At 35.4% G+C, this 144,179-nt stretch overlaps 3 protein-coding genes across 8 annotated transcripts; 2 read left to right on the forward strand and 1 right to left on the reverse strand.

Annotated features, from left to right (window-relative positions):
* Window positions 1-43,108: 43,108 nt before the first annotated feature.
* LOC110638327 (uncharacterized mitochondrial protein AtMg00860-like) lies at window positions 43,109-43,972 on the forward strand. The gene is made up of 2 exons (XM_021788850.2): window positions 43,109-43,725; window positions 43,813-43,972. The coding sequence occupies exons 1-2, from the start codon at window positions 43,109-43,111 to the stop codon at window positions 43,970-43,972; spliced, it is 777 nt and encodes a 258-aa protein (XP_021644542.2).
* A 14,804-nt stretch (window positions 43,973-58,776) lies between these two features.
* On the forward strand, window positions 58,777-64,124 carry LOC110638330 (ribose-phosphate pyrophosphokinase 1). Of its 2 annotated transcripts, XM_021788852.2 has the most exons (10): window positions 58,777-59,048; window positions 59,233-59,418; window positions 60,204-60,452; window positions 60,606-60,749; window positions 61,003-61,170; window positions 61,482-61,551; window positions 62,380-62,461; window positions 63,216-63,375; window positions 63,681-63,718; window positions 63,826-64,124. In XM_021788852.2, the coding sequence occupies exons 1-10, from the start codon at window positions 58,938-58,940 to the stop codon at window positions 63,944-63,946; spliced, it is 1,329 nt and encodes a 442-aa protein (XP_021644544.2). In that variant the 5' UTR covers window positions 58,777-58,937; the 3' UTR covers window positions 63,947-64,124. The 2 variants fall into 2 exon arrangements, with proteins under 2 accessions (XP_021644544.2, XP_021644545.2); XM_021788853.2 differs by lacking the exon at window positions 63,681-63,718 and having other exon boundaries at window positions 58,779-59,048.
* A 2,917-nt stretch (window positions 64,125-67,041) lies between these two features.
* Window positions 67,042-85,915, reverse strand: LOC110638332 (UMP-CMP kinase 3). 5 transcript variants are annotated; one of them, XM_058152254.1, is made up of 11 exons: window positions 85,766-85,896; window positions 85,369-85,594; window positions 85,113-85,175; window positions 84,629-84,680; window positions 78,307-78,424; window positions 75,728-75,884; window positions 75,183-75,263; window positions 74,950-75,057; window positions 74,791-74,862; window positions 73,755-73,813; window positions 67,042-67,188 (listed from the first exon to the last, which is right to left on the reverse strand). In XM_058152254.1, the coding sequence occupies exons 3-10, from the start codon at window positions 85,140-85,142 to the stop codon at window positions 73,799-73,801; spliced, it is 633 nt and encodes a 210-aa protein (XP_058008237.1). In that variant the 5' UTR covers window positions 85,143-85,175; window positions 85,369-85,594; window positions 85,766-85,896; the 3' UTR covers window positions 67,042-67,188; window positions 73,755-73,798. The 5 variants fall into 5 exon arrangements, with proteins under 5 accessions (XP_058008237.1, XP_058008238.1, XP_058008235.1 ...); XM_058152255.1 differs by lacking the exon at window positions 78,307-78,424 and having other exon boundaries at window positions 85,766-85,897; XM_058152252.1 differs by lacking the exons at window positions 67,042-67,188; window positions 73,755-73,813 and having other exon boundaries at window positions 74,559-74,862; window positions 85,766-85,898.
* Between the last annotated feature and the right edge of the window lie 58,264 nt (window positions 85,916-144,179).

Here is a 144,179-nt window from a genome sequence, read left to right on the forward strand (position 1 = left end):
ACTCGTTGGGACCCGGTCCTTTATGGATAAGTCAGGATAGACACTGTTTGAGAGACACTCGCTGGGACCCCGCACTTAGTTTATTAAGCAAAAGTCCATCTTGAGAGACACTCGCTAACAGAGGTTGGATTAAGAGGGCTGTATAGGGAATCAGCTCCCATATATGTATTGCTTGACAATGTTGGGTGTGTGAGTGCTCCAAATTGCCTTTTTGCTGTTATGATATTATTTGTATGAAAATTATGAGGATGTTGCATATCACTCCACAGGGTGCATTAGCTTTAGATAGCTACAGAGATTATGATTAAAATTGGTATTTTACTCTCTGAGTCAAACGCTCACTCCTGTTCATCTATTTTTCCAGGCTATAGGAGGCTTATTTATTGTGACTAACCTGCTCTTCTTCTTCGCAGGTCCATTAATAGTATTTTATGTATTTTTTATAATTGAGTTAAATTTTAGACTCCACATGTGTTAGAAGCACTTATTTTTATTTTGGACTTGTATTATAAAAGTTATGTTGGACTTGTAAAATTATTAACTGTATGCGTGATGGGATTGGATGAGGGAGCTGAGTTCCCATTTGAGTTATGACATTTTGATTATGTGGAGGGTGAGCTGAGCTTCCCAATTTATTATATATTATGTTTACAGGTCAGGCGAGTCAAAAACTCCCCGTTGAATGGTCCATTTTATGGCTCGACTCTGTCCGGTTGAATTCTTGAAATTGGGCCCAAATGGGCCTTAGAGTTGGGTTGAGGAATAGTTAGGCTTACTACAGGCCTCGGGGGCTTTAGGCTAGCCCAGGTCCTAGTGCCAGTCCGGCCCATAGGTTGGATCATGACAAATGTGGTATCAGAGTTTAGGCTCCAGATTCATTGGGAATATACGTCTAAAGTTTTGGGAAGAGTCTAATAGGAGTCATATGCAGAGAATAGGGTCTACATTCATCCTTGCATTGTCATCCTTGTTTCTAGTTTCTGCTTTGTACAATTGTGTGTAAATATGAGTTTATAGAGCTGTGTAACATGCCATTTTGAATTTTTGTGGGCTAATGCTGTTGAATTTCAAGAAAATACGTAGAAGCAGAAGAGCTGCCACTACACCAGAATCGGATGTGCCTGACGAGGTGTTGGCACAGGATGAGGTGCCTGCCCTGAGGAGACGGGGTAGGAGACCTAGAGCTACTCAAGTAGAAGAGCAACTGTCACGAATTCAGGAACAGTCTTTTATGGCCCAGGGTCCCATGGACCCAATGGCAGCTACCTTAGCCGGATTGTAGAGAACCATCGATATGATGGCACAATATATGGTCCACCCTCCCAACAGCAGCAGCCCACCATACCAAGAGGGGAACTTTATAAACAAATAATTAATTTCAAGAAGTTGGTGCCTGGTACTTATGATGTGTCAAATGATGCCTATCAATTTTTGGATTCCTGCAAACGGGTAGGGATGGAATTGCAGTTGACTGATAGAAGGCTTATAGAGTGTGTGCAGCATGTATTGGGGCCAATGCCAAGGCAATGGATGACAAACTACATACTACCTCGTATGGAAGGATTATCTTGGACCCAGTTTGTGGAACTGTTCTTCAATAGGTTTGTGCCGAAAAGCTTCAGAGATCAAAAGCAGTGGGCCTTTGAGGCTTTAAGGTAGAATGGCAGATCCGTAGATAAATATGCTACATAATTTCTGGAACTGAGCAGGTATGCCCCTAGAGCAGTGGCTATAGAGAGTATGAAGGTAAAGAGGTTCCTAAAGGGGCTGGACAGGAGGTATGCAAACCTGGCCATGATGTCTGATCAGTCTTTTGATATGGTAGTTGATCAAGCTCAACAGATTGAGATTAGCTATATAGGAGATGATGGTGGAAGGGCAAAGAAGAATAAAACAGAGGGTTCTTCAAATGTTCCCTACACGGGTACCAAAGATAGTAGCGGCTAAAGTCATTACAGAGGAAGAGGTAGAAGCAACAAGAAGGGGGGTTTTAAACACAAATCTCGAGGATTTAGACAAGGGTACAGATCCAGCAGTGGTCACAGTTCGGGTTACAGCGGTTTTGGGTCTGGTTCAGGATCCTCCTTGGCACCTTGCACGTAGTGTGGAAGAGGACATTCAGGACCTTATATGATGGGTTCAGGAGTATGTTTCCAGTGTGGCCAGCAGGGTCACTTTGCTAGAGAATGTCCAGTGTTCAGCGAGCCACAATCACAAGCTTCTATTGCAAATGTTCCTCGTCAATTGTATCCTGGTGCTTCTAGCATGACAGGCAGTCAGTTCAGTGGCCAACAGGGCCAAGGACAATGAAGACGTGGATTTGGAGGCAGGTCAAGAGGTAGAAGTCAATTTCAGGGTTCTGCAATGCAGAGTAGGGGTCAAGCTCGGGTTTTCACCTTGACCCACCAGGATGCTCAAGCTTCCAATGCAGTTGTGGCAGGTATTCTTCTAGTCTGTTCCTATAAGACTGGTGTTTTGATAGATCTGGGTGCTACGCACTCATTTGTTTCCCCAGTTTTTGCCATGAGATTGGGTAGAAACCCTACAACTTTAGAATGCCCTTTGTCTGTAGCTACCTTGCTTACTGACAACATAGATGTATATATGGTTTTTCCGAGTAGCCCAGTAGTAGTGGATGGAAGGATCCTCCTAGCAGACTTAGTTCCTCTACCAGTAATGGATTTCGATGTAATTTTGGGAATGGATTGGTTGGCAACTCATTATGCCATTTTGGACTGCAGGAACAAAAAGGTGTATTTTCACATATCTGGTGTGGAAGAGTTTAGCTTTGATGGTGACAGGAGCGTGGCTCCATTTAATTTGGTGTCAGCAATTAGTGCTAGAAAAATGTTGAGGCGTGGATGTCAAGGGTATTTGGCATTGGTGAGAGATACATCTGTAGAAGGTGTTAACATGGAAAATGTTCCAGTTGTCAGAGAATTCATGGATGTCTTCCCTGAGGAGCTTCCAGGGTTGCCACCAAGAAGGGAAATAGAGTTCTGCATTAATGTTGTGCCGGGTACAAACCCTCTATCAATGCCACCTTACAGGATGGCACCAGCAGAATTGAAAGAGCTAAAGGAGCAACTATAGAAGCTTTTGGACAAGGGTTTCATACATCCAAGCACTTTACCCTGGGGCGCTCCTGTTCTATTTGTGAGAAAGAAAGATAGGTCCTTGAGGTTGTGTATTGATTATAGACAGCTGAACAAAGTGATTGTGAAGAACAAGTATCCACTTCCCCGGATCGATGATCTATTTGATTAGCTCCAAGGGGCTAGATTCTTTTCCAAAATTGACCTACAATCAGGCTACCATCAGTTGAGAATCAGAAATGAGGATGTGTCCAAGACAGCATTCAGGATAAGATATGGTCATTATGAGTTTTTGGTGATGTCTTTTGGAATCACTAATGCACTAGCGGCCTTCATGGACCTGATGAACAGGGTGTTCAGGCCATTCCTGGACCGTTTTGTCATCGCATTCATAGATGACATTTTGGTATACTCTCAGATCGAGGAAGACCCTGTGTGGCATTTGAGGATGGTGTTGCAGACTTTGAGGGAGCACTAACTATATGCCAAATTTTCAAAATATGAATTTTGGCTAAAAAACATCTCATTCTTGGGACACGTGATTTCTAGTGAAGGCATTCAAGTGGATCCCAAGAAAATTAAGGCGATAACTGATTGGCTTAGGCCTACAACAGTCACTGAGGTGCGAAATTTTCTGGGCCAAGCTGGTTACTATAGACGCTTTGTATAAGATTTCTCCAGGATAACAGCTCCCCTAACTAAGTTAACTCGGAAGAATGTTTCGTTCATTTGGACAGATAATTATGAGAAGAGCTTCTAGAAGCTTAAGAAATGTCTAACTACCACCCCTGTGTTGACATTACTGATGAGTGGTGAAGGATATACCGTGTACTATGATGCCTCCAGAGTTGGCTTAGGGTGTGTTTTGATGCAGAATGGAAAAGTAGTGGCTTATGCTTCAAGGCAGCTAAAGAGGCATGAGTAGAACTATCCCACCCATGATTTGGAAATGGCGGCTGTAGTCTTTGCACTAAAGATCTGGAGACACTACCTGTATGGTGAAGTGTGCGAGATATACACCGACCACAAGAGTTTGAAGTACATCTTCCAACAGAGGGATTTAAATTTGAGACAGAGGAAATGGATGGAGCTTCTGAAGGACTATGATTGTACCATCCAGTACCACCCTGGGAAGGCCAATGTAGTAACAGATGCTTTGAGCAAAAAATCTTCTGGCAGCTTAGCGCAAATATCAACGAAGAAGAGACTATTGATTCAGGAAGTACATGAGTTACATGAGTTGATGGATCAAGGTCTAATCTTAGATCTTTCAAATGAGGGGGTATTGTTGGCCCATTTTTCAGTAAGACCAGACCTGCGAGACAGAGTCAGAGTTTCCCAGCATAGAGACCAGCAATTGATGAAGATTATAGAAAGAGTACAGCATGGTAAAGGTGGTGAGTTTGGATTTGCCAATGATGGTGCCCTTATGCAAGGTTCCAGGATATGTGTGCCCGACCTGGACAATCTCAGAAATGAAATCATGTGAGAGGCACACTATACACTATACGATATCCACCCAGGCTCCACCAAGGTGTACCATGATGTAAAAGATAGCTATTGGTAGAATGGCATGAAGAGAGACATAGCAAACTTTGTGTCCAAGTGCTTAACTTGTCAGAAGGTGAAGTTTAAACACCAGAGGTCGTTAGAGAAGCTGTAAGAGCTCCCTATCCCAGAATGGAAGTGGGAAATGATCACTATGGATTTTATAATTGGGTTGCCTCATACCACGCGGGGATATGATTCGATATGGGTAATTATAGATCGTCTGACCAAATCAGCTCATTTCTTGCCTATGAAAACCACATATTTTGTTGCATAGAACGCCCGGCTCTATGTTTAAGAAATAGTCAGATTGCATGGACTTCTTGCTTCTGTAATATCTGACAGAGGGCCCCAGTTCATTTCTCAGTTTTGGAGGAAGTTGCAAGAGGCACTTGGCACACAGTTAAACTTCAGTAGCCTCAGATAGACGGGTAGTCCGAAAGGACAATCCAAACACTAGAAGACATGCTTTGCATGTATTTTGGATTTTGGAGTTCAATGGGATGATCAGCTACCCTTGGTGGAGTTTGCCTACAACAACAGTTATCATTCCAGCATAGGGATGGCACCCTATGAGGCGCTATATGGCAGAAAGTATAGGTCTCCTTTGTGTTGGACAGAAATGGTACACTTCAGAGATGGTTCCTTTAATCAGGGAACGATTGAAAACAGCTTTCAGTAGGCAGAAGAGTTATGCAGATCCCAGACGGAGGGATATGGAGTTTGTAGTAGGCGATTACGTATTCCTGAAGGTTTCTCTGATGAAGGGAGTCATTGAAGGAGTGGAAGCATGAAAAACATAAGTTTAGATCATTGAATTCAAAAAATTTTCTTCTAGGGCCTTATGCATCATGCAAGATTCATTTTTATCTATTTGATTTCGATGATAAACAGCATATTAAAACTCTTTTAATATATTTTTGGATCTATATTTGCCATTTAAGATTTTAGAATTAACAGATTAATTCATTAGAACCCTAGATTAGATCAAGAACAAGTGCACTAACATTTTGATGCACTGCAGTTGTGTTTGGCACCTTTGGGATGCGCCTAGGACACCAGATGTTGTCCCTCTAGCTTTTCCACACCAAGATCACCAATGGCAGCTGCTTGAACAGCTTCTTAAGCCTTTCTAATTAATTAGAAAATCAGGTTTTGCCTTTAGAGATGTTATAGATACATACAAGACACTAGAAACGATTTCTAGTATTTTTAATTCAAGAGAATGTTGGCAATTCTCTTTGAATTGATGAGAGATGAAGAAGAAGAGAGAAAGAGCACTCCAAGGGTGGCGGCACCTATGAAGAACAGTAGCTTATCCTTTTACTCTTTCATAACAATACATTATATAGCTAGGTCACCACTTAAAACCCTTGCTACATATCACCTTCTGATTGGCTCTTAGTTTAATTGACCCAATCACATTGTGCCAAGTGTCAAACTTAGATTTAATCTTGACTTTGATCATCTTACATGATTAAAAGACAATTGGCAAGCTTATGTGTAGTGCCATGTGTCACCATCTCATGGTGTCACATGTCACCCTGTGAAATGACCAAAATACCCTTGTGTCTTAATTTTGAGTTCTCAACCCAAAACAATTATTTCTCTTCTTCTAATCAATTTATATCAAATATAAATTAATTAATTAATCTTTATTAATTAATTTATCATAATTAAATTCATATTTAAATACTTTAAATATAAATTTAACTTATATTATACATCTAATAACCTAGATTTAGTTTCAAGCCATGCTAGGGACTTTGCAATCTTATTGCAAACCAAACATATTTAATTAATCAATTAAACTCTTTAATTAATTAATTAAATCATATTTAACTTGTGATTACTTGTGTATGTGTGTGACTCACTAGGCTCATCACTAATTGGCAATGAGATATGATATTAACTCTTAATATCATTAGAACTCTTTCTTACCATAAATGATTTCTCTAAATCATTTTAGGCAACTCATAGACTATGGTTAACACCTAGCATAACATGCCATAGCCACCCAATCAGTAATAAGGTTTTTCTTAAATGAACCTATAATCATATGTTACCATGCACTAGAATCTCTCTGTTACAAAATCCCAATTCGAGCTGGAGTCATGGTTTATATCAAACTCCATTTGCATGAATATTATGTTCTCTTTTAATTCTAGTTCTTGATTAAAAAGATTTTCTCATAAGAAACTTTTTTCTGATTAAATCTATCTGTCTTGGCCAGGAACTTAAAACATCAAGAACAATTAAATGAACATAGAATTTTATCCTTATTTACTTAGGATAACAGATGCCATCTTGATCAACACCTACCTCCATATATAACTAGTAGGAGCCAACACATGCCCATATATCCATACACAGTATAAGTATGAAAGCAGTATCAAAATCAAACCACCTATATACAAGATAACTGTGTTATCTCAGGTCTAAAGATTATATGCACTGATATGATTTATGACAATGCATTAACAAGAGTAAACTCCATGTGCTTGTCATAAGTGTCACTGGTTTGACCTACTTATCATGCATAAGAGCCTATCATGTTTGTTATATCTTATTTATATCTCATATAAATACATTGGTAACAAACATGAATACAATCTTTTTAGATAAGTCATGTCCTGTGTGAAGTATCCTCGATTGTGAACCTATTTATGATACTTTGTGCTAGAAATACTGTCACTCATATTCTTAACAACTTAATAATAAAATTTCTAACAAAATATCAATGGAACTTTTCTATTACACATAAATATATTATGTAAACGGAAAAGTGAAAATGCCTTTTATTAATAAAACATGAACAAGATACATACTAAATAATATGCTATAGGGCATACTACTAATAATCTCCCACTAGCACTAAAGCCATTCATTACAATATCTTAGACCCATCTTCTCAAGATGTCAGTCTAGCTGAGTTTGTGACATAGGCTTAGTGAATGGATCAGCTGGATTTTCAGCTGATGCTATTTTCTGCATGGCTACATCGCCTCGCCCAACTATTTCTCTGATAATGTGGTAGCGCCTTTCTATGTGTTTAGATTTCTAGTGAGACCGGGGTTCCTTAGCCTGTATGACTACTCCATTGTTGTCACAGTAAAGTGGAACTGCTGACTCAATGGAAGGAATTACTGCAAGTTCTGTCATGAACTTCTTTATCCAAACAGCTTGCTTTGCAGCATCTGATGCAGTAATATACTCAACCTCGGTAGTGGAATCTGCAGTCGTACTATGTTTGGAACTCTTTCAACTGACTGCACCTCTATTACAAATGAACACATACCCAGAGGTAGACTTTCTATCATCAATATCTGATTGGAAATCAGAATCAGTGTAACCATCCAATTACAAGTCACCACCTCCATAAATCAAGAATAAATCCTTAGCTCTTCTCAAGTACTTAAGGATATTCTTGACAACTATCCAGTGTTCCAAACCTGGATTGGATTGATACCTGCTAGTCAAACTAACAGCATATGCGATATCCGGCCTAGTACACAACATTGCATACGTCAAACTTCCAATAGCCGAAGCATATGGAATCCTGGCCATTTTATCTCTTTCTTCAGGTGTCTTTGGAGACATCTCTTTAGAAAGGTGGATACCATGTCTCACTAGTAACAATCCTTTCTTGGAATCAAGCATGTTAAACCTCTTTAACACCTTTATAGTTGTCAACATACCTGTGTCATTACCTATCAACAGAATATCATCCACATATAAGACAAGGAAAGTGATAGCATTATCACTAACCTTCTTATATACACATGGCTCATCCTCATTTTTTATAAAACCAAATGACTTAATGGCTTCATCAAAACGGATATTCCAACTACTTGAAGCTTATTTCAACCCGTAAATGGATCGCTTTAGCTTGCATACTTTGGAACCATCTTGGAATTCAAAACCCCTAGGTTGTTCTGTGAAAATGTTTTCTTCAATGTATCCATTGAGAAAAGCTGTTTTGATATCCATCTATCAAATCTCATAATTATGGTATGCAGCTATAGCTAATAGAATCCTAATTGATTTAAGCATGGCGACAGACGAGAAAGTCTCCTCATAATCGATTCCTTACCTTTGGCGAAACTCTTTCGCTACTAGCCTTGCTTTATAGGTCTCTACCTTTCCATCAGAACTAATTTTCTTCTTGAAAACCCATTTGTTCCCTATAGGCACAATACCTTCAGGTGGGTCAACAAGATCCCAAACTTAATTCTTATACATGGAATCAATCTCGAATTTCATAGCATCAATCCATTTTGAAGAGTCTATATCTAATATAGCTTCTTCATAGGTAAGTTAATCATCTCTATGATCTACTTCTTCATGAGTAGAAAACTCTTGTTCTTCTTTATGAAGGAAACCATATCTCACTGGTGGGTGAGATACCCTGGTTGTTCTACAAGGAACAACTGTAGATGTTATATCAATAGGTGTAGGTTGACTAGAAGGATCTATATCCATCTAATCTATTGGTTGGTCAGAATTCTCCAATTCTAACTCTATTTGCCTTCCTTTGCCTCCTTCTTGAACAAACTATTGTTCAAGAAATGTTGCATCTCTACTTATCATAACCTTTTGTGATGTAGGCAAATAGAAATAATATCCAAAACTATCTTTTGGATATCCAACAAATCGACCCTTTTCTGATCTGGTTTTCAATTTATCAGTGTTCAGCTTTTTGATATAAGCTGGACAACCCCAAATCTTAACATGCATAAGAGTTGGTTTTCTTCCATGCCATATCTCATAAGGTGTGAAAAATACTGATTTTGATGGAATTCTATTCAGAATATACAAAGCTGATTCTAATGCAAATCCCCAAAAGGAGATTGGCATATCAGTATAGCTCATCATACTACGTACCATATCCAATAGGGTACGATTTCTCCTTTCAGATACACCATTCAGCTGTGGTGTTCCTGGAGGAGTCAGCTGGGAAACAATACCAGTTGAAGGAGTGGAAGTATGAAAAATGTAAGTTTAGATCATTGAATTCAAAAATTTTTCTTCTAGGGTCTCGTGCATCATGCAAGATTCATTTTTATCTATTTGATTTCGATGATAAACAGCATATTAAAACTCTTTTAATATATTTTTGGATCTACATTTGCCATTTAAGATTTTAGAATTAACAGATTAATTCATTAAGACCCTAGATTAGATCAAGAACAAGTACACTAACCTTTTGATGCATTGTAGTTGTGTTTGGCACCTTTGGGATGCGCCTAGGATACCAGATGTTGTCCCTCTAGCTTGTCCACACCAAGATCACCAATGGCAGCCCCTTGAACAGCTTATCAAGCCTTTCTAATTAATTAGAAAATCAGGTTTTGCCTTTAGAGATGTTATAGATGTAAACAGGACACTAGAAACGATTTCTAGTGTTTTTAATTCAAGAGAATGTTGGCAATTCTCTTTGAATTGATGAGAGATGAAGAAGAAAAGAGGAAGAGCACTCCAAGGGTGGCGGCACCTATGAAGAACAACAGCTTATCCATTTTCTCTTTCATAACAACACATTATATAGCTAGGTCACCACTTAAACCCCTTGCCACATGTCACCTTCTGATTGGCTCTTAGTTTAATTGACCCAATCACATTGTGCCAAGTGTCAAACTTAGATTTAATCTTGACTTTGATCATCTCACATGATTAAAAGATAATTGACAAGCTTATATGTAGTGCCATGTGTCACCATCTCATAGTGCCACTTGTCACCCTGTGAAATGACCAAAATACCCTTTTGTCTTAATTTTGAGTTCTCAACCTAAAATAATTATTTCTCTTCTTCTAATCAATTTATATCAAATATAAATTAATTAATTAATCTTTATTAATTAATTTCTCATAATTAAATTCATATTTAAACACTTTAAATATAAATTTAACTTACACTATATATCCAATAACCTAGATTTGATTTCAAGCCATGCTAGGGACTTTGCAATCTTATTGCAAATCAAACCTATTTAATTAATCAATTAAACTCTTTAATTAATTAATTAAATCATATTTAACTTGGTAATTACTTGTGTATGTGTGTGACTCACTAGGCTCATCACTAATTGGCAATGAGATATGATATTAACTCTTAATATCATCAGAACTCTTTCTTACCATAAATGATTTCTTTAAATCATTTTAGGCAACTCATAGACTATGGTTAACACCTAGCATAGCATGTCATAGCCACTCAATCAATATTATACCTATAATTATATATGCATTTCAAATAGAAATATATTCCTGTTATCAAGGGGCGGACACAGACTTAGATGTGGAGGGGGCCAAAACTTAGTGGTACTCTTCTTAAAATGTGTAAATAGCACGTAATAAAGCCATTGTTAGTCTTCCTAAAATGTGAGAATAGCACATAATAAAGATATTCTTGTTAAAGCATGCACAATTTTATTAGTTTATCACCCAAATTAATACAAAATACATTATAACACTTAGATAAAAAGATTTACAATTCAAAATAACCTTACTTCTGACAAATTCTCAGCATCGGATAATATAAAATTAAAAACTTTCTAACAATCTACCTCCACTATCATGTGTAACATATTAAAAAAAAACAAACCACTCTTTTAAGTCACGAAAATTATTTATAAGTGAATATGCAATAAAAATTTTCAATTTTTGTCAAGTAGCAAGCAATTAAGAAGGAATTCATCTTCAATTTTGTTAATAAACAAATAATGATATCTATTATAAATAATAATAATAATAATAATAATAATAATAATAATAATAATAATAATAATAATAAAACATGATATCTGATAATTGGATCAATAATTAGGTTAAATGAAGTAAAAGAAATCAAATATGATGTGCCTTAACCATTAAGCAATTTGATTCAATAAAGAAGTACATAGATTGTAAAGCATACAGCGTTTTTTTTTTCTTGTCACTTTCTATTGCTTTTTTTTATATATTTATTTTTAATACTTTTTTATTTCTCTAGTATTATAAATAGATATTCACACTTTTTTATTATTATTATTAAGCAATTTGATTCAATAAAGAAGTACATAGATTTTAAAGCATACAGCATTTTTTTTTCTTGTCACTTTCTATTGCTTTTTTTTATATATATTTATTTTTAATACTTTTTTATTTCTCTAGTATTATAAATAGATATTCACACTTTATTATTATTATTATTATTATTATTATTATTATTATTATTATTATTATTATTATTATTATTATAGTCAATGTATTATAGTTACAAATTATCTGATTTATAAAAAAAAAATTTGAGAGAGCCGAGTGTAATATATTTCAATATATATATATATTTAAAAAAAAATTTATGGAGATGGAAGAGGAGGAGGCCTCTAGGAATTCAACTGGATCGTCCATGTTTATTATTATTTTAGCTAATTATTACATAGCTAACTATAAATTAATCATTTTTTAAAATTTATATAAAAAATCTTATTATTATAGAAGATAATTACTTTCTCCCTAATCAATCTTATTCATTATTTTCTTAAGCCAACTTTAATTTTAACGTCAAAAATCTTTAATGAGCATCGGATGACCTCTAATCTATTTGTTTTTTTTTTTTACATTTACAAGAAATTTTTATTGACCATAACACCTTTAAAAATATAAATAATTATGGATAAAATAAATAAAAAATATAGAGAAAAAATTATTATTTTAATTATATTTTTAAATTATAAAAAATAGAAATATACTCATTTTTATAGGACAGGGTGCATAATTAATAATTAATTTTTCTTTCCAACGGCACAGCAGCTCCAGTTCATTTGGCGGGCAAGGGAACTTTGCTAGCTGTCTTCTGTCTGCCTTGCCGTTAAGCACTGCTAAAGTGGCACTCCAACATTTTTTTTTAACAAAAGTGGCACTCCAATTAAATTTCAATAAAATTATATTTCTATCACTTTTTACAATTTTATTTTCTATGAAAAAATAAATTAGTTAACATATATAATTAAAAATAAATCATCACTCATAAAAGTATCATAATGATGATTTATAGTTAATTAATCATGAAATTTGTAATATTTAAATTTAATTGAATAAATATAGTTACATATTTTATAAATTTTAGTTATAATTACTAATATATATTAAACTAAATTATCTTTTTGTTTTAAATGATAATAACAATTATGATAATTGAATTATAATTAATATTGTGACCAAAAATTTTGCTTCTTTTATAAATTAATTACATAGGAATTTGTTTAAAAATAAAATTATATAAGAATTGAGAAACAATAGAATTGTAAATAAATTTTCAGAATTAAAATTAATAATTAAAAAAAATAATAAAAAAATAGAGCAAATTAAAAAAAATTGAGAATACTTAGATAGTGTCACGACCCAACCTATGGGCCGGACCGGCACTAGGACCTGGGCCAGCCTAAAGCCCCCGAGGCCCGTAGTAAGCCTAACTGTTCATTAACCCAACTCTAAGGCCCATTTGGGCCCAATATCAAGAAAACAAACGGACAGAGTCCGGCCATAAAATGGACTTTCCAACTGGGAGTTTTCGACTCACCCGACCTGTAAACACAATAAATACTCAATTGGGGAGCTCAGCTCACCCTCCACATACTCATAGCATCATAAAAGAAATGGGAGCTCAGCTCCCTCATCCAATCCATCAAACAGACATAGAATATTAAGTTTACAGGTCCAACATGATAATAATATTACAGACCAAATTCAAATAATTACTGCTAACACATGCGAAAATTCTAGGAGTAAATAAAATTACACAAATATTGATAAACAACCTGCAAAGTAGAAAAGCGAGTTAACCTGAATAAAATATCCTCCCGTGGCTGTAAAAATTTTTGAACAGAGTGAGCGTCGACTCAGAGAGTAAAATATCAATTTTAACCATAATCTCTATAACTATCTAAAACTAATGCAACTCGTGGAATGAAATGCAACATCGAATAAATTCACATCATAGCATCAAAAGGTAATTTGGAGCACTCACGCACTCGTAGCATCAATCATAATATATGGGAGCCGATCCTATCTGACTCTCTTAAATCTAACTCAGTGCCAAGAACTCACTTCGGACTTCCACTTAATAACCAAATCGAGGGTCCCAAATAAGAACTCAAGCCGTGACTACCCTCGAAGGATCGAGTCCCGTGAAGAACTCAAGCCGTGACTACCCGTCCTATCCATAGTCCACACCACATCACACGCACGCCAACGCACGCACACTGCTCCAAATTACCGCAACAACATTCATGGCACTTTAACAGTTATCAATGCAACATAAATCGTGCCTAGAGTTTAGCTACATAATTATATGCATATAAGTGATGCCTGGGCATGCTGAACATATAATAATATCGAAATTACAATTAAAATTAATATTTTACTCACAGACTTGACGACAATCACTGTGGCGGCTGGGCGGAGGAAGAAGGTCATCGGCTCACCTGACAATTATATTACAATTATTTAATACAAATGACCCAATACAAATCAAGAAAAGACCCAATACGTCCTAAGTCGTGCCGAAAATCCGGCAGAGTCTCCCCTATACCTAGGACCTACCCAACCTGCAAAAGGGCTCAAAACACACTTCTATATCCACAATCCATATATCCACAACTCAATCACATCACACAGCCCTCCCAGGCCCATCAAATCAATCATTCATCACAATATGTAAAATTTCAATTTAGTCCTTATAATTGATCATTTTTGCAAAAGCGCCCAAATAAGCTCTAAAAATTATAAAACTCGCTTGCATGTCCTTAGAAATATTACTAAGCTATTGCAAAAAGAATCATAATTTTCTAAGCTACCACGAATATTTTATGAATTTTTAATCCTATTTAAGCACTAGAAAATTACGAAAAAGTAAGGTTCGGGTTTACCTTTGCCGATTCCGACTTCCGAACGCTGGGATGCCTGACAATGGTAGGGTAGCCAAAACCTCGATCCAATTCGGAGACTTTTCCGGTAGCTGGTCTGTCTGGCCGGAAATTCACAAATCCGGACAACTGTCGAATTTCCGCGAATTGAGGATACCTACACGAAGCCCAATAATAATATATAAAAAATCAGGGGTGTTACATTCTTCCCCTTACGTAAAAATTCATCCTCGAATTTTACACAAGGCGTAATAAAGTACATGATTACACATTGAATGATAAGGGTACTTGCTACGCATGTCCCGCTCGACTCTGTGCACTCTTCCACCGATCGCTCCTCCACAAAACCTTAACCATAGGGATCTGCTTTGATCTTAGCTGTCTCACTTGGTAGTCCACTATGGCTACAAAGTTGCTCCTCAAATGTCAAGTTCTCCTTTAGTTCTATTACATCCGATCGTAGTACATGAGAAGGATCGGGAATGTATTTCTGAGCATAGAGATGTGAAACACGGATGAACGTGAGAAAGGTTGGGTGGTAGCTCCAACCGTGAGCAAGCTGCTCCAACTCTATCAGTAACCTCAAAAGGTCCAATATACCGAGGTGCCAACTTGCCCTTCTTTCCAAATCTCATGACTCCCTTCATTGGAGAAACCTTCAGAAATACATAGTCGCCATCGCAAACTCCACATCCCTCGTCTGGGTCCGCATAACTCTTACGCCTCTTGAAAATTTTTTGATCGTTCCACGATTAAAGGAACTATCTCAAGTGTCTTGCACTAGGTTTACATCATGCACCTTCGCTTCCCCCATTTCTGTCCAACACAGAGGAGACCTACACTTTCTTCCATATAGTGCCTCATAGGGTGCCATTCCTATGCTGGAGTGATAACTGTTATTGTAGGCAAACTCCACCAAAGCTAGCTGCTCATCCCATTGACCTCCAAAATCCAAGACACTCATGCGAAGCATGCCTTCCAGTGTTTGGATTGTCCTTTCAATTTGTCCGTCTGCGAGGGTGGAAAGCCGTACTGAAGTTCAACTGTGTGCCAAGTGCCTCCTGCAACTTTCTCCAAAATCGAGAAGTGAACTGGGGCCCTCTGTCAGATATTATGGAAGCCGGAACTCCATGCAATCTGACTATTTCTCGAATGTAGAGCCGAGCGTACTGTGCCATAGAATATGTAGTCTTCACAGGCAAGAAGTGAGCTGATTTGGTTAGGCGGTCTACAATTACCCATATCGAATCATATCCTCGCGTGGTACGAGGCAACCCAGTCACAAAATCCATAGAAATCATTTCCCACTTCCATTCTGGGATAGGGAGCTCTTGCAACTTCCCTGACGGTCTCTGGTGTTCAAACTTCACCTTCTGACAAGTCAAGCACTTGGACACAAAGTCTGCTATGCCTCTCTTCATGCCATTCCACCAATAGCTATCTCTCACATCATGTTACATCTTGGTGGAACACAGGTGGACATCATGCAGATGTATAGTGTGCCTCTCGCATGATTTCATTCCTGAGGTTGTCCACATTGGGCACACATATCCTAGAACCTTGCACTAGGGCGCCATCATTGGCAAATCCAAACTCACCACCTTCACCCTACTGTACTCTTTCTATGATCTTCATTAATTGTTGGTCTCTGTGTTGGGAAACTCTAACTCTATCTCGCAAGTCTGGCCTCACTGAAAAATGAGCCAACAAGACCCCCTCATCTAAAAGATCTAGGATTAAACCTTGATCCATCAACTCATGTACTTTCTGAATCAACGGTCTCTTCTCTGCTGAAATGTGCGCCAAAGCGCTGTAAGATTTTTACGCTAAAGCATCTGCTACTACATTGGCCTTCCCAGGGTGGTACTGGATGGTGCAATCATAGTCTTCCAGAAGCTCCATCCATCTCCTCTGTCTTAAGTTTAAATCCCTCTGTTGGAAGATGTACTTCAAACTCTTATGGTCGGTGTATATCTCGCACACTTCACCATACAGGTAGTGTCACACCTTACCCCTCTGTAAGGCATAACATGATCCCGTAGAATACCTAATGAACTACCGAACTTCACCTACCGATAACTCATTAAGTACCCTACAAGGGATTTTAAAACAATTTTCTTATCTTTGACAAGTGGTGAGCATTTCTAATAAGTATTTAAAACATTTAGTTAAAATTAAAACTAGTTAATATTTTTGGTCCATTTTATTTTTCCGCAAATTCTGTAAAAATTTTGACAGAGTTTCCTCTGTATTTTGAGAAAACCGTTCTTCAAATACCTGTAAAAAGCACTTCTAAAAGTTTTTCTCAACCCCTACTTCGGTTTCACAATCAAACTCAATCAATTTCTCAAAATACTGTCAATCAATATCATTCATATTTCATTAAAAACAAAATAATTTATACACAACCTTACAAATTTATATCAAAAGAAACACAAACTAAACTTTATTACAAACTTCATACAAATTTGTGTACAAGCTGCTCAAGACCCATTTTTACATGTCCATACATTTATGTGCAATATATACATCAAAAGAAGTATATTTATACCCGAAAACTTTAGGCTGGTAGCTTCTCACACCTCAGCAGCTCAGTCTGCTGCTCCTCTAGTTTCTGTATCTGCGACAGCAATAAAAGCTATCGCTGAGTACTAGGACTCAGTGGTGCACAATATACTAAAATAATCTTTATGCAAAACTTAAAGCACATTCATTCAAAAATTTGGCTAAACATGAAAATTTAATACCATCATGCATTGTAAGATTTTACATGTAAACCAAGTTCATTTCAAAGTATCAAAACACATTTCATAAAACCCACAGTTAGATCACGCCATTCGAAACAAATAGAATCTCAATAGCCAGAGGCTAAAGAGAAATCACATGAATCTCAATAGCCAGAGGCTAAAGAGAAATCATATCACAGGCTAGCTAGCTCAAATATATGGATATCCATTCACATCCTCTTCTACTGGCACACCTCAACACTTCTCCAGAGAAGGAATCAAAATTGAACAAATTACCCCACTAGTCGTGCTAGTGAGGTGTTCAAATATATGGTCATGATACTGTGGTTTCAAAACTTATCTTAACAATTTGCTAAACATTGTCATTTCAAATATACATAATAAATTTCAACAATTTAGATCAAACATCATAAGAATGCCATAATCCAATATTTCACATTATTCAAAACGATATGCAAAAGATGATTATAAAAGTATATGTTGTGCACAAACCTCAAACGAGTCGCCTGTTGGCCTTGACTCGACTCCTCGGGTTCTGTCCCGGTATTCTTTTCCACTGAAACACGAAATTTTCCAATGTTTCAATACTAAAACTTAAAATAAATCCAAAATAAAATTAACTTCACATTTACCTAGCTCTAACGTGTTAAATTCGACGTTCTCGAAATTTTGTGTTTCGGGTTACTATTCACTGCACTATTCAAGTCAAATTATTGACTTTCTAAGGCTTAATAGGTATGGGAACTCCAACTTCACCCACATACCACATTTTGGTCACCAAACTTGTTGGTTTTGGTCATTTGTTTAAAGCTTAGGTCATTTTGGCAAAATTGCCAATTTTCGGTTTTGGTTCTCCAAAGTTGCACTGTTTCATTGGTCGGTCTACTGTTGGAATTTGACAAAACTTCCTTCATAGAAAATGTTCCTTATTGTCTTAAGTGTATTATCATTTTTGGATCACCTCAATCAGAGTTTTGTAGCTCAAGTTATAGCCAAAATAAGTTTACTGTTCACGTGCACTGTTCATACTACATTTTTGGGTTCTGGCAGATTTTGGTCCAATTTTGGTCAGTAATTTGATTAAGTTAAGTTCATAATTTGGTCTAACTTTCTTCATATGAAATGTTCTACTATGTCTTAGGTTTCCATCGGTTCAAGAATCGCCTAAATCCGAGTTTTCTAGAGGGAGTTATAGCCATCCAAACATTGCTGCTCAATGAAAACTCTGCAGAGTTGCAGGTTTGGTAGCCTAACTTTGCTCAATAATCTGGATGGGTTAATGGCATAATTTGGATTGGTGTCCTTCATGAAAGTTTTAGATCTATATCTTATCTAATTACGGTTAAAATTTCAGATCAATTTGATCTACCTAGCTCGAGTTATGACCAAATGAACAGTTACTGTTCATTTGGTGAGTTTTAATCTTGAGGGCAGCTGCTATCAATTCACTTTGGTCAATTGTTTCACCAAGTTTTGGTCAGTTTTTGGCCATGGTTCCTTAATGAAAATTGTGCTCTTTTATGTCTATTTTCATCTCCAATTGGTGGCATATCCATTAGGCTTGTAAAATTTGAGTTTTGGTCCTTCAAAGTAGGTTTGGTCATGCTGCCAGCAGCATGACCATTGACCTACGAATTTGGCTTAATTTTCTACCATTCCCACACAACTTATTTGGTCATAATTGACCATTATTTCATTTCAAAATAGGTCCAACATGCCATTTATGCATTTCTCTAAATTTTCCCTCAAAACCCTAAGTCCAAAACCCTAATCTCACTACTTTGTTACCATTAACAATTTCAATGCCTATATACATGCTTCTTTAACTCTATCAAGCTCATATACACCTTAAAGTCCATCAAATTCATGCACACACATCAAAACCCTAGCTAGTTGAGTTTTGCTTTAATCCTCCAACAATTAATTTATTTTCATTTTAAGCATAATTCTAAGTTAATTGAACTATAAACACAATTAATTCAACTAGAATTTCAAGTTTAGCTTACTAACCTTTCTTTGAATTTTCAATCTTCAAATCTTTCACTTTCTCTCAATTCTTCTCCTTCTAATCTTCCTTTCAAGACTTGCTTATAATTTTTCTTCAAGAAAATTAAAGGATTTATGGTGGAATTAGTGTTTAGAAAGCTTAAAAATAAGCTTTCATGGAGGAAAATTTGAGAGAAAGAACTTGGTAGAGAGGGAGACGGCAATGGAAGGGAAGAAGGCCAAAATGACTTTTTTTTTTCTTTTAATTTAATTCCCGATTCCGAAATTTTCTTTTCTCCAATTTTATTTGACAGTTAGGTCAGGAGTCAGCTCTCGGGGTCAATTGACCAAATTGCCCCTCACCGGTTCATCCCGGTTTGCAAATAATCCAATATTTCTTCCGGCTCCCTGACCTAATTATTTGACTGGCTTAACAGTTCTTTTTCGTGATTTTCTCTTTTCCACTGTGTTCATAAGGGTCCTAAGGACCGCAGCATCACTTTTTACGGTTCGAAATTTGAGTTTAAAACGACTTGCGATGCGTTCAGGAGGTCACTCATCGTTGTGACTCTCGGCTCGTTTAACCTCTTATGTTCTGTTTTTCTTATTTATAGTTAACTAATTAAACATTACTAATTATTTGTGTTTATGGGTTCTCAAGTTGTCTTAAACGGGATTCTAATCTCCTTAATTACTCAGACCGATACCGGTCACCGGAACAGTGAAATATACCAGGCTATGCAACGGGGGTGTTACAGGTAGTGTCTCCAGATTTTTAGTGCAAAGATTACAGCCGCCATTTCCAAATCATGGGTGGGATAGTTTTGCTCATGCCTCTTCAGCTGCCTTGAAGCATAAGCCATTACTTTTCCATTCCGCATCAAAACACACCCTAGGCCAACTCTGGAGGCGTCACAGTACACGGTGTATCCTTCACCGCTCATAGGTAGTGTTAACACAGGGGCAGTGGTTAGACACTCCTTATCCTCATCATTATAACTAACTCTATCGAGCTCTCTTCCTGTCCTTTGCATCTTATCCACTTCCCTTTTCCTATTTTTGGTATTGTTGGTATCATTTCAACCTGCTGTACTTATTCCTTAATTTTAGTCCTATCTCATCCTTACACCTTTTCCTTCAAAGATGTCTATCCCATCATCAACTTTAACTTTCTTTTTATTTCTTAGTCTTATCTTGAATACTAGTTTCATTACTTCAAGAATTCTAACCCTATGATTTACTCCTACCAGCACATTCTTCACCTTATGTAACACTTATAATTACCCATAGAAATTTTTTTTTCTTGTATCCTTTTTCCAACTTAACTATCAGAACATTATCATTCCCTATCAGCCTTAGTAGGAAATTGCTTATCCTGGATGAATATGAGCCCCATAAACTATAAGTTCCATCTGAACTAATACGGCTGTAGGAAATATGTGTCATGCCTTAATTCCAAACAAGATACTTCACGTGTTCATTCTCCTTAATATAATCATATATACTGCCCATAGCTTTCTAAACTTCAACCTCAAATTACCCATCAGCAACAATTTCATCTATTGAATCTCAACCATAAATAGTACTTCCTCCAAACTCATAGTTTAAAACAATTTGCAAGCCTTAGTAGCTAACTCAATTTAACTCCTGTCATTACTCTGTTTGTCCTTTCATACTTAATACTAGGTATGCACTTACTGTCATTCTCATATCAGGAAATTATGTATGAATTTGTGCCTACTAAACTCTCAATAACTAGGTCTCCTTGACTCAGTTTCTATCCCTTATATAACCTTCTAGAACCAAAAGCACAAGCTAAACTTGAAAAGAAAGAAAATATCCTCTTATATTCAACTACACCCGATTGTCATATTATAACGTTTCACCTAAGTTTCTTGGTCTTTCTCTCCAAATTTCATCATCTCCTAGCACAATTATGCTCTACCTATAAGGTATCATCTGCATGAACCCTTTACCGTACCATTTTCCTTCTTGACATAATATTTTATAATTTATTAACTTTACTTATACTCGACCTATGATTCATATCTATCATCGTTTTTATTGTGCCCTTAACTTTTGTTGATTCCTGAAAGATTTCTCTCACTAATAAATTCTTCCAACACTAATTCCACCCTTATCTAGGGTCATTAATTTGATCCTTGAACTTTCTAGTGATTTATAACCATCCAGACTTGTCACTTTTCGTTCTACCCCTACTATTGTCCTCGTTATTGCTTCACTACAAAGTGATTCGTTGATCACACTAAAAATGTTTGCTGACATTCATAACTAACCTCTAACTACCTTCTCACTATCTCAAAAGTCTAACCTAAAACCTATGTGTCATTATCTATCATTCTTTTCCTCTCATCATACCTATTTGATCCCTTAGACTGACTTTTATTCAACTTACTGCTTACTAACTTCTCTTTCTCTACCTATTTAGGTAGTCCACTACCATCGCACCCCTTCTACCATTTACTCATTATTATTGTATTCCATACCTCCATCACTTTTCTCACTAATGTGGTCCCATTTTGGGTTTTCCATCCTTGTCATTCTCCTTGCCAAGAATAACACTTAGCCTATCCTATATCTTAACTTTGTTCCTTTTATTATGCGCTCTTTAGGTTGTCCTTTCATTTATTTCCTTTGTCTTACCCAAAATAGAACTTGACTATTCTATCCCTGGTTCCATTCTTCTTCCTAACATAATAGTTGTACTTGCTAACTATATCTTCGAGTCTCTATCGCGTTATCATATGTCCTGTATACTCGATTTGGTCCTTTGACCACTCTAGCTAGTACTTCCACTAGCATTTAGATTATATTGCATCTGCAATCAATTGCCCAAACTTTCATTCTGCACTTTCTTTATCCATTGGCCTTCTGTGATTTATCTTCGCTAATTTATTACTCTTAACACTATTATAATTAGATTATACTATTGTTTTGAATAATTTGAAATTAGAAAGGAACTCAGCAAATTACAGTCATACTTTTATTGTATGATCTCTATTCTTATCCTTTAGCTTACATAATACCCTTACCACCTCGAGAACCGATTACGTAGTAATTTTATTTATTTGTTATTATTATTATTATCCATGTTTACTCAATTAGCCAAAACTTAAGGTTTCGGCACCCAAACCCGTCATCCAATTCAAAGGATTTACATCCATCGTGATCTGATTTATATATGATTCCTATAATAGAACTTGCATCCTCCGCAGGATACCTGAGCCAACTTCTCTCTACCACACTCTACAGTCCCATCTGGGGCACTATTTTGTTGGTCACCATTATTAGTAATAACTTTCGATCCCTTCTGAAAAGATAGGACTATACCCTAACTTGCTGCAACAAAGATACTACATTTACCACCTTGCCCAAAACCATGTCAAATTAATGACTCTCCTATCATATTATAGTTCTGTGAATCATCAATTCATAATTCCGACTTTCCCTAGGTAGTAGGGTTGTACTTTATTTCATACTGATACACACAAGGTATACTATTCTCATTAAGTTCTAACCAAATGTTTGTCATAATCGCAAAACCATCCAAAATTCCATACTGAATACTAGATAATCTCACTCTCAAGTGTCACCTTTACTTTGCAACTAATCCAAACCTCCAGTCCGATGGCAACTCTTGATGTAACTCTAGCTCATGCTGGGGTAACTGAGTCACTGACTCTAGTTATCACCCAACTGTGACCTTTCAATATTCTAACTCTAGACTCTTAGCCAGGAGTTCCCAACTCCTCTGCAAATATAGAACTCTGTTCTGGCATAACTGTACCAAAACAGAAGCCATCTCAAACACCCTCATTATGGAGCACCACGGGGATGCACGCAGCTCTACACAATAATCTCATGTCGCATCAGTCTGCAGCTACAGAGCGGACATCGAGAACATTGTATAGTTACTACGATACGCCCCTGAGCACTAGGTCTCCTAATTTCTTATCTCTCCTGAATCTTCTATTATCACAAACTTATTCTGACTGGGTCATCTACTGATGACTGCCAGTAGTGGTATCCTCATCCTTATCTAGGGCAACTGTACTTTTAAGACTCACTTTTATGTACTCGTGTCTTACACGAAATGGGCACACCATTTAAACCCATACTGACAAAAATATAACATTTCTTGGAGTACGCATCCTCATGATAGATCTCACATGTTTACTAACTCTATTTCACATTTCTGTGTACTCCACGAAAATCAAGACACTAACTGAGGTAATCTTATATTTCCCGAGGTATAACGTAGAATCTAGAAACAAAGAATTACAGGAAAAGACGAAACAGAATCCTATACTCCGCATGTGACTCCTAGTAGACTCTTCCCAATACTTAGATAATTTTTCCCTATGAATCTGGAGCCTAAGCTCTGATACCACATTTGTCACGACCCAACCTATGGGCCGGACCGGCACTAGGACCTGGGCCAGCCTAAAGCCCCCGAGGTCTGTAGTAAGCCTAACTGTTCATTAACCCAACTCTAAGGCCCATTTGGGCCCAATATTAAGAAAACAAACGGACAGAGTCCGGCCATAAAATGGACTTTCCAACTGGGAGTTTTCGACTCACCCGACCTGTAAACACAATAAATACTCAATTGGGGAGCTCAGCTCACCCTCCACATACTCATAGCATCATAAAAGAAATGGGAGCTTAGCTCCCTCATCCAATCCATCAAACAGACATAGAATATTAAGTTTACAGGTCCAACATGATAATAATATTACAGACCAAATTCAAATAATTACTGCTAACACATGCGGAAATTCTAGGAGTAAATAAAATTACACAAATATTGATAAACAATCTGCGAAGTAGAAAAGCAGGTTAACCCAGAATAAAATATCCTCCTGTGGCCTGTAAAAATTTTTGAACAGGAGTGAGCGTTCGACTCAGAGAGTAAAATATCAATTTTAACCATAATCTCTATAACTATCTAAAACTAATGCAACCTGTGGAATGAAATGCAACATCAGCAATAAATTCACATCATAGCATCAAAAAGGTAATTTGGAGCACTCACGCACCCTGTAGCATCAATCATAATATATGGGAGCTGATCCCCTATACAGCTCTCTTAAATCCAACCTGGTGCCAGCGAAGAACTCAGCTCGGACTTCCACTTAATAACCAAATCGAGGGTCCCAGCGAAGAACTCAAGCCGTGACTACCCCTCGAAGGATCGGGTCCCAGCGAAGAACTCAAGCCGTGACTACCCGTCCTATCCATAGTCCACACCACATCACACGCACGCCAACGCACGCACACTGCTCCAAATTACCGCAACAACATTCATGGCACTTTAACAGTTATCAATGCAACATAAATCGTGCCTAGAGTTTAACTACATAAATATATGCATATAAGTGATGCATGGGCATGCTGAACATATAATAATATCGAAATTACAATTAAAATTAATATTTTACTCACAGACTTGACGACAATCACTGTGGCGGCTGGGCGGAGGAAGAAGGCTGTCCCGGCTCACCTGACAATTATATTACAATTATTTAATACAAATGACTCAATACAAATCAAGAAAAGACCCAATACGTCCTAAGTCGTGCCGAAAATCCGGCAGAGTCTCCCCTATACCTAGGACCTACCCAACCTGCAAAAGGGCTCAAAACACACTTCTATATCCACAATCCATATATCCACAACTCAATCACATCACACAGCCCCTCCTGGGCCCATCAAATCAATCATTCATCACAATATGTAAAATTTCAATTTAGTCCTTATAATTGATCATTTTTGCAAAAACTGCTCAAATAAGCTCTAAAAATTATAAAACTCTGCCCCGCGGTCCTTAGAAATATTACTAAGCTATTGCAAAAAGAATCGTAATTTTCTAAGCTACCACGAATATTTTATGGATTTTTAATCCTATTTAAGCACTAGAAAATTATGAAAAAGCAAGGTTCGGGTTTACCTTTGCCGATTCCAACTTCAGGAACGCGCTCGGGATGCCTGACAATGGTAGGGTAGCCAAAACCTCGATCCAATTCGGAGACTTTTCCGGTAGCTGGTCTGTCTGGCCGGAAATTCACAGATCCGGACAACTGTCGAATTTTCGCGAATTGAGGATACCTACACGAAGCCCAATAATAATATATAAAAAATCAGGGGTGTTACAGATAGAAAGAAAATACTTGATGAGAGGAAATAATTGATGTATGTCAAATGTCTCATATAAGTTACTATATATTTAAGCAAATAAATAAAAGCCATTTAAATAAAATTTAATTTTATCATCAAATATTATTTAATTAAAAAAAATAAAAGTTTTTAAATTCAACTTTTATAATCATAAATGTTTCACATTTACTTTCCATTTCAATAATAATAATAATAATAAAAAGAAAATTAAATTATTATTATAAAAAATAATATATAACAATTATAAATAAATTAAATTTTTATATTTTATTTTTATAACCTTTTAGATAGAATACACATTTTATCTCTCAAATTTTTTAATAATGATTTCATAATAAAAATAATAAAAAATATAGTGATATAATAAAAATATTTATTAAAGTTATGAAATTATTTAAAGTTGAATAAATTATATAATTATTTTTATCACTTTAAAATATTAAATTTTATATCCTTTTAATATATTAATATATTATATTTATTTAGTAATATTAATATTATTCTAAATATAATACTAATAATAAAAAAGTATTAAAATATTATAAAAAGAAAAAATAAAAAACAAAACTATATGTATATATGATAAAATTAAATTAATTACATTTTATAAATAAATAATTATATAAATTTTTTTTAAATGTCATATAACAAGTTTTTGTGAGAGTTTAATCTTATCACTTATAATACCATATGATAATCTCTTTCCTTAAAATATTATATGATAATCTCTTGAAAAATTTTACCTATTATATATATATATATATTTTTTTTTTTTTCTTCATGTATACATAAAAATTTCATACATACAAAATATAAAAATTTAATATTTCAGATGTATTTGATGATTTTCTAAGAGCACGTCATGTTCCAATAAATTTGACGTTGAATAGGCAAACGGGGCAGGTGGCAAACAGTAGCAGCCGTAGCTTCTTCACTCATTATTTAAATTTTCAACAAACCCTCGTGCGATGCTGCTCCCTGTTCTGCGCATCTTTTTCTTGCCAGCCAAACCTTTGAAAAAAATAAATCCAAACCTTTGAAAAAAATAAATCCAAACGGTTTTCTTAAAAAAAATCCAAGCGGTTATCTTAAGGAAAAAAAAAAAAAATCAAATGGTGATCGTGCTGGAGTTATTTAGCAAAATACAAGAGAAACAAAAACAATGGTTTGGTTAGGATTCATTGTGTCTATTTGGAACTCATCGGCAGCGGAGTCAAGAGATTCAGTCAATGGAGTTAGAAAATTTTTATTTTATTCAATTTAAAAAGTATTGTGTATAATAATAAATTATTTATTAAAAAAATGTAATAATATATAACTTATTTTTTAATATATAATGATAATAATAATTAAGTATAAAAAATAACTTTATAAAATAATAAATTTTTATTATAATTTTAAATTTAAAATTGTTTTTGATGAAATTTTATTTTAAATATTTTGGCTCAACGATTGTGAAAAACTTGAGAAAAAAAGTGTAGGGACTTTAAACATAAATATATTTTGAACCATAAATTTAGAACTAAAAAAATCAAAAAAAAAAAATCTTTGAAAAATAAAAAAATAAAAAATAAAAGATACTTATGTAGCTTCGCCTTCTTGTACCTCAAAGTGAAATAAATGATTAAGTTTATATAATCTATTCCTAGATGTTGGTATATTAGGCACAATGTCTATGAATCCAAAAGTCCAACATGTTCACATGTCCTGTAGGAAGATAAAATAAATTTGGGCTTGAACTTTTTCAAAAGGCAACAAAAAGGCTTGAGTAGCCCAAATCAATTTTATCTTCCTTTAAAACTTATATATCTAACACATAGGTTTATAAACCAAACACATCACATGCAATAATAGTCCTAAGGCCACATGTTTCTAGGGTTAGCATGACTGAATTCATTCTTATATCTTCGTCTAGGGTCAAAAAGGTTCCCTAAAAATGAGAGCTTAACCATTATGTCTCTTATTGATCTTTAAAAAGTCAAAGGTGCAAATGACTAGATTCATGCTCTTTTTATATCCTAAGGTACATGCCATTGATTGCAGAAATAAGTTAACTTGACCAAGCTCGAATGGAACAAAGGCCTCCTCAATCTTATCCCCATGGGACTACATAACATTATGGTTGATTATACTTTTATTGTATGTGCAAGTGGCTCACAATCCAAAGGAACTCAATAAAATAAACAATAATAGAATAAAGGAATCAAGTTGGAGTAACTATCCTCAATCCCCAGTGGAGTCACCAAGCTGTGGGACCTTCGGACCTGATTTAGCATCGTCTTCCCATAACACTACCATGATGCTTAGATATTAACGCTACAAAGGCAGAGGAAAGGAGTCGCCAATCAGGTAATAACCGGGACAAATTCATAAGAAGGGATGCGGGTGATAACTTATCCCTTGTTGAGGTCCACTACCCTTCTTTTACCTTGAGCCCAATGGCCTAGATTCAAAATAGTGGGTACAAGAGAGGGAAGGTGTTAAGCACTCTATTTGCCTGACCAATTTTATAACAAGGGCCAGCTTCTATTAATAATTTCTAAAGTCTATTTCATTATTTCTTTTATTTAATTCATTATTCATACATTTATGCAGGTCTAAAGTTACACACGCATTTAATTCAAACAAATCAATCATATACATGCACAAGTAATTACTAACAGGCCAAGTTGTTAATTTAATAATATTACTCTTTTACCACCTCGCTCTACATTCATATTTAACAAAATTAATTATGTACAAATCTATTTTCACACATATTACAAGTAAAAAGAGTTAAATAAACTAAGTCTAACATGCATATTATCTTTTATTAAATCCTATATATACATTATCTAAATGCTTGTAGAGAACTTAAACATGCATTATCTCTAAGTTAAATATACCTGATGATTTCTATCATGTTAAATTAGATTTTAACTTACCAAGTTAACCTAAATTTATATGATCTTAATTTTTAAATAATTTACATGCCATGGTTATATTCACAAGTAGAATTAAATTAAAGAAAAAGAAGTAATAAAGATAAACCTAAAACTAAAAGAAAGGGGAGAAGAATTGAAATTAATTCTTAAACCAAATTAAAAGGCCCTTTTGATAAAAATAAATTTACATTATTACATGGTTTTTTTAGCCTTTTACCCCATACAAGGGGCCTTTTGCTCTGATGCAGTTCCCTTTGCTTCAATTTTCAATATACACCTTCAAGCTCCACTCCATTTTTTCTTTCAACCATGTTTGACTTCCTTTTGCTTGCTTTGATTCCTTTTGAAATTTCTTTGAATCTATTCATGCCTTGTTTAACATTTTCATACTCAAAAGAATAAAAGATTAATGCAAAAATAATAACATCAAAATTTAAGACCCAAAATTAATGAAACTTATTTGAAATCTTAGATATCAATTTTGGGCTTGAATCCCAATCTCTCCCATTCCATCTGCTAATATTATCAAAAGACAAATGCCAAGCTCATGCACAAAAAAAAAGAAAAAAACAAAATTAGTATGAGATTAAAATAAAGAGAAATTAAATACAACAAAACATTAAGAAAAAAAATGAGAATCACAATGTATGGGCTACCACATGTGTTCACATCTAAAAATACGCAAAACTTCATAAAAAGCTCCAAATTTTACTACAATCTAGTTAACACTTCATTTTACAAAATAAAAAAAATAAATCAATTATAAATATAAATGGGTTAATGTACAATGAGACAAAACACCTAAACCACTTAACACCTAACTCTTAAATTCTAGCCTCGATGCCATAATCCCTAACATATAAACCACCTAATACCTAAACCTTAAATCACTATCCTAACCCCTAAACACTAACCATAAACTCCTAAACCACCAAACACCTCTAAACCCTAACATCTTACTTTTAAATAGTTAACCCCTAACCCTTAACTCACTTAAAACCTAACTCCTTAACTGTTAATCTTAACTATTAACCCCTAACCCTCAAATCACTAACAGCTAATAGCTAAATTGCTATCCCTAATGATGAGGATTCGGCCATCATGGCACATCAAGGTTCAATAACTAGAACAATGGTTAAGAAGCTTCAAGGCTTGGTACACGAGCACATCACCAAGTCCAACCTCTTGCAAGCATTCGGTCTGGACTTGGAGGAGGAAAGCCAACCTTGCTACACATTCCTTAGCGTATTTGAGGAGCCAAGAGATCAAGTGGCATCCGTCCAAAGTAGCATTCATGTGGCAGCCACATCAGCTGTAACAACTTGAATTTTCTTATATATATAAAGATATAATTTTTAATATTATTCTCATTTTATTTTATTGTTTAAGCACATTTTATAAGATTATTATTATTATTATTATTATTATTATTATTATTATTATTATTATCTTATCATTTTATTTTAAAATTAAATTTAAAAGCTTTATTTATTATTGTATTAAACTAAATTTTTGTTTAATTATTGCTTTGAGCTAAGTATATTAAATAAAACTTATTATATTAGATGTAATATTTTAGTTTAATTGTTGATTTAATAGCTATTATCATTATTCAAGTGCATTAAAATTTATTAGTTGCTAAGGAATAAAAATTCTAATTATAGTACCATTTATATTGTAAATATTATATTAATTGAAACTTTTGATTTTTTTTATTTGTATTATGTTAAGATTATTATTTAAATTATTCTTAAATTTATTATTTAAGGAAGAGTAAAATTTTAAGTGTATTTATTATTATTGTTTTAGTATATTATGCTTTACATTATTTTAATATTAAAATAGGTTAGATATTTTAAGTTATATTAATATAATATTCATATAAGTAAAAAAAAAAATGCAATGATTGGTGTTGAAGGGACGCTATAGCAGGAAAAGGAAAAAAAAAAAAGAGTCAAAATTGAAACCCAGTGAACCCCTCCCCAATCCCCACGTTCTCTCTCTCTCTCTCTCTCTCTCTCTCTCTCTCTCTCTCCCCCCCCCCCCCAATCCCTTTTTCTTTCCTTTTTCCTCCATGATTTCCAGCCATGAGCTCCAACCAACAGCCAGTGAGACTCCTGACGACTGGCACCAGCATTGGAGAAGCCATGAATGATGACAGGCATCACAGAGAGAAAGAAAGAGAGAGAGAGAGAGAGAGAGAGAGAGAGGAAGGAGAGAGAAAATTATCTTCGGCCAAAATCTAGCCGTTTCGGCCAGTGACCGATGACCCCACTAATCCCAATCAACTCCCCTCTGCCTCAGGAAGCTTTTTTTTACTAGCATCACTACCGGCAGCCACCAGAATCACGCAAAACAAAGAGGAGAAAAATAGGTGTTTTTAAGTTTTTCAATCACTTTTCCGACGATCTGATCGTCGAATCGAAAATCTGAGACCACTGATGAACTCAGTGAGATGAAACTTTCGATATGGGACTGACCCCGCTCCAATTGGACACCGTTTGAAAAAGGCGATCATCGAACGATCCATATCACTTGGTGAGATTTTCAAGCTTTTTCAATTCTCAAAAATTGAAAATAATTTTATGATAATTATTAATAATTTTTGGGCTTCATTTAGGTATGATCGGATTAATGATAGCTCACCGACGCTCGGGACTGAGTTTTCGGCCAGATCTGGCTGTCCGGTGGCCTGTCTCAAAATATGGTCAATATTATAGTCGATCCTAGCATTTTTAGACGTTTTGGACGTGTTTCAAGTGCCAAATTTGGCATAGATAAACCTGAACTCTAAGTTCATTTTTGCTTAATATTGGGTTTAGAATAAAATTCATAAAATATTTATAGGTAGTCAGAAAATTGTGATTCCTTTTGCAATAGCTTTATAATATTGTTAAGGACTGCGAGGCATAATTTTAGAATTTTTAGAGCTAGTGTGAATGATTTTTATAGAATATTAGTTTTAAGGATTATAGTTGAATTATCTGAATGCTTGAGTTTGGTGTGGTTTGGAGGGCCTATGAGAGGCCATGTGATGTTGTTAAAATGTGGACTTGAGGCTTGTGATATTAGGAGTTTTGTTTGAGCCACTTTATAGGTTGGGTAGATCCTAGATACAAAAGAAACTCTATCAAATTTTTGACATAAATTAGGATGTCTTTGCCTTTTTAAGTTCTTGATTTGAATTAGCACTAATAAATTCACAACATAATTGTCTAGGTGATCAGGGTCAGCCATCTTCCTCCACTCAGCAGCCACAGTAGTCTTCAGTGTACTATGAGTAGATATTGGTTTTATTTATAATTTTAATAGTATTATATACTCAAGGCGTGTCCATGTATTAATTTATATTTGTATATATATTTAGCTAATATTAGGCACACTTTTTGTTGCATTATTATTTGACGAAATTGATGTGAGTGTCGCCTTAGGGTAATTTGGAGCTGTGTGTATGTGTCGGCATGCATGAGATGTGATACTGGATATGGGTAGGACTAGCAAATCGGCTTGAGCTAGTCTCGCTTGGGGCCTGATCCTTTTTGTGATAAGATGAGGTGAGTACGGTTTTGAGTTGATCTTATTGACCCCCACATTTGGATTATTAAGAGAAAGTCCGACTCGAGTTAATCTCGCTGGCGGACATTAGATTAAGAGAGCTGTATAGGGGATCAGTTCTTATATATTTATATATGATTGATGTGACACACGAATGTGTGAGTACTCCAAATTATTCTTTATGCAAATATTGTCTGAACTTGATTGACTTTGATGATATATGTTACATTTCATATTAAGGGATGCATTAATTTTAGATAGTTATAGAAATTATATCTAAAATCAATATCTTACTCTATGAGTCGAACGCTTACTCTTGTTCACCCTATTTTTTCAGGCTACAGGAGGGTTTCATTTTTAGAATAACCTGCTTTCTTTCTCGCAGGTTTATCCATAATTACTCTTTTATATTATTATTTTCTAAATTTATAATCTAGAACTCCGCATGTACTAGCAGTAGTATTGATCTTGTCAGGGACTGTGTTAATTTAAGTTTTTGGTTTAAATAAATGAAAAATTTTTATGATATTTAAATAGTTTATAAATGATAGTATCAGGGTTGAGCTGGGCTCCCCTAGCTTTAGTTTCTGATGGTTATCAGGTTGGGTTGGTCCAAATAAAAATATAATATTTTATTTTATTTTATTTGTATGTTGGGCCTTAGTTTTTAGCCTTGGTTATGGATTTGGGAATAGTAATGCTTACTACAGGCCTTGGGGGCTTTAAGCCGACCCAGGTTCTATTGTTGATCCATTCCGTGGGATCAGGTCGTGACAAGCAATTCCATCCTAGCTGACATCCTATGTGGCATCTAGCTGGAGTGCCTAGGTGGTGGCAAAATTGGCAGTCCAACTCCACCAACCTTTTAAGGATGCTTTTGTCCATTATCCAAGGATTGGAAGCAATAACTTTGTCCAAGAGTTCTAGCCATGCTTCAACCATTTGTTGAAAAATCAAAATTTCTACTTTCAGCTTCAAGACAAAGCACTTCTTTTTAGTTTATCTTTCAATTGTCTCTTGCTAAATTAGAACATTCTATTTATGTTTGAATTTTATACATATTTTAGGGAGAGTGTGGAGTATTAACCAAGCTTGCGATTATCCTTTGGTCATTAGAGAAGCTTGGCCAAATGCCCACCCTAGCAGATATAGTTGTGTTTGTTTCATTTTTTTTTTTTTGCTTCAAAATTTAGATTGTAATTGAGAGGTAGAGAGAGCCTTCCATGGCTGAAATGCTCTAAGGAGCTTTGTTCTTGTATGAACTTTATTTATAACTCTTACTGCAACACCTCTCACCCATCTACAGTGTAGCGAAGCAAGGTGTGCTACATTCGGTGCCGGAGCACCCTATCCTGTCTTGTCGTGTACAATATTAATTCAATTATATTATCTTACATGTAGAATTTTTTTTTATTTCATTTCATTTTTATGGAGACTCAGACAGAGTCCCCTCTATTCTATTAGTGCATGGTGGGTTTCATGTTACCTGTTAAAACAATTCATATCCTTTACATCTATTCATTCATTATATTATTCCTCACGCTCATATCATTTTTCAAGAAAATAAAATACTTTATTTCATTCATATAAAGTCAAGTACAATATTTACAATTCATATACAATTCAAAATTATTTACATCATTTAATTACATACAATATCAAAATATAAAATCTAATATGTACATGAGCCCTACCAAAATAACTAATGAGGTGACAACCCACACTGTAGCAGATCTGGTCCAAGTTCGGTCTAAGCATTCCTGTTGCTGCTCTCCAGTACCTACGAGATGGAAAAACCAACGCGCTAAGCATTTCTGCTTAGTGGTGCAATAATTTGTAATAAAATAACTAAGAATTGAAATAATTATCTCATATATAATCTTATAAAGATGTGTAGGATTTCATGAAATTAAAGTCTTTTACATATTTCTAAAACTTTGGGAGCAATTACTTAATCAGGGTCTTTTTGGTTCATTTGTTCCATACTCAGTCCTATTGTGTTTATCTGTGCCCAAGTAACTTATGACAGAATATAAAGACTAGATACACGGGAGTATACTAGTTTGATAGCCATATATCTAATATGTATACAGAGGTCATGTCAGGCACAAGGCTAGCAGGCAGGCATAAAGGCAGTAATAAAATCAGGCGCAATGGCCTACGGGCAGGTATAAAGCTAGTAGAATAACCATCTTAGACATCTATTGTCCATCAATGATTATTCCTATGCGATGGAAAAACCAACGTTTGTATTAAAATAACTAAGAATTGAAATAATTATCTCATATAAAATCTTATAAAGATGTGTAGGATTTCATGAAATTAAAGTTTTTTACATATTTCTAAAACTTTGGGAGCAATTACTTAATCAGGGTCTTTTTGGTTCATTTGTTCCATACTCAGTCCTATTATGTTTATCTGTGCCCAAGTAACCTATGACGTAATATAAAGACTGGATACACGGGAGTATACTAGTTAGACAGCCGCATATCTAACATGTATACAACGGTCATGTCAGGCACAAGGCCAGTGGGCAGGCATGAAGCCAGTAAAAAAATTATGCGCAATGGCCTACAGGCAGGCATAAAGCCAGTAGAACAACCATCTTAGACATCTAATTGTCCATCAATAATTATTTCTGTGGGCAATACTGCTATCTGTAGTCCCTAATTGGTATACCAATCGATCCACACTATATAGGTAAGTCTAGGTACACTTTGGGCAAATTAATATTGTTAAGTATTTATTAATATTTTCAAGTTACTTATGATGGGAAACATATGTCCTACATACATATTCATGTCACTTTATGTTTAACAATTCATTTTGATTAACTTCATTTCATATAACAAGTAATTTTGATGAACCTTTCTCAAGGTCCAGATTTGATGTCTCAACTTTACCTAGCAATTTAGTCAAGATGAGGCCACTGTTTGGCCCTACATCCTTCATAGAAGTTGTTTCTCTATGTGTTATCTTTGTTTTCCTTTTTAAATCATATTATTTGAAGTTTTAGAACTCAAGTTATGGTCAAATAACCATAACTGGTTCACTATCTCTTTTTAGGTCCAAAATTAGGTAGATTCTGGAGTCTGTTTTGGTCTAATTAATTGGACCTATTACAATCATTTTTGGGCTTAAGGTTCTTCATAGAAGTTATTACCCTATGTCTTATAGTCACTTAGAAATTTTAATTACAATTTTTCAAGGTTTGTAGAATTAATTATAGCCAAATCACTAGCCTGGACTTATGTGTCCTGTGTCTTCGGGGTCCATGTTCAGGTCAGTAGCTTTGACTTTCATTTCAAGGTTCTTACATTCAAAATTTGAGGCAACTCTCTGAACCAAAGTTAGAGCCCTATTTCTTAGGTTTCCAGAACAGTTGGGCTCTTCCCAATTAGAGTTTCCTAGTGGGAGATATGACTTAAAGACTATTCTGGGATCAAGTGTAGTTTGGTCAAACTCCAGGTTTTGATGTGCTAAACTTTTCTAATCATTTGACCTAGTTTCTTTGGGTTATGGGTTTTGGTCAAAAGACCAATATTGTAGACCTATGTCTTATAAAAATTTTTCCATTGGTTTCATTGCATTTGGAGTTTTATAGACCAAGTTATGGCCATTTTTCCAAAACTGGTCGGGTGGTCTATGTTTAGGAAATTCTGGTCAGTTTGGTGACCCAACTTGGGTCAGTAATTTCATTTAGTTAGAGGCATTTTTGGGCTTGGAGTTCTTAATGAAAGTTGTATTCCTATGTCTAATCTTTCCAATGGTATAAAATTCAGGTCATTTGGACTTGTCTAGGGGGAGTTATGGCCAAATGAACATGTACTGTTCATTTGGCCATAACTCCCTCTAGACAGGTCCAAATAACCAATGTTCATTTAGTCAATTTTCTGGACTCAGGATTTGGTAAACCGGATTGGGACAGTAGTTAGGTCAAGATTTGGACAGAATTTGGGCATGGTTTCTTCATGAAAAATGAGATATTTTGAGTTTAGTTTCACCTCCCATTGGCCTCATACCAATTAGAGCCACACAACTTCAGTTATAACTCAAAAAATATACTGGACTCATAGGTCTGAATTCCTACATAAGAGAAACACTCCCATATTCAATCCTCCTTACTCCCAAACTACAATTTATCATTCATAACACTTCAAATTATCAACAAACAGTCTCAACAAGATCAATCTCAAGCCATAACACCAAGGTACCAAAATTAATTCAAAACCCTAACTCAACATTTCATAACACATGAAATTCCCATTCACTTAATTTCTAACATATACACTCATCACATGTCCTCACTAACCAATTTAAAATCATTAAAGCCATCAATTTCACACAATCCTCATGGCCGCTAAAAATTAAGTCTTTAATATAATCCAAGTTTTCTTTTGTTTTTATGCCATTTCAACTTAATTAAACATTCTTTTCATGCTTAGAAAAGAAAAAGAGTATAGTTTAGTGCACTAACCTCTTTTAGATCAATTTAAGCTCCCCAAAACTTCAATATTTCTTCTCTTTGTTACTACCAATAGCTTTCCTAAGACTAGAAATGAAGTTTTTGTGAAGGGAGTATGAAGATTTATAGAGCTTTCCCAAGTAATTATTTTTATCCCAAGACTAGAAATGAAGCTTTCCCAAGTAATTATTTTTATCACTTTTCTTTTCTTCTCTTTTCTTAATTTCTCATTTTCTTTTACAAAATTTATCATTTAAATTTTATTTTTGGTATTTTTAATCTATTTTATTTTAATTGACATTTAGGTCAAATTTTAACTCTGGGATTAAAATGATCAAAATGCCCTCCGTTGTGCTTATCAGTCATTTTTGGTTTGTACCGATAAATAAATTCCCCTAAATTTTCTTTGGCATTTCTAATGTCATTTAGACCTCAATAACTATTCATTGGAGTCCCAAAAATTATTTCCCTAGGGTTCCTCATGGGTCTGGGGTCAGCAACTGTCTTCACAACGCTTCCTCAGACTGATTACCCATCATTTGTGACCTCACTGCTTAACTCATTTGCAATTCATTTCTTTTATTTTTTTTAAATTTTTCTTGGTCTTTATTCAGTCAATTTAAGCCTCCTCACTCTAGTTTGAGTGTAGTTCCAGACATCCTAGCTATCCGAACAGACATTAGTCGTCGGCATAGTAGAATGTACGACTACTTAAAGTGAGGGCATTACACTTACAAGGTTTGTTCTCTTGTAAGTTTTAATTGAAATTCAAGGGTATTTCTTCTTGAAAGAATTGTTTTTGGATTGAACATCATCTTGCATTTATTTTCTAGTTCTCTTCACACTGAATGTTAAGGGTTGGGAAAGAGTGGAAGATCACTTGAGGCTTGATTGGAGGGACGGTCCAATAGTTACCACCACATGAGTGACCATTGCTTTGAAAGTTATCAAGGGAGCTTGCTTCATTTGGTATCAGAGCTTAGGCTCTTCAAATCAGGTCACTATCTTTTCTTCTTATGTTTTCTTTGTATTATCTTTGTATTTGAGTTGAGTTTTCTTCTTTTACTTTCTACAGTGTGGTGTAGCTACCTCAAGCTAGTGTTTTTCTTATTTTCTTCACACTTTTCTTGCATATAAGATTTAGTAGTAAGGTTAACACTAGGAACTAACAATCCTCATATGTGTTTGTGTTTTTTTTTCCCTTTGTATTTGTTTGAGTTTTGTTATATTGTGGTTCCATTTCTGCCATGAGCTTTTCCTTGTAAAACCGAAAATTTTTCTTGCTTCTTTTTCCACATTTGAAGTGTATTTGGGGTGTTTGCATTGTTGAAAGAGTGGTTAAAGTGTTGGAAGTGTTTACAAGTTAGTGTATGTGTGTTAGAGTACTTAAGTTTCATTGTTATTGACTTGAACAAAAATCTGCCTATTTGAACCGTAGGATTTCGGCCAGCCAGGAAAAATAAAATAAAAGAAAAGAAAGGAAAAAGAAAAGACTAAAAAAAAAAAAGAAAAGAGAAAAAAAGAGCAAAATTTGTGTAGTTGGTCAAGTGTTGTGAATTTTCTGATTTAGTTGTTTTTTAGGTCTTGGTTTGAAGCACCCTTGAGCAAACCAATCCAAAACTTATTCAAACTTTTTGGGGTTGTTATTGACATTATATTAGGCTTACAAATCAAATTTGGTGCATAGATTCTACCATTTACTTGGTGATTTAAGGATTTTACTTAATAGGCCATTTTTTAGTCCATTCCTAGAGCTGGACAATTAGGACCCCAAACTATATTTCTCTACTTTTTTTAGTGTCATTGGAGTGTCTTAAAATCAGTTTAGCAAGATTATAGCATTTGGATATGCTTGCTTCATTATTTGGACTCACCAATTTAATTTTTTACCCACATTTTGCTCCTTGTTATCACCTTGATAGCCCTTAAAACTTAATTAAGAAGCTACCTAAAGAGTGACATTATGGTTCATATAAGAACTTAGTGATCAAGAGCTTGAGTAAAAAAAGGCAAGTGTGTGCGAGTCTAGAAGAGGGTAAAAGCCTAGTACTTAAGGCAAATATTTGAGTGACATTAATTTAGAGTGAAACACGCAAGGGAGTGGTGAGGCTTTATAACTAGCCAATTTTCTTATAGGTTTTAAAACATGAAAAATGAAGAAGTTGGACAAACTAGTGAAGAAAGAAGTGAGATACCAGAAACAATGGGGCAAACCATAGAAAGAATCAATATGACCTTGAATACCATTTTGGATAGATTTGAAAGAGTTGAGAGGAGCCAAAGTAATAATGGGCCGAATGATGGTGTTAGGGGAAATGATCATGGAAGTGTTGGAGGCAATGGCAACCGCCAGGGAAGAAATGGAAGTGGAAGTGGCAATGTCATTCGGATTAAACCTAATGGGGAGAACCAAAACTTGAACGATGGGAGCAATGGGAGAAATACAAATCCTAGACCGAATGAAGGTGGAGCTAGACCTAGGGTACATGTGATAAATTTTAATGGTGAGTGGGATGATGACTATGATTACTATGATGATGACCGAAACTCCTATGCTCATAAAGATGACTATGGTTATAGAGGACTCAGGGAAAAAGGAGGAAGAGGACATAGAAGAGGTAGATGGTTTAGGAGACCTATGATGGAAGGTCCAAGAGGAAAAGATGGGATGGACCTAGTGGATGGAAATGTTCATGGCATAAAAATGAAGATGCCACCATTCCAAGGCAAAGCTGACCCCAATCTATACTTGGAGTGGGAAAGGAAGGTGGAACTCATATTTGACTGCCATAACTACTCTGAGGAGAAGAAGGTGGAATTCATATTTGACTGCTATAACTACTCTAAGGATAAGAAGGTGAAACTAGCCGTGGTAGAGTTCACAAACTATGCAATTGTTTGGTGGGACCAAATGGTGACCAAAAGGAGGAGGTGGCTTAAGAGAAATTGATACATGGGCTGAAATAAAGAGGGTTATGAGGAGTAGATTTGTGCCTTCCCATTACTATAGGGAATTGCATCAAAGACTACAAAACTTGGTGCAAGGAACTACGAGTGTGGAAAAACACTTCAAGGAAATGGAGATGGCTATGATTAGAGCCAGTATTCAAGAAGATAGAAAGGCTACTATGGCAAGGTTCTTAAGGGGACTTAATAGGGACATAGCCTTTCAAGTGGAGTTACAGCATTATGTTGAGATGGATGACATGCTCAATGTGGCTATCAAAATTGAGAGGCAATTAAAGGAGAAACGATTTGCCAAGTATGGAGGACAAATGATGCCAGCTACCACTTCTACACTTTGAAAGCCGAATTGGACCAAAAGTCCTAAAGATGACAAGGTTGTGTGAAAGGATAAGAAGGAGGAGACTAAGTCCTTCGAAAAACCAAACATGCCTAGCAAATCTCATGTGCATGATAAGGGTAAGATGACTGCTTCTTCAAGTGGGAGGACTAGGGACATCAAATTCTTTAGGTGTCAAGGGCATGGGCATTATGCATTATAATGTCCCAATGCCAAGATGAAGATGGTGAGGCTAAATGGTGAGATAGAGAGTGAGGATGACTATGCAGTTGATGATGATGAAAATGAAGGTGAGGGAGAACTACCCTTGGAGGATTTGCATGATATAGAACCTGCCATGAGGGGCCAAGCCTTAGGAGTGCTTTGAGTACCCAAACTGTGGAGGAGAATGGAGATGATGCATTACAAAAAGACAACATCTTTCACACTAGATGCATGGTCAAGGATAGAATTTGTAGCTTGATTATAGATAGTGGAAGTTGTTGTAATATTGCAAGTACCTTGATGGTTGAAAAACTTGGCTTACTTATGATTAGGCATTGTAGGCCGTATAAGTTGCAATGGTTGCATGAGTGTGGGGAAGTGAAGGTGCAATTTCAGGTGTTAGTTCCCTTCATAATTGGGAGATACGAGGATGAAGTTTTATGTGATCTAGTCCCAGTGCATGGTGGTCATATCATATTAGGGAGACCATGGCAATTTGATAGGAATGTTACTCATGATGGGCGCAAAAATAGGTACTCATTTGAGTTTGAGGGCCGAAGGGTGACATTACCACATTTATTACCTCATGAGGCTTATGAAGATCAAACTAGAATAAAAAAGCAATTGAGGGGAGTTCAAGTGCAAAAGAAAGTGAGGAAAAGAAGAGTAAAAAATCAGTGAGCTTGATAGCTAGAGCAAGAGATGTGAGGAGTGCTTTTTATGTCAATAGGTCTATACTTGTCCTTGTTGGCAAGGGAGCCTATTCGGCCTTGACTGGCCATGACACTTCTATTCCTTTTTGTGCTATGCCTCTTTTTCAGGAGTACTAAGATGTCTTCCCAAAAGAGATTCCTAGTGGGTTGCCACCCATTAGAGGAATTGAGCACCAAATTAACTGTTGTGCACCGCGGAAGTATATAAACTGCAAAGAAACAAAGCAAACACACAAAACAACAATATTTACGTGGTTCACCCTCTCAATATAGAGTTACATCTATGGGCATACCATCTTCTACTATTAAAAATAATAAATCATCATTACAAGCTCAAAGCTATACTACCCATAAACCCAATTACACCCATGAGAACCCACACTACATCAAACTACTCATAGTAAATATATTAGTTAGTCTCTCTCAGTCTCCTCTAGACATAATCCAATATATTTACTATTTTAACTCCTGCACCACAAAGGGTGTCTTCAACTACATAGGCAAGAGCCCTCTCGTCAATGGATAAGAATTCATTCCTCTTGAATTCTATGTCTTTTCTCTACTTTAGGCCAAAGCCTCTCTCAACTGCAATGGGCAAGTGCCCCTCATCAATGGACAGAGCCAAATCCTCAGCAATTAGCACAACCCCTCTCTACAATGGGCGACAGCCTCACTCCATGAGCTGAAAGCCAAATAACCTTTTCGATCATTCTCCTATTTATAGTGTTAATTCCCTTAATCCTAATCTGATTAGGAGTCCTACTCAATTTAGAATTTAGGATTAACACTAAAATAAGTGTTCTACTCTATATAGGAAATATTCCTCTATCCTATTAAGGAATATTTCTCTCACTCAAATTATGAACAGATATCTCTAGATCCTACTAGGATTTTGAGTCATAATTCCAACAATCTCTACTTTGACTCAAAATTCACTAACCATTGCATACCTCAAATTCTTAGGTGTCATCAAATTATCAAATCTCCATGCTTGAGCTTGAACCCTTCAAATCTCCATTCTTCAATCTTCATCTTGGGTGTAACTTGCTTCTTTCTTTAGAAAATTTTCATGTTATCAACTTTTTTGATGTTGCATCAAGAGCTCCACCTTAAATTCAACTCTCCACCATCGCCATTGTTGCATGTGCAACTTTCTACATGTTGCAATAGCTCCACTTTTAACTAAACTCACCAAGTTCACTCTAATGCTCTGATACCAATTTATTATATATCGCGGAAGCATGTAAACTGTAAAAAAATAAAATAAACACATAAAACAATAATATTTATGTGATTTACCCTCTTGATATAGGGTTACATTCACGGGCATGCCATCTTTCACTATCAACAATAATAAATCATTATTACAAACTCAAAGCTATACTACCCATAAACCCAATTACACCCAAGAGAACCCACACTACATCAAACTTCTCATAGTAAATATATTAGTTAGTCCATCTCAGTCTCCTCTAGACATAACCCAATATATTTACTATTTTAACTATTACACCGCAAAAGGTGTCTTCAACTACATGGGCAAAAGCCCTCTCATTAATGGACAACAATTCATTTCTCTTGAATTTTATGTCCTTTCTCCACTTTAGGCCAAAGCCTCTCTCAACTACAATGGGCAAGTGCCCCTTATCAATGGGCAGAGCCAAATCCTCAGCAATTAGCACAACCCCTCTTTACAATGGGCGACAGCCTCACTCAATGAGCTGAAAGCCAAATAACCTTTTATACCATTCTCATATTTATAGTGTTAATTCCCTCAATCCTAATCTGATTAGGAGTCCTACTCAATTTAGGATTTAGGATTAACACTAAAATAAGAGTTCTACTCTATATAGGAAATATTCCTCTATCCTATTGAGGAATATTTCTCCCACTAAATTATGAACAAGTCTTTCCAAATACTCTTAGGATTTTGAGTCATAATTCTAACATTGACTTTATTCCAGGAGCTATGATCCCAAACCCACCTACCTAAAGGACGAACCCGGAGGAGGCTAAAGAACTTCAAAAGCAAGTGGAAGAGTTGCTTGCAAAGGGCCATATTCGGGAGAGCATGAGTCCATGTGCTGTGTCGGTTTTTCTAGGGCCAAAGAAGGATGGTTCTCTGCACATGTGTGTGGATTGTCATGAAATAAACAAAATCACTATAAAGTATAGACATCCTATCCCTTGACTTGATGACATGCTTGATGAGTTACATGGTGCATGCATATTTTCCAAGGTTGATATAAAAAGTGGTTATCATCAAATTACAATGAAGTTAGGGGATGAATGGAAAATTACTTTTAAGACCAAATATGGATTGTATGAATGGTTAGTTATGCCATATGGTTTGACTAATGCACCTAGTATATTTATGAGGTTGATGAACCATGTCTTGCGTGCATGCCTAGGAAAATTTATTATTGTGTACTTTGATAACATTCTAGTGTATACCAAGAACATGAAAGATCATTTACACCATTTGAAATTGGAATTTGATGTGCTTAGAAAGGAGCGATTGTATGCTAACTTGAAGAAGTGTACATTTTGCATGGATAGAGTTATCTTTTTGGGGTATGTTGTGAGTGGAAATGGTATTGAAGTAGATGAGAAAAGGATTAAAGCTATTAGAGATTGGCCTACACCTAGGACAGTGAGTAAGGTTAGGAGCTTTCAAGGTTTGGCTAGTTTCTATAAGAGGTTTGTGAGAGACTTCAGTATCATAGCTGCACCCCTTAATGAAGTAGTCAGGAAAAATGTGGGCTTTAAGTGGGGGGTAGAGCAAGAGCATGCATTTAATTTATTGAAAGAAAAGTTATGTTCTGCCCCTTTACTTGCATTGCCTAATTTTTCTAAAACATTTGAAGTTGAATTTGATGCCTCTGGAGTGGGTATAGGTGCTGTTTTAATGCAGGGAAGGAGACTTATTGCATACTTCAGTGAGAAGTTAGGTGGCACCTCTTTGAACTACTCCACCTATGACAAAGAAATGTATCCATTGGTGAGAGCATTGGAGACTTGGCAACACTACTTGTGGCCGAAGGAGTTTGTGATCCATAGTGACCATGAGTCACTCAAGTATTTGAATGGCCAAAACAAATTGAGCAAGTGCCATGCTAGATAGAGTGAGTTTATTGAAAGCTTTTCTTATGTGATTCAATATAGACAAGGTAAAGAAAATGTTGTTGTGGATGCCTTGTCTAGGAGGTACACACTTATTTCCTTACTTGATGCCAAAATGTTAAGATTTGAGCTTGTAAAAGAACTATATGCAAATGATATTGATTTCGCCAAATTGTATGCTAAATGTAAGAATGTTGCTTAAGAGAAATTCTATAGGCATGATGAGAAATTCTAATTAGAGACTTATTAGTTAAAGAATCACATGGGGGAGGTTTAATGAGGCATTTTAGTGTGACAAAAACATTAGACATTTTGAATGAGCATTTTTATTAGCCACATATGAGGAAAGATGTAGAAAAAATGTGTAACACCCCTCACCCGTCTACAGTGTAGTCGAGCAAAGTGTGCTACATTCGGTGCTGGAGCATCCTATCCTGTCTTGTCATGTACAATATTAATTTAATTATCTATTTAATTATATTATCTTACGTGCAGAAAATTTTTTTTTTATCCCATTTCATTTTTATGGAGACCCAGACAGAGTCTCCTCTATTTTATTAATGCATGGCAGGCCTTATTTACCTGTTAAAATCAATTATATCTTGAACCTTTCTTTAGGTCCAGATTTGGTGTCTTATCTTCTCCTAGCAAATTGGCCAAGATATGGCCACTGTTTGGCCACACTTCCTTCATGGAAGTTGTCTCTCTATGTCTTGTCTTTGTTTTCCTTTTTGAATCATGTCATTTGTAGTTTTAGAACTCAAGTTATGGTCAAATAAGCAAAACTGGTTCCTTAACTCACTCAAGTTCCAGAACCAAGCAGATTCTGGAGTCAATTTTTTCCTAATTATTTGGACATGTTACAGCCACTTTTAGGCCTAATGTTCTCATAGAAGTTGTTACTTTGTGTCTTATAATTACTCAGAATTTTGAATTACAATTTTTCAGAACTTGTAGAATTAATTATAGCAAATTAACTGGCCTGGACTCAGGTGCCCTGTGTCTACAAGATTCCAAGTTTAGGTCAGTGGTTTTGACTCTCATTTTATGGTTCCTACACTCAACTTCTGTAACAACCAGAGAAAAAAAAAAAAGAAGATGGGACTTTGGCATGTGACAGTGGATTTCCACTGTCACTGCCAGCTTTTTATAAAAAAAAAAAGTTCAAAAAAATCGGGAGGAGGACCCCCCCCCCCAAATTCTCTCTTCTCTCCTCTCCTCCCCTCTCTTCTTCTTCTTTCTTTCTTCGGTGACCGGCCGACGACTACCCAAGCGGCTCCCCACCCGGCCAGCGACCCTCCAGCGATGGCCAGAACCACCAGAAATGGCGGCAAGAGAGTGAGAAGAGAGAGAAAACGTGCGCACAGTGGGCAGCGGCTTTCCGGCGCGATTCCGGCTTCATCCGACGTCCGATCGAAGCGATTCAGGTGGCATTGGAAAGCTTGTTCCGAGAGCTTTCTTTTGATACTAATTTTGCAGCAAATGGAGGTCGGATGAGTGAGATATGGAGGAGAGAAGTTTCGGATTTTTCATACTTTTTCGTCAGATCTAAGAAGATCCGACCATTGGATCGCCGATCCGAGACCACCTATGGACTAAGGAAGAGGAGAGGAACATGATGGTATGATCAGATCAGGCAAATGTCGCCAGAAACCGGCGGCCGACCACCGTGCGCGGTGGTTCCAGCGGTGGCTCTGTGGGCTATGGAGATTATTCAACTTCCAAAGGCTTCCTCATAAATTTTTGGAATTTTTGAGACACAGATAAACTTCGGGTAAGACTATTTTCATTATTTCTCTGTCTGTGGAGCATAAATACAGTGTTTCGTAAACAGGAAAAATTGGTGAAAAATTCTAAGAAAAATATATGATGAAAGTAAACTTATTTGGAGATATTCTATGGTGTTTGTTGAATTTTTGAGTGATTATAGAATATTTTTGAAAAATATAGATGGATTTTAGTTAGATTTTTGGCATGTGGGCATATAAGATTATTTGAAATTAAGATATTTAAATTTTATATAATTGGTTGAAGCTTGACGATGGAGGTTTAAATATGTGGATATTGAATGGGGTTGAATTAAGAATATGTTAGCTGTTAGAAACTTATGAAATTGAGTAATATTCTTGAATAAAATATTCATGGGTGATTAGAAAATTATAATTCATTTTTGCAATAGCCTTATAATATTATTAAGGACCGCGGGGCAAAATTTTAGAATTTTTAGAGCTTGTTTGAGTAGATTTTTACAAAATGTCAATTATAGGGACTAAAATGAAATTTTTAAGGTTTGAGTATTGCTTGGTTTGAAGGGCCCAAGAGGGGCCATATAATGATAATGAGATATGAGTTGAATTTAGAAGTGTTATTTGAGCCTTTTGCACGTTGGGTAGGTCCCACGTACAGGGAAACTCTGCCGGATTTCTGGCATAAATTAGGCTGTCTATTGCCTCTTTAGATTTTTATTCTAACTTAGTGCTAATAAATTTATAATTTAATTATTAGGTGATCGAGATCAGCTATTTTTTCTGCATCCAGCAGCCACAATAGTCATCGGTGTACTGTGAGTAAAATATTAATTTTAATTATAATTTCAATATTATTATATGTTCAAGCATACCCATGCATCACTTATATGCATATATCTATGTAGTTAAACTCTAGGCACGATTTATGTTGCATTCATAACTGTTAAAGTGCTATGGATGTTGTTATGGTAATTTGGAGTAGTGTGCGTGCGTTGGCCTGCGTGTGATGTGGTGTTGGCTATGGATGGGACGAGTAAACACGGCTTGAGATCTTCGCTGGGACTCGGTCCTTTGGGGTAGACACGGCTTGAGTTCTTCGCTGGGACCCCGATTTGGTTTATTAAGCGAAAGTCCGGCTTTAGTTCTTCGCTGGCACAGGTTGGATTTAAGAGAGCTGTATAGGGGATCAGCTCCCATATATTATGATTGATATTACTGGGTATGTGAGTGCTCCAAATTACCTTTTTGCTGTTATGATGTGAAAATATTGCTGATGTTGCATTTCACTTTACATGGTGCATTAGATTAGATAGTTATAGAGATTATGGTTAAAATTGATTTTTACTCTCTTAGTCGAACGCTCACTCCTGTTCACCATATTTTTCTAGCCTACAGGAGGAGACATTTTTCAGAATAACCTGTCCCTTTCCTCTCAGGTTATGAAAAGATTACTTAATTGCATTATTATTCTCCAAATTTGTAATTTAGGACTCCGCATGTACTAGTAGTAGTATTAATCACATCGGGAATTTGCGTGAATTTAAGTTTTTGTATTAATAAATGAAAAATTTTTATGAGTTTTAAATAGTTTGTAAATGATGTAACAGGGTTGAGCCGGGCTCCCCTAATTTCAGTTTCTGATAATTACTGGGTTAAGTTGGCCCGAAATGAAATTACAACAGCTTAATTTAAATTATTTTATATGTATATTGGGCCTAAATTGTGAGCCTGGTTATGGATTTGAGAATAGTAAGGCTTATTATGGGCCTCGGGGGCTTTATGCCGGCCCAGGTCCTAGTGCCGGTCCGGCCCATAGGTTGGGTCATGACAAAGTTGGTATCAGAGCTTAGGCTCCAAATTCATGAGAAAGAATATACTTGGGAGTATAAAAGGAGTCTTGTTAGGATGTTACATGCGGAGTATAGGATTCTGTTTTGTCTTTTTCTGTACTTCTTTGTTTCTAGATTCTGTGTTATACCTCGGGAAATATAAAAGTGCCTCAGTTAGTGTCTTGATTTTCGTGGAGTACATAGAAATGTGAAATAGAGTTAGTAGACATGTTGAGGTCTGTCATGAGGATACGTACTCCAAGAAATGCTATGTTTCTGTCTATATGGATTTAAATGGTATGCCCATTTTGTGCAAGACACGAGTACATAAAGGTGAGTCTTGAAAGTACAGTTGCCCTAGATAAGGATGAGGATACCACTGCTGGCAGTCATCAGTGGATGACCCAGTCAGAATAAGTTTGTGATAATAGAAGATTCAAGAGAGATAAGAAATTGGGAGACCTAGTCGGTCAGGACATATCGTAACAACTATACAATATTCTCGATGTCTGCTCTATAAGCTGCAGATTACAGTACCGACATGAGATTATTGTGTAGAGCTACGTGCATCCCCGTGGTGCTCCATGATGAGGGTGTTTGGGAATGGCTTTTGTTTTGGTACAGTTATGCCAGAACAGAGTTCTATATCTGCAAAGGAGTTGGGAACTCCTGGTTAGGGGTCTAGAGTTAGAATATTGAAAGGTCACAGTTGGGTGATAACTAGAGTCAGTGACTCAGTTACCCTAGCATGAGCTAGAGTTGCATTAAGAGTTGCCATTAGACCAGAGGTTTCGGACTAGTTGCAAAGTAAAGGTGATACCTATAGAGTGAGACCATCTAGTCTTCGGTATGGAATTTTAGATGGTTTTTGTAGAACGACAGACGCTTTGCTTAGAACTTAGTGAGAATAGAATAACTTGTGTGTATTAGCAAGGTGTAAAGTACAACTCTACTACCTAGAGAAGGTCGAAACTATGAATTGATGATTTACGGAGCTATGATATGATAAGAGAGACATTAATTTGACATGGTTTTGGGCAAGGTGGTAAATGTAGTATCTTTGTTCCAGCATGTTAGGGTATAGACCTATCTTTTCAGAAGGGATCGAAGGTTATTACTAATAATAGTGACCAACAAAATAGTGCCCCAGATGGGACTGTAGAGTGTGGTAGAGAGTAGTTGGTACGGGTATCCTGCAGAGGATACAAGTTCCATTATAGGAATCATATATAATCAGATCACGATGGATGTAAATCCTTTGAATTGGATGACAGGTTTGGGTGCCCGGAATCTTAAGTTTTGGCTAATTGAGTAAACATGGAAAATAATAATAATAATAATAATAATAATAATAATAATAATAATAATAATAATAATAATAATAATAATAATAATAACAACAAATAAATAAAATTACTGCAGAATTAGTTCTCGAGGTAGTAAGGGTATTATGTAAGCTAAACGATAAGAATAGAAATCATACGATAAAGGTATGACTGCAATTTCCTGAGTTCCTTTCTAACTTCATATTGTTCAAAACAATAGTATAATCTAATCATAATAGTGTTAAGAGAAATAAATTAGCGAAGATAAGTTATAGAAGGCCAATGGATAGAGAAAGTGCAGAATGAAGGTTTGGATAATTGTTTGCAAATGCAATATAATCTAAATGCCAGTGAAAGTACTAGCTAGAGTGGTCAAAGGACCAAATCTGAGTAGCACATATATGTGATAACGTGGTAGAGACTCTGAAAGATATAGTTAGTAGGTACAGCTGTCATGTTAGGAAGAATAATGGAACCAGGGATAGAATAGTCAAGTTCTATTTTGGGTAAGACAAAGGAAATAAACAGAAGGACAACCTGAAGGGCGCGTAACAAAAGGAACAAAGTTAAGATATAGGGTAGACTAAGTGTTATTCTTGGCAAGGAGAATGACAAGGATGGAAAACCCAAAATGGGACCACATTAGTGAAAATAGTGATGGAGGTATGGAATACAATAATAATGAGTAAATGCTAGAAGGTGTGCGATGGTATTGTGGACTACCTAATTAGGTAGAGAAAGAAAAGTTAGTAAGCAGTAAGTTGAATAAAAGTCAGTCTAAGGGATCAAATAGGTATGATGAGTGGAAAAAATTATAGATAATGACACATAGGCTTTAGGTTAGACTTTTGAGATAGTGAGAAGGTAGTTAGAGGTTCATTATGAATGTCAGGCAAACATTTTTAGTGTAATCAACAGAATCACTTTGTAGTAAAGAAATAACGACAGGACAATAGTAGGGGTAGAACGAAAAGTGACAAGTCTGGGTGGTTATAAATCACTAGAAAGTTCAAGGATCAAATTAATGACCATAGATAAGGGTGGAATTAGTGTTGGAAGAATTTATTAGTGAGAAAAATCTTTCAGGAATCAATAAAAGTTAAGGGCACAATATAAATGATGATAGATATGAATCATAGGTCGAGTATAAGTAAAGTTAATAAATTATAAAATATTATGTCAGGAAGGACAATGGTACAGTAAAGGGTTAATGCAGATGATGCCTTATGGGTAGAGCACAATTGTGCTAGGAGATGATAAAATTTGAAGAGAAAGACTAAGAAACATAGGTTAAACGTTATTATATGGATAATCGGGCGTAGTTGAATATAAGAGGATATTTTTCTTTCTTTTCAAGTTTAGTTTGTGCTATTGGTTCTAGAGGGTTATATAAGGAACAAAAACTGAGTCAAGGAGATCTAGTTATTTAAGAGTTTGGTAGGCACCAATCCATACACAATTTCCTGATATGAGAATGACAGTAAGTGCATACTTAGTGTTAAGTATGAAAGGACGATCAGAGTAATAACAGGAGTTAAATCGAGCTAGTTACTAGGGCTTACAACCCTTTTGAACTATAAGCTGGAGGAAGTGCTAATTGCTAATGAGTTACAGTGAATAGCATTGTCGCTAATGGGAAAAGTTGAGACTGAAGTTTGGAAAGCTATGGGCAGTATATGTGATTATATTAAGGAGAATGAACATGTGAAGTATCTTGTTTAGAATTAAGGCATGGCACACATTTTCCATAACTGTGTTAGTTCAGATGGAACTTATAGCTTCTGGGGCTCGTATCCATCCAGGATGAGCAATTTCCTACTAAGGCTGGTAGGGAATGATAATGTTCTGATAGTTAAGTTGGAAAAATGGGATACAAAAAGAATTTTCTATGGTTAATTATAAGTGTTACAAAAGGTGAAGAATGTGCTGGTAGGAGTAAATCGTAAGGTTAGAATTCCCGAAGTAATAGAACTAGTAATCAAGATAAGACTAAGAAATAAAATGAAAGTTAAAGTTGATGATGGGATGGACATTCTTGAAGAAAAAGGTGTAAGGGTGAAATAGGATTAAGATTTAGGAATAAGTGCAGCAGGTTGAAAAGATATCAACAATAGCAGAAATAGGAAAAGGAAGTGGATAAGATCCAAAGGATAGGAAGAAAGCTCGGTAGAGCTAGTTATAATGATGAGGATAAGGAGGAATAGGTATGCTAGGAACACACTAAGAGATGTTTAAAATAAGTTATTATAAGATGATAGATTAAAGGAGTAGTAGAGCCTCGATCTGAGTGCTAATGTGTCAGAAGTAGGCCACATACTAAGAAGCTATAGGAAGAAGTCTAGATATTTCCATTCCAGAGAAGGAGTGAGAATTGATAAAGTCGCATTGGATTGAGTTGTCAGGGAATATAAACACTTTTGTTACCTAGAAGGAGAGACCCAGTTTACTTTCCAATGTTGATAAATGATACACTTGGCCCTTAGAGGAGACTCTACCTGACTAGTTACATAAGATGGATAGAGGTTAGTCTAAGTACTTTAGTAATGACACAAATAGATTGAAAATTTGGAGTATCATGAAAGTGAGAAGGTGCATTGGTACTAACCGTTAAGGTCAAAGGATAAGTAAATGTTTCGAATGAGATGTATATGATAGGTGCTGCAGGAAAGCTACTTATAGGATGCTCTAAGATAAGGAACATAAGTCGTGTTTTGGGGAAACAGAGATTATCGAAATAAAGGAATGAAGACTGAAGTCACCAAGAGACACGTTAGGACGTAATAAAAGTGAGGTAAGCGCCAAAGTTGATTAAAGTTATGAGACATCAAGTCAAGAACAGTGAGGTATAGCGCATGCTTGAAATGTCAGAAAAATGGTCAATGAATAGTTACAAGATAAAAGCCCTCTAGAAAGATATGATGACAAATAGGACACTATGGTAGAATCAGAGAGCGGTAGAATGTTGAAGAATAAATGTTTTACCAATCTCTGCATAGCTGGAGGAGTAATGATTGCACTTGTTCTAATAATCTTCTTTTCCTTATTTCTTTGTTTATTCGAAAATTCGAGGACGAATTTTTCTTAAGGGGGGAAGAATGTAACAACCAGAAAAAAAAAAAAAAAAAGATGAGACTTTGGCGTGTGACAGTGGATTTCCACTGTCACTGCCAGCTTTTTTTTAAAAAAAAAAGTTCAAAAAAATCGGGAGGAGGACCCCCCCCCCCACATTTTCTCTTCTCTCCTCTCCTCCCCTCTCTTCTTCTTCTTTCTTTCTTCGGTGACCAGCCGGCGACTTCCCAAGTGGCTCCCCACTCGGCCGACAACCCTCCAACGACGGCCAGAACCACCAGAAATGGTGGCAAGAGAGGAAGAAGAGAGAGAAAGCGCGCGCACAGTGGGCAGCGGCTTTCCGGTGCGATTCCGGCTTCATCTGACGTCCGATCGAGGCGATTCAGGTGGCGTTGGAAAGCTTGTTCCGAGAGCTTTCTTTTGATACCAATTTTGCAGCAAATGGAGGTCGGATGAGTGAGACATGGAGGAGAGAAGTTTCGGGTTTTTCAAGCTTTTTCGTCAGATCTAGGACGATCCGACTGTTGGATCGACGATTCGAGACCACCTATGGACTGAGGAAGAGGAGAGGAACATGATGGTATGATCAGATCCGGCAAATGTCGCTGGCAACCGGAGGCCGGCCACCGTGCGCGGTGGTTCTGGCGGTGGCTCCGGTGGGCTATGGAGATTATTCAACTTTCATAGGCTTCCTCATAAATTTTTGGAATTTTTGAGACACAGATAAACTTCGGGTAAGACTATTTTCATTATTTCTCTGTCTGTGGAGCATAAATACAGTGTTTCGTAAACAGGAAAAATTGGAGAAAAATTCGAAGAAAAATATATGATGAAAGTAAAATTATTTGGAGATATTCTATGGTGTTCGTTGAATTTTTGAGTGATTGTAGAATATTTTTGAAAAATATAGATGGATTTTAGTTAGATTTTTAGCATGTGGGCATATAAGATTATTTAAAATTAAGATATTTAAATTTTATATGATTGGTTGAAGCTTGAGGATGGAGATTTAAATATATGGATATTGAATGGGGTTGAATTAAGAATATGTTAGCTATTAGAAACTTATGAAATTGAGTAATATTCTTGAATAAAATATTCATGGGTGATTAGAAAATTACAATTCATTTTAGCAATAGCCTTATAACATTATTAAGGACCGCGGGGCAAAATTTTAGAATTTTTAGAGCTTGTTTGAGTATATTTTTACAAAATGTCAATTATAGGGACTAAAACGTAATTTTTAAGGTTTGAGTATTGCTTGGTTTGGAGAGCCCAGGAGGGGCCATATGATGATAATGAGATATGAGTTAAATTTAGAAGTGTTATTTGAGCCTTTTGCAGGTTGGGTAGGTCCCACGTACAAGGAAACTCTGCCGAATTTCCGGCATAAATTAGGCTGTCTATTGCCTCTTTAGATTTTTATTCTAACTTAGTATTAATAAATTTATAATTTAATTATTAGGTGATCGAGATCAGCTATTTTTTCTGCATCCAGCAGCCACAATAGTTATCGGTGTACTATGAGTAAAATATTAATTTTAATTGTAATTTCGATATTATTATATGTTCAAGCATGCCCACGCATCACTTATATGCATATATCTATGTAGTTAAACTCTAGGCACGATTTATGTTGCATTCATAACTGTTAAAGTGCTATGGATGTTGTTGTGGTAATTTGGAGCAGTGTGCATGCGTTGGCATGCGTGTGATGTGATGTTGGCTATGGATAGGATGGGTAGACACGGCTTGAGATCTTCGCTAGGACCCGGTCCTTCGGGGTAGACACGGCTTGAGTTCTTCGCTGGGACCCCGATTTGGTTTATTAAGCGAAATTCCTACTTGAGTTCTTCGCTGGCACAGGTTGGATTTAAGAGAGCTGTATAGGGGATTAGCTCCCATATATTATGATTGATATTACTGGGTGTGTGAGTGCTCCAAATTACCTTTTTGCTGTTATGATGTGAAAATATTGCTGATGTTGCATTTCACTTTACAGGGTGCATTAGATTAGATAGTTATAGAGATTATGGTTAAAATTGATATTTTACTCTCTGAGTCGAACGCTCACTCCTGTTCACCATATTTTTTCAGGCTACAGGAGGAGACATTTTTCAGAATAACCTGTCCCTTTCCTCTCAGATTATGAAAAGATTACTTAATTATATTATTATTCTCCAAATTTGTAATTTAGGACTCCGCATGTACTAGTAGTAGTATTAATCCTGTCAGGAACTGCGTGAATTTAAGTTTTTGTATTAATAAATGAAAAATTTTTATGAGTTTTAAATAGTTTGTAAATGATATAACAGGGTTGAGCTGGGCTCCCCTAATTTCAGTTTCTGATAATTACTGGGTTAAGTTGGCCCGAAATGAAATTACAACAGCTTGATTTAAATTATTTTATATGTATATTGGGCCTAAATTGTGAGCCTGGTTATGGATTTGAAAACAATAAGGCTTACGACGGGCTTCGGGGGCTTTATGCCAGCCCAGGTCCTAGTGCCGATCCGGCCCATAGGTTGGGTCGTGACAAATTCTGAGAAAAGTTTCTAAATCAAAGTTGAAGCCCTATCTCTTAGGTTTCCAGAACAGTTTGGCTCATCCCATTTGGGATTTCCTAGTGAAAATTATAATATAAATTCTGTTCTGGGGTCAAGTGGTAGTTGAGGCAAATTCCAGGATTTGGTGTACTAAATTGTTCTAACAATTTGACTTAGTTCCCTTGGGTTCTGATTTCTGGTCAAAACATCAATATTGTAGATCTATGTCTTATAAAACTTTTGGCACTGGTTTCATTGCTTTTTCAATTTTTTAGATCAAGTTATGGCCTTTTTGCCAAAACTAGTCGGGTAAGCCTATCTCAAACAAATTCTGGGCAGATTGGTTCTGAACAGTTTTGTTGATCTAACTTGTGCTAATAATTTAACTTGGTTAAAGGCAGATCTGGGCTCTATGTTCTTCATGAAAAGTGTGCTCCTATGTTTACCCTTTCCAATGGTTCAAGAATCAGGTCATTCTGACCTTCCTAGTGTGAGTTATGGCCATTTGAACATTTATTGTTCATTTGGTCATTTTTCCAGGTCTAGATTAGGGTTACCGGATTCAAGTCAATTTTAAGCCAGGTTAGGGACAGTTTTTGGGCATAGTTTCTTCATGAAAAATGAGGCATTATGACCCTCGTTTCATATCCAATTGGCCTCATACCAATTAGAGCAACACAACTCTATTTATGGTTCAAAAACCTTACTGGACTCATAGGTCTGAATTTCCTGCAAGAGAAATTGCACTCCCAATTTCAAATTCTTCCAACTCCCAAACTTCATTTCACCTTCATAGCACTTCAAATGATCAACAATTCATCTCAACATGCTCAATTTCAAGCCATAATGCAAAAGTACCAAAATTAGGTCAAAACCCTTAACTCAAAGTTACAATTTCAAGCATATCACTTACAATTCAATATATGTATCATCTCTACTTATTAATTAACACCACTAATTGCAATTATGTTCATAATTTCATCAAATCTCTACATCTCCTAAGGCTGCCAAATTTTCGGGTATTCAATGGTAAGAGTTTCCTTTTTATTTTATGCAATTTCTACTTCTATCAACTCTAATTCAATATTTAATTAAAGAAAAGAAAAAGGATTAGCACTAACCTCTTGTAGTTCAATTCTTGACTTGTCTAAACTTTGGAATTTCTTCACTTTTTGATAACCAAAATCTTTCTCTTGGTGTGTGAATTAATTTTAGTGAAGGTAAGGGTTTTGAGGTGGGAAAGCTTAGGAAAATTTGAGCTTGAGAGAAGAAATGGAGAGAGAGAACTATGGAGAAGAGTTCGGCCATGGAGTGGGAAAGGATGAAGATGACCACTTTTGGTCAAATTTTATCTCTTTTAATCTTCTTTCTTATCTCTTCTAATTGGTTGTCAAATTCTTATTAGTCAAATTTTTTAATTATGTACTTATGACATCATAATTGAATTCACATTTTTTATTTCTTTTCTTTTTCTTTCTCATTTCATTTGTTTTTCCATAACATAATCCATAACTTTAATTTATTTTAATGTCTTTTAATCTCTCTCATTTTAATTGACACTTAGGTCAAAATTCAACTCTGAGGTTGAAATGACCAAAATGCCCCTTATTGTACTTATCGCGTTATTTTTTTTTCTGTACCGATTAATAAAATTTTCCTAAATTTTGTTTGAAATTTTTAATGTCTTTTAAACCTCAATAACTATTCACTGAAGTCCTAAAAATTATTTCACAGTGTTCCTCGCAGGTCTGGGGTCGACAATTATCTTCGCAGTCACTTTCTAGCAAGGTCATCCATCACTATGTGCCCGGCTCGTTTAACTCATTTGCAATTTACTTCATTTATTTTTCCTTGATTTTTTTAGTCTTTATTCAATCAATTTATGCATCTTCACTCTAGTTTGAGTGTAGTTCCAGACATCCTAACTGTCCGAACAGACGTTAGTCGTCGAAACAGCAGAATGTACGGACTATCTAAATGTGAAGGAGTTACAAAATGTGTGCCAAATGTGTTGTGTGCATGCAAGAAAAATGCAAACTGATACCGTATGGGTTATACATGCCCTTGAGTGTGCCTAGTGAGCCTTGGGTAGATTTATCTATGGATTTTGTGTTGGGGCTATCTAGGACTAAAATAGGGCATGATTGCATTTTTGTGGTGGTTAATCGATTCTTCAAGATGGCTCATTTTATTCCTTGTCACAAAACTGATGATGCATTTTTCATTATAAGTTTATTTTTCAATGAAGTAGTAAGATTGCATGGCATTCCTAAGACAATTGTTAGTAATAGGGACGCTAAATTTTTTAGTCATTTTTTGGAAGGTACTTTGGGCCAAGTTGGGCACTAAGTTGTGTTTTTCCACTACTTGCCATCCACAACCAAATGGCCAAACTGAGGTGGTCAATAGGACCTTAGGAACTATGTTGAGGGGCATGATCAAACAAAATCTTAACGCTTGGGAAGATTGCATACCATTTGTAGAATTTGCATATGATAGGTGATTACATTCTTCTACTGATTATTCTCATTTGAGTTGGTTTATGGTTTTAATTCTCTCACTCCACTTGATTTACTTCCATTGCCTGCTAATGAGTTGTCAAGTGTAGATAGAAAGAAGAAGGACAAACTTGTAAAATCCATGCATCAAAGGGCCAAACAAAACATGGAGAGGATCAATGCAAAGAGAGCCAACCAAGTCAACAAAGGCCAAAAACATATTGAGTTCCAACTGGGTGATTTGGTATGGGTGCACTTGAAGAAAGAATGGTTTCCCTCCAAGCGGAAATCAAAGCTTCAACTAAGAGGAGAGGGACCATTTGAGGTTCTTGAGAAGATAAATGACAATGCATACTGCATTGATCTACCCGGTGAGTACAGTGTAAATGATACATTAATGTCACTGATCTTTCTCCTTATTATGCAGATGATGAAAATTCAACATTAAATTCTTTTGAAGAGGGAGAGGATGATGAGGATTCGGTCATTATGACACATCAAGGTCCAATAACTAAAGCAATGGATAAGAAGCTTTAAGGCTTGGTACATGAGCACATCACCAAGTCCAACCTCTTGCAAGCATTTGGTCTAGACTTAGAGGAGGAAAGCCAACCTTGCTGCACATTCCTTAGCATATTTGAGGAGCTAAAAGGCCAAGTGGCATCTGTCCAAAGTGGCATACATATGGCAACCACGTCAGCAATTCCATCCTAGTTGGCATTCTACGTGGCGTCTAGGTGGAGTGCCTAAGTGGTGGCACAATTGGCAGCCCAACTCCATCAACCTTTTGAAGATGCTTTTGTCCATTTTGCAAAGATTGGAAGCAATAACTTTTTCCAAGAGTTTCAGCCATGCTTCAACCATTTATAGAAAAAGTAAAGTTTCTACTTTCAGCTTCAAGATAAAGCATTTCTTTTCAGCTTATCTTTTAGTTGTCTCTTGCTAAATCAGAATATTCTATTTATGTTTGAATTTTATACATATTTTAGGGAGAGTGTAGGGTATTAACCAAGCTTGTAATTGTCCTTTGGCCATTAGAGAAGCTTGGTTAAATACCCACCCCAGCAGATATAGTTGTGTTTGTTTCATTTTTTGGCTTCAAAATTCAAATTGTAAGTGAGAGGTAAAGAGAGCCTTCCATGGCTGAAATGCTCTAAGGAGCTTTGTTCTTATATGAAATTTATTTACAACTCTGACAAGGTTTATTCTCTTGTAAGTTTTAATTGAAATTCAAGGGTATTTATTCTTGAAAGAATTGTTCTTAGATAACACCATCTTGCATTTATTTTCTGATTCTCTTCACATTGGATGTTGAGGGTTGGAAAAGAGTGAAAGATCACTTAAGGCTTGATTGGAGGGACGGTCCGATAGCTGCCACCACAAGAGTGATTGTTCCTTTGAAAGTTATCAAGAGAGCTTGTATCACCTAACCTTTGGTACCAAACTTTTAAATTGCTCATCACTAACCCCTAAACCACCTCACCCCAAGCCCTAAACTGCAATCCCCTAGATCTTAAACCACCTAACCCTAACCCTTAAATTGCTAACGGCTAAATTGCGGACACTAATAGCAACCATATGCTATTAACCCTTAAACCTTAAACCACTTAAAACCTAACCCTTAAACCATTAATCACTAAACCTTAACACTTAATCCTTAAATCTTAAACCATTAGTCACGAAATCTTAACCCACTAAACCTCTAACCTCTAATGCTAAACTCTAACTTTAATAGCAACTACCAAATTGCCAGCCTTAACCTTAAATTATTAATCATTGCACCAACCCCATGATACGGTATAATTAGAATAGGACTTTAAACGAAGGATACGTGTGCAACCTCTACAGTGAAATATTTTTACCTCAGTTTAATTTTACTGAGTGAATGATATTTTTATATATATTTAATAATTTCCCTTAAATATAAAAGTTCGGGTAATTACAGGGGCGGAAATTATCCATTTATCCTTGCTAGTCAACAGGAAACGCGGATGATTATCGATTACTGAACAGTGAGACTAGCAACGACCCAGTTACTAGCGGGAGCTGCTCCTCTCTTCTCTAACTCGGAAAGTAATATGAGAAGCATCTGAAACCCTAAACTTTTTATATCTGATCAATTATCTCTCTCCCTCGCTACTTATTATTAATAATGATGGCATCTCTGCTTCACTTCTCCACAGCATCCACTTCTTCACTCCCTTCTTTTCTTCGCTCAAGTTTCTTCTCCAAAGAGCCTCGCTTCCCTCTCCGACAAGGCGTCGTAAGTGCCTCTTTTCTTTTTGCTTTCTCACCTTTTGACCTTCCCTTCTTTATTTCTCGATTTTTTTTTTCATTCCACTTGCGATTTCGAATTGATTAATTTTCCATTCTTTTTTCAATTTCTTTTATTCTCATGTATGTATCTATGTATATGAATTGATACTATACACTTCTGTCTGTCGTAGAGGTGTAATCTGGTGGAGCCGCTCAAGTTTGACAACGGCAAGCCTTGCATCCCGCTCCTTAGTCCTAGCGAACAATCATTCCCAAGTTTTTTAGCTTCTACAGCCCACTTGGATAACAGTATTACTAACAGACATGACACCAGGCTCCGCATTTTCTCCGGCACTGCCAATCCTGCACTCTCTCAGGTACATCTCTTTCCTTCCTAACCTCAATCAATGCTCTACGTCTTTTATGTCTCTGCCCCACATTCATCGCTCAATAGAAAACCATTCATTTGGTTAATTTTTGTTTCTCAAAATGCATTCTAACAAATTTTGAATTTATTATGATTTAGGAAGGAAATGCAATAATGAGGGAAAAAAAAAACCGTTCTTTACGTTTTCTCATATGATGCCAACTATTTATATTTATATATATAAATTTCAGCACAATATTCCAAACCGGAATAGGATGGTGTAGCGTTTTGAATCTGAAATCATGTATCCAAAAACGTCCAAACTGATTGTTCCCCCTAAAATTTTAGCTTTTTCAATTTTTCAGATAGCTTATTTGATGGTTTTTTAATATTGGCGTGTATTAGCTGACAATATGTTCACCTGTTGCATGATATAAATACAGTATTAGAATTTTTTGTAGTTTCAATGCTTCTAAGGTTCCGACTGGTGCTCATTTATTCCTTTTTTTATCATTTGGTCTAGATAAATTCAACTGTACCCTTAGGGCCTATCCACTGCGCCTATGACATAAATTTGGTTCAAAATTTTGTTGGATAAACAAAATCAACAATCCCCCTCCCACAAAAATTTATCTCAACTACAATCAGTCAATAGACTCATTTGTAATTTTTTTATATTCTATTGACTGCTTTTGTTTATTCGCTTGTTTGTTTAGGTTTATCTGAAATACAATTGTTACCCAAATTAATACCTTATACTATGCATTTTTGGATTTATTATTGTTTATCCTTTAGGAAATCGCATGCTACATGGGTTTGGAGCTTGGAAAGATTAAAATAAAGCGTTTTGCTGATGGTGAGATTTATGTCCAATTGCAAGAAAGTGTCAGAGGATGTGATGTTTTCCTTGTGCAACCGACATGTCCTCCTGCAAATGAGAATCTTATGGAGCTTTTGATAATGATTGATGCTTGTCGGAGAGCTTCCGCCAAAAATATTACTGCAGTGATTCCATATTTTGGGTATGCCAGAGCTGATAGGAAGGTACACTATAATAATCTTAGTATTTGCAAAATTAGCCAAGATACACTCGTAACTTAGAACATTCAAACCTGGAACCACTCCTTTCTTGGATTCATGTATCTAATAATTGTTGTTCCACACCTTTTGTCATCATTTGATCTTTTGGTGTTTCAGACTCAAGGGCGTGAATCCATTGCTGCCAAACTTGTAGCAAATTTGATTACAGAAGCAGGTGCAAACCGTGTTCTTGCTTGTGATCTTCATTCTGGGCAGTCAATGGGGTATTTTGATATTCCCGTGGATCATGTCTATGGTCAGGTAATGAACCATTGTATCTGTGAGTACCACATTTTTCAAAGGTACTGTTGTTGGAGTGTGACATAAAGTTATGGCGGCTTACGCTAAGACCCAAATGGAGTTTAAAATAGATTAATGATAGGCTGATGTTTTGTATCTATCTATCGACCTTAAATAGAAGCTTCTGTTGCTAATGTGGCCATGTGGAGCATAAGATTACACATCTTTATGCACTGGTGAAACAACCAATATTTATTTCTTTGTGCACCACCAGCCTGTGATACTTGATTACCTTGCAAGCAAGACTATTTGTTCTGATGACTTGGTGGTGGTCTCCCCTGATGTTGGTGGCGTAGCGAGAGCACGTTCTTTTGCCAAGAAATTATCAGATGCACCTCTAGCCATTGTGGATAAAAGGCGTCATGGGCACAATGTTGCGGAGGTAGAATCTACTCATAGTCTGATGCTCTGTTTTTGGATGCTTAATTTTCAGTGATGCATTGATAAATATTTTTGTATAGAAAAATCTTATTTGTCATACTTATCACTCCTAATAACTACACAAATGTGCTTGTGCCCACATGTGCATGTAAGAAAGAGAGGAGCATTGTCTTCTTCTCCTTCTTCTTCTTCTTGTATAAATTGACATTACTATCTCACTAACTAGTAACTTACTTGAGTTGAGTTATATGCATTGAAGTTTCAGGTTGTAATGTGTTATTGTTTTGTTGAAACTTAAATGGCATCTTACAGGTGATGAATTTGATAGGGGATGTGAAGGGAAAGGTTGCAGTCATGGTGGATGACATGATTGACACAGCTGGTGAGCTTTGCTCAAAATTTAAGTTGCTACTTTTTGCTGAAGGAAAATGCATGTTTCATTGATTTGACCATTGATAAACAGATTGAACTGCTGTTGGACGAAAAAATATATTAATGTGCTCATTGAATATGATTTTTTACCAATTTTATTTTGTTGTCTTGACGACTTCTAATTTCAAATATAAAAATAATATTTGTAAAAAACATAAAAAAATATGCATATATTTTTATATTACTTTATTTATTGTAAATTGAACAAATATATATAGATAGTGTCATATGAATATTTTATGATAATAAAATCTCCATCACCTTAGTGGCATTTTTCATTTATGTGAGTGAAGTCGGTCATAAGTCAAGGTTCAAGACTTAGCCTGTGAACTTCTTTTGTTCGATTTTTGGCCCACAAAAAGGGAGGTCCCACTATCTCATCTTACTTAGTTGAAGGACCTAAGTAGAGGGAAAATGGTGTCAGTGGGCCTTTGGGGTGCGTCCTGGCAGGGTTCCTCTGACACCCTATTTATAGAGGATCTTGTGTAGGGACAGGAAAGTGGAAAGACAATTGAGAGAAAAAAGAGGAAAATAAGTAGGCTTTGTTTTTTTTTTGGTTATTGGAAAAGCTTTTAGTTTTACTGTGTTTTGATCCCTTTTCACCTGTTTTGTTCTCATGCAGTAAGATAAAAAAAGTCTGATACTCTGATTCACGGTTTAACTTATCTGACCTCTAATTTGGTCAGGTTTTGATAATTGTGATTCCGCAAGTATTGTTACTTATCTTTGCCATTGCAACCATTTAACACTCTATCCTTGGTTACTTGGTTTGTTACAGGGACTATTACTAAAGGTGCAGCTTTATTGCATCAAGAGGGAGCAAGAGAGGTCTATGCATGCAGTACACATGCTGTTTTCAGGTATCTGGATCCCTTTGGAATAACAGTCCATTTTATTTTGTGAAAATTTGGTATCAGAAGGTCTGGTGGAGTAGCCCTGGCCACCATCTGGTTCCGGGCCAGAACATTTGGTTCTGGTCCATGGAATCGAGGGCTTAGGACTGGACTGCAGGGTCCCTTTTAGATCTCCAGTTTGAGACAATTTAATGGTTGAAATTAATTATTTATTTTTTTCTTTTTATAAAGAAAAATGCCAGTTTGAACCGGACAGGCCTGGTTGTGGTTAGGACCCATGGAACTCCTCTCTGGTTCTGGTCCCGGGTTAGATCAGGCTGGTGCAGATCTACAGTGGAGTGTGTTAACTGTCAACTGGAGCAAGCAACAACAGATGTTTTACCTTTTATATCTATGTATAGGTTCAAACACTTTTGGAGATAGGTTAAGAAATCAGTATTTAGACCCATTGATGGTTTGGAATTCATATGATGAGTTGGATCCTAACAGGCTAACATTGGTAGGCAAAATCAGTCTGCTATCTTTGTGCGGTTTCACTTCACTCAACTTCCAAACTAAGTCAAAGTTACGTAGATCGGAAGTTTGACTGTGACCATCAGTATACCATCACTAATTGTAGCTGAAGTACTTAAAAATAATCTTTTGGCTGAACACTGATACTGTCCCTGTTTTATCTTGAACAACATTTAAAGCAAGACCATCCATGCATCTGATTGTTGTTTAAATGAATTTCACTACTACTTTGTGTTTGAATTTGCAGTCCTCCTGCTATAGAGAGATTATCAAGTGGTCTTTTTCAAGAGGTGATCATAACCAACACAATACCAGTGTTGGAGCAGAACTATTTTCCTCAGCTCACCATCTTGTCAGTAGCAAACCTCCTGGGCGAGACCGTATGGCGTGTTCATGATGACTGCTCTGTGAGTAGCATCTTTCAATAGAATTGGAGTAATATGGTATTCAACTTAATGACGTTGAACCAAATATCCAAATTACAAGAATAAAATTAATTTATTTATTTTTGCACACAAGAACATTGATGTGTTGTGGTTTCCTCCCCTTTTTCCTTTCCCTTAGCAATGCATACACGAGGAAGAATGAGATCATGGAAGCATATTATGCCCTAAATCACACTCAAGAAATTTGAACTGAAACATTAGTCAAGTTGCCAGGAATTTTATTTCAAAAAAGGCCTTTTATTTTATTGATCTAATTTTTTCTACAGAAAAGCCTCAAAGTTAATACATTTGTCAATCATGGCTGGTGCGCAACGATCCTAATTGTCCTGGTTCTTGTACATAGATTTTTCTCACTTTGGAATTGATGGCATTAGAATAGTTTCATTGTGGATTCTTTTTTCTCATTGTCAGGGTGCCTTTGAACCCTATTCCAGCTTGGGCATTGACTGATCAATTCACAAGCAGTGGTTTGTCTCCCAGCTTCCACTGTTGCCATTTTTATCTGTCCTTCAAAAGTGTAATCAATTTATAACAAAATAGAAAATTTCTGTTTAGAGAAACCATGTCTTTAGTCATTGGTATGCAGAACTTGATGCAACAAGTGTGTTGGGCTACAGTGTTTTTTCTTTTATTCCCCCTAATGTGTTGATGATAAAACTCTGTTGAAGTTATCCTCATAAATGATATAAGCTGCGTATTTCCATGTGAAATTGATTCATTAATTGCTTGTGCAAAATGAACCACATTTCCTTTTGCAAAGTGGGAATGAGTGATTTCTCTGTCGTTACGGTTCTCTTGCTTATGATCGATTTTTGACCAAGGGGTTCTCATTGTAGCTGTGAATGATGCATTCTGTTCACAAGCTGATGCTTGGTGCAATGCGTTGGTCTTCCGCTGTTGCCAACGTAGCCACTAGCCAAGGCAAGACTGAATTTTTGTTAAGGAAAGTGTTGTGCATTATCTCTTGGTCATTTCATCCAGGGTCACAATTATCATTTAACTGGTTATACCTACAAACAATTGAATTTGTTTTGCAGGGTACTGAGGTTATTAATAAACTAGTCAATTTATCGGTGCTATGTGTGGATTACTATAAATTATGTTTTTATAAAACACAAATAACTGAATTATATAGAATGAAGGAATTATTTATGAATTTAGCTAATTCAGTATGAACTTTATACTCAAGGATAAATGCATGATAAATCAGTAAATAAAGGATAATTTATGATATTATCCTTTTAATTTGATGAACCTAATGTCTTAGTCTCTATATTTATATAATTAAATAAGTTAATCATATTTAATTACAGTAAAAATGACAAAAATGCTTTAAATTTTACTTTAAATCAGAAACAATTAAGATTATGAGATTTTATTTTATTAATAAAATAATTTCTTAATTTAAATTAAATAATTAATATATTTTATATTTAAATAATTATATATAATATATTTAAAATATAATATATACACATATTATAACTAAAATTTAATATTCTCTGTTGTAAATTAATTTTATAAGAAAATGATTCATTCACATTAATCTTTTTTTTTTCTTAATTACCAATCACGTTAATTTTAATTATTATTTAAAAATAAAATTTTAAATTACATAATAATAAAATATAGCTTAAAGAAAAAAAAAAAGCCATCATTGCAATCTCAAAAGCATTTTGCAAGAGGATGAAATGAATCTAGAGTGGAAAAATGTTAGGTCGTTTAAACTGGCAGTAATCCCTAAACCACATCGCTTGTAGACCACCACCGCAGTACGCATGTGGCTCGTCCTCTCCACCAGAGTCGCCTCTTGCCAATTCTAGAGCCAAGGAGACCTCTGCGCGACCAAAATCAAGCTCTCTATTCGCTTCCGTAGAGAACCGCCTCCTCTGGATTTTCAAGCCGTAAAGCGAGCTGCGGATTTTGTAGACGAAGCATTAGGGCTTGCTTGTTACTAGCATGGAAGTTGCAGAGATTGATGGCCTTCCAAGAATGGTAACCTTCACTTCCCTCTGATGGTGACGTTGGTTAAAATGAATGCTTTGACAGTGATTAGGACTACTGAATTGGCGTGCATTGGTGATGCAAGGACCTACATTTGGAGCCATGATGATATCAGGGCAGAAGGCAGCTCACCTTGCCTTGTAGACGCTGGGACAGTGGGACTGCCTAATGCTCTGGATCGAACATACACTCTTCGCCCAGAGTTTATCCTAGTTACAACAGCCGACTCTGAAGAGATTTTTTTTTTTTTGATACTTGAATGGTGGCAATAGATAAGCTGTGGATTTATTCGCTTAATGTGTTCTTTGTTTGCTCTTCTTTTTCATTTTCTTGTTTGAAATTTTTTTTATTTGCTCTGTTTTTTATTGGGTTTAAATTAAAGGAATTGAAATTGGACGAGGGAACGAGAGAGATGGCTGCAACAAACCAGACAAGTAAAATAAAGGAATAAATCTCTAATTTGATTTTTTCGGGGAGAAATTTAGAAAGGTAACGATGCTTCCCACGGCTCAAGGAAGTCTTTAGTGTTATATATATGAGTTTGCTAATATTTGAGGCGGAGTTAGCCATTAGAGCCTCACTCTGCATGGGTCAGCGTGGGTCAAGATTCCTGACGTTCTTCTTCGGGATAGGTTGGGGTGAATGAGTCATGACTCCGGTTACTTCACGAGGACATTCAGTCTAAAGGGATTGGGAATGATGCGTCCTACGTCGATTATGCAGAGAGGTTTTGGGTGTTATATATATGGGTTTGCAAACCTCCACTGAGCTAGCTTTTGAGGCGGAGTTAGGCAAGTTCATATCAAGTAAGAGTTACCGGTTACATTCTGCATGCCCTCTGAGAGGATGCAGGAATGGAGTAGATAGCACATTTTCCATTTCTTACGTATGCTGCATAACTGACAATAACAAATGCATCGATTTTTCATCTCACGACCACTTGCTATCGTGAAGATCCCTGCCAAAGGCGGGCCTAGTCCAAGTACTGCTCTGCTACAGTGCTACTACTATCGCTGCTGCTCCAACCAATTGATCTATGGGCTTACAGTAACAGTCGATTTATTTCTCTTGTTCTGCTGCGGTCACATTTACTAAGCTATCGGAAATCTGTGACATCATTGAATAGTCCTTTTTAAGTTTTGAGAAGAAAGAATCCTCTCTTTCTGGCAGCCTTGCTGTTGTCATACTCGGCAATTCAGGATGTGTTCGCAGATTCTAATAATTTCATAATTGAGGGACTAAATCATTAAATTTTTAAAATATACGAATTAAATTATAATATTGATCAAATCTCATTAAATAAATAATAAATTTATCTTAATTAAATGAAAAGTATATTTATCTTTTTATTTAAACCAATGATAATACTATATGATATGATCAAAAATATAAATGAAGGATTAAATTATTCAATTTCTAAAATATAAAGACCAAGTTGTAATATGCCATTAATGAACCATCATATTACTTTTTCATCCTTCCCAAATCATCTCCAACAAAACCCCTTGCACTAAAATGCCGAGGGCCATGGCATTTTATAATTGAACATGGTGGTATATTTCTTTTTTTTTTTTCCTTAGATCCACAAACGGAGAAGAAAAGAAAGAATCATTGCTCAAAAAGGAAATAGAAGATCGTTGCCATATCATTATTATGTATCTCGTTATTGGAACATAAAGTAGCAAGAATAAAGAGGTATATACCTCTCATAATATCAACTATCACCAGCTATGATAAGCATGATGGCAAGCAATCAACAAAATCCATCATCTGCAAAGGACATAACTGCTATTAGACATTATTCAACCCAAGCATGCCAGTAAGTGAAAAGATATAAGAAACATAATTCCCCTCTGCCAAATCTCAACATTTTGATAACATCCAATAAGATGAACTGGGTTTGTTTTGCAAGATAAATTAACAAGCACATTTCATTAAAAGAATGAAACATCGTCCATTTCATTTGCGCCCCCTTGGCAACAATTCTACTCACATAAAAGTTGATTATAATGAACTTTTTAAGATTGATCATATTTAACAGTTGAATCTATTTTCTGTCCCATTGAAGTATCCAATCCAAAGAAAATCCAAGTGAAGGAAAAGAAATTCTAAAATTTAAGGAACTCAAAGTTTAAATTTTCAAAGAAAGAAAAACAGGTTTGCTATTTTCATGAAGTCAAATTATATTGGAGTTTATGGTTAATATTTATAGCATTTTATTAGCATTTAGTCTCTTTTATGTTTGTTTTTAAGCCTTTTTAATAATATTTTAGAAAACTTGTTAATTCAATCCAATTCTTTGATTTTATATTTTATCAAGTGTTTTTGTGCAGTTTTAGAGCCTAGAACAAGTTTGGAAGAAATCAGGAGGTTAAAAAGTGAAGAATGGAAGGTCTGAATAATTATATGGGCCATAGAACCTACCCCGTATAACCTCATGGACCCCGTGCAATCTTCTAGACAGAATAAAACTTGAAAAATAAAGCTACAAAGCATTACACGGGGTACCTAGTAACACTACACGGCCCATATAATGTTCCCAGACAGCAATTCTAACTCAATTTTCTTCCTTCTAACTCTATTTGGATGGACATCTAAGGCTATTAGAACTCTAAAATAAGAATTTTTACATCAATTATAAATATAATAAGTCAGAATTTGAGAGAAAAGAATTAATTTACATTTAAGAGTTCACAGTAACTTCAATAGAGGCGAAAGAAAAACAGATCTACAAGATTATTAGAAGGAATTTTCAGCTCAAGTTTCAAAAGTCCAAAGCTGCTATTCTCCATCTAGGTTCTATCATTTTATTTTCTTCTCATGTCTTTTCTTTATTTTATAAACTTGTTATGAAAAGTTAATCACTATATTTTTTCTCTGTATATTCTGTATTCTGTATTCCTATTTAGGATTTCTTATTTAGGATTTTTTCCTAATTAGTAGAACACAATTATAGGAATCAATTGTATATATATACCCATGTACAGATTTATTGAAATTAAGGAGAATCATTTCTTTCTACATGATATCAGAGCAGGTCATCAATCTAGGGTGACCATTTGTTCTCACCACCCAGCTCAGGAGAGACCTTGGCCGCCGACCGGCCGTTTCGACCCCGATCAACATCGCCGGCGTCGCCTCAACCCCCTCATTCCACCACTGTGTGTTGTTGCCTGATCCAGTACACCATTAAAGGACTTTGAGGTTTGGCTCTTAGATCCTATTTCGGTATTTGCTTGATTTGTGATTTTGGGTTATTTTGCTGCTATAAGCACTTTGGATTAGCGTTTTGGTTAGTTTTCTTTGTCTCAACAAATGGCAAACAATAAAAATGTTATTTCTGATGTGATTCCGGTGATGACTAAGATCACGGAACACAAACTAAATGGTTCGAATTACCTAGAGTGGAATAAGACTGTTAGGGTCTATTTGCGTAGCATTGATAAGGATGATCACCTTACTAAAGATCCACCCACTGATGATACACGACAAACTTGGCTAAGGGAGGATGCTCGATTGTTTTTGCAGCTTCGGAACTCGATTCACAGTGAGGTAATTAGTTTAATTAATCACTGTGAATTTGTTAAGGAATTGATGGATTACTTAGATTTTCTGTATTCTGGTAAAGGGAATATCTCCCGTATTTATGATGTTTGTAAGGCATTCTACCATGCTGAGAAAGAGGATAAGTCTCTTACGGCTTATTTTTATGGATTTTAAACGAGTATATGAGGAACTTAATGTATTGTTGCCTTTTAGTCCTGATGTGAAAGTTCAAAGACCTAACGGAGCAATCGTGTTATGAGTTTTCTTGCAGGCCTTCCTTCAGAGTATGAGACTGCTAAATCTCAGATTCTCTTCAATTCTGAGATTTCCTCTTTGCATGAAACGTTCACACGGGTCCTTCGTACAAAGAGTACCCAATCTTCACAGCCTGCCAGTAGTGCTCTTATTAGCCGTAATCCAAATGGACAACAGGATAATAGAAGAGGAAGTAGAGGAGGAATTACAGGCAACAGAAGTAATCAGCGTAATGGAGAGGAGTCATTTGTTATTATTGCCATGAGCCTGGCCATACAAAATATAATTGTCCGTAACTTCAGAGGAAAAATCAGCGATCACAGATAGCAAATATGGCAGCAGAGAATTCTACAGTATCTTTCTCTGAGAAAACTATTTTGGTATCTACAGAGGATTTTGTACAATTTTTCCAGTATCAGGCATCTCTAAAGCCTACCAGTTCTCCCGTCACTGCGATCGCTGAGTCAGGTAAATCCACTACATACCTTGTGTCTTCCTCATCCAAATGGGTTATTGATTCTGGTGCGACAGATCATATGACAGGTAATTCTAGTCTTCTATCTGCTTTTCAGTCTAATCTCACTTTCTCTACTGTTACTTTAGCTGATGGTTCTACTTCTTGTGTCATGGGTTCTGGAACTGTGAACCCGACTTCATCAATTTCTTTGTCTTCTGTTTTGTGTCTACCAAAATTCTCTTTTAATCTATTTTCTGTTAGTAAACTTACTCGTACCTTAAATTGTTCTGTTTCCTTTTTTCCTTACCAGTGTTTGTTTCAGGATCTTACGACGAAGCAGATTATTGTTAGAGGATGTTAGTTAGGTGGTCTCTACATTCTTGAAAATCATGTACCGCGGTCGCTTGTTTGCTCCAGTACCTTAACACCTCTTGAAGCTCATTGTAGATTGGGTCATCCTTCTTTATCTACCATGAAGAAGCTGTGTCCTCAATTTCAGTCTTTATCAGTACTAGAATGTAAGTCGTGTCAGTTTACAAAACATCATCGTTTGCCTTCTATGTCTAGAGTCAATAAACGGGCTTCATCCCCTTTTGAGTTAGTTCATTATGATGTTTGGGGTCCTTGTTCTGTTACTTCTAAAATTGAATTTCGTTATTTTGTTACTTTTGTTGATGATTACTCTCGTGTTACCTGGTTATATTTAATGAATAATCGTTCTGAGTTGTTTTCTATCTTTTGTGCCTTTTGTAATGAAATCAAAAACTCAATTTAATATTTCTGTGCGCATATTAAGAAGTGACAATGCCAAAGAATACTTTTCAGCACAATTTCAGTCTTATATGACACAAAATGACATTCTTCATCAGTCTTCTTGTGAGGATACCCCATCTCAAAATGGTGTGGCCAAAAGAAAAAATCGACATCTTCTTGAAGTAACTCGTGCTTTTCTTTTTCAGATGAAAGTTTCCAAACACTTTTGGGCAGATGCAGTTTCTACGGCATATTTTTTTATCAATCGTATGCCGTCTTCTGTCCTTAATGGGGATATTCCTTATACTGTTTTGTTTCCTAAAAAAATCTTTGTTCCCTATTGAACCTCTTATCTTTGGTTGTACCTGTTTTGTGCGTGATGTTCATCCACAAGTTACTAAATTGGATCCAAAATCTCTCAAATGTGTCTTCCTTGGGTACTCCCGGCTCCAAAAAGGGTACCGTTGTTTCTCTTATATTCTTAATTGTTATCTTGTTTCTGCAAATGTCACATTTTTTGAGTCCACTCCATTTTTTTCTCAATCATCTGTGCATGAGAGTCAGGGGGAGGAGGATTATCTCTTAATATATACTGTCCAACCAATGTCTAGTCCTCTCCCACAGCCTGTTCCTTCTGTCTCTAGACCTACTCGACCTCCCGTTATTCATGTTTATTCCAGGAGATTGGAGATTCCTGACTCAGATCCTCCGCCAGCTACTTCGTTGGGAGATCCTGTACCTCATACTGATTATGATTCTGATCTAGACTTACCCATTGCTCTTCGTAAGGTAAACGTTCATGTACTTACCCTATCTCTTCTTTTGTTTCTTATAATCAATTGTTTTCTTGTTCTCGGTGTTTTGTTACTTCTTTAGACTCTGTTCCTATCCCTAATACTGTTGGTGAGGCATTGTCTCATCCTGGCTGGTGTGATGCTATGAAAGAGGAAATGGAGGCTTTAGATGCTAATGGTACATGGGAACTGTTGCCTTTGCCCACTAGTAAGAAAGCTATTGGTTGCAAATGGGTATTTACAGTAAAGGTAAATCCTGATAGTTCTGTGGCTAGGTTAAAAGCACGCCTTGTAGCAAAAGGATATGCTCAGACATATGGGGTTGATTACTCTGACACTTTTTCTCCTGTAGCTAAACTTACTACTATTCGCTTGTTTATCTCTTTAGCAGCTACATATGATTGGCCCCTGCATCAATTGGATATCAAGAATGCTTTTCTTCATGGTGATCTTCAGGAGGAGGTGTATACGGAGCAACCACCTGGGTTTGTTGCTCAGGGGGAGTTGGGTAAAGTTTGTAGGTTTTGGAACTCTCTTTATGGCTTGAAACAAAGTCCTAGGGCATAGTTTGGGAGATTCAGTGAAGCAGTACAGGAATTTGGTATGCAAGAGAGTAAATGTGATCACTCAGTATTTTATAGGCAATCTGAGGCTGGTCTAATTCTCCTGGTAGTCTGTGTGGATGACATTGTCATCACTGGGAGTGACTCTGCAGGTATTTTATCTCTTAAAATCTTCCTCCAAATCCAGTTTCAGACCAAAGACTTGGGATTGTTAAAGTATTTCTTGGGTATCGAAGTTATGAGAAGTAAGAAGGGTATTTTCTTGTCTCAAAGAAAATATATCCTCGATCTATTGACAAAGACAGGAAAATTAGGTGCTAAGCCTCATAGTACACCAATGACTCCAACTTTACAACTGTTAGCAAGGGATAGTGAGTTGTTTGAAGATCCAGAGAGATACAGGAGATTGGTAGGAAAATTGAACTACCTTACAGTCACTCGTCCTGACATTGCTTATGTCGTTAGTGTGGTAAGTCAGTTTATGTCTTCCCCAACTGTTGCTCATTGGGAAGCCTTGGAACAAATCTTGTGTTATCTGAAGGGCGCTCCAGGAAGAGGTTTGCTATATGGTAATCATGGGCATTTGAATGTTGAATATTTTTCAGATGCCGACTGGGCTGGATCTAAGGTTGACAGAAGGTTAACTACTGGATATTGCGTTTTTGTTGTAGGAAATTTGATGTCTTGGAGAAGCAAGAAGCAGAGTGTAGTTTCTCGATCTAGTACTGAATCCGAATACAGAGCCATGACACAATCAGTATGTGAGGTAATGTGGATACTTCAATTACTAGATGAGACAGGTTTTAAGACCTCCCTGCCTGCGAAATTGTGGTGTGATAATCAAGCTGCTCTCCATATTGCTTCTAATCTGGTGTTTCATGAGCGGACCAAATATATTGAGATTGATTGTCACTTTATTCGTGAAAAGATTCAACAACAGATCATCTCAACAGGACACATCAAAACTGGAGAGCAGTTAGGAGATATTTTCACAAAAGCTCTGAATGGAGCTAGGATTGACTACATTTGTAACAAGTTGGGCATGATTAACATCTATGCTCCAACTTGAGGGAGAGTGTTATGGAAAGTCAATTACTATATTATTTCTCTGTATATTCTGTATTCTGTATTCCTATTTAGGATTTCTTCCTAATTAGTAGAACACAATTATAGGAATCAATTGTATATATATACCCATGTACAGATTAATTGAAATTAAGGAGAATCATCTCTTTCTACAAAACTTAATTGTAAAACTCACCATATGTAAGTAGTTTCCTTATTCTAAAGTTAGGGATATAGCACTTCAGTTCAATTATAGATTTGATTTTATTTTATTTAACATATTTGGTATCTTATTTTTTGATTCAATCCCTTATGTTCTTTGATACCCACTTAGTATTGATCCTAGACATTGATTGAAAAACTGAAAGATGAAGATTAATATTGGGATAATAGGATTTTGAACTTAAGGTTCTTGATCTGGAGATAGGCTGAAATTTTATGTGCATCTAATAATTAACCAAGAAATATAATGAGTTTTAATTAATTTAATCACCACGAAAGTAGAATTTGGCTTCAATTAAAATACAACTTGAGTGCCTTAGAGGATTTAAGAAAATTTGTGATTAATTTCCTTCAAAATAATAAACTCTCATTCATTGAATGAATTAGATTAGGTCTATAATTGATTAAAGTGTAAACCCTTAACTCTCGAATATTTTTATTAATTAATATTCAAATTTAGTTAATTGTTTTATATTTTATTTCATTTAATTTAGATTTAATTATTATTTCTTTACAACTTGATTGTCTAGATAATTAAAATCACTATAGTTTGATACTTAAGACGGTCCTCGTGAGAACGATATCTTACTCGCTACTTTATGATTTGTTAACGATCCGTGCACTTGCGGAATTTTGCATAACATATTTTAGACAAATATGAAGGCCTGGCGACAGTTTTACCTTGATACATATTTGATTCAATATCTCTGGCACAGTTGGAACACCTAGACAGCAGCAGCCTGCAACCACAAATGAATGACAGGCAATTTACAGATGAGCTGATTCAGAGTAGAAATTTTAATTGGCTGCTTTTCCAGGTGCACTTCACAATTAATATAAGAAATAGAAGACTTGAAAAGGTAATTTAAACAAGAATGTTGTAATCATGCGTGATTCTGAAATTTCTCTTGGTGTTTTTAAAACTCCCAAATTGGACAGCATTTGCCTAACACAACCCAGTTTATCGTGCAAATTTTGCAGCCTAAACTGTTGAATAATATAGAAGAAACTTCCAAGACTTTTTATTTTTTCCACACTCCAATCGATTCCCAATGCCTAATAATTTTTCAGCAAACTCCCCAGGAGATATACAGTTCTGGTAGAAGTTTCCTGAATTCACTTTCCATGATGTTCAGTAAAAGATTTACCAAGTGATGCAGTAATGTGACAGTGAAGTGTCAGTTATTCTGGCCGTTACACAATGTTATTAGTCACAGTGGAGAAGGCCCTGACGCATCTGAAATGGTCCTAGAATCAAGCATATTTACATAATATAGCTCTTTTTAGTACCCAAACTTGCACCACATTATTCTTTACATCTGTGGCTACACATACACACAATAGAGAAGTCTGCTTTCTTGTAACAACTACTGCATTCAGCACCATGGAAATCAAGCTTAGCACTTAGTGAACCCGATTGTACCAATAAAACTTCTTGAAACTTTTAAAGAAAAGAAACAAGTCATTTTTGACATGAAGGCAGCATAAAAAACTCATAGTAATCATTTACTAGCATAACCAAATTCACAAAAGCAAAAGGAAAATTGGTCAAGCTAGTCAGTTATGAGGTGCCTCATTCAAGTCCAATAGATTAATGACTCCATCTAATTCATATTTCCCTTATTATATTTACAAAATAATGATGAATTCCTTTTCCAGATTTTGCTTTCCACTCATCATGGAAAGCCTACAAGATAGAACATCTATGTCTCTTTACCTTCTCATATTTTTGGGTAAAAATTGCTTTAACAGCCTCAAAAACCTCTTCAACTGATTTAGCAGCATCAATCTATGGTTTGGAGCAAAAAATCAATGGTTAAAATAAAATGAGAAAAATATTGAAAAAATGCACAAAAATGCACAAAAAATGCATTACCTTCCGAACCTTTCCCTTGGAGTCATAGTACTCAACCACCGGAATACTAGACTCTAAAAAAACTTTGAACCGCTTCCTTATTGTCTCAATGTTATCATCTACTCTTCCCTTCTCATTATGAAAAAGAAACATCAAGATTTAAAATAAGAGAAATGAGCCAAGTAAAATGTTACAAGTTTGCACAACAGCATACACAATTACACACACAAAAAACACAAGAGCTGCATAACAACCTGATTCCTATTCAAAAGGCGTCTCTCCATCTCTTCTTCAGAACAATCAAAGAATAAGACAAATTCTGGCTCAATTTTGGTCTGCATAACAACCAGATTTTTAGCAGTCAACAAATTATCGAGAATGTATATTAGATAATAAATTTGTTTTCTTTTTTTAATGAAATAAAAAAAATTCACTGAAGGGCAAAAGCTAAAAATTATTCACAAGATAGGGAATCTACAAAATCCAAAAGAAATGAACACCAAAAAAATCATTTTTCCTGTGCCAAAAATAGGAGCTGGAATTCAACAAAACCTGCTACTACCAAACAATCCCCAACCAGTAAATACACAACCTCCCATATTTGCAAACTACAAAGTAAAAGCAAGCGTATAATGGATTCAGTCACACTGTTTGCAAGAAAATTTCATCTAAATATACTATGCTAGAAAGAGCTACTCCAGACAAGAGAAAAGAATACAATCCGTCTAGTCCCAAATAGAGCTGGACCCCAAGGGCAATAAAACCAATATTGAAACAGAGAGTTTTGTAGAAAGCTTACAATAGATTCAAATGCTGCACGGTTTTCCTCATTACGAGGAAAACCATCAATCAGAAATTTGTCATTGCCACTTTCCTGCATTGCTTTTTGAAGAAGCTTAATTGTTACCTCTGATGGCACAATCTTCCCCTCCTTAATCATTTCCTGAATCATGGTTCTGTAACCCACAATGAACAAAGTGTTTATTATTATCGATAAGATGCAAAATGAGTTATATCATAGAAAGTTCCATAATCTAAACTAAGAAATAAAATGCAGAATGTTGCATGCAAAACAGCTGTAAAGATAGGCACCAGGATCATGTAATGAATTAAATTCTTGACAGATCCAAGGAGTCATATTCCAAAAATTAACCTCAGTAGAAAAACCAAATAACTACTCTAACATCTAACCAACGGAACACATAGAAAAGGAATTACTTATAAAACTAGCATCTATTACTTTTCCCAAAATCCTCGTGGTTATTGAATCTTAAAGAATCACACTTTCTCAACTCAACTCAACTCAACTAAGCCTTTATCCCAAAAATTTGGGGTCGGCTATATGGATTCGCTTTCTCCACTCTGAATGATTTTGGGTTAAATCCTCAGAAATGTGTAATGCTTCTACGTCATATTGTACTACTCTCCTATAACTCAATTTAGGTCTACCCATTTTTTTCTTTCTATCCTCTAACCTAATGTGCTCTACTTGTCTAACTGGAGCCTCCGTATGTCTACGCTTCACATGACCAAACCACCTCAATTCCCTTCTCTCAACTTATCTTCAATTGGCACCACTCCTACCTTTTCTCTAATACTCTCATTACAGACTTTATCTAGTCTAGTATGGCCACTCATCCACCTTAACATTCTCATCTCTGCAACTCTTATCTTAGATGCATACGACTCTTTCAGTGCCCAACACTCACTACCATATAACATAGCCGGTTGTATGGTTGTACGGTTGTACGGTAAAATTTTCCTTTCAATTTATTAGGAATCTTACGATCACATAAAACTCCCGTGGCACGTCTCCACTTCAACCATCCGGCTTTAATCCTATGACTAACATCCTCCTCACATCCCCCATCTACTTGAAGGACTGAGCCTAGATATTTAAAGTGATTACTTTGGAGCAGTATCACTCCATTCAAACTAACTCCTTTCCTATCACCAGTTTGGCCTTCACTGAACTTGCAATGCATGTATTCTGTCTTCGTTCTACTTAACTTAAAACCCTTTGACTCTAGAGTACTTCTCCAAAGTTCTAGCTTTCGATTGACTCCTTCTTGTGTCTCATCTATCAGAACAATATCATCCGCAAACATCATGCACCAAGGAATACTCTCTTGTATATGTTTCGTTAGTTCATCTAAAACTAATGTAAAAAGGTAAGGGCTTATGGCTGATCCTTGGTGTAATCCAATTAAGATCGGAAAATCTCTTGTGCCCCCTCCCACTGTGCGCACAATAGTAGTTGCTCCTTCATACATATCTTTCAATACTTATATGCACCTAGTAGATACCTTCTTTTGTTCTAGCACATTCCATAAGACCTCTCTTGGAACACTATCATAATCCTTCTCCAAATTAATAAAAACCATATGTAGATCTTTCTTCACATCTCTATATTTCTCCATCAAGCTTCTAATGAGAAAGATCGCTTCCATAGTTAAACGACCGTGCATGAAACCAAATTGATTGAGAGAGATAGAAGTATCATGACGTAGTCGATGCTCCACAACTCTCTCCCACAACTTCATAGTATGGCTCATGAGTTTAATTCCCCTATAGTTTGAGCAACTTTGTATGTCTCCCTTATTTTTAAAAATAGGTACTAAAATACTCTTCCTCCATTCATCAGGCATTTTCTTTCAGTTTAGAATCTTATTAAATAATTTAGTTAACCATGCCACTCCCATATCTCCCAAATACTTCCACACTTCAATTGGTATTCCATCGGGTCCACAAGCTTTACCCACTTCCATTCTCTTAAGTGCTTCCTTTACTTCTAAAGATCTAATCCTTCTGGTATAATTCACATTCTAAAGAATCACACTTTCATAAGAAAAAAAAAGTTTCCAAGCTATCTAAGTAGAGAATTTTGCTCGTACAAATACATCATGGAAATGAGTCATATACTAAAAATTTCCATTCATTAAATACTCAAAATTGCGAGAAGACATGGATGTCTCCAGCATGAAACTAAACAGATGGTCTGGACTCACAGCACCAACTTTCGAAAGAGTCATGGCTGAAACCATTGGGTTCAGTATCCAAATATTCAGTTGTATAAAATATTCATCCAAAAGATAAAAGAAATAAAAGACAGAAAAACAAACCACTAACTGTTGAGAACAGGGATAAAAGGAATCATCAATTAAAACTGAGGTTAATTCCTTTGCCATGCTGGAGATATCCAAGACCTTTATCAGGAACATCAACACATAAGAGCAAAGTGCACAGCAATATTAGGCATAATTATATGGCATTCAAAGAATTTAGATGTCAAGTCAAGCTCCTGGAGACTCAAAAAAAAATCTAATGAAAGTCACTTAATTGGAAATGTGTGCATGTACTCATGCATATATGCCATACCCATTTTCGGAGCCAGATTTGATTTCTGCTCGAAGAAGATCTCCAGCACTGAGATGAGTATAACCAAAGTGCTGTACAATATTTGCACATTGGGTACCCTTTCCGCTTCCTGGGCCACCTGATCAATCATGATGAAAATATAAACTACATCGCAAAAATATTCTGTCACGTACAGAAGAAGGAAGTATAAGAATAAGTGAAATGATTAATTAGTTGTGATGGTAGTTGAAACTGTTTTAGCTTTCTGTTAGAGGTTGTTGGAGAAATTGTAGTAAAAGTTAGGCAGTTGTTTTTGGAGGGAAAGTGGCAATAAATAGGGCAGTGAGATATTGTAAAGATTCATTCAAACTCTCAATGAAATATTATCTTCTTCCTTACAATTCTCTTTTCTCTCTCTCTCTCTCTCTCTCTCTCTCTCTCTCTCTCTCTCTCTCTCTCTATCTTCTGATTTTCTGTTCTTTTAATTTCAACTCTGAAATAACTGTTGTTAGGGTTTCTACCTAACATTTGTATCGAGCTGAAAACTGGGTAGATTCATCTGCAATCTGGTTCCTTGGTGTCGCAAATCATGACTAAATCAGCAGTGGTGGGTCAAGATGCTGTTAAGATGGCACAAATGGAAGAAAGGTTGGATCTGTTGCAAGGGGAATCTCGGGAGACCAGGAAGGAAATGGAAATTCTGAAGCAAAACTTCAAGAAGTTACAAGAAGGAATCAAGAAAGATGCTACAGAGAATAAAATTGCAATTGAGGCTCATTGTGGGAAGATTGGAAACCCTAATGCTAGGGTTTTGGGGAAAAGGGAAGGAAATCATCAACTCGATGAAAGGAATTCTAATGGAGTGATAGGTAAGAATTCTTTAACAACTCCAAAGGAAACTCTAAATCTTCATTCTAGAGATCGGTAGTTCTGATTTTTTTAGTGAATCGATTAAATTCGAAAAGATTTTGCCTAAGATTGAATTAGTAACTTTTGATGGGAGTGAGCCAAGGGCTTGGGTTAGGAAGTGTTTCAAGTACTTTGAAGTTTTTAGGGTTCCTAAAGATAAGATGGTGGGAATAGCAAGCTTGTATATGGTAGGAAGAGCTGACTCTTGGTTTCAAAATTGGAATAAGTCTAAAATTAGTGGATCTTGGGAAGAATTTGAGATAGCAGTATGCAATAGATTTGGAGAACAAGGTTTTGAGGATGTAGTTGAGGAGTTTATGAGACTAAGGCAAGAGGGTAGTGTTGGGGAATATCAAGATAGGTTTGAGGATCTTAGGGTAAGAATGGAGAGGTTTATGCCTGATTTAGGGGAAGCTTATTTTTTGTCTGGATTCATTGGAGGATTGAGGGATGAAATTAGGCCAATGGTGAGAATGGTTAGGCCTACAACCCTAGCTCATGCTTTTGAAGCAGCTAGACTACAAGAGCAGTGGATGCTATGTAATAGTAAAGCCATTTCTCTACCAAGATCTGGGTATAATAGTGCTTATAAGCCTAATTTTGTATCTTCTTCTTCAAACCAATCCTATAAAATTTCTCAACCACTTTCTTATCCACCAAAACCTCCAAATGATAACAACCACAGCCAAAAACCTTCTACAACCATTGCTAAGTCCTCTTTTGCTACTAGTAGTAATTCACTACCTCAACCCTTGTTTAAACCAGGTTTGCTTCCAACTCCAAGACAAGTAGACGGTCCAAACCTCACGGATGTGGGGAAAAGTTCTTCCTGGTCACAGTGTAAATCTAAGATCTATGGCCATTCGGTTGGAGGAACAAGGAGTGGAAAAATTGGAGGAAGAGTATCAAGAAATGGTAGAAGGTGAAGAAATTGGGGAAGGACAACCAGAAATGACTCTATCAGTTCATGCTATGGAAGGCAGTCAAGGTGTAGACACAATTAAGGTGGTGGGGAGACATAAGGATAGACAATTAGTTATATTGGTGGATAGTGGGAGCACTAACAGTTTCTTGGATGCAAAAGTGGCCAAAGATTTAAAACTTCCAGTGGTGCAAGCACCTGTGTCAATGGTTATTGTAGCTGATGGAAGGAAATTACTAAGTTCTACAATGTGTCCTTCATTTCAATGGCACACTCAGAACCAATGTTTCTCTTTTCCTATGAGACTTTTGGAGTTGGGTGGATTTGATGTTATATTGGGAGTAGATTGGATGAGAAGTGTGAGTCCAATTTTATTTGATTTCAAGGGATTGCAAATCTCATTTCAAAAGGGGGATACTTTAGTTACTTTGCAAGGGATTAAAGAGGGGATGGAACCTGGTAGCCTTCAAGAATGTAATTCCTTGCAGCAGTTGTTGCATAGGAAGGGAAATGATTTCCAGTCTCCATTATTCTGTGTTAATTTGATATAGCGGTGTTGGAATTCATTTTGTTGTCGCTACTACTCATTTGCACTAACAGAGGTAATATTCACCCGATATTGAGAAAGTTATTCATAAATACCCTCAAGTTTTCTTGAACCTACTTCCTTACCCCTTTAGAAGTCATAACCACAATATTCCATTACAACCTGATACTAAACCTATAAATGTGAGACCTTATAGGTATCCCCATTATCGTAAAAATGAGATTGAAAAGTTGGTGATGAAATGTTGAATTCCAAAGTTATTCAAATTTAGCACTAGTCCATTTTCTTCCCTGTTTTATTGGTTAAGAAGAAGGATGGCACTTGGAGATTTTATGCGTTGATTACGAGAAAGTTGAATGACCACACCATTAAGAATAAATTTCCTATTCCTATCATAGATGATCTATTGGATGAATTACATGGAGCAAAAATGTTTTCTAAGATGGATTTAAGGGCTGGATATCACCAAATTCGAATGGATCCTCCTGATATTCCCAAGACTGCATTTAAAACCCACCATGGACATTTTGAGTTCACAGTCATGCCTTTTGGGTTGACCAATGCCCCTGTCACCTTTCAAGCCCTCATGAACCAAATTTTCCAACCATTTTTAAGGAAGTTTGTTCTTGTTTTTTTTGATGACATACTCATTTACAGCCCTGATTTAGAATCCCATTTACAGCATTTAGAATCTATTTTTAAGGTGTTGGAAGAGCGTGACTTTTGCTAAAATGTCTAAGTGCTCTTTTGGTCAGTGCATTGATTATTTAAGGCATATTATTTCGAAAAAGGAGTATCTACAGATCCGGACAAAATTGAGGCTATGGTAGCTTGGCCTTATCCAACTTCTCACAAGGAATTGAGGAGTTTCTTGGGATTGACAGTGGTATTACAGAAGTTTGTTAGAAATTATGGGGTGATTAGTAAGCCTCTTATAGATTTATTAAAGAGGGACAACTTCCAATGGACTGAAGTTACTAGACAAGCATTTGACTCGTTAAAAGTAGCTATGTCTTCTGCTCCTGTTCTGGCATTACCAAATTTTACTCACCATTTATCATTGAAACGATGCTAGCACTATGGTATGGGAGCTGTATTACAAAGAAAATGGACACCCTATTGCCTATATTTCTAAGGCTTTTGGGGTTAGGAATCAAAGCCTTTCAGATATCGACAAAGAGTTGGCAATCACTTTTGCTATCACTAAATGGAGGCATTACCTTGAGCAAGGTCCCTTCTTCATTAAAACTGATCATGAAAGTATCAAGCACCTTTTAGAGCAAAGACTTCACACTAACCTACAACAGAAAGGTATTTCTAAACTCTTGGGTTTAGATTATAAAATTTTGTATAAAAGAGGGATAGAGAATAGAGTGGCTGATGCTTTATCTAGAAGGCCACATTCTGCTGTGACTCAATTATCTGTTGCTCATTCTGAAATCATTCCTACTTGGATGGCTAATGTCCTTAATAGCTATGTTAATGATTCTAAGGCTGCGGATTTAATTACTCAACTTTCTTTGGATAGCAAGGCTCATTTGAAGTTTCATTTGAAGCAAGGGCTGTTGTATTACAACAATAGATTGTATGTGGGTTGTCATGGTAATTTGAGGAAGCAATTAATAGCATTGTATCATGACAGTGCTATGGGAGGGCACTCCGGCATTCACAATTCTTATAGTAGGCTGCAGAGACATTTTTATTGGCCTGGCATGTATACTGAAGTCTTGCAATGGGTGCAACAATGTGCAGAATGTGCTTATTGTAAGGGAATGACTTAGCTACCCACAGGTTATTCTGACCTTTACCAATACCTTCTCAAGCATGGCAGACATCACTATGGATTTTATTGAGCGACTTCCTAAGTCTGGAGGTAAGGATACTGTCCTAGTGGTGGTTGATAGGTATACAAAATATGGCCATTTCATTGGATTGGCTCATCCCTTTACTGCATCTTCTGTAGAAAGGGTCTTTATAGAACACATTTATAAGCTTCATGGTGCCCCTGTCACAATTGTTTCAGATCGAGATAAAGTATTTACAAGTGTGTTTTGGAAAGAATTTTTCAAGCGGTGGCACTACTCTTTCTTATAGTAGTGCTTACCACCCTCAAAGTGATGGCCAAGCAGGCGTTTGAATCGGTGTTTGAAACCTATTTGAGATGCATGACTCATCAAGATCCCAAAGCCCGGTTTCATGGTTGTCACTTGCAGTGGTGGTACAATTCCTCATACCATTCTGCTATAAAAATGACTCCATTTGAAGCCTTATATGGTTATTACCCTCCATCATTACCTGCTATTCCTTCTTTTGCATCACCAGTTCAGGCTGTTGACCAATTTTTTCAGGAGAGGCAGCAGTTGAATGATGTTCTCAAGAGTAATTTGGAGCAAGCTAGGAACAGGATGAAACAGCAAGCTGATAAGGGTAGAGTTGAGAAAGAATTTGAGGTAGGGGATATGGTATATCTAAAGCTTCAACCTTATAGACAAACATCTGTTGCCTTAAGAAGGAATTTAAAGCTAGCTGCTAGGTATTATGGACCATTTCAAATTCTGCAGAAGGTTGGCAACGTAGCATATAAGTTACAGCTTCCTCCTAGTGCTGCTATTCACCCTGTCTTTCATGTCTCGCTTCTCAAGAGAAAACTTGGAGACAATGTTGTGCCACAATTACAGTTACCCGAAATGTTGGAGAATGAAATAATAGTGGCCCCTGAGAAAATCTTGCAAACTAGAACCATTACAAGGAATGGTCAGGCTGTAATTCAAGGACTGGTCAAATGGTTTAATCTTCCATTAGAAGATGCTACTTGGGAGGATCAGTCATTCATCCAAGCCCAATTTCCCACTTTCATACATTCTTGGGGACAAGAATGTTCTCGAGATGGGGGTATTGTCACGTACAGAAGAAGGAAGTATAAGAATAAGTGAAATGATTAATTAGTTGTGATGGTAGTTGAAACTGTTTTAGCTTTCTGTTAGAGGTTGTTGGAGAAATTGTAGCAAAAGTTAGGCAGTTGTTTTTGGAGGGAAAGTGGCAATAAATAGGGCTGTGAGATATTGTAAAGATTCATTCAAACTCTCAATGAAATATTATCTTCTTCCTTACAATTCTCTTCTCTCTCTCTCTCTCTCTCTCTCTCTCTCTCTCTCTCTATCTTCTGATTTTCTGTTCTTTTAATTTCAACTCTGAAATAACTGTTGTTAGGGTTTCTACCTAACATATTCTAAGAACAAATAAAATGCAAGAATTGACAATTACTCTAATTATCAATCATACTACACATGGAAGAAAATAATGCAAAAATTCAAATAAAACTGCCAAAGACAATTACTAACCCCTATACCATAATATCATCTGGGCATGGAAACAATATCTGCATGTGTATACCATTATAAATGATTAGCCTTTTTAACATATGTTGTGAAGAAATCCTACGATGTATGTGATTTAATACCTCTTCGCTAAATATCATATATGGAGCTGCCATAACATATGTAATTTATCTTCTAAGGTAACAAGATGAAACAAATATTTGATGGAATCTCAAAAGTTAATATTAAATAACATTGCATGAACCTGCACCGTTTTTTGATATCACACCCCACTCCAGTAACAGAATGAAAGAAGAGAAAATTGATGTAGATTCACCATTAACTCTTTTTTTTTTTAATAAAAAATGTACAGAGATCAAAAGTTGACGTCAAATTTGGTAGCATGATCTACATAGATAGAACAGTAAATCCAATAGTCAGTTTGTGAAAATATTAATTATGAGGCTATGTAACAAATTGTGTAACTTATCCATGTCTAAGTTGTCCCCGCCCGTATATATGTGTTACGAACATACAATACAGTAAATCCAACTTCACATTTGCAAACAATTGAGGAATCTAAAGGTAAAAATATACCAAGACTTCCAATTCTGAACTAAATGCTTCAAAAAAAAAAAAAATACCAACCCAAAACAAAAACAACTATAGGCTTCTTCTCAGCTACATTTCCATTTTCCTCCTGCAATCATTAATATAACACAATATTTTACTGGTCGCAAAGAAATTTAGTGAACTTAATAAACAAAGGATGACAATCCAGTTAATACTGTCCTCTGTTACTGCTTTAGCAGAAAAGATAAATTATTGAATGATTTAATTAAAAAAAAAATTCTTGTGATTTCTTTTGTTCATGATTTGATTGACTTCTAATCCTCTTCCACCTTTTTATCCTTGTATTCTCTTAAGTACTTAGCCAAACCCAAATTTTTATTTTTTGGATAAAGGCTTAGTTGAGTTAAGTATTCTCTTAAGTACTTGTGAGCAACAGAAAATTTGATTTAAAATGTTAGATGAACACATGATTTCTTTTTATATTTACTTAATCACCTCCCTCTGGAAATTAAAATTTTTAATGTTCCACGAAAATTGATAGGTTCTACTGGAAAGTTACCTTTATCGCAGCATCAACAGACGTTCCCATAGGTTTGGATTAGCTTGCGTTTTCAAATATTATCTGAAGAAACAACAGCATAGTACGTCAGAATATAAAAAGCGGCAAGGATTGAACATCAAATACAAAGTTACCACTTAATTTCATAAGCGGAGGACAACATATTTTCAAAATGAACTAAGGAGCACGTAGCAATTTACAGAAAAAAAAAAAGAAAAGAAAGATCTACATGATTTGCGTGTTTGATCCTATCAACCTTTAGATACGTCAATACGAAGCGCAGATTTGGAGTCAGTCATAGTGAAAAACGACACGATTTGAATAAAAAGAACTTCCCATTGATTCTCAGCAGATCCAATTCTGCTACAGCTTATCAGTCCTGAGAGAAAATAAACCTACTTTGGACCAATAGAGCTGTGTTCTGTTTTTGTAAAGGCTAAGTTGAAATGAAACTAATACAACTGATTAGCTGAGATCATAATCTGAAGGGAAAAAAAATGTATGTGAAAGGATAAGAGATCATAATTAGTGGATCAGATAAGCGCAGATTTGGAGATTAACAAGAAAGAGTTGAATCTAAGCAAAAGAGAAGAGAAGATAAGAGATCAAACAAGTAAGGAGATAGGTGGAGAGGAAAAGATCCAGAAACATACCTTTCGCGGGAGTGCAAGGAAATAAGATCCGAGCGTTGAGACAGAAATGAGAAATGTGCTGTGCTGTGGGCCGCTGCCTCAAATATTAGCCGTTACGTTATTGAATCAAGGAACGCCTCTCCACACCATTTCAGCGGTTTGGTAGGAAGGGGCAAAACTGTAAGTTCAGTAAGTCTTGATGCCATTTTGCGTTATTCCAACGGCCAAAGCCCATGTATAGAGTGGATCTTAAGCTAGATGCGCTTCTTTGTTCTCTGCCCAGTATATCGGCATATTCGTTCGTATTTCCCTTTTACAACAAAATACACGTAGCTTCAAATATTTTTTTATTTTTATAATGTATGATTACTTGATTTTTATTATATTGTAAAATTATTTTATTAAAAAATAAAATTAATTAAAATAAAATTATAATTCATTTTTTAAAATTTTTGTAAATATATATTTTGTATAAAATAATTAATTATAACAAATTATTAATTTAACAAAAAAAAGGAAAAAAATTTTCACGTAAAAAATTTAATACAGAAATTATATGTAGCAAAGTTTATTAAAAATTATAGCAATGGGTTTAAAGTTTATTAAATATTATCTATTAAATTTTTTTAAAAATATTATATTTTTTTTAATAAGAAAACTTTATTTTTTACCAAGTTAATAAATTTTTCATAGTTTGCTACTTTATAAAAAAAAATATTTTATAAAAATCTAATAAAATGAGTTGTAAATTTATGTTGGATTATTCTATTTTTTTTAATAATATAATTTTACTATATGTAAAACTAAGTAACAATAGAAGGTTTTTTTTTTTTGAGACAAATAAAAATTATTATGCTTTTTTAGATAATCTATATGCGTGACACAAACATAAATTGTTGTTTTCTGAGAGAAATCTCTCTCTAGATTTTTAGAGAGAGAATTTTCTCTACGTGTCTTTGTTAAAAACTCTCGGTCTAGCCGAGTTTGGGTGTCTTGCATAAGCTTCCCCTGCCTTCGGGAAAGGGGAAGGTTTTCTCCTCTAGTTTGGATGCAAGTCTCATTCTCCCCAAGTCCAATTTGGGTATATATACTTTTTTGGTGTGGTTGTGGATTGTTGATCTTGAGTTTCATATGAGAAGAAGATTTTCTTTGAAGATTAAGTTGTTGTCTGGTAGGAGCCAACTGCTTAGTTAGGTGCAGATCAGACTAAGTTGTTGGGCTTCTCTTCGTGTGCGACACTAGGTAAATCCTAGGGTCTTTGAGCAACAGCAAATTATAATTATAATTATAGTTATAATATTTTATTATAAGTTATTGGTGATCGACCTATGAAGCCAAATTATAATATTTACATATAATATTTCCATCAAATTATAAAATAACAGTAAATCAATAAGTATAATATAAATTAAAATTAATATAATTTAAGCAAAAAGTATAAAATTACATAAATTTTTGCTTTAAAGTAATTTTTTATTATATTTTCATTCAATTCTTTAGAGTTTAAATTTTATTGCATAATATACCATTTTTATTAGTTTAAATTTTGATTCATAATAATATGTATTAAAAGTAAATTTAATTTTAATATAGTAGATGTTATTTTTTATAAAAAATTTTTAGATTATAATTAAAATTTTTTTAAATTAAAAATAAAATAGCTAATATAATTTTAAATTTAATGAATTTAATTATTAACATTCACTTTTAAATATTATTTCGGTCCATACTTTTCATTATCATCATAAATCTTACAAAATATTTTATTCAAATTGCACCACTGATAGTTTAAATTGGTCATAATTTAATCACATAAAAAGACACATACATAAATTAAATCGCATCATAACATATATTTTAATCAGTATATTCTACTATCTCATACATATTTTTCAATTATATAATTTTTAACAAAAATATATAAATTAAAAGGTGATTTAATTACATAATTAATAACTATAAAGTAATTTTATATATTTATAATTAAAAATAATAAAAGTTAATATTAGCTTACATATATACACTTATAATTAGCAATAAATTAAGCTATGTATATAATAATTTTAATTACATATAATATATAATTCTATTGTACCTATACAATATATCTAAAACTCTAAAAAAAAAATACATAAGTATAAAATTAATTTTTCAATTCATTTCTCGTTCAGTTTTAATTTAATTCTTAAAAAAAATCTAAAATAAATTAAAATAATAAAATAATTTCAATTTAATTTATACAATAATAATTCATTTTTCAATTCCGATTCAATTCTTTAATTCAAATCTCTTAGGAATTGTGCACAGCCCTCCTATGGATCCGCTGTGCAATTCCAAGGTTGGAACGACCGGCGTGGTGCTCCTCAATGCTTCTTCTCTAGTCTCCTAGGGTTTTTATTGTCAAGGGATTGTGGGTTTTGTTTGTTGGGGCTGGATTGCAGGGTCTTTAGTTATAATCTGGGCTAATTAGTATGCCTTACGTCTGTTCTACAGTAATTTTTATAATATCGTTTGGGTCTTGTTATCCAATGAAATTTATAGTTTAAAAAAATATTTTTTTTGAGGAATATAATCTTACATCTCCTTTTTTTTTTTTTAAGAAATATACACGTCTCATTTTGAGATGTTCTAATCCTTGTAATTTTATATTTATTTTATCCCATAAATAGGAATTCAATTCTTGGAAATGCATCCTTAAGGTCGATTAAAAAAAGAATTGAAGAAAAAACTTAATCTTAATATATAAAAATTAATTTACAAATATCGCTAATCATAAATTTTTTTAAAAAAAAATCAATTCTTTATCCAATTTGCTTATCTAATTTCACTTTGCTTTCTTTGAATATTTATTTTAACTTACACACTCTCTCTCCCTCACACACGCATATATATATAAAATTTTAATAAAATTATAAAAATAATTATTTTATAAAATAATTAATTTAAAATTTCAACAAAAGTAAGGAATTCTATTCGTGGACCAAACCATGTCCTTTTCCACTAACTTGCAAAATTCCCACAACATATGGAACAGCCTCATTTTCATTTGCCCAAAAATCTTCACTTGTATCTCCCCCTTAAGCCCAAATAATAACAGAACTCTCCAATTTTTTTTTTTCCAATGGAGGCACAATCACCTAGTAACAGTGGTTTAACTGCATATCAAAATATAAGCACTATATATATTTTTATTATAAAAATAAATAAATAGAGATACTTCAACTTAAAATATCCCATTCACCATAAACGTGGAATAATATTTCAAGCTATCCCCAATAAACAAAACTATGTTCAAAAGGAAGATTTGAAGCACTATCTGACTATCATGAATTTTGACCGACTATAGTAATATTTCAGCTAGAGATTTTTTGGGACTGATTTAGGTCTTAAGTTGGATTGTCAAATTTGAATCAATCTTGGTCAATAATTTATGAATTTGAATTGGCCATAATCTTATATAGTATTGTCATGACCTTACTCTATGGGTCGGACCGACACTAGGGCCTGAGCTGAAATAAAGTTTTCGAGGTTCGTAGTAAGCCTCACTATTTCCAAATCCATAACCAAGCCTAAAATCAACACCGAATATACAGAACAAAAATAAAATAAAATATTATAAATTAGTTTGAGCTACCTCAACCTAATAATCGTCAGAATCCATAATTAGGGGAGCCCTAACTCAACCTTGATACCACCATACATAAACCATTTAATTTTTCATTACTAATAGAATAAATATATACATTGGTATCACAACGAAGTTTTAATAATCGAATAAATAAATAAACAAAATGAAAATTATTAACTAAAAAGCACTACAACCTGAGGAGAAAAATGCAAGTTAGACTTGAAAAAAATAAATTTGCTTCTCTTGCAACTTGTGAAAAAAAATATTTGAACATGAATAAGTATTTGACTCAGAGAGTTTAGATATTGATTATAGATGCAATTTCTATATCTACCTAAAAAATAGTGCAATTTTACCATAAAATGCACATACAACACATATAACAAATAATTCACCTAGTATTCATATGATAAGATAATTTAGAGCTACTCATGCACCCAATGTATTACATCAATACATAAATTTGGGAGCTGATTCCCTATACAGCTCTCTCAATCCAAATCCTACTAGCGAGCTTAACTCAAGCTGGACTTTCACTTAAATCCAAGTACAGGGGTTAGCGAGATCAACTCGAAGCTGTGCCTCACCCCATCTTTCCATATATAAATAACACACTCAATTCCAAATTATTTTCAGGGTAGCAATCACAAAAAAATAATAATAATTAAATATGCAGCAACAAAAATGCCTATAATATATTAACTATTTATGTGCATAATTAAATATTTATAAAACACATGAACATATCAAATATATAATTAATATTAAAATTACAAAAATAATCAATCTCCAACTCACAGATTGGTGGACCCGATTGTAGATGGTCTAGCTGAAGAGAAGAAAGGCTAGTCGACACCAATATACAGATACACTGACCTCTATCAATTTACTGACAGAATTAACTAATTAATTTAATTAAAGAAGCAAGAATAATTCCTAAGGACTTACCAAAATTTCGGCAGAGTCTTCCCTATAATTAGACCTAACATCTCTGCAAGAAAAATGCAACAACAATAACACACAGGATTTCAAGCTCACAACAACAATTATAATGCCCATTCGAGGCCCACAAGAATCCTAATCTATGTCCAATATTCAAAACTCTAGTTTGGATCCCTAACTCTTCTATAGTCCAAATCATTATTTTTAGCACTTCAAAAATTATGAAAATATTCCTAGAGGTCCTTAATAATATTATTTTAATATTATAATTAAAATTAATGCATTTCATACACCCACGAATATTTTATTAATTATCAAACTATAAATCAACTTAAGGCAGAAAAAGTGAATTTGCATTCGGAGTTGCCTATGCTAATTCTGACACTTGAAACGTATCCAAGGCGTCTGAAAATGATTGAATGACTATAATATCGACTTATTTCTAATATAGGTCCCGGAGTCCACGCATCTGGACCAAAACTGCAATCCCGAGCACTGGTAGAATTTCTCCAAAACGAAAGTCCCTACATGAAGCCCACAACATAAGGAGTTAGGAAAAATTTTATTTAACCCAAAATATGAAAGACCCAAAATCTTACCAACAAGCTCGTAGGTCTCAAAAATTTTTTTGTGTCAAAAAATTCTCAAATTGGTATCATTTCGAAGCTTTCGGGTATAGTTGGATTTTTGAGAAAAATTTTGGTTTGGGAGAATTTTGTTTGGAAGTCAAAATAAGCTAAAATTTTTGAAGCTTGATTTGCACAAACCGAAAAATGATACCACGTAAGGTTGGTATCTATACAATGCCCATAAAGAGAGGAGCGTTTTGATACCAAGAACACCAAAAACGATAACCAAAGAAGGAAGTTATGACCGGAAAAAGAAAAAGAAGAGAGAGAGAGAGAGAGAGAGAGAGAGAGAGAGAGAAAATGGGGCTGCTTTTTGTACTTTTATTTTTACCTTTTACATTCTTAAACTTTTTATTCTTTTAACAATGTTTAAAGTTCTTTTCAATATAGTCCAAAATACTATAACACAATCAAATTAAATTTAATAATAATAATAATACATACATACAATATATTAAAACAATAATATAAAATATATTTAATACATGAATAGTAAAAATTTAATTAAAATTAATTTCATATAGGTAAGATACTATTTATTTTTGAAGTGCAATAATATATTTATCATTTGTGCTATTAATATAAAATAATATTATAATAAAATTCTAAGTTAAATACGTTCAAAGTTAAAATTCAAAACTTGAATTTAGAACTTCAAAATAATTTCATAAAAGCATATCTAAATAATAATATAAATCTTAAAATAATACAATTAATAAATTTTTTATTTTCTTTAAATTTTTAGAGCATTATAATCTTCCCCCCTTAAAAAAATTCATCATCGAATTTTAAACAACTAGGCATAAAGAAAAGAAGATAATTGAAACAACTGCGAATGCTTGTTACTCAAGCTTTGCATAGATAGCTGAAAACATTTTACTTCTATCCACCCTTGTTATAGTACGCCAACTACCGTCCTCCATATGAAACTGAGCCATCACATCTTACTACTTATTTATCTTTTTTCTGATATCTCTTCTACCTGTTTGTTGGTTTTTTCAACCACCGCAAGTGCACAGATCACTAACAAGTAATAAAGTAATGAGTGAAATATCATTCCCACGAGGAATTTAATTAGCAAGTACCAAGCTACAAGGCAATTTTGACTGTTTAGGCTACCGAATATGGATGGAGAATGAGTTAAACCTATTTTAGATGCTAAAAGTAATTTTTGAATTAAATTATTTATAAAAGCAGTTCCAGAATTAAGATTTCACACTGCAACCTTACTATGGATTTTAATCTTGTCTGTTCATCAGATTGAGAATAGTTGCTTTGATGGAAATTAATCCTAGGATATCCTAAGTCCTCTCTCAAGGCACTCAAGGTGTATTTTAATTAATTTAAATCCTACTTTCATGGTGATTAAATTAATTAAAATCCTTTAAGATCTATGATTAATTTTGAAACTCCACAAAGGTCATCAGTCTATCTCTAGGTCAGATTTCCTAGGTTCAAGATCTCTATTCTCTAATATTAATCTTCACCTTTCAGTCCTTCAATTAATATCTGCAATTAATACTAAGTGGGTACCAACACATAGCATGCATTAAGATCATAAGAAATTGAATCAAAAAACTAAACTCAAATCCAATAAATAAAACTCAATATTTATCCATAATAAAAATTGCAAATGCTACTCTCCTAACTCCAGAATAAAGGAATTACTCACTCATAGTGAGTTTAACAAACATAGAGAAAATAAAATAAAAGAACATAAAGAGTTCGCTTAGAGAAATAGAATAAAAGAACCGAAGAGGAATGACTGCAGTTTTGATCCTTGTGGAATTTCGGCTGAGGATTTCCCTTATGTGCTGGTGTTTTACTCTTCAAGACGGCTGTGGAGAATGCAAGTATGAAAAAATGAAAACCCTTCTAAAACTCTCCAAAAAGCTTCTGTAAAAGGGTTGAACTAAAAAGAGCTCTCTTCTGTTGTCATTTTCTGCTTCTATTTATAATAGCTGGTCTAGGGTTAGGTCTTTAGAATCCCAAAAGCATTAGGAGTCTGTTTGAAGTGTGTAAACAAGAGCTGGAATTCAGATTAGGAAACTGGCTGCCATATGGTACACGGCTCGTGTGTCACTACACGCTTACTAGAGCTGAATGGTTGCGTCTTGCATAGGCATAGGAGTTTACACAGGTCCGAACTAGTCACACGGGTCTGGTTACACGACTCGTGTTCTTCTGTTCTTAGAAAAATCTTCAATCCTGTACCCGGTAGAGACTTACATGAGTCTTCATAGCTTACACAGGTCTTATTACGTGACCCGTGAACTTTTACTTCTTCCTTGGCTCTCTGGCTTTCTTCTGGCAGTAGGTTACACAGGTCTGTGGATTTGCTTACAGGACCCGTGTAATGTGTATCAGCAGTTTTTCTCAATCCTTTGGCCTTTCCAACTTTCCTTCTACACTCCTATGCCTTGAGACTTCACCCAAACACCTGAAAATGATGCAAAAAATATAGAATTTAGAGCTTAGCAATGGAATTTATAGAAGTTAATAAAATTAATGGTTATGCATGATATTACTATTCTAAATGCTATGAAATATTATACAAATGTACTTAAAAATATCTTTATAATATAAGTATATCAAATACTCCCCAAACTCAGACTTTTGCTTATCCTAAAGCAAATCAAAACTCTTTTTAGAATACTTTTTAGGGGAAAACATAGAAATATAACCATAGGCTCAATATGCACATAATTGAACTCCTTCAACCTTCATACCAATTCCCTTCCTTCAAGGCATAAGGGCTTCAATAGCTACCTGCTTAACCTTCACACTTTTCATGGAGTTTCAACTAGTTATTCCTATATGCAAGGCTATTAATAAGTCACAAATAACTTGTTTTATCAGGATAGACTTGAGAATCACTTACTCCTCCAAATTTGCCTCTATTATGGATAATTGTGATGGAGTGACTCAATTCCAACTCCATAAGCATATCTCAATTTTCTATATCCACTAATGTAGCATACACTTTTCAAAAGATCAAAAAGTCTTTAAAAGGGCTGTAATGAGGCTAGAGGATAATGACTTGATTACCAATGAAAGGTTTTTAGGGAATGCAAATATGAGGATAGCATATATGTATAAAATGTCAAGTATACTAAGTTTATTCACTAATTTTGTATGGAAACGAGGGGCTTTTGGGTTTTTATAGTGCCAAGCATGCTTCCATAATACTTATCTTGGGACTTCTTCTCTCCCTTTTTTTTATGTCCCTTTTGTCCTCTCTCCCAAACTCATTACTTTTGCTAGGTTGGAAAGATAAACTTTTCTTTGATTTCAATTGCACACTTGCACTCTTTCTTGAGTTCTATATCCTCTCTTCATTTTTCTTTTTTTACACTTAATATACTTTTAGTTATGCAATTAGCTTCCTCAAAAGGGTATGGTTGGTATTTAGGCTAGAGGCTAGGTAAATAATATGGATAAATAATAAATTTTAAGAGATAAATATAAGTTTCAAATTGACTACAAGGGATATATATTTTAATTAGGGATGGCTAAGGCTTAGTGAGAGTATATCAAGGAATGCCTTAATCATCTCTTCATCAAGCATATACTAGGATTTCGCCTTAATAGGTCCAAGAGACATATTCTAGAGCTAGTGAGGCATTTTTAGGTTCGCTTATATTTCAAAAATTTTCTCCTAACTTTGCAAGTTCAATGTGACAAATTAATAGCTATGAAGGGGTTTAACTAGTCTAGCTCCACTAAGGTGATTAAGTTTTTTACAGACAATAGATTAAAGCCTTTTTGCCTATCCAGATACATTCATTCCTCATCCCGTGGAGTCCAACTATTAGCTCATTGATTTTTGAGGTTATAGTTCTAATTTAAAAAATAGTCCAAAAATTTGAAATTTGCAAAATTTTCTGGATTTTTGATACACAAGTATGATATGGATATACTTAATCAATGAGATGCAATACATGAAATACATCAGTACCCCCAAACTCAAATCTGGCATTGTCCTCAATGTCAACACAATATGCAAAATTAAGGGATAGTACACAGAATTATCAAAAAGTATATTATGTGTTAAGAAATTTAAAGTTTGGACAAAAAGCAAGTAATAGAGATCTATGAGCACTGAGTAGGATTAGGGCATATAAATTTTTACATGAAAGATCTTATCCTAAAGTCCTAGCTCTAAAATGTCTATGATGGAGACGATGGTCCCTCTCCATTTTGTCTCTCCATGATCATGTCCAGCTTATTGTGGGCCTCCTGGAGACTATCCTTGATCGCGTTCTTCTTATTGTTTATGGTGGTCTCCATTCACTGAAGGTATGCAAGGATGGGGTCTGTCGGTGGTGGAGTGTAGGGAGGCACTCGGGCTGGGAAATCATGGTGGAGTGGCTCTTGGGCTTCCTCCTGTGGCTCTGATGGTTCACCAGGCTCTGGTTGTGCTTCATCTCTTATGGGAATGACATTTCCTTTAGCATCAACCAGGAAGCAAGTGTTCCCAACCTTCTTGCATATCCCCATGGATATGCATATGGTTTTGTCGATTCTGGTTATACCAGCAATGGAGCGCAGCCTGTGATGCCCCGGGACAAAGCCAAAATGGAGTGCGAGGGCTGTGATGAGGCCACCAAGCACTATTGGCCCTGTAGGCTAGTGACATAGGCAGCGAAGGTGGTTGCAGAAGAAGAAACCAGTGCTGTAGCGCTGCCCAGTGACCATACACCACAGAAAAAAGAGTTCATTGGCGTTTACTACACCCAGGCTATCCCCACGGCCCATTATAGTGTGTGCAGAGAGTCGGTGCATGTATCTCAGGGCGGGACTGGTGACGCTGGTGGATTTAGATTTGCTAGAGTTGTAAACTTCAATGTTTGGTGTGGTAGAGCCCCTAAAGTCCACACTGTTGTAGATCATTTGGTTTTGTGGAATTTTTTGGAATCTGGCACCGTTAAAGCCAAACACTGCATTGAACTCGTCCATGTTCATAACGCGATCAATGCCAAGAAGCCTGAATTCTATCTGTCCCCTGTCTTCTCAATCTGTGGGCCATAAGGTGGCCTTGAAACTCCCTAGGAACTCCAGGGTGGTGTCATGGTAGGTTGGGAATTATAGTTGGGTGAATCTAGTCCACCCAATGCTATCTAGTAGCCTATTGATCTCCTCTCGAAGGTCTATTTACTCCAATAGCCTGAAGTCCATGTATTTGGTGGAGATAATCCTCCTGTTGTTCAGCCAGGCACACAAGTCTCGGTGGGTGTTATCTCTGAATGGCCAAGCAATAGAAAACTAGGGTTGTGGTGATTGTGGTTCGGCTTATAGCTGGGGTTGGGGTTGTTGTGGTTGTGGTTGGGGTGGTTGTGGTTAGGCTTGTGGCTAGGTTTTCCTAGCTCTTAGGCGCTGGGGCAATAGCTGAGGAGGAAAGGGTGTGGAGTCATCTCCTTGCCTTGAGGAAGAGCCCATTCATTGGGCTGGTCTCTTTGTAGGTGCCATTGATGGTTTTGGAGAAGGAGAGGCTAGGGTTTGTGAGAGAAGAAGGAGATTTGAGGGGTTTTTATAGGGAAGGAGGCTTGGAGAGGAAGGATTTTTTATTGTGAGGGGGTGGGGTGAATTTAAAGGGTCATTGTGACCCTTTATTTTGCACATTTTGTGCCCTAGGAGTCGCATCTGCTACATGATACACGGGTCATGTATCACTACATGGGTCTCGACCTGGAGACCAGTGTAATCTTCTGTCTGAGATTTTTCTTTTTCTATCGAGTTACACAGCCCATGTAACTTTATTCAGGGACCCGTGTAACTTCCTATCCGAGAATGACAATGCTAGATGAATCACACAGCCCGTGTACTTTTGATTTGGGAATCATGTAACTCTCTGTCTCCTTCAAATTTAAAGTTTCTTTCTCCATTATCAAAGCACGACCCGTGTAATGTTACATGGGGTCAACCCGTGTAAGTTTCTAGGGCTTGTGCAAGGGTTTTTCCCGGATCCCAGAAGGTTACACGAGGCGTGTAAAACTAATATATGACCCGTGTAATTTTCTAACTCTCCAATTCTTCCCATATGAAAAATTAATGCTTACCACTATGCATAAAATGAATGAAAAAGTTAGCAATAGAGCTACTTCTCCAGTTTTGTACAGTCTCCTCTTGTGTGGTTTATACTTGACGTCTCCTTTCTTTTATTGCCCTCAGTTTTTGCTTTTTACAGATTTGAGACTTGGGATGCCTATGAAATAAAGCATGAACAAACAAAAATAAGAGTTGAAATAAAGTAAATTATATAAAATAAAGTAAAAATAAAAATAAAAATAGAAATTTTGGATTGCCTCCCAAAGAGCGCTTGTTTATAGTCATTAGCTCGACTCTGCCTTTGTTCTATCACGGCCTGTCTGGAGAGTTGTTGAAGGTACAGTTAGTTCCCTCCTCTATGGGTTCTCTTGAAAATATGGCTTCAGCCTTTGCCCGTTCACTTTGAATGCTCCAGAGGTTTCACTCCAGATTTCCACAGCCCCATGCGGGAAGATTTGCATAACCTTAAATGGACCTAACCATCTTGATTTCAGCTTTCCTGGAAAAAGTTTTAGTCTGGAGTTAAAGAGTAGGACAAGGTCTCGTTTTCTTATTTCTTTTCTTGCTATGCATCTGTCATGCCATCTTTTGATCTTATCTTTAAAGATATTGGCATTCTCTTACGCATCCTATCGGATTTCTTCCAACTCATTGAGCTGTAGCAGTCTTTTTTCACCAGCAGCCTTGAGGTCAAAATTCAAAGTCTGAATCACCCAGTAGGCTTTGTGTTCAAGTTCGACAGGGAGGTGACATGATTTCCCATAAATTAGCCGAAAGTGTATTATTCCAATTGGAGTTTTATATGCAATGCAGTATGTCCACAATGCATAATCTAACTTTACAGACCAATCCTTCCTTGAGCAGTTTACTATTTTCTCTAGGATTCATTTTAGCTCCCTATTTAAAATTTCTACTTGACTACTGGTTTGAGGATGATAAGGTGTGGCCACCTTGTGAGTCACTCCATACTTTTTCAACAGTGTTTCAAATCGTTGGTTGCAAAAGTGACTTCCTCCATTGCTGATTATCATTCGTGGTGTACCAAATCTTGTGAAGATATTCTTTTTAAGGAACTTTGTGATCACTCTAGCATCGTTGGTTAGCGTGGCTATTGCTTCTACCCATTTTGACACATAATCAACACTAATCAAAATATACTTGTTTCCAAAAGAAGAGAGGAATGGGCCCATGAAGTCTATCCCCACACATCAAATAGTTCTACCTCAAGTATACCGTGCAGTGGCATTTCATTCCTTATGGAAATGTTACTTGTTCTTTCGCATTGATCACAAGCTAGCACGAAGGCTCTCACATCCTTAAACAAGTTAGGCCAGTAAAATTCTGCTTGCAAAATTTTATCTGCTATTTTTATGGTGCCAAAGTGTCCCCCATATGGTGATGAATGGCAGTGCTGGAGAATACTCTCTATATCCTCTTTCGGTATGCATCGTCTTATTAGCACGTCATTGCATCTCTTGTATAGCAGAGGTTCCTCCCTTGTATAGTATCGCACATTGTCCAGAAATTTTTTTCTTTACTGGTAAGTCATGTTAGGTGGTAAGACCCTGCACACAAGAAAATTCACAAAATCAGCATACCAAGGGACTAGGTATAAGGCTAATAATTGCTCATTGGGAAATGAATCATCAATTGGCAAATCCTCGATGTCTCCTGTGTATTCTAGTTTCAGCCTAGAGAGATGGTCAGCCACTACATTTCGAATCCCTTTTTGTCCTTGATTTCAAGATCAAATTCTTGCAGGAGTAAAATCCATCGAATCAACCTTGGTTTTGCCTCCTTCTTGTTCAAAAGGTACCGAATGGCAAAATGATCTGTGAAAACAATTGTTAGTAATATGCCCTAGAGCATATCATTTAGTATGTATCTTGTGCATATTTTATTAATAAAAGGCAATTTCACTTTTCCGTTTACATAATGTATTTATGAGTAATAGAAAAGGTCCATTGATATTTTGTTAGGAATTCTATTCTTAAGTTGTTAAAAATATGAGTGACAGTATTTCTAGCACAAAGTATCATAAATTGGTTTATAATCGAGGATACTTCACATAGGACATGACTTATCTAGAAAGATTATAATCATGTTTGTTCTCAAGGTATTTTTATGAGATATAAATAAGATGGAGTGGTGAGTCTCATGTCACATAACAAACATGATAGGCACTTATACATGATAAGTAGGCTGAACCAGTGACGCATATGACAAACACATGGAGTTTACTCTTGTCAATGCATTGTCATATATCATATCAATGCATATAATCTTTAGACCTGAGATAACACAGTTATCTTGTATATGGGTGGTTTGAGTTTGATACTACTTTTATACTTGTACTGTGTATGGGTATATGGGCATGTGTTGGCTTCTACTAGTTATATATGGAGATAGGTGTTGATCAAGATGGAATCTGTTGCCCTAAGTAAATAGGAATAAAATCCTATGTTCATTTAATTGTTCTTGATGTTTCAAGTTCCTGGCCATGACAGACAGATTTAATTAGAAAAGAGTTTCTGATAAGAAAATCTAATTAATCAAGAACTGAAATTAAAAGAGAACATAATATTCATAGCAAATGGGGTTTGACATTAACTATGACTCCAGCTCGAATTGAGATTTTGTGATAGAGAGATTCTAGTACATGGTAACATATGATTATAGGTTCATTTAAGGTATTCTTTGTTACTGATTGGGTGGCCATGGCACGCTATGCTAGGTGTCAACCATGGTCTATGAGATGCCTAAAATGATTTAGAGAAATCATTCATAGTAAGAAAGAGTTCTGATGATATTAACAGTTAATATCATATCTCATTGTCAATTAGTGATGAGCCTAGTGAGTCACACATATACACAAGTTAATCACTAAGTAAAATGTGATTTAATTGATTAATTAAAGAGTTTAATTAATTAATTAAATAGGTTTGGTTTGTAATGAGATTGCAAAGTCCCTAGCATGGCTTGAAACCAAATCCAGGTTATTGGATGTATAGTATAAGTTAAATTTATATTTAAAGTGTTTAAATCTGAATTTAATTGTGAGAAATTAATTAATGGAGATTAATTAATTAATTTATATTTGATATAAATTAATTAAAAGAGGAGAAATAATGATTTTGGGTTGAGAACTCAAAATTAAAACATAAGGGTAATTTGGTCATTTCACATGGTGACATGTGGCACCAAGAGATGGTGACACATGGCATCATATAAGTTTGTTATTTGTCTTCCTATCATGCAAGGTGATCAAAGTTAATATTAAGTCTAGCTTTGACACTTGGCTTAATGTGATTAAGTCAATTAAAAATAAGATGCAATGTGGTAGTGACATGTGGCAAAGGGTTTAAGTGATTACTTAACCTAATTATAAAAGGGAAAAGAAGTAAGAAACATTGAACTCTCTCTTGTCTCTCAAAGGTGGCGGCACCTTTCTCCCATCTCCTCTTCTTGCTTTCTTCATCAATTCAAAGAGAAATCATCCATTCCCATTGAATTAAAATTGCTAGAAATTATTTCTAGTGTCCTATACACACATACAACCTCTCTAAAAGCAAAACCCCAAATTATAATTGGTTGGCAAGGCTTGAGAAGCAAAATTGGGGGCTGCCCATTGGTGATCTTGGTGTGGACAAGCTAGAGGGACAACACTTGGGGTCCTAGGTGCTTCCTAAAGGTGCCAATTGCATCCATAGCGCATCAAAGAGGTTAGTGCCCAAATTCCTCTTTCAAATTAGGGTTTAATTGAATTAATTTGTTAATTCACAATCTTGAATAGCAAATGAAGATCCTAATACATATTAAAAGTGTTTTAATATACAATTGAGCATTAAAATTAATTAGGCACATAAGAGATGTGGCATGATGCATGAAACCCTAGACGAAAAATTTTAAAATTCAATGCTCCAATGTACCAATTACCATGCTTCCGCTCCTTCAATAATAACTTTTGATCCAATTAAGTAGGAAATGAATTTATCAATTGCAAATACTAATGCTAGGAGTTCCTTTTTTGTGGTAGCATAGTTGATTTTTGCGTCATCGAGTGTCTTGCTGGCGTAATAGATGGCATGGAGCTTTTTATCTTTCCTTTGTCCAAGTACCGCTACCACAGCATAATCACTTACATCGCACATGATTTCAAATGGTAGCTCCCAATCAGGTGGTTGCATAATGGGTGCTGAGATCAAGGCTTCTTTTATCCTGTTGAAAGAAATAAGGCAATTTTCATCAAAATCAAAGGAAACATCTTGACTTTATAGATTTGTCAATGGTTTAGCTATTTTGGAAAAATCTTTGATGAATCTTCTGTAGAAGCCTGCATGTCCCAAAAAGCTTCGTACTCCTTTGACTGATGTTGGTGGTGGCATTTTTTTAATGATTTCAATTTTTGCCTTGTCAACTTCAATCCCTCTTTCTGATATCAGATGACTGAGAATTATGCCTTCTCTTACCATGAAGTGGCATTTTTTCCAATTTAGAACTAGGTTTGATTCTTCACATCTTTGCAACATTTTGGATAGGTTAGCTAAGCAATCATCAAAAGTGGTGCTATAAACAGAAAATCATCCATGATATTTTCAATATAATAAGGACAAATAGCCATCATGCATCTTTGGAAAGTAACGGGGGCATTACAAAGACCAAAGGGCATTATTCTATATGCAAATGTTCTATAAGGGCATGTGAATGTGGTCTTTTCTTAATCTTCTGGGTGAATAGGAATTTAGAAAAATCCCGAATACCCATCTAGATTGCAGAAGTATGAATGTTTTACTAATCTTTCCAACATTTGGTTTATGAAAGGAAGAGGAAAATGGTCCTTTCTGATGGCACTATTCAATTTTCTATAGTCTATACACATGCGCCAACCAGTAACTACCCTAATAGGGATTAGTTTATCGTTTGCATTTTAAATGACAGTTGTCCCACCTTTCTTAGGCACAACATGCACTGGACTAACCCATTTGCTATTAGAGATTGGGTATATAATACCTGTATCTAATAGTTTCAAAATTTCCTTTTTCACTACTTCTTTCATATTTGGGCAAAGTCTTCTTTGATGTTCAATAGTGGGTTTATTGTTTTCTTCCATAGATATCCTATGCATGTAAATAGAAGGATGAATCCCTTCCAATTCTTCTATTTTATACCCTATGCTCTTGCTATGTGTCCTAAGCACCCCTAGTAATTTTTCCTCTTCTATTTTAGATAAACTGACATTGATAATAACAGGATATTCAGAATTTGAGTCCAGGAATGCGTACCTTAGTGTAGAGGGAAGAGGTTTGAGTTTTACCTGTTCAGTATTTTTCTCCGGTATGCTTTTGGTTTGTTCCTCCTTCAGCTCCTCTACCTTGAAAGCTTGAGCCAAGGGTAGGAGTGGATGAGCTGCTAAATATTTTGGACAGGTTGTTATTTTTGTGTTCTCATCATTCGCTGTGTGGCTGTGCACAATGCATGCTTCAAGAGGATCTTCAGGATGGGTTTTATGAAATTATTCCTCAACTTGTTTGTCAACTATGTCAAAGCTAAGGCATTCATCAGGTTCAAATTTGTGTTTTATCGTGTCAAGCAAGTTGAATTCCACTTCTTCATCTCCTACCTTGAGAGTCAGCCACCCATTTTTGACGTCTATGATTGCTCCGGCGGTTACCAAGAAAGGTCTTCCCAAGATGATAGGGATTTGAACATCCTCTTCCATCTCAAGGACAACAAAATCAACTGGAATGAAGAATTTACCCACCTTGATAGGAATGTTCTCAAGTATTCCCACAGGATATTTAATAGACCGATCAGCCAATTGTAAAGAAATTATTGTGGGTTTTATTTCTCTGACTTCCAGCTTTTGGCATATTGATAGAGGCATTAAACTCACACTTACCCCAAAATTGCAGAGGGCCTTATCTATTTTCTTATCGCCAAGGAGACAAGGTATGGAGAAGCTTTCTAGATCTTTCAGCTTTGGAGGTAGTTTGTTTTGCAGTATGGCATTGCATTCCTCTGTTAGAGCAACAGTCTCATAGTCTTCCAGCTTTCTTTTCTTTGACAGAATTTTCTTAAGGAATTTGGTGTAGGATGGCATCTGAGAGAGTGCTTCAGTGAAGGGAATGTTGATATAGAGTTTTTGCAAAACTTCTAAAAACTTCCCAAACTGCTTATCCAATTTGACTTTCTGGAATCTCTGAGGAAAAGGTAGGAGAGGCTAATATGGCTTTGGTAGCTTCTTTTTCTTCCTTGTTTCCTCCTCCTGATCCTTCTTGGCTTCTTCCTCTTTCTTCTCTGCTTGGCTTTTAGATTTTTCAGAGGTTTCCTCCGTTGGCTCTTCCTTTGACTGTTCTAAAATTCTTCCACTTCTCAATGTAACTACCTTACAATGCTCCTTTGGGTTCATCTCTGGTTGACTAGGTAGTTTACCAGCAGCTTTGCTTGAAGAGGTTGCTTGCTGAGCAATTTGATTTTCAAGTATTTTATTGTGGGTGGCAAGTTAGTCCATTCTGAAAGCTAGCTGTTTGATCATTTCATTTTGCTGTTGCTGGGCTGCTAGGAAGCTTTCCATTATGGATTCCATAGTTGACCTTAATTCAGGCTATTGGTTTTGAGGGAGTGGTGGTGGTTGTGTAGGGTTTTATCCTTTATTCTGAAATCTCGGGGGTGCTGGGGTCTGTACCCTTGCTGTTTGTTTATTGGCTGATTCTGAGAATTTGACCATGAGAAATTTGGGCGATTCCTCCATTCAGGATTGTATGTATTTGAATATGGGTTATGGGGCTATCTCTGGTTAAAGTTTTCTCCATTATTCACATAGTTCATCTATTCTGTGGGGAGTTCAATAAAGCTGTTGTACTCTGAACCCATGTATCCTCCTCCATAGCTGTCATCATGTTGACTGTTCATCCCTATAGTATTGGCCTTCATTTTATCAAACCTCTTTGTGAGCTGGTCAAATTGAGCATTTATCATGCTTAGGGCATCCACTTCTAAGATTCTTGTTGTTCTCCTTGTATTTCCCCTTTCATTTGACCACTCGTAGTTGTAATATGTGACCCTCTCTAGAAGTTCAAGTGCTTGATCCACTATTTTCTCCATTAGGTCACCTTCTGCTGCTAAATCTACTGTGCTCCTTGTAGAGGGCAGTAACCCATTATAGAAGTTCTGAACCAGGAGCCAATCTTCTATGCCATGGTGTAGGCATTCTCTCTGTAGGTCCTTATATCTCTCCCATGCATCATAGAGTGATTGACCTTCCCTTTACCTAAAGGTGTTGAGTTCAACTCTCAACTTTACAGTCTTTGCAGGTGGGAAGTACCTTGCTAGAAAAGCTTGTGAGTGGTCCTCCCATGTGGTGAATGTTCTAGCTGGTTGAGAAAGTAACCACTTCCTTGCTTTATCTCGAAGGGAAAATGGAAATGCTCTGAGTCTTATGGCTTGATTAGAGACCCCATTCATCTTGAATGTGTCACAAAGGGCAAGAAAGCACTAAAGGTGGTAGCGCGGATCTTCTGTTGATGAACCCCCAAACTGGGTCTGTTGGATCAGCTGGAGCCATGCCAGTTTTAGTTCAAAATTATTGGCATCCACTGTGGGTCCTGTAACACTAGGTTGGAATCCTTGTATGGAGGGAGCTCCGTAATCCTTCAAGAGTCTAGCCTGTTGTTATTATTGTTAGCCATATTTGGAATTTCTGAATTTCCTTGATCTTGTCCTTCACGTTTCCTCTCCCTCCTAATAGTTCTTAGAGTTCTGTCTATCTCTGGATCCAAATCAAAGTCTTCTTCCTCTGGCCTTGTTCTGATCACGTACTAAACCAATCACCTGAGAAAGAATAAGAGAATAAAATAATGTAAATAAGATTAAACAATAAATGAAAATGCCTAAATCAGCTAAATTACTTATCACCTAATATTACTAAAATTAAAATTCCCCCGACAACGGCGCCAAAAACTTGTTTGCTGGTTTTTTCAACCATCGCAAGTGCACGGATTGCTAATAAGTAATAAAGTGATGAGTGAAGTATCGTTCCCACAAGGAATTTAATTAGCAAGTATTAAGCTACACGGTAATTTTGACTGTTTAGGCTACTGAATATGGATGAAGAATGAGTTAAACCTATTTTAGATGCTGAAAGTAATTTTTAAATTAAACTATTTATAAAAGCAATTCCAGAATTAAGATTTCACACTACAACCTTACTATGGATTTTAATCTTGTCTATTTATCGGATTGAGAATAGTTGCTTTGATGGAAATTAATCCTAGGATATCCTAAGTCCTCTCTCAAGACACTCAAGGTGTATTTTAATGAACCTAAACCCTATTTTCGTGTTGATTAAATTAATTAAAACCCTTTAAGATCTATTATTAATTTTGAAACTCCACAAAGGTCATCAGCCTATCTCTAGGTCAGATTTCCTAGGTTCAAGATCTCGATTTTCTACTATTAATCTTTACCTTTCAGTCCTTCATTTAATATCTGCAATTAATACTAAGTCGGTACCAACACATAGCATGCATTAAGATCACAAGAAATTGAATCAAAGAACTAAACTCAAATCCAATAAATAAAACTCAATATTTATCCATAATTACAATTGCAAATGCTACTCTCCTAACTCCAGAATAAAAAAATTACTCACTCATGGTGAGTTTAACAAACATAGAGAAAATAAAATAAAAGAACATAAAGAGTCCGCTTAGAGAAATAGAACAAAAGAACAGAAGAGGAATGACTATAGTCTTGATCCTTATGGAAGTTCGGCTGAGGATTTCCCTTCTGTGCTGGTGTTTTACTCTTCAAGACGGCTGCGGAGAATGCAAGTATGACAAAATGAAAACCCTTCTGAAACTATCCAAAAAGCTTCTACAAAAGGGTTGAACTAAAAAGAGCTCTCTTCTGTTATCATTTTCTGCTTCTATTTATAATAGCTGGTCTATGGTTAGGTCTTTAGAATCCCAAAAGCATTAGTAGTCTGTTTGGAATGTGTAAACAAGAGCTGGAATTCGGATTAGGAAACTGGCTGCCGCATGGTACACGGCCCATGTGTCACTACACGGCCCACGGCTGTGTAACTTACTGGAGCTGAATGGTTGCGTCTTGCATAGGCACAGGAGTTTACACGGGTCTGCGCTTGTAACACCCCTCACCCGTCTACAGTGTAGCCGAGCAAGGCGTGCTACACAGCGTGCCGGAGCACCTGATCTTATCTGATTTCATTACAGTTCTTGATTTATTTATTCGAAAACTTTATTTAAGGTTTAGGCTATTTTTACTTTTATCAAAATCCAACTAATTTGGAAATTTCAAAAATTTTAACGATAATCTGACAACATGCCGACTGTAATTTGGACTAACAGTTCTTCTGAACCTGCCAAAAACAATTTCAATATATACTCAATTTCTCAAACTTAATAGTCTCAAAAATTTTCAAACATAATGTATCTCAATACAGTATCCAGATTTCTCAGAAATCTCATTAGATTTTCAACATCTCAATACTCACAAGTACAATCCCATTATATTTCAAATTCAATTCACATATTAAAATACTTACTTTGAGTAGCTTCCATAATTCATAGGTTAATTACATGAGTTTATTTTGTACAAGATATACAAATAATTTACAATGTGCTAGGAATGAACAATATACATAACATGTGTAAAATGAGCCCTATCTACATGCATTGCTGAGGAGGTGACAATCTTGAACTCTTCTGACACTTCTGCAGATCTGGACTCCAAAAATCTCAGTCAACAATCTACTGGTTTTACCTTTAGTACCTGCGCGATGAAGCAATTCCATCGCGCTAAGCATTTTTGCTTAGTGGTGCAATAATATAACAAGAAATAATATATATACAAGTAAAGAAAGAAATAAATCATCATTTCGGATATCTAAGAATCAATTTAATTTGGTATGGTATTTCTAGTATCAACGATCTTATATACTAGTCTGTTCCTCTTTGGAAGTGCTTAATTTATAACTTTTTAGTAATACTAGCCAGTATATAAATTATTCTAACTGCATTGTATTTCAAGTCCTACGATTCTGCAATTTATATTTTTGTTATGTTTCTTTTGCTAATCTCTTTAACTCATTCATTCAATACTTAATTTAATTGTACTGAAATTTCATTATACTTAACTTAACTTAGCTGCCTAAATTGAATAATGTTTTAATTGACTGCCCATGTAGCCTATACACTGACCAAACTGGATAAATGGATATACTAGCACTGGGTACCTAGTACCTCGGACCGTCACACCATCGGTCACAAAGTATCTCCCGGTGTGCAAACAGTGTGGCTAAAAAGCCATATAACCAATCAGGCATTAAGCCGAGTATAATAACACAATCTGTATAGCCATAGGCAATTAAAATCATAGTATGACATAATAAACCATAAAATACAGTATGACGTAAAGTCATTTACAGAACAGCTGTCAGAGTTCTATTGGCATGCCAACCTATCCAAACTAGTCAACTAGGAAAATTAGGGCATATTATAAGGATACATATTTAATTCTTTATTCATAGGGTTTATACATCTTTATGCCTTTCACTGGTCAATAAAATTATTGACCTTTTTATGCATCATGGATAGGTTGATTCTAGCATCAACATGTCACAATTTACAATTCAATATGTTGTCAATATAATGCAATTTACCCTTTTTACAAGTTGGCATTCATTGCCAAATCACTTCAAGCATCATTTTATGTAATTATCAATTTTCAATTTTAGTATGCTAAATTGGTCTAACTTAAAGTCCTATTTCCCTTGATTTTTAGCTTCTGGTCAAAGAAGCAAAATTGTAGCTCTATGTCTTATTGCACTCGGGGCAAAATTTCAGGTCATTATGAGTTGTATAGACCAAGATATGGTCAATTTACTAAAGCTGGACAGATTGCACCTTTAGTGCAAAATTTGGTCAATTTCTCAATTTTTGTGTGCTAGATTTGTCTAGCTTAAAATCCTATTTCTCTTGGTACTATTCCCTTCAATTCATTTCATTAGTCAACCTATAATGTTGACCCTTGATGCACTCTACGTGAGTCAATTCTAATGTTACCAATATGTCACACTTTATAGCCCATTAGTGTTGGTATATGTTACCAATTTCATTTCCAAGTTTATTGCATTTTATTGCAATTTACCAGATTTCGGTGTACTATTTTGATCTAGCCGGATGACCTAGTTTTCTCGGTTTTCGGGTTTCATTCCAAACTACAAACTTGTAGGTCTATGTCTTATTGCACGCGGGGCAAAATTTCAGGTCATTATGAGTTGTGTAGACCAAGATATGGTCAATTTACTAAAGCTGGACATAATGTATCAAAATTGGTCATTTTAGGTCATTTTAGGTTCAGCCAGTTTTTGGACCCGAACTTGTGCAAGCTTTCTGACTTGCTTATGGTCATTTCTGGGCTTGGGTGTCTTCATAAGACTTGTAGATATAGGTCTTAACTATTCATAGTCAAAATTTGAGGTCAATTGGACTTGTTTTGAGTGATTTATGGCCTAAACACTAACTGCTGCACCAATGGTTAGTTTTCAGGCCTTAAATGCACTAATCCGGATTTGGTCACTTTTTAAGTTCAGTTTCTAGGCAGAATTTTGACAACATTTCTACATGAAAGTTGGCCTATTTGGTGTCTAGTTTCACTCCCCATTGGCCTCATACCAATTGGGTTCACAATATTACACTTATGACCTAAATTAAGTGCTGCTAACATACACAACCTGCATTTGAACATCACACTTCCAATTTTTAACAATCCTCCTCCTCCCAATACTTCAATATTCAATCAATGGCACTTCTATATATATATTATACACAATTCCAGCAAGAATTTTGGGCAGAATACTCAAGTGCACAAGGCACACAATACACCATTAAACTTCAACATTTACATCCACCCAAATTCAATGTGCATCAACACTTATGTTACACACAAACACTTCCATTTTAACTATATATACTGCCTACAATTTAACACCATTACATTTCATTAATAAACTACATATTCACACACACAAATTCATGATTTAATAGGCTGCTAATTTCAAGCTCAATTGTCCAAGTCTTCAAAATTTTGTTCAAAACCCACTTTCACATTGTCAACCTCACATGTACTCTTATAATTAAATTTTAACACTTATAATCACATAAATTGAGCATCATTAATCAACAATAATATGCATAAATTAACCATTTTCATGCTTCTCAAGGCTGCCCCAATTCAACAATTATCCAAGGTCTTCAACAATTCTTTCAAACTCCTAATTCAATCACTCAATCTCAACATATACATAAAGTTAATTTGCTAGGACCTCTAATTACCTTAATCAACATCATTTCCCATCAAATACATGTAAAGATAATTCAAACCTCTTTAGGTTCCATGGCTGCCAAATTCAATCACCATTAAATATTCATCGAATCCTTCTAATTTTTCAATAATTCAACTCATCTCAACCTTAGTACAAATTTTGATTAAGTGAGGTAAGGAAAACTAGCACTAACCTTTTTTGAGCTTCACCAAAACTTCTTCAAATCCTCTTCTTTTTGCTTCCATTATACTGCCCATGATGTATAGACTAAGTTTAATGAAGGAACTTATGAAAATCAAGGCTTGAAGATGGGTAGATGAAGGCTTGTATATGGGGCGGCCACGGATGAAGCTTGGAGAAATTTCAATTCGGTAAAGAAGAATAATGAAGAAGAAGATGAATAGTGGAAAAATCTGTCCTAGTGGTCCTTATATACTCCACTAATGCCCCACTAATCACAATTAAAAATTACATTAATTCAAGATTTCCTTTAATTGCAATTATGCCCTCCAATTCCCTTAAATTACATGTTATCTTGAATTTCATTTTTTCATTAAATTTTCAAAATATAATACCACTTATTTTTCATGGAAATTTAAGTCAAAAGTCAACTCTAGGTGTCAATTGACCAAAATGCCCCTCTTTGGGTCAAGTTCGGACTTTTTCGATAAGACCGATTTACTCCTTGTACCACCGATTTCTTTAATTTTTATTTTTCGTTTATACTAACTTTCTAATTTTTATTTGACATTTTCTAAGTGTAATATCATTTATTTTTAATGGAGATTGAGGTCAAAAGGCAACACTATGTGTCAAATGACCAAAATACCCCACTTCGGGTTATATTCTCGATTTTTCGGTAACACCGATTTTTGTCTGTTTCTCGATTTTTCATTTTTCTTTGTACTAATCTATTAATTTTTCTTTGATATTTCTAGTGTCAATTACATTTCAATAAACCTTTATTTTGGTCTCAAAATTAAATTCAAAGGGTTCCCATGGTCGATAACGGCCTTCCCAAGTCTGATCACCCATCATTATGATGGCTCGTTTAACTTAGCATCATTTTCTCTCTTTCATTTTTGTTTGATTTTTCTTGTATTTTCTTTTTATTTATTTCATCATTATATGTCTGTTCACTATCACCGAAGTATAGTTCTAGACATCCTGACTTGCCTGAACTGTTATTTGACTACTGGAGCAATAGAACGTACAGAACACGTATAGGGAGGATGTTACAACTCTTCCCCTCTAAATAAAAATTTCGTCCTCAAAATTTACCTGATGTGAAGAGCTGAGGGAACTATTGTCTCATTGTCTCCTCGCTCTCCCATGTTGCCTCTTCCGTGTTATGGTGTCTCCATAGGATTTTCACTAGTGGAATTGTCTTGTTTCTGAGCTCTTTTACCTCTCGTGCCAAGATTTTAATTGGTTCTTCTTCATATGTCAGGTCAGGTTGTACCACAATTTCTTCTGCTGAGATGACATGTGAAGGATCTGATCTGTATCTTCTGAGCATCGAGACATGGAACACATTATGTATCTTGTCTAGCTCAGGTGGTAAGGCTAATCTGTAGGCTACTGGTCCCACACGTTCAATAACTTCATATGGGCCAATAAACCTAGGGCTTAATTTTCCCTTTTTCCTGAATCTCAACACTTTCTTCCACGGTGATACTCTGAGAAATACTTTCTCACCAACTTCATACTCAACGTCCTTTCTTTTCAAGTCAGCATAAGATTTCTGTCGGTCTGAGGCAACTTTCAAATTGGCCTTTATCAGTTTCACCTTTTCCTCTGTCTGTTTTATCAAGTCTGGCCCCACTAGCTTATCTTCACCCAATTCAGTCCAACATACAGGTGTTCTGCATTTTCTCCCATACAGTGCTTCATAGGGTGCCATTTGTATGCTAGCTTGATAGCTATTATTATATGCAAATTCTGCCAGTGGAAGGTATCTGTCCCAACTTCCTTCAAACTCAATAACACAACTTCTCAGCATATCCTCGAGGACCTATCACATATGTTCGATTATTATTATCATTATCAGTTCAATTATTGTTTACAATAACTCAATGAGTTTCAAAATTTACCTGGATTATTCTTTCTGACTGTCTATCCGTCTGAGGATGAAAAGCCGTACTAAAATGGAGTTGTGTGCCCAAGGATTCTTGTAATTTCTTCCAAAATCTAGATGTAAACCTCAGGTCTCTATCAGATATAATGGAAAGTGGAATTCCATATAGTCTAACTATCTCACTGATGTACAATTCTGCTAGCTTTTCCAGTGAGTAGTCAGTTCTAACTGGCAGAAAATGTGCTGATTTGGTTAACCTATCCACAATCACCCACACTGCATCATGCTTCTTTTGAGTGAGAGGTAGACCACTGACAAAGTCCATAGTGACTCGGTCCCATTTCCATTCAGGTATGTTTATGGGCTATAACAAACCTGATGGAACTTGATGTTCTGCTTTGACTTGCTGACATGTCAAGCATCTAGTTACATAGTCAACTATGTCCTTCTTCATACCTGGCCACCAGTATCGGAGTTTCAGGTCATGGTACATTTTTGTGCTTCCTGGGTGCATAGCATACACATTGTTATGTGCTTCTTTTAGAATACTGGTTTTCAACTCTTTATCATCTGGTACACATACTCTTTCTTTATAGTACAGGCACCCATTTTCTTTCACTTCATATTCAGTTTCCTTCCCCTCAGTGATTTTGCCCATAATAGCCATTAATTTCCCATTTGTCTTCTGCCCATCCTGTATTTGTTGTAACAGATTCGGCTTCACTTGCAGCTCAGCCAAAATAACTCCATCAATGGAAGGTATCTATTCTTGCTTCCGGAGAGAGCATCAATACAATTTCTAAATGTATTCTCAAATACCTACATCATTCCTTCCTGTCAAAAATATTAAAATACTGATAATACTCCATATTAATGTCTAGATATCTTCATCCTCAAGGTGTTCTTTCTAATTTATAGCCATACTAGATTCTCTAAGCTCATAGCAATTTTTGTGGTAATGGTAGTCCACATTAGTGTAACCGAGTCACTTACTCTAGCTACCTTAGAAGTGTAGTCTTTCGATAGGCTAGTTCTGAAGTTTTAAATTTCTGACAAGAATTTTCACATTTATTTCCCGTAATAGTACTCTATTCGGGCGTAACTGTATCAAATTATAGATTACTTACAAATATTCTTAGTTTATTGTACCATGAGGAAGCACGTAGCTCTATACAATAATCCCATGTCGGTACTATAATCTGCAACTTACAATACAAACATCGAGAATATTACATAGTCACTACGTTATAACCTCATGATCTAGGTTTTCTACTTCTTTTTCTAATACCCTCTGCGACTCTGAGTCCATATCTTAACTTTGAATAATCAAAAGTAAACAGATCTGCATAGTGACACCTCGACTCTTATGAATGCAATGCATGTATACACACTAGTTCTTTCTACTTATCTTTGCTTAGGAACGCCTAAACCGTGCTGTGATACCACTAAATGTAACACCCCTCACCCGTCTACAGTGTAGCCGAGCAAGGCATGCTACACGGCGTGCCGGAGCACCTGATCTTATCTGATTTCATTACAGTTCTTGATTTATTTATTCGAAAACTTTATTTAAGGTTTAGGCTATTTTTACTTTTATCAAAATCTAACTAATTTGGAAATTTCAAAAATTTTAACGATAATCCGACAACATGCCGATTGTAATTTGGACTAATAGTTCTTCTGAACCTGCCAAAAACAATTTCAATATATACTCAATTTCTCAAACTTAATAGTCTCAAAATGTAACACCCATCACCCGACTACAGTGTAGCCGAGCAAGGCGTGCTACAATCGGTGCCGGAGCACCCTATCTTATCTTACTTTATTCCTTTCATATTTTGATCTCGTTATATTTTAATATTAATTATTTTTCGACGGAGAAACCAGCGGAGTTTCCCCTATTTTATTACTAGTTGACGTATTTTATGTCATAATAATTATTTACTCAACTGGACAAGTCGGCCAAAAATCACCTCTGAAGGCGAAATGACCAAAATGCCCTCCGTTTGGCTTAACGGGTCAAAATTGGCTGTACCGATTGAAAAATTTTTCTAAATATTTTCTTGGCATTCTAATGCCATAGGAACCTCAATGACCCTTCTCTGGAGTCCCAAAAATTATTTTATGAATTTTTCCCCGGGTCTAGGGCTCCTAGTTGCGAGAACCGCAACTTCCCTCTGGGTTACCCATCGCTTGGGCACCGGCTCATTTGACTTTATTGTATTTTATTTTTAAAATTTTTACTAAATTTTTCTTATTAATATTTGGGTTAATTATGGTTCCTCGCTTTAGTTTAAATATTTTTCCGGACGTTCTAGCTGTCCGGACCGACACCGGTGACCGGAACAGTAGAATGTACGGAGTTGCTACAGTGAGGGTGTTACACAAAAATTTTCAAACATAATGTATCTCAATACAGTATCCAGATTTCTCAGAAATCTCATCAGATTTTCAACATCTCAATACTCACAAGTACAATCCCATTATATCTCAAATTCAATTCACATATTAAAATACTTACTTTGAGTAGCTTCCATAATTCATAGGTTAATTACATGAGTTTATTTTGTACAAGATATACAAATAATTTACAATGTGCTAGGAATGAACAATATACATAACATGTGTAAAATGAGCCCTATCTACATGCATTGCTGAGGAGGTGACAATCTTGAACTCTTCTAACACTTCTGCAGATCTGGACTCCAAAAATCTCAATCGACAATCTACTGGTTTTACCTTCAGTACCTGCGCGAGGAAGCAATTCCATCGCGCTAAGCATTTCTGCTTAGTGGTGCAATAATATAACAAGAAATAATATATATACAAGTAAAGAGAGAAATAAATCATCATTTAGGATATCTAGGAATCAATTTAATTTGGTATGGTATTTCTAGTATCAACGATCTTATATACTAGTCTGTTTCTCTTTGGAAGTGCTTAATTTATAACTTTTCAGTAATACTAGCCAGTATATAAATTATGCTAACTGTATTGTATTTCAAGTCCCTACGGTTCTGCAATTTATATTTTTGTTATGTTTCTTTTGTTAATCTCTTTTACTCATTCATTCAATACTTAATTTAATTGTACTGAAATTTCATTATACTTAACTTAACTTAGCTGCCTGAATTGAATAATGTTTTAATTGACTGCCCATGTAGCCTATACACTGACCAGACTGGATAAATGGATATACTAGCACTGGGTACCTAGTACCTCGGGCCGTCACACCATCGGTCACAAAGTATCTCCCGGTGTGCAAACAGTGTGGCTAAAAAGCCATATAACCAACCAGGCATTAAGCCGAGTATAATAACACAATCTGTATAGCCATAGGCTATTAAAATCATAGTATGACATAATAAGCCATAAAATACAGTATGACATAAAGTCATTTACAGAACAGCTGTCAGAGTCCTATTGGCATGCCAACCTATCCAAACTAGTCAACTAGACAAATTAGGGCATATTATAAGGTTACTTATTTAATTCTTTATTCATAGGGTTTATACATCTTTATGCCTTTCACTGGTCAATAAAATTACTGACCTTTTTATGCATCATGGATAGGTTAATTCTAGCATCAACATGTCACAATTTACAATGCAATATGTTGTCAATATAATGCAATTTACCCTTTTTACAAGTTGGCATTCATTGCCAAATCACTTCAAGCATCATTTTATGTAATTACCAATTTTCAATTTTAGCATGCTAGATTGGTCTAGCTTAAAGTCCTATTTCCCTTGATTTTTAGCTTCTGGTCAAATAAGCAAAATTGTAGCTCTATGTCTTATTGCACTCGGGGCAAAATTTCAGGTCATTATGAGTTGTATAGACCAAGATATGGTCAATTTACTAAAGTTGGACAGATTGCACCTTTAGTGCAAAATTTGGTCAATTTCTCAATTTTTGTGTGCTAGATTTGTCTAGCTTAAAATCCTATTTCTCTTGGTACTATTCCCTTCAATTCATTTCATTAGTCAACCTATAATATTGACCCTTGATGCACTCTACGTGAGTCAATTCTAATGTTACCAATATTGTAACACCCCTGATTTTTTATATATTATTATTGGGCTTCGTGTAGGTATCCTCAATTCGCGAAAATTCGACAGTTGTCCGGATCTGTGAATTTTCGGCCAGACAGACCAGCTACCGGAAAAGTCTCTGAATTGGATCGAGGTTTTGGCTACCCCATCATTGTCAGGCATCCCGAGCGCGTTCCCGAAGTCGGAATCGGCAAAGGTAAACCCGAGCCTTGCTTTTTCGTAATTTTCTAGTGCTTAAATAGGATTAAAAATTCATAAAATATTCGTGGTAGCTTAGAAAATTACGATTCTTTTTGCAATAGCTTAGTAATATTTCTAAGGACCGCGGGGCAGAGTTTTATAATTTTTAGAGCTTATTTGTGCAGTTTTTGCAAAAATGATCAATTATAAGGACTAAATTGAAATTTTACATATTGTGATGAATGATTGATTTGATGGGCCCAGGAGGGGCTGTGTGATGTGATTGAGTTGTGGATATATGGATTTTGAGTATAGAAGTGTGTTTTGAACCCTTTTGCAGGTTGGGTAGGTCCTAAGTATAGGGAGACTCACGATTTTCGGCACGACTTAGGACGTATTGGTCTTTTTCTTTGTTTGTATTGAGTCAGATTGTATTAAATAATTGTAATATAATTGTCAGGTGAGCCGGGACAGCCTTCTTCCTCCGCCCAGCCGCCACAGTGATTGTCGTCAAGTCTGTGAGTAGAATATTAATTTTAATTGTAATTTCGATATTATTATATGTTCAAGCATGCCCATGCATCACTTATATGCATATATTTATGTAGTTAAACTCTAGGCACGATTTATGTTGCATTCATAACTGTTGATGTGCCATGGATGTTGTTGTGGTAATTTGGAGCAGTGTGCGTGCGTTGGCGTGCGTGTGATGTGGTGTGGACTATGGATAGGATGGGGTAGTCACGGCTTGAGTAATTCGCTGGGACCCGATCCTTCGAGGGGTAGTCACGGCTTGAGTAATTCACTGGGACCCTCGATTTGGTTATTAAGTGGAAGTCCGAGCTTGAGTAATTCACGGCACCGTGTTGGATTTAAGAGAGTCAGTATAGGGATCAGCTCCCATATGTTATGATTGATACTACAGGGTGTGTGAGTGCTCCAAATTACCTTTTTGATGTTATGATGTGAAAATGTTGTTGATGTTGCATTTCACTCTACAGGGTGCATTAGTTCTAGATAGTTATAGAGATTATGGTTAAAATTGATATTTTACTCTCTGAGTCGAACGCTCACTCCTGTTCAAAAATTTTTACAGGCCACAGGAGGATATTTTTGAGGTTAACCTGCTTTCTCCCTCGCAGGTCAATTATTACTGTTTGTATAAACTCGTTAAATCTTAGAATTTCCGCATGTGTTAGAAATGTTTATTTGATTTGGGTCTGTAAACTAAATTATTATTTTGGGACCTGTAAACCTAATATACTATGCATGTTTGATGGATTGGATGAGGGAGCTGAGCTCCCATTTATTATTATGTTGATGAGTATGTGGAGGGTGAGTTGAGCTCCCCAATTGACTATATATTGTGTTTACAGGTCGGGTGAGTCGAAAACTCCCCGTTGGTAAGTCCATTTTATGGCCGGACTCTGTCCGTTTGTTTTCTTGATATTGGGCCCAAATGGGCCTTAGAGTTGGGTTAATGAACAGTTAGGCTTACTACGGGCCTCGGGGGCTTTAGGCTGGCCCAGGTCCTAATGCCGGTCCGGCCCATAGGTTGGGTCATGACAAATATGTCACATTTTATAGCCCTTTAGTGTTGGTATATGTTACCAATTTCATTTCCAAGTGTATTGCATTTTATTGCAATTTACCGGATTTCGGTGTACTATTTTGATCTAGCCGGACGACCTAGTTCCCTCGGTTTTCAAGTTTCGGTCCAAACTAAAAACTTATAGGTCTATGTCTTATTGCATGCAGAGCAAAATTTCAGGTCATTCTGAGTTGTGTAGACCAAGATATGGTCAATTTACTAAAGCTGGACAGAATGTATCAAAATTGGTCATTTTAGGTCATTTTAGGTTCGGCCAGTTTTTGGACCCGAACTTGTGCAAGCTTTTTGACTTGCTTATGGTCATTTATGGGCTTGGGTGTCTTCATAAGACTTGTAGATATAGGTCTTAACTATTCATGGTCAAAATTTCAGGTCAATTGGACTTGTTTTGAGTGAGTTATGGCCTAAATACTAATGCTGCCCCAATAGTCAGTTTTCAGGCCTTAAATGCACTAATCCGGATTTGGCCACTTTTTAAGGTTAGTTTATAGGCAGAATTTTGGCAACATTTCTACATGAAAGTTGGCCTATTTGGTGTCTAGTTTCACTCCCCATTGGCCTCATACCAATTGGGTTCACAATATTGCACTTATGACCTAATTTAAGTGCTGCTAACATACACAACCTGCATTTGAACATCACACTTCCAATTTTTAAGAATCATCCTCCTCCCAATACTTCAATATTCAATCAATGGCACTTCTATATATATATTGTACACAATTCCAGGAAGAATTCTGGGCAGAATACTCAAGTGCACAAGGCATACAATACACCATTAAACTTCAACATTTACATCCACCCAAATTCAATGTGCATCAACACTTATGTTACACACAAACACTTCCATTTTAACTATACATACTGCCCACAATTTAACACCATTACATTTCATTAATAAACTACATATTCACACACACAAATTCATGATTTAATAGGCTGCTAATTTCAAGCTCAATTGTCCAAGTCTTCAAAATTTTGTTCAAAACCCACTTTCACATTGTCAACCTCACATGTACTCTTATAATTAAATTTTAACACTTATAATCACATAAATTGAGCATCATTAATCAACAATAATATCCATAAATTAACCATTTTCATGCTTCTCAAGGCTGCCCCAATTCAACAATTATCCAAGGTCTTCAACAATTCTTTCAAACTCCTAATTCAATCACTCAATCTCAACATATACATAAAGTTAATTTGCTAGGACCTCTAATTACCTTAATCAATATCATTTCCTATCAAATACATGTAAAGATAATTCAAACCTCTTTAGGTTCCATGGCTGCCAAATTCAATCACCATTAAATATTCATCCAATCCTTCTAATTTTTCAATAATTCAACTCATCTCAACCTTAGTAAAAATTTTAATTAAGTGAGGTAAGGAAAACTAGCACTAACCTTTTTTGAGCTTCACCAAAACTTCTTCAAATCCTCTTCTTTTTCCTTCCATTATACTGCCCATGATGTATAGACTAAGTTTAATGAAGGAACTTATGAAAATCAAGGCTTGAAGATGGGTAGATGAAGGCTTGTATATGGGGCGGCCATGGATGAAGCTTGGAGAAATTTCAATTCGGCAAAGAAGAATAATGAAGAAGAAGATGAATAGTGGAAAAATATTTCCTAGTGGTCCTTATATACTCCACTAATGCCCCACTAATCACAATTAAAAATAACATTCATTCAAGATTTCCTTTAATTGCAATTATGCCCTCCAATTCCCTTAAATTACATGTTATCTTGAATTTCATTTTTTCATTAAATTTTCAAAATATAATACTACTTATTTTTCATGGACATTTAAGTCAAAAGTCAACTCTATGTGTCAATTGACCAAAATGCCCCTTTTAGGGTCAAGTTCGGACTTTTTCGATAAGACCGATTTACTCCTTGTACCACCGATTTCTTTAATTTTTATTTTTCGTTTATACTAACTTTCTAATTTTTCTTTGACATTTTCTAAGTGTAATATCATTTATTTTTAATGGAGATTGAGATCAAAAGGCAACTCTATGTGTCAAATGACCAAAATACCCCACTTCGGGTTATATTCCCGATTTTTCGGTAACACCGATTTTTGTCTGTTTCTCGATTTTTCATTTTCTTTGTACTAATCTATTAATTTTTCTTTGATATTTCTAGTGTCAATTACATTTCAATAAACCTTTATTTATGTCTCAAAATTAAATTCAGAGGGTTCATGATCCTCAAGCAACGGCCTTCCCAGTGTAGTCACCCATCGCTGCGGTGCCGGCTCATTTAACTTAGCATCATTTTCTCTCTTTCATTTTTGTTTGATTTTTCTTGTATTTTCTTTTTATTTATTTCATCATTATATGTCTGTTCACTATCATCGAAGTATAGTTCTAGACATCCTGACTTGCCTGAACTGTTATTTGACTACTGGAGCAATAGAACGTACTGAACACGTATAGGGAGGATGTTACAGCGCTAGTCACACGGGTCTAGTTACACGATCCGTGTTCTTGTGTTCTTAGAAAATTCTTCAAGCCTGTGCCTGGCAGAGACTTACATGGGTCTCCATAGCTTACACGGGTCTTATTACATGACCTGTGTACTTTTGCTTCTTCCTTGGCTCTCTAGCTTTCTTTTGGTAGTAGGTTACACAGGTCTGCGGCTTTGGTTACATGACCCGTGTAATGTGTATCAGCAGCTTTTCTCAATTCTTTGGCCTTTCCAAGTTTCCTTCCGCACTCTTATACCCTGGGACTTCACCCAAACATCTGAAATGATGCAGAAAACATGGAATTTAGAGCTTGGCAATGGAATTTACAAAAGTTAATGAAATTAATGGTTATGCATGAGATTACTATTCTAAATGCTATGAAATATTATACAAACGTACTTAAAAATATCTATATAATACAAGTGTATCACTACCCACAATGCTTCTACTGCACCCTATTGTGGTATCTAGCAATTATAGTATTTGTTTCCTTTTATTACCAATATTTGTGGCACAAAGATCTAACTCATATGACCTGATTTGCAATGTCTTATGAAGTGCCCTTTTGAAGTAATTACTTTTACACATACCTTACCTAAAATCACAGTTGATCCTGTTGGTCATTAAAGCTTAAGCAAGACTTTCTTCATGCTTAAAGCACCTATACTCCTTAATTCCATGATATTATGAGCTTCTAGCCCTTTTTTTTTTTTGCCATGACATCCTTGTACTAACTCCGATCTATCTTATGTAACCAACTGTGTATAGCTCCATCCAAGTGCCGAACATCCACATATTATCTATCAACATTGGAAAGTGAACTGGGTCTTTTCTCTAACCTGACAAAAATTTATGTATTCCAGAGCAACCTAGTTAGCACAACTTTATCATTTCCCATTCCTTTAGAATGAGAGTTGTTTGACTTTAACCTAAAACTTCTTACTGTTTGATGTACTTAGATTGAGGTTCCACTACTCTCTTAACCTATCATTTCCCATAACTTTTCCTTTTTCACCTTTGTGCCTTTTCCTTTGAAGATGTCCATCCCATCATCAATTCTAACATTTTATTAATTTCTTAGTCTAACATGATTGCTAGCTTCATTACTTCTAAAATTTTAATGTTGCGATTTGTTCCTACCAACACATCTTTTATGTTTTATAACACTGTAGAGTGGACCCACTGCTCATGCTTTACAACACATGCAATTCACCTTGGAAGGTTCCTATTGTTCCTCCTTCCCTAACTTGACCATCAAAACATTATTATTCCCTACTATCCTTTGTAGGAAATTGCTCATCATTATTAGGTAGGGACTCTTTAACCTATAAGTTCCATTAAAACTAGCATGGCAAAGGGAAATGTGTGTTGTACCACAATCACAGATAAGATATTTCACATGTTCATTCTCCTTGATATAGCCACCCCTACTGCCCATAGCCTTCCAAACTTCAGCCTCAAATTTACCCATCAACAAAAGTTTCATCCATTGAATTTCATTTGCAGATAGCACTCCCTCCAACTTATAGTTCAGAAGGGCTACAAGTTTTTATAACTAGATCTGACTCCTTTCACTACCCTGACTATCCATCCATCCTTGACTTTAGGTCACTGTCATTTCCATATCAGGATATTGTGTAAGAACTGATGCCTACCAAATTCTCAAATAACTGGGTTATCTTGACCTAGTATCCATTCCTTATATAACCTTATAGAGCCAAAAGCATGAGCTAAACTTAAAGAGAAGGAGAAATATGCTCCTATAGTCAATTACATATGATTGTCCATATAATAATGTTTAACCCATGTCTCTTGGTTTTCCTCTTCAAATTTTATCATCTCCTTGCAAAAATTATGCTCTACCTATAAGGTATCAATCGCACTAGCCCTCTATTGTACCACCATTCTGCCTGACTTTACTTTTTATAATTTATTAACCTTGCTTATACTCAATCTATATTTCTTACTTATCATCATTCGTATTGCACCCCTGATTTTTGCTACATTCTAAAAGATACCTCTCTCTAACAGTTTCTCCCAGAACTAACTCTAATCTTATCAATAATCATTTCTTTGATCCTTGTAATTCCTAATAACTTATGAGTAATGTCTATACCTATCTTGTTATTTACTAGTTTTCTGCTATCTATTATCATGTTTTCATTTATGTTTACTTACATAGTTAACCTGTTGTCACATTAAAAATGCCTGCCTAACCTTCGCTTACAGACTCTACAACTACTGTTTCGCCATTCTGAATTCTAACATCAAACCTCTGTGTCATTTATCCTTTATTCTTTTCTCTCATCATGCATATTTGAATCTATTAGGTTGACTTTCATTCAACTTACTTCCTACTGACTTTGCTTCTTTGTCTGATAAGACAGTTTAAGTTACCATTGCACACTCTCCAGCTATTACCAACTTCAGTTGCATACCTCACCTAACTTTCCTCATATTATCAACAATCAAAAAGGTCCTTGTCCTATTGCCCCTTATTCTAACTTGGAGATAGAAAATAGACAAAGTCTAATCCAGATCCTATAACTCTGAGCTTCATGTTTTGGCTCCTAATACTACACTAACTACAACTTGCTTTAAGGCCTGCACTTCTGGGTTCTATACCCTGACAAATGTTCTCCCTAATGCCATCCTTTTCTAAGCTATCTATTCTTACTTTTCTGTTTATCTTGTTTACCTTTCTTAGAACCGCACTTTGCCTCCTCTATTTCTTGACTCTAATCTTCCTAATCTTATTCTAATTTGATCTTTTTAATTTGTTCTTTAGCCAACTCTTTTTATCTTACCCAAATCCAAACTTTAACTATTTTATTCTTTATCTCTATTCTCTTTCTTGACTTGATTGTCATATCAGAAACTTGTATCTTTTCACTGTCTCTACTAAGTCATCTACACCTTGATGTTACTTTGAATTGGTCCTTTGACCACTCTAAATAGTACTTCCATTGGCATTCAAGTTATCTCTCCTGCTACATTTGAAATGACTATTTTAACCTTCCTTTATCTACTAATATCCTACGATTTATCTCTACTGACCTACTACCTTTACCTTTTCCTCTGCTTGGAGTATACTCTTGTCTTGAGTAATAAGAAACTGAGAAAAAACTCAAGAAATAGCAGTTGCGCATTCACTGTGCAAATCTTTATTCCTGTCCATTAGTCTACAGACTACCCTTTACTACCTACAAGGATGTTATTTTCCCATTTCCACTCAATTAGCTAAGACTTAAAATATTGGGTACCAAAACTCAACATTAAATTCAAAAACTTGATATCAATCATGATCTAATCACTTATGACTCCTATAGTGAAACTTATACCCTTTCTAGAATACCTGAGCCAACAACTCTCTACCATACTCTACAGTCCCATCTGGGACATTATCCCATAGTCACCTTCACTAGTAGTAACCTTCTGTCTTTCCTAAAAGGATAAGACTATATTCTGCAGCACAACTGACTGTAAAAGAGATGTTACATCAGCCACATCACCACAACCTTATAAGGTTATCTGCTCTCTTAACATACTGCAAACTTCCTAAAACGTCATTTCACAGGCTATGAACATCAGTTATGGCATCTTGTCTCCTTTTAGGAGCAAAGTTATATTCTGCGCCTTGTTGCCACATAACGGAGATACTATGTTCACTAAACTTTAGGTAAAATGTCCATCTAAATGCCAAAACTGTCCAAGACTGCGCACCGGAGACCAGATGGATCCACTCTATAGGTGCTACCTTTATTCTATGACCAAATTGAAATCTCTAATTTTATGGCAGCTCCTGATATAACTTTAGTTGATGTGAGGGTGACCAAGTCACTAACTTCAATTACCACCCAACTATGATCTTTAATACTCTAGCTCAAGAGTTTTAAACCCCTATCTAGGAGTGCTAAACTCCTTTACAGAAATAAAACTTTAGTTTAGGTATAACCATACCAAACAAAAGCTAACTGCAAACATCCATGTAGAACATATTAGAGATGCACGTAGTTCTACACAATAATCTGATGTTAGTACTACAATCTGTAGCTTACAGCATAGACAATGAGAGCATTACATAGATTACTATAGTACATCCTAACAAATCATGTTTCCCAACCTCTTATCTCTCTAACTCCATCGATACTACAAACTGCTGGCCCTATTTGCTATCCATTGATAAAATCGCTAACAGGTACTACTAACTATAACTCATCTTTATTTACTTGTGTCTTGCACTAGGTAGGCACACCAATTATCCCTATTCTAACAAAAATACTACATTTCTTAGAGTACATATCTCCATGGCAGACTTCAACATGTCTGCTAACTCTAGTTCACATCATCATGTATTCCACGAAAATCAAGACACTAAATTTAAGGACTCTTATACTACCCAAGGAATAATGTAGAGTCTAGAAATAAGGAATTACCGAAGAAGACGAAACAAGATCCTATACTCTGCCTGTGATAGCTCTAGGCAAATACTTTCCCATGAATCTAGAGCCTAAACTCTGATACCAAATTTGTCACAACCCAACTCTATGGGTTAGACCAAACTCATAACCAGTGATGAGGACATCATGGTGGACCTTGAAGTACCACAATTCAAAGGAGCCATAACAAGGTCAAGAGCCAAAGCTTTTCAAGCACTAATGATGGAGCAAGAAGCTCTATCACATTTAGCCAATACTATGGAGAGTCAATTGGAGTGCTTTACAATATTGCAGCTACATATTCAAGGTGATCCTAGCATGGTCGAATTAAGAGGAAGCTATTTGGAGGCTTGCTGACTTGGCATGCCATGTGGATGGTGACATGGCCGATTGGATTAGGTGGTAGCACATGTGGATGATGTGTTAGCATGCTCACCTACCACTTTGGTTCAAGTTATTATCCATTGTACAAGTGATGAGTGGAAAATGTCATTATCCAACCCTTTTGCATTTTTAGTAAAAGCTAATTTTCCAAATCTGTTTACAAGTCCTTTTGTAGTTAAGTTATTCAAACATTTAAAGAAAAGTTTTATGTAATAACCAGCCAAGCATGGACCATTAGGCATTTGCCATGCTTGGCTAAACAACCATATAAACTCATTCTTCTTCATTTTGTCAATTTTCAGATCAGGTTTTATGTTTTGAGAACTCCATTAGAGAGAGCTTATAAGAGCTTAAGCTCAAATACTCTTAAGTGAGGTTATGTTCTTTGTTAAGTTCCACCTAGAACTTAGATTCAATATAAGTTTATCACTTGTATTGTCTTAAGCATACACTTGAGATTACTTAGTACAGGTGCCATTTTATTTCAAGTGCTTTGACTCTTTGCAATCTATTTTTTTAAGTTAATATATTCAAGGTTTATCTCCTCCAAATTAGTGTTGTGGTTTGTTTGGTAATGTTTAAGTGTATGTTTGAGTGTGTTTGGTAATGTTTAAGTGTGTTAAGTTAATGGAGTTAATCTTGGTTGCTGGAATAGATCCTTCATGCTTGGCTAAACCTAACATACCCTTCCTTAGCAATTTAGCTAGGTTTTCATCAAGTGGTATCAGAGCTTTTGGCTTCCTCAACCAAGTAAGTGTTCTTCTTCCTTTCTTTGTGTTTTGTTGAAGTTGGAACCCAAAAGAGGTGTGGTTTTCTTTTGGAACCAAACCTGACCAGCCTATTGTGAGTTCTTGGTGTTCAAGCTTTGGCTAGAACATCATTCTTGTGTTGTGTTTTTTTTGTGTGGTGTTAGAAACCTCACATTTTGTGTTTAGCTTTTCTTATTCTTTTCCTACAAAACTTCTTTAAAAACTCAAAGAATCAACAACCATAACCTGGTCATTTTTTTTTGCCAGTAACTTATTCTTGGTTCTTAGTATTTTTAAGAGTCAAAATATGCTCTTGTCATATTTTCCTTATTGTCATTAGTGTAACATCCCTCACCCGTCTACAGTACAGTAGAGCAAGGAGTTCACATTCAGTGTCGGAGCACCCTATCTTATGCTGTCATGTTCATTGTTAATTTTAAACTTATAGAAAACATGTGGTGAAATTTTTTTTTGTCACAATTTAAGTTCTGTGGATACCCGGGTAGAACCTCCTCTATTTAATTAACATATGGCGGGATCCACTAGTTATCTGTTAAAATAATTTCATATCTCTACATGTCATATCATATCATTTCTGCTCATACAATTTCAAGTTCATTCATTCATATAGAAATTCATATTTAGAAATTCATAACTTTATTTACAACCCAAAATATATATAATTACAATTTTTATTTACATCACAAACTAGTAATTACATCATGATTATACACAATGAATCAAAATACTAGTCTATACATGGGCTCTACCAAAATACAAAAGACTGGTGAGATAACTCTAGACGGTGGTAGATCTGATTAGAGCTCTGTCCGAACACTACTGTGGTGGCTATTGCTGTTGCGGCTGCTGATATCCAGTTCTACGCGATGGAAAATCCAATGCGCTAAGCAAATTGCTTAGTGGTGCATAATCTTAAAGAAATTCAACTAAATAATTATAAATACTAATTCTGTGTAAACTTTTGTAATTCTAGGTCATTTGCATATTTTACTGCACCTTGGGAATAATTTACTTATCAGGATCTTATATGTGCATATATTTCATTTTCAGTCTCCTTAAACTCATATCAGGGAAATTGTCATCAATTCTAAGACATTAATAAATTTTCTACACTTTGAGAATAGTTAGATTTATCAGTATCTTTTCTGTTCATTTCTTATATAGTCTAAGTCATTTATAACTTTTCTATACTTTGGAACTAAATTAATTATCAGTATCTTATCCATTCATTGGTTTCATTCTGTCTTTTAAAATTATATCAATGCCCAAGTAACCTATAACAGACTATAATGCTAGATACACTGGAGTATACTGGTTAGACAATCGTATGTCTGTCTAGTATACATCTGTCATGTCAGGCACAAGGCCAGTGGGCAGGCTTTTAAAGCCAGAAATACAATTATGCACAATGGCATCTATCATGTCATTCATGTAGGCTTATCTGTGCAGGCGTATTCATGTAGGCCTATCTGTGTAGGCGTATTCATGTAGGCAATACTGCTATCTGTATTCCTTAATTGGTATATCAATCGATCCAACTATATATATATGCCTAGGTTTACTATGGGCAATTAAGCACTAATAATTATTTATCTAAATTTTCATGTTCATGTATTGTGGGAAAAAGGGTCACACATTTCTGTTTCATGTAATTTAGTGTATAATGATAATAGAATTTTCATATCAATGTATAGTGGGAAAATGAATCCCACATACCCATTTCATGTAATTTAGCATGTAGTGACTTATTAGGGATAAGTCAATAAGTTATTTCAAGAACCTTTCTTTAGGTTCAGCTTTACTATCTTGTTTTTGCATATCAAATTGAGCAACTTGTGGCTATTATTTGGCCACACTTCCTCAATGGAAGTTGTTCTTCTATGTCTTCTCTTTATTTTCCTTTTTGAATCATGTCATTTGGATTTGTATAACTCAAGTTATGGTCAAATAACCAAAATTGGTTCAGTTGTAAATTCTGGTTCCTTATCTAGGCAGTTTTGGTATTGAATTTAACCAATTTATTTGGATAGCTTGTAGTAACATTTAGGCCTAATGTTCTACATAGGATTTGTTACGCTATGTCTTATGGTCACTCAAAATTTTTTATTGTGATTTTTCAAGTCATGTATAATTATTTATAGTCAAATTATTAACCTGGACTCAAGTGTCTTATAGTAACAGGATTTCAAATATTTAAGCTTCGACCCAATATTTAAGCTTCTTACATTCATAGGTTGAGGAAAATGTCTTAAACAAAGTTGAAGGACTTTTTCTTAGCTTTCCAGAATGGTATGGTTCATTTCAATTGAAGATTTCTAGTGGGAGATATGCTTAAGATACTATTCTAGAGTTAATGGTCATTTATACCATTTCCAGAATTGGTATGCCAATTTAATCAAGTTAACTGACCTAGTTTCATTAATTTCTGTGTTTTGGTCAAAATACCATTATTATAGGCCTATGTCTTATTGAAATTTTAGCATTGATTTCATGTCATTTGGAGTTCTATGGACCAAGTTATGGTCTCTTTACCAAAAACTGGTCAAGTGGCCTTTATTTGGCAATTCTGGGTTGCATTGGTTCTGGATAGTTTTGGTACCCAAACTTGGGCAAGCAATTTGACTTGGTTAATGGCATTTCTAAGCTCTGTGATCCTCGCAAAAGTTGTAGCCCTATGTCTAAGCTTTCCAATGGTATAAATTTCACATCATTTGGACCTGTCTACAGTAAGATATAACCAAATGAATAAACACTATTTATTTGGTCAAAATTATGGGTTCACTAAAAGGGCAATCCGGATTAGGACAGGATTTTGGTCACTTTTTAGGTAGATTTTGGATATGACTTCTACATGAAAAATGGATTATTTTAGGTCATTTTTAACTTCCAATTGGCCTCATACCAATTGAAGTCACACAAGGTCAATTCTAACTCAATTTACACACTGTTTTCAATAATTCCACAACCTGCACAAAAGAACACTCCCAATATTCATTTCTCCATCTCCCAAACTTCAAATATGCATTCATGGCACTTACAATATCACTAATTCATCTCAATTCAATCAATTCCAGCAGTATACACAAGCCTATAATAGTCAATGCAAGACCCTAATCTAATTGGTCAAGTCGACAACAATATGCACATGAAAAAAATTGGCTAGCACATGAAATATCAACTATCAATGCCGAATTTACTTCCATATATCCATGGACACCATAATTCACTATTTAATTCATGAAATTACCTATCTCCTAAGCTCCTCAAGGCTGCCAAATTTGGGCAGTATCACTAGTTACTCATAATTGGTTCAAAGCCCTAATTTAGAGTGTCAAAATCAACAATATACATGCAATAAAATTCTTATACTCTTTGTCACCTTAATCAACATTATAATTCACCAATTCTATGTATAAATTCATCAATAACCATGCTTATTAAAGCTGCCAATTGAACAGTTTCAAGCCTCAAACAAAATCCCCAAATTCATGGTTGCAAACCCTAATTCATAATTAAACCTCAAACACCCACATACTAATTTATCCTAATTCATTTAATTACCTTAATTAACATTACTAATCACCATATTCATGTAAAAACAAATCAATTCCCCAAATGTCCCATGGCTGCCGAATTGGGGAACCCCAAAATTACCCATCAATTTCTCAAATTTCTTTAGCATTTCAACTCAATTTAACTTTAGTTCAACATATCACTAAGAAAGGGGGAGAAATTATGCACTAACCTTAACTTGTGAGAATTCTAAGCTTGTAAAACCTCAAAATTACTCCTTCCTTTTGCTACCTATAGCTTTCCCATGATGTGAGGATCACTTTTCATGAAGGGACTTGCAAGAAATTATGGCATAAAGATGGTGAAATGGAGCTTGCATGTGGGATGCCCATGGAGGAGAAATGGAGAGCTTCAATTCAGCTAGGGTGAGAAGGTTGAAGAAGATAAAGCGAGTTAGTAGAAAATTCGGTCCACTTATGGCTACTTATACCCCCCACTAACGTAGTTTAATAATATAAAAATCTAGGGTTTTAAAAATTCTAATTAACCCCACTTAGGTTCCTTTAATTACACTACATGTAATTTCATAATTTCATGGGATTTTTATGGGGTTTTCTAAATTTAATACCACTCATTTTTAATGGACTTTTTGGTCAAAATTCAACTTTAGGTATCAATGACCAAAATGCCCCTCTTCGGGTTAAGTCCCATTTTTTGGGTAATACCGATCAAATCCCTAATCCGACGGTCCCCCTTAATTCTTTTATACTGTCTATCTTATTTTCATTTTCACCTTTACCAATTAATTAGAATTTTCTTTGATATTTCTAATGTCATTTATACCTTAATAAATTTTTAATTAAATCCCGAAAATTATTTTCTAGGATTCCTCGCGGGTTCGGGACACGGCTCTTTTAACCTAATTTCATTTCGTGTCTTTTATTTTTTCGTAATTTTTCTTGTATTTTTTTATCATGTATTCCATCATTTTATATCTCCTTACTATCATTTAAATGTAGTTCCAAGCATTCTGACTGTTCGAACAGATGTTAGTCGTCGGAACAGTAGAACGTACCGATTATCTACGGTGAGGGTGTTATAATTTGTGTTTCACTCTTCCTAGTGCCTTTCTTTAACTTATTTGCATCTTTCTTGCATGACCGTTTATGTTCTTATTGTTGTGGATGAAATTGTGACTTGAACATTATTGTAGAAGTTGTGGGACACCTAAACAAAGGACATAAGTTATGACCTTAGATAAAAACTGAACATTGACCATTTAGCTTGGACATTCATTCACGGCCTTGACTTGTGAAAAATAGAAAGAAAGAAACACTTGAGTTAGGGGCAGAAACTAAATTCCCTAACTACAAAAGTTGTGTAAAAGAAAGAAAAGGATAAAAAGAAAAAAGAAAAAAGAAAGAAAGTACAAAGGAATTGGTCAAGCCCAATTATGCCCTTTGAAGGACTTGAATAATTAAATTGTTGGACATAGCATCTTAGGACTACCATAGACCTAATATACAATTGGGATTTGATTGGCATCATAAGACTTAATTTGGATAGCACCTCAAAACCTATTGTTGTATCCTTGTTGCATTAAATTCTAATTTGGTGTCTAACATTATTTTTGGCTTTGGTGTTACATACATATTCTTTCCTATACGTATTGTTCCATAATTGTCACTTGAGTATAATTTAGTACCATATTTTGTGACTTGGTTATGTTACATAATTTGGGTTCAAAAGTGAAACTTGTGGTACAAGAACATTCAGTGGTAAAACGCTAGAGTGTGTGAAAATCTAAAAGGGTAAAAGTCTAAAATTGAGTGATCAAACACTTTGTGAGTGCGAGCCATTTGTACTAACTCATTTTTCTTGTAGGTACCAAAATGTCACAAGTAAGGGAATACAAGGAAACTAATAGGGCCAGAGATGTCATTAGTGATGATTTGGAGATGTCATTAGTAGCATAAAGATTTGATCGGTTTGCTATGGTTTTGAATAATCTTCAAGATTCCATTGAGGGACTTAGAATTGAATTGAGGAGGGGCAACAAAGATAGGAACCGAAATGGGGAGAGAGAAGAGGAAGGTGTGGAAAGGTTGAATTTGGGTGGAAGTGGGAAAGGTAGGAGAGAAAATGTAAGAGAGGAACAATATGACCATGACTAGGAAGAGGATCCAGATGAGAAAGATTGGGTAGAATTTGAATTTGATGAAGATCAACCATATCACTTTGGTAATAGAGGAGTTAGGCCACCAAGAGGAAGAGGGATGAGAGGAAAAAGAGGAGGATGGGTAACTAGGGATGATAAAGTATGGGGGAGGAGACCAAATGAGTACCATGGTGAAAAGGAGAGATTGGATAGCAATGTGGGAAGTATCAAAATGAAAATTCTAACATTCTTTGGTAAGAATGACCCGGATGTGTACTTAGAATGGGAGAGGTAAGTTGACTTGATCTTTGATTGCCACAATTGCACCGAAGAGAAGAAGGTAAAATTGGTAGCCGTGGAATTTAAGGATTATGCAATAGTATGGTGGGATCAAGTGTAAGCCCATAGGAGAAGAAATGGAGCTAGAGCAATCTGGACTTAGGAAGACATGAAAGATGTGATGAGGGATAGGTTTGTACCACCATACTATATTAGGGAGTTGCGTCAAAGACTTTAAAGACTAACTTAAGGTTCCAAAAGTGTGGAGGACTATCACAAAGTTATGGAGATGGCTATGATTAGGGCTAATATTGAGGAGGATACCGAAGCTACCATGGCTAGGTTTCATAGTGGGCTTAATCTAGAAATTGCTAACATAATGGAGTTACACCACTATGCGAATTTGAATGAGCTAGTGCAAATGGCCATGAAGGTGGAAAAACAACTTGAGAAGAAGCACTTGGCTAAGTATGGGGGAATTGCATATTCGGCCTCCAAACCTACATGGAAGCCGAATACTGATTCTAAGGCTAAGGTTGAGAAAACTACCCCTAGTCACACCAAAGAGAGGAAGGGAAAAGAGAAATTTGAGGGGAAGGAGAAAAACACCACTTCTACTGCCTCAAATGCCACACAAAGAAGTAGGAACATAAAGTGTTTCATGTAACTCCCTTGCTCCAACCACTAGAGGAATTATCCACTTTGGCCCACCCCATCCTGAGCCTTACAATTTTGTCCCATAGGTAGAATGGAGAACTTCCTAAGAGGTCACCCGTCCTAGCATTTCTCTCAAGTGAGCATGCTTAACCCTAGAGTTCTTCCAACTCTGTAGGCTATTCCACCAAAAGGCGCTTCTAGTGATTAGTTTTGCCCATTTCAATGTATAATTCGATTCATTCCTGTGCCTCGTATTCCACTACCCTAGGTAACCTCGCCATCCTAGAAGTTTGTCGGGATTTTACTCTCTCAAGACACTCCTTGCCGTTATTGGACCGCTTTTCCAGGTAGGGTCGTCACAGGCCCACCAGCTTCTGCCTGGTTCATCCTCGAACCACACATCTACTAGAGAATTTAACACGTAACACTCAAACCCTATATGCAGCTAGAGCAATGTGTATATGCCCCCGAGACACACCCAAGAGTATATCTTTAGGGTTAACACTCTCTCCCCAAGGTGAGGCTTAGTTTACTTTAATTCCCATTTATGCTTCAATTGAAGAAAATAAAAAGAGATTTACAAATTTGTCAATTTATTTAAACCGTAAGTAGATTAATTAATAAACGTTTCATTTATTTGAAACTTCTCAAATTTGTGAAATTTAATTTAAATTTTCTAACAGAAACTAGACAGAGTTTTCCTTAATATTTTAATAATTGTAAGTAACCTGTGAATATCCCTGTCCACATTTATCACATCAATCCACTACACATGTGATATCTATATGGTTTCATTCACAACCTACATCACAATACTATTATGGTATATAACATCTCATCCAATAGAATAATTTAATATACTTGAGAAATTCTCCTTATATCATATATGAAAATATTTACAAACACAAGACTTGTTTTTCACATCCATGTAATTTATACAATTTAAATAATTGCACATTAAAGGATTACATTCCCAAATCAAAATACCTAGTACAATGTAATCTTCTAATGTGTACAAAAATCACACCATGTCTTCTCTTGTCTTGAGCAAAATATCTCTCTTGGCCTTCACCCCCGTGTCTGTTCTTGATCTTTACCTTTATTATCTATGAAAAGTTCAAACAACTCTTCGCTAAACAGAATGCTTAGTGGTGCTATAACTTAAAAGTAACACATCATGCCATATGTGTGCAAGCTAAACATACATAGTCTCATGAAAAATGTGTCTACTAGCTTTAGTTCAATAGTAATAAATGCACTCCCACACAAACAATGGAATATGACATAGCAATTAATCACATAAAATAATTATAATTATAGTACATAGTGTCATGAATAATTCTTTACATGCCTCTTTTCATTCGTTTCATTAGCCCAATTACAATGCCTAGATGACTCAAGTGACAAGTAATCATATCATGGCATAAAGCCAAGAACCATATCATGGCATAAAGCTAAGTAATCATCTCATGGCATGAAGCCAAGTAACTATATCATTACATGAAGCCATGTAATTGTGCACAATTTCAAGCATTGACTAGTTAATTTTCCCATCGTGCCACCTAGCTCTGGGCTTATAATGGGCATACATATTATGAACATTACATAAAATTTATTCAATCAATCATGCTCACAAATTCCCTTTTTCATTCACAACTCATATAGAACAACTGCCATGAAAATCATAAATTTTCCCAACTCCAGTTAAACTGGACAACAGGAGCAGTCACTTTGAAATTTCACTAAAAATCATAGAAACAAGGTATCATCATCATATTCTCCAGAATTCAACTTTCATATATTCCTTTCAATTTCCAGTTTAAATCATCCCAAAATCAGGGCGACAACTCAAGTTATGAATGAAAATATGCAAACTGTCTTGGACTCCAGTCACAGTCAAAGCAGTAATAGGAAATGCAAGAATTTCACTATGCAGCCAACAAAATCAATTTTTTATCATAACTACAAAGCTGTAGAGCATTCAATAAGCTTTCCAATGGTTCAAGAATCACTTTATTTCAAGTTCTGTAGATTTTTAAAATCAAGTGTCTTATTCTGGAAAATTTCTAGGGCAGTTTTCTAATTCCAAGTAATAAAAAATTTTGCTCTAAAAGCTCATCTTAACAGAGGAATTAGGGTTTGCACGAAACTAAAAAGTTGTAGAGCACTCTCTAAAATTTCCATTGACATAAAGATCACCAAAATCCAATAATCCTAGCTCAAGTTATGAAGTTTTTAAGAAATCTGATCTTGTTATCCCTTACTGGTAGACTAGGGTTTTCAACACTCTTTTAAGTTCCAAATCACTTCTAGCTTAGTGTATCCAAGAAACTCCTACCAAAACTTGATAAAAGAAGAAGGTTATAGCACTAACCTTGATGAAAACTAGCTGTTGCCCTTTGTTTGATGGTTTTACAACCTCGCAAGTGCACGAATCGCTAACAAGTGATAAAGTAATGAGTAGAGTGTCATCTCATGAGAAATTTAATTAGAAAGTACCAAGTTACAGAGCAATTATGACTGTCTAGGCTACCGAATATAATGGGAGAGTGAATCTAATTTATCTTGAGTGCTAAAAACTAAGAGAACAATGAACTTAAAGTGAAACAATCTATTAAAACAATTCCAGAATTAAGATTTCACACTTTAATCTTATTATGGATTCAATCTTGTCTATTCATTGGATTGAGGATCATTACTTTGATGGAAATTAATCCTAAGGTATCTTAGGTCCTTTCTCAAGGTACCTAAGGTGTGTTTCAATTAGAGCTAAACCCTACTTTCGTTGGTGATTAGTCCTAATAAAAACCCTTTAAGATCTATGATTAATTATGAAATTCCAAGAAGAATTTCAGCCTATCTCTAGGTCAGATTTCCTAAGTTCAATATTTCGATTTTTCAATACTAACCTTCACCTTTCAGTTCTTCAATTAGTATCTTATATCATGTCTAAGTGGGTACCGGTACATAGCATGCATTAAGAATACAGAACATTAAATCAAAAAATAAAATGCAAATCCAATAAATAAAACTCAATATTTGTCCATAATAATAATTATAAGCGTTACTCTCCTAATTCCAGAATAAAGAAACTACTCACTCATGGTGAGTTTAGCAAACATGATAAAAGTGAAATAAAAGAACATAAAAGCAACCTAAAAAAATAGAATAAAAGAATCGAAGAAAATCTGTAGCTTTGAACTTGTGGAACTTCAGCTGAGGGCTCCTCCTTGATGCTAATGCACTGTTCTTCAAAACGGCTTAAAAAGAATGATGAAAATGTATGCGGTGATCGAATCTAGAATCTTTTTCTCTATTTTCTGCTGCTTCTATTTATATTTAGTGTTCTAGGGTTAGGTTTTGAGAGTCCTAATGGCATCAAAAGTCTGCTCTAAGTGCAAAAACTAAAGCTGGAATCAAATCAAGAAACTGGTTATCGGCTGATACATGGCTCGTGTGCCACTACACGACCCAAGGGCGTGTAATTTACTGGAACTTGAAAGCTATATCTCGTATTTGGACAGAAAATTACACGGGTTTTAGCTAGTTACATGAGTCCAATTACACGGCTCGTGTTCTGCTGTTCTTTTGGGAATTCTTCAAGCTTTGCTAGGCAAAATCTTACATGGGTCTCCATAGGTTACACGGGTCGTGTTACACGGCCCGTGTACTATTTTTCTTCTTTGACTTCTTTGGCTTTTCTCTTGGCAGCAAGTTACACGGGTCTGTGGTGTATTTACACGACCCGTGTAAAGTGTATCAACAATAATGCTCTTCTCCTTGAGTTTTTTCAAGCTTCCTTCTTTACTCCTATGCTTTGGAACTCCCTCAAAACACCTAAAAATATGCAAAAAAAATATAGAATTTAGTGCAGAGTAATGAAATTTACAAAAGTTAATGAATTTAATGATTATGCATGAAATTACCTATCTAAATGCTATGAAATACTATACAAATATACTTAAAAACATCTATATAATACAGGTGTATCACTCTTGCCTTCCTTCAACTCTCCACAAATCTTTCAAGGAAAAGTCTCCTCAACTTTGAATCTCTAAGCTTTCCTTGCTCCCTTCACCTAAATCTTCAAAATTGGTAAGATCTATGGGTTGGCTTAGTTTCTCTACCTCAGATTTTTGAGAGAATTGGTTGTGGAAGAAAAGCAAAAGAAAAGAGAAATGGTTGAGTATGTTGGCTGGCCAACTGAAAGTGAAGAAGATAAGAGAATTCTTTTGGTTTTTATCCAATGGTCCTTAGCTTTGTCCACTGGTTAATGGTGAGTTTTCAAATTTCTATTTGTTGATTCTTTTCTTTTTTTTTCTAATATTTCTATTCTTCCCCATAACTTATTAATTTGTTCAAGTCAATCCTCTTATCCCTTGATTACCCCTCAACTTATCAATTACTTTATGACCAATTTACATAATATGTTTGAAAGTAATTTCATACCAACATTTACATGATAAGTTTCATGGTATGTGCCTCCATAATTAAATTCTACTTTCCATATAATTAACTATGCAAAGTGTATGGGTAAATTTGAGGGTAAATGTGAGGATGTTACATTTCATGTGTTTAGGGAATGGGAACATTGCTTCCTAATGCCCTAATAAAAGAGTAATGATCTTTACTGATGATGGAGAGTTAAAGAGTAAGGAAAAGAGGGAGGAAGTGCAAGATAAGGATGATGATAATGAAGGTGCATATTGAGCAGAGGTGTATGAAGCTAATGTTCTTATGACCATGCACATGTTGACCATACAAGCAAAGGAAGAGAAGGATGAGAAGCTATTACAAAGGGAGAACACCTTCCACACTAGGTGCAAAGTAAAGGACAAGCATTGTAGTGTTATTATGGATGGTGGAAGTTGATGTAATATAGCTAGCTCACTTACGGTAGAGAAGTTGGGGCTGCCCACTTTCAAATATCCTAAACCTTATGGACAACAATGGTTGAATAATTGTGCAAAGGTGAAAGTGACCAAGCAATGTATTGTTCCATTCACCATAGGTAAATATCATGATGAGCTCTATTGTGATGTGATACTTATGCAAGCTACACATTTGCTACTTGGGAGACCATGGTTGTTTGATAAAGATGCTAGTATAGAAGGCCAAAAGAACACCATTACCTTCATGAAGGATGGTTGAAAGGTCACCTTACTGCTATTAACACCTTCTCAAACTCACCAAGACCAAATGAACATTATGAAGTCCATAAGTGAGGCAAAAGTGACTGTGAGTGAAAATGAAGGAGAGGCTAAGCCATCTAGTGGTAAAATGAGAGATGAGGGAAAGAGAAAACATGAGAAGAAAGATCCCAAGAAGGAGGGACAAGGCTCAGGACAAAAGGAAAGCAAAGAGAGAAAAGTAAGCTTGTATGCTAAAGGGAGAGAGGTGAAAGAATCTTTGTGTGTGGGGATGCCATTATTTTTGCTAATGTATAAAGAGAATTGTTTATCTATTTCTAATATTGACCCTTCCATTCCTAGTGTTGTTGTTTACCTTTTATAGGAATATGAAGATGTCTTTCCAGATGAGTTACCTCTAGGATTACCACCCATCAGAGATATTGAGCACCAAATTGATCTTGTACCTGGAGCACAAATACTGAATAGACCTACATACAAAAGCAATCCTGAAGAAACAAAGGAGCTATAGAAGCAAGTGGAGGAGCTTTTAGAGAAGGGATATTCAAGGGAAAGCATGAGTCCGAGTGTTGTGCCAGTGTTGCTAGTACCTAAAAAGGATGGGAGCTATCACATGTTTGTGGATTGCAGAGCCATAAACAAAATCACTGTAAAGTATAGACATTAGTGTTGTGCCAGTATTGCTAGTACCTAAAAAGAATGGGAGCTATAGCATGTGTGTGGATTGCAGAGCCATAAACAAAATCACTGTAAAGTATAGACATTCCATTCCTAGACTAGGTGACATGCTTGATGAGTTACATGGTGCATGCATATTTTCCAAAATTGATTTGAAAAGTGGTTACCATCAAATTAGAATGAAAATTAAAGATGAGTGGAAAACTGCTTTCAAAACTAAATATGGATTGTATGAATGGAAGGTGATACCATTTGGGCTCACAAATGCACCAAGTACTTTCATACACTTAATGAAGCATGTGTTGAGATCTTTCATTAGAAAATTTGTTGTTGTGTATTTTAATGATATATTGATTTATAGCAGCAACATGGATAAACATTTGCATCGTTTGAGACTTGTCTTTGACATTTTGAGAAAAGAAAATTTGCAAGTAAATGTGAAAAAGTGATCTTTTTCTTTGGACAAGGTTATCTTTCTTGGTTTCTTTATTAGTAGTAAAGGAGTCTAAGATGATGATGGGAAAATCAAGGCTATTAAAGATTAGCTAACTCCTAAAAATGCATCTGAAGTTAGTAGTTTTCATGGATTAGCTAGTTTCTATAGGAGATTTGTGCCTAATTTTAGTTCAATTGCTGCTCCTTTAAATGAACTTGTCAAAAAGAATATTGCATTTGAGTGGAAGAAGAAATATGAACATGCATTTTTTGAACTTAAAGATAAATTGTATTCTACACCATTGTTGAGCTTACCTGATTTTAATAAAACATTTAAAATTAAATGTGATGCATGTGGTGTAAGGATTGGAGAGATTCTCCTACAAGAGAAATGACCAATTGCATACTTTAGTAAGAAATTCCATAGTGGTGCCTTAAATTACTCTACTTATGACAAAGAGATGTATGCATTAGTTAGGGCTGTGAAAACTTGGCAATATTATTTGTGGCCTAAAGAATTTATCATACATTTTGATAATGAATCCTTGAAGCATATTAAAAGCCAACATAAGTTGAGTAAAAGGCATGCAAAATGGATTGAATTTGTTGAGTCATTCCCATATGTGATTAAATACAAGCAAGGAAAAGAGAATATAGTAGCTGATGCACTTTCTAGGAGACATATACTTTTGAACACACTTGATTTTAAATTGCTTGTTTTTTAACATGTTAAGGAATTGTATGCAAATGATGAGGATTTTGCACAAGTGTATGCTATATGTGAGCATGGTGCATTTAAGAAGTTCTTTAGGCATGATGGGTACTTGTTTAGGGAAAACAAATTATGTGTGCCTAGGAGCTCAATTAGGGACTTGCTTATGATTAAATCGCATAGAGGTGGGTTAATGGGGCATTTCGGTATTGTAAAAACAATAAACATCCTTAGAGAATACTTCTTTTGGCCAAACATGAGGAGAGATATTGAGAGAGTGTGTGTGAGGCATATAGGAAGGCCAAGTCTAAGGTAATGCCAAATGGCTTATACACACCCTAACCCGTGCCTAAGGCACCATGGGTTAACATTTCTGTAGATTTTTTATTAGGATTGCCTAGGTTACAGAGGGGTCATAACTCTATTTTTATGGTAGTTGATAGGTTCTCTAAGATGGCACACTTTATACCATGTAGGAAATGTGATGATGCATCTTATGTAGCTAACCTACTCTTTAGAGAGATAGTGCACTTACATGGCATTCCTAGAACTATTATAAGTGATAGGGATGTAAAATTTTTAAGTCATTTTTAGAAGGTGCTTTGGGAAAAGTTGGGAACTAAGCTTTCATTCTCCACTACTTATCATCCTCAAACAGATGGGCAAACTGAGGTAGTGAATACAATTTTGTCTACACTATTAAGGGCTGTGATTAAGAAAAATTTGAAGTCCTATGAAGATTGCATACCATTCATTGAGTTTGCATACAATAGGGTTGTGCATTCATCTAGTGGTTTCTCACCATTTGAATTAGTGTATGGCTTTAACCCACCAACCCCTTTGGATTTATTGCTTTTACCAATTGATGAGATTGATAGTGTAGATGGCACAAAGAAGGCCGAAATGGTCAAGAGGATGCATGAACAAGCTAGGAGCCAAATTGAGGCTCAAAATGCCAAATATGCTACTAGGGCAAACGAGGTTCGAAAATCACTCATTTTTTAGAAGGGTGACCTTGTATGGGTACATTTAAGAAAAGAGAGGTTTCCTAACCAAAAGAAATCCAAATTACAACCAAGGAGTGATGAACCATTTAGAGTGGAGGAGAAGATTAATGATAATGCTTACAAAATTGACCTCTAAGGTAAGTATGGTGCTATTAGTAATGCTTTTAATGTTTCTGATTTGTCTCCTTTTCATGATGCAGATTCGAATTCAAGGTTGAATTCTTTTCAAGAAGAAGGGGATGATAAGGACATTATGGGGGACCTTGAAGCACCATAATTCAAAGGAGCCATAACAAGGTCAAGAGCCAAAGCTTTTCAAGCACTAATCATGGAACAAGAAGCCCTAACACATTCGGCAAACACTATGGAAAGTTAATTGGAGTGCTTTATAATATTACAGCTACATATTCAAGGTAATTGTAGCTTGACCGAATTGAAAAGAAGCTATTTAGAGGCTTGCTGACATGGCATGCCATGTGGATGGTGATGTGGCAGCTTGGACTAGGTGGCAGCACATGTGGATGATGTGTTAGCATGCTCACCTACCACTTTGGTTAAAGTCATTGTCCATTGTATAATTGATGAGTGGGAAATGTCATTATTCAACCTTTTTGCATTTTTAGTAAAAGTTAATTTTCTAAATCTGGTTACAAGAAAATGGCAGACTTTAGGGGAAGAAATCTAACTTTGGAGGCCTTCCTTTTTAGTTAAGTCATTTAAACATTTAAGGAAAAGTGTTATGTAGTAACCAGCCAAGCATGGACCGCTAGGCATTTGCCATGCTTGGTCAAATAGCCATATAAATCCTTCTTCTTCATTTTGTCAATTTTTAGATCAGGTTTTATATTTTGAGAACTCCATTAAAGAGAGTTTGTAAGAGCTTAAGCTCAAATACTCTTAAGTGAGGTTATGTTCTTTGCTAAGTTTCACCTAGAACTTAGATTCAATACAAGTTTATTACTTGTAATGTCTTAACCATGTACTTGAGATTACTTGACACAAGTTGCTCTTTTGTTTTAAGTGCTTTTACTCTTTGTAATCTGTTTTTGTTAGTTAATATATTCAAGATTTCTCTCCTCCAAATTAGTGTTGTAGTTTGTTTGGTAATGTTTAAGTGTGTGTTTGAGTGTGTTTGGTAATGTTTAAGTGTGTTTGAGTTGCTAGAGTTAATCTTGGTTGCTGGAATATATCCTTCATGCTTGGTTGAGCCTAACATACCCTTCCTTAGCAATTCAGCTATGCTTTCATCAACCAGGCCCAAAACCAATGCCTAATATACAGAACAAAGATAAAATAAAATATTATAAATTAGTTTGGGCCAGCTCAACCCAATAATCATTAGAATCTATAATTAGGGGAGCCCCAACTTAACCTTGATATCAGTATGCATAAACCATTTAATTTTCATTACTAATACAACAAATATATACATTAGTGTCACAGCAAAGTTCTAATAATCGAATAAATGGATAAATAAAAAAATAAAATGAAAACTACTAACTAAAAAGCACCACAACCTACGGAGGAAAATACAGGTTAGACTCGGAAAAAAAAAAAAAAAAAAAAAAAAAAAAAAAAAAAAATTGCTCCTCTTGGAACCCGTGAAAAAAAATATTTGAACCAAAATGAGTGTTCGACTCAGAGAGTTTAGATATTGATTACAGATGTAATTTCTATAATTACCTAAAAACTAGTGCAATTCTACCATGAAATGCACGTATAACACATATAACAAACAATTCACCCAGTATTCGCACGAGAAGATAATTAAGAGCTACTCACGCACCCAATGTATCACATCAATACATAAATCTAGGAGCTGATCCCCTATACAACTCTCTCAATTTAAATCCTGTCAGCGAGCTCAACTCAAGCCAGGCCTTCGCTTAAATACAAGTGCGGGGATCAACGAGATCAACTCGAAGCCGTGCCTCACCCCGTCTTTCCATATCCATAAGAACCGGGTTCCAGCGAGACTAGCTCAAGTTGCAACTACTCATTCAATCCATATCTATATATACCATATGTAAATAACACACTTAACTCTAAATTATCCTCAGAGCGGTAATTACAAATAAATAATAATAATTAAATATACAGCAACCAAAATGCCCCTAATATATTAACTATTTATGTGCATAATTAAATATTTATAAAATACATGAACATGTTAGATATATAATTAATATTGAAATTACAAAAATAATCAATATCCAATTCACAAACTAGTCGACCCGATTGCAGATGGTCCGGCTGGAAAAAAAAGGCTAGCAGGCACTGATCACCTATACAGACACACTGACCTCTATCAATTTACTGATAGAATTAACTAATTAATTTAATTAAAAAAGCAATGATAATTCTTAAGATATTATCAAAATTTTGATAGAGTCTCCCTTATAACTGGAATAAACCTCCCTGTAAGAAAAATGTAACAATAGCAACACACAGGGCCTTAAACCCACAACAATAATTATAATACCCATCAAGAGCCTACAAGAATCTTAATCTAAGTCCAATCCTCCAAACTTCAACTCAGGTCTCTAACTCCTCTATAGTCCAAATAATTATTTTTAATATTTTAAAAATTATAAAAATATTCCTTGAGGTCCTTAATAATATTATCTTAATATTATAATTAAAATTCTTGCATTTGATATACCCATGAATATTTTACTAATCAAACTATAGCTCAAATTAAGGCAAAAAGAGTGAATTTGCATTCAGGGTTACATATACTTATTCTAACACTTGAAACGCATATGAGGTATCTAAAAATAGTAGAAACGACTATAATATAGACTTACTTCTGAGGTGGGTCCCAGAGCCTGCGTATCTGGACCAAAATTATAGTCCCAGGCACCGATAGAATTTCTCTAAAACGAGAGTCCCTATATGATATGAAGCCCACAACATAAGGAGTTAGAAAAAATTTTATTTAACCCGAAATCTCACCAGCAAGCTCGTGGGTCTCAAAAATTTTTTGGTATCGAAAAATTCTCGAATTGGTATCATTTTGAAGCTCTCGGAGTGCACAACACGCTATTATACTCGGATTTTTGAGAAAAATTTCGGTTTACGAGAATTTTGTTTGAAAGTCAAAATGGGCTAAAATTTTCAAAGCTCGATTCACACAAACCGGAAAATGATACCGTGTAAACTTGATATCTACACAATGCCCATAAAGAAATGAGCGTTTTGATACCAAGAACACTAGAAACGGTGACCAGAGAAGGAAATTATGATAAAAAAAGAAAAGAAAAGAAAAGAAAGAAGAAAGAGAGAGAGAGAGAATGGGGTGTGGCTACTGCTCATGTTTTATTTTTTTTTACTTTTATTTTTTCCTTTTAAATCTTTAAACTTTTTATTCTTTCATCAAGGTTTAAAGTTCTTTTCAATATAGTCCAAAATAATATAACACAATTAAATTTAATTTAATAATAATAATAATAATAATAATAATAATAAATATATACATACATACAATATATTAAAACAACAATATAAAATATATTTAATACATGAATAGTAAAATTTTAATTAAAATTAATTTTATATAGTTAAGATATTATTTATTTTTGCTGTACAACAATATATTTATCATTTATGCTATTAGTATAAAATAATATTATAATAAAGTTCTAAGTTAAATTCGATAAAAGTTAAAATTCAAAACTTGAATTTAAAACTTTAAAATAATTTTATAAAAGCATCTTTAAATAATAATATAAATATTAAAATAAAATAATTAATAAATCATTTATTTTCTTTAAATTTTTTGGACATTACAAGGATATTGGTTTGGTTCCTCTTCTCACTTTTAAATTGGAATCAATGGTTCAACCAAATGGTTCAATTTGATTCAAATCATATTAACTCAACTCAACTCAACTAAGTCTTTATCCCAAAAATTTGGGATCGACTATATGGATTCGCTTTCTCCACTCTGAACGATTTTGGATTAAATACTCAGAAATGTGTAATGCTTGTAGGTCATGTTGTACTACTCTTCTCCAAGTCAATTTAGGTCTACCCCCTTTTTTCTTTCTATCCTCTAACCTAATGTGCTCTACTTGTCTAACTGGAGCCTCCGTATGTCTACGCTTCACATGACCAAACCACCTCAATCTCCCTTCTTTCAACTTATCTTCAATTGGCACCACTCCTACCTTTTCTCTAATACTCTCATTACGGATTTTATCTAGTCTAGTATAGCCACTCATCCACCTTCCATTCTCATCTCTGCAACTCTTATCTT

Source organism: Hevea brasiliensis, chromosome 9 (assembly GCF_030052815.1).
Source record: "Hevea brasiliensis isolate MT/VB/25A 57/8 chromosome 9, ASM3005281v1, whole genome shotgun sequence".
NCBI lineage: Eukaryota > Viridiplantae > Streptophyta > Magnoliopsida > Malpighiales > Euphorbiaceae > Hevea > Hevea brasiliensis.

What these genes read in the sequence shown, in the direction of transcription:
- LOC110638332 (XM_058152251.1), bottom strand. Translation starts at nt 85,142, where the DNA reads ATGGGAACGTCTGTTGATGCTGCGATAAAG. An exon ending in AAATCTGGCTCCGAAAATGG is followed by an intron (nt 75,885 to 78,306) that starts GTATGGCATATA and finishes TGTGGGTTACAG; the next exon opens with AACCATGATTCAGGAAATGA. An exon ending in CCAAGGGAAAGGTTCGGAAG is followed by an intron (nt 74,863 to 74,949) that starts GTAATGCATTTT and finishes TCCAAACCATAG; the next exon opens with ATTGATGCTGCTAAATCAGT.
- LOC110638330 (XM_021788852.2), top strand. Translation starts at nt 58,938, where the DNA reads ATGATGGCATCTCTGCTTCACTTCTCCACAGCATCCACTTCTTCACTC. An exon ending in ATGCCAGAGCTGATAGGAAG is followed by an intron (nt 60,453 to 60,605) that starts GTACACTATAAT and finishes TTGGTGTTTCAG; the next exon opens with ACTCAAGGGCGTGAATCCAT. An exon ending in TGACATGATTGACACAGCTG is followed by an intron (nt 61,552 to 62,379) that starts GTGAGCTTTGCT and finishes GGTTTGTTACAG; the next exon opens with GGACTATTACTAAAGGTGCA.
- LOC110638327 (XM_021788850.2), top strand. Translation starts at nt 43,109, where the DNA reads ATGAAAGATCATTTACACCATTTGAAATTGGAATTTGATGTGCTTAGA. An exon ending in AGTGACCATGAGTCACTCAA is followed by an intron (nt 43,726 to 43,812) that starts GTATTTGAATGG and finishes GATTCAATATAG; the next exon opens with ACAAGGTAAAGAAAATGTTG.